The sequence below is a fragment of the Salvelinus fontinalis genome, chromosome 10 (genome assembly GCF_029448725.1).
Source record: "Salvelinus fontinalis isolate EN_2023a chromosome 10, ASM2944872v1, whole genome shotgun sequence".
Taxonomy (NCBI): domain Eukaryota; kingdom Metazoa; phylum Chordata; class Actinopteri; order Salmoniformes; family Salmonidae; genus Salvelinus; species Salvelinus fontinalis.
Genome location: NC_074674.1, coordinates 27,190,045 through 27,334,223, shown reverse-complemented (window position 1 = coordinate 27,334,223; position 144,179 = coordinate 27,190,045). Strand labels below are relative to the sequence as shown.

At 42.6% G+C, this 144,179-nt stretch overlaps 6 protein-coding genes and 1 long non-coding RNA gene across 7 annotated transcripts; 3 read left to right on the top strand and 4 right to left on the bottom strand.

Moving 5' to 3' along the window:
• Positions 1 to 33,472: 33,472 nt before the first annotated feature.
• LOC129863897 (growth arrest and DNA damage-inducible protein GADD45 gamma-like) lies at positions 33,473 to 34,978 on the bottom strand. The gene is made up of 3 exons (XM_055936290.1): positions 34,806 to 34,978; positions 34,468 to 34,675; positions 33,473 to 34,365 (listed from the first exon to the last, which is right to left on the bottom strand). The coding sequence occupies exons 1-3, from the start codon at positions 34,904 to 34,906 to the stop codon at positions 34,252 to 34,254; spliced, it is 423 nt and encodes a 140-aa protein (XP_055792265.1). The 5' UTR covers positions 34,907 to 34,978; the 3' UTR covers positions 33,473 to 34,251.
• Positions 34,979 to 37,820: 2,842 nt separating this feature from the next.
• Positions 37,821 to 39,337, top strand: LOC129863896 (growth arrest and DNA damage-inducible protein GADD45 gamma-like). The gene is made up of 3 exons (XM_055936289.1): positions 37,821 to 38,041; positions 38,152 to 38,359; positions 38,494 to 39,337. The coding sequence occupies exons 1-3, from the start codon at positions 37,899 to 37,901 to the stop codon at positions 38,605 to 38,607; spliced, it is 465 nt and encodes a 154-aa protein (XP_055792264.1). The 5' UTR covers positions 37,821 to 37,898; the 3' UTR covers positions 38,608 to 39,337.
• Positions 39,338 to 40,542: 1,205 nt separating this feature from the next.
• Positions 40,543 to 42,682, bottom strand: nim1kb (NIM1 serine/threonine protein kinase). The gene is made up of 3 exons (XM_055936282.1): positions 42,406 to 42,682; positions 41,934 to 42,202; positions 40,543 to 41,772 (listed from the first exon to the last, which is right to left on the bottom strand). Exons 1-3 carry the CDS (start codon positions 42,680 to 42,682, stop codon positions 41,017 to 41,019), a joined length of 1,302 nt encoding a protein of 433 aa, XP_055792257.1. The 3' UTR covers positions 40,543 to 41,016.
• A 27,170-nt stretch (positions 42,683 to 69,852) lies between these two features.
• Positions 69,853 to 95,408, bottom strand: LOC129863889 (growth hormone receptor-like). Its single transcript, XM_055936280.1, has 9 exons — positions 95,114 to 95,408; positions 85,856 to 85,948; positions 81,421 to 81,562; positions 81,070 to 81,239; positions 72,985 to 73,163; positions 72,015 to 72,159; positions 71,812 to 71,902; positions 71,619 to 71,688; positions 69,853 to 71,499 (listed from the first exon to the last, which is right to left on the bottom strand). The coding sequence occupies exons 2-9, from the start codon at positions 85,944 to 85,946 to the stop codon at positions 70,597 to 70,599; spliced, it is 1,791 nt and encodes a 596-aa protein (XP_055792255.1). The 5' UTR covers positions 85,947 to 85,948; positions 95,114 to 95,408; the 3' UTR covers positions 69,853 to 70,596.
• A 2,393-nt stretch (positions 95,409 to 97,801) lies between these two features.
• On the top strand, positions 97,802 to 108,100 carry LOC129863890 (succinyl-CoA:3-ketoacid coenzyme A transferase 1, mitochondrial-like). The gene is made up of 17 exons (XM_055936281.1): positions 97,802 to 97,950; positions 100,164 to 100,290; positions 100,527 to 100,617; positions 100,836 to 100,971; positions 101,148 to 101,297; positions 101,471 to 101,577; positions 101,813 to 101,873; positions 102,000 to 102,107; positions 102,213 to 102,327; positions 106,352 to 106,446; positions 106,575 to 106,623; positions 106,766 to 106,838; positions 106,949 to 107,024; positions 107,117 to 107,206; positions 107,323 to 107,403; positions 107,500 to 107,601; positions 107,739 to 108,100. Exons 1-17 carry the CDS (start codon positions 97,852 to 97,854, stop codon positions 107,772 to 107,774), a joined length of 1,596 nt encoding a protein of 531 aa, XP_055792256.1. The 5' UTR covers positions 97,802 to 97,851; the 3' UTR covers positions 107,775 to 108,100.
• Positions 108,101 to 108,574: 474 nt separating this feature from the next.
• LOC129863898 (uncharacterized) lies at positions 108,575 to 118,826 on the top strand. Its single transcript, XR_008761026.1, has 2 exons — positions 108,575 to 116,830; positions 117,009 to 118,826. It is a non-coding gene; the product is annotated as an uncharacterized LOC129863898 (long non-coding RNA).
• A 3,158-nt stretch (positions 118,827 to 121,984) lies between these two features.
• On the bottom strand, positions 121,985 to 140,666 carry c6 (complement component 6). The gene is made up of 19 exons (XM_055936279.1): positions 140,533 to 140,666; positions 140,367 to 140,402; positions 138,745 to 138,945; positions 130,149 to 130,305; positions 129,912 to 130,053; positions 129,668 to 129,809; positions 129,327 to 129,471; positions 129,024 to 129,233; positions 128,501 to 128,741; positions 128,270 to 128,392; positions 127,938 to 128,104; positions 127,511 to 127,736; positions 127,094 to 127,262; positions 124,544 to 124,658; positions 123,816 to 123,948; positions 123,436 to 123,630; positions 123,178 to 123,265; positions 122,745 to 122,986; positions 121,985 to 122,545 (listed from the first exon to the last, which is right to left on the bottom strand). The coding sequence occupies exons 3-19, from the start codon at positions 138,888 to 138,890 to the stop codon at positions 122,361 to 122,363; spliced, it is 2,826 nt and encodes a 941-aa protein (XP_055792254.1). The 5' UTR covers positions 138,891 to 138,945; positions 140,367 to 140,402; positions 140,533 to 140,666; the 3' UTR covers positions 121,985 to 122,360.
• Positions 140,667 to 144,179: the final 3,513 nt, after the last annotated feature.

The window sequence follows — 144,179 nt, the reverse complement described above, 5'->3', positions numbered from 1 at the left end:
TTTGTTATTATTACTATTTCTTTTTTTAGGGGGTGGATCAGCTTTAATATTGCAAATACATTGTGGCTTATATCAATGTAATTGTCTGCATCATTTCCAATTCCCCATATATCTATTTTTATAAATATATATATTATTTTAAATATATTTGTTTATATATTTTCCTTTATTATTTTCCCCTAACCTTAGAAGTAAACTAATTGACAGCAGCACTTAGTTTTCTACTTCAAGCTTATGCATACTATATACTTTTTGTGGACACAGCATATTTTACATGAGTTATCTTTTGTTTGTTTTTAGTCCCACCCTTCATCTACCCTCAGCCCCTCACATCTATCTCTGAAGACCATCCAGTTTTGGATGGTATATTTGCCATATATTTTTCAACTGTGCTGTGATGTTCCACAAAAGTTCTGACTTATTAAGTCAGAGTCACAGTATGTAATTTGTGTAGCTAGTTATATCATACTATGGATTCTGTCGTCCCACTGTAGGCAGAAATTGCTCTGGACTGTCGAGTAACTAGTGTACATATGCATGCTATAGTGAATTCTTTCTAAGCATTTGTGAAATCTAGACGTAGGATACTGTACGTCCTACAATTCGTATTATATTGTACGACCGCTATTCAATTGGTAGCCTAATGTAATGTAACCTAACGTAACATATCATACTAAAGCAGTCACACGCAATTTAATGACAGGTGGCTCGGTTCCGGAGCCGCAGCTGGATACTATATGGGAATCTGGAACTTTTTCTCCACCCTCGCTGCTTCTCACCACTTTCCTTCAATTGAAATGAATAGGAAGCATTTTTTCACCCTGTGGTGCCGCTTCCCAGTGTATACCATGTGTTACACCTGGAAAACACAGGTTATTGCCGTATGGTACATTTGATGTAGTCTTCATTCATGCGCCGCATCACAATAAAATGAATCATGCTACACATTAGCAACTTCTTTGGCGGTTTACTACTGCTACCACATGACAAAGCACAAACTGAAAAAACCTAACGCATGCGACACTCTGCACTCAGTGCCACCCAGCACAACCCAATCCAGCAAATGATTTGCAGCAGTGCGGATTGCCTTCCAATGAAATGAATGAACTTCTCCCAATGAAATTAATGGACTCCTGCCCGAACGCATGTTGTTTGAGGCAACTGGTGTGCACGAGGCATTAGCCACCAGTTCCAGAGAGAAAATACGCATGTTTAGAGTATGGTCAGGATGTGGCAATTGGTTTAAGCAGGCACAACTAAAGCCTCAAATCAAATTTTATTTGTCACATGCGCCAAATACAACAGGTGTAGACCTTACAGTGAAATGCTTACTTACAAACTCTTAACCAGCAATGCAGTTTCAAGAAAATACCCCCCCAAAAACAAATAATTATTGAGCAGCAGTAAATAACAATAGCGGGGCTGTATACAGGAGGTAACGGTACAGAGTCAATGTGTGGGGCTACTGGTGTCGAGGTAATTGAGGTAATATGTACATGTAGGTAGAGTTATTGAAGTGACTATGCATAGATAATAAAAGAGAGTAGCAGCAGCGTTGGGGGGGGGGGGGGGGGGGCAATGCAAATAGTCTGGGTAGCCATTTGATTAGCTGTTCAGGAGTCTTATGGCTTGGGGGTAGAAGCTGTTTAGAAGCCTCTTGAACCTAGACTTGGCACTCCAGTACCGCTTGCCGTGTGGTAGCAGAGATAACAGTCTATGACTAGGGTGGCAGGAGTCTTTGACAATTTTTAGGGCCTTCCTCTCACTCCGCCATTGGCCCATTTCTTACCTTGAGGTCCCCACAACGGCCCATTTCTTCCTTGAGGTCCCCATATAGACTTGTCAATTATGCTGTTCCATGTTCATCGTCTGGTTTGTTATTATGTAAAAATTGTAGGCATCTATTTATCCACTTGCAAATGAAAGGCCAGAAAACCGTTTGCCTCCTCACTGCATCCACCATGACGGTCTATCTCACAGTCTGCTTTCAGGTATGACGCAGCGAGTCAGATTTTAAAAGATTGATGAATAGATAGAATTGCCAAACCGACACATCCTGTTCACCAAGCATGGTAGAGGCATGTCTGACAAAAATATCTAAAGGAATGTATTATTCAATCGACTTTCCAAACATGGGTCTGTTGTAGACCCACTTCCTCTGTCAAAATAAAAGCAATGCACGTGCGCCATATGCGCACTAACTTGTGGGGGACTTTTATTTTGACATTAGGTAAGCAGAGAGGGAATGGGTCTACACCAGACCCATGTATGTAGCCTAAAAGCGTTCGCAGATATAGGTTTGGTTTGCAGAACTTGGTTAGGTACAGACCATCGCTTGAAAAACAAAATAAGAAGCATCAATGTGTAACGGCAGATTTCCTCCTCTTCGTCTGAAGAGGAGGTGTAGCAGGGATCAGACCAAGACGCAGCGTAGTTAGTGTTCATCATGTTTAATAACGACAAAACCGTGAACACTACAAAATACAAAATAACAAATGTGGCAAAACCGAAACAGTTCTATCTGGTGCATAGAACACAAAGACAGAAGACAACCACCCACAAACCCCAACACAAAACAGGCTATCTAAATATGGTTCCCAATCAGAGACAATGACTAACACCTGCCTCTGATTGAGAACCATATCAGGCCAAACATAGAAACGTGAAAACTAGACACACAACATAGAATGCCCACTCAGCTCACGTCCTGACCAACACTAAAACAAAGAAAACACAAAAGAACTATGGTCAGAACGTGACAGTACCCCCCCCCCCCCCCCCACAAGGTGCGGCCTCCGGCCGCAAAACCTGAACCTATAGGGGAGGATCTGGGTGGGCATCTGTCCGCGGTGGCGGCTCTGGCGCAGGACGTGGACCCCACTCCACCATAGTCTTTGTCCGCTTTAGTGTCCTCCTTTGAGTGGCGACCCTCGCCGCCGACCCTGGCCTGGGAACCCTACTAAATGGGCCCACAGGACTGAGGGACACTTCTGGACTGAAAGACGCCTCTGGACTGAAGAAGCAGCTCCGGACTGAGGGGCAGCTCCGGACTGAGGGGCAGCTCAGGACTGAGGGGCAGCTCAGGATTTCCTCCTCTTCGTCTGAAGAGGAGGTGTAGCAGGGATCGGCATAGCAGCATAGTTAGTGTTCATCATGTTTAATAACGACAAAACCGTGAACACTACAAAATACAAAATAACAAATGTGGCAAAACCGAAACGGTCCTATCTGGTGCATAGAACACAAAGACAGAAGACAACCACCCACAAACCCCAACACAAAACAGGCTATCTAAATATGGTTCCCAATCAGAGACAATGACTAACACCTGCCTCTGATTGAGAACCATATCAGGCCAAACCTAGAAACGTGAAAACTAGACACACAACATAGAATGCCCACTCAGCTCACGTCCTGACCAACACTAAAACAAAGAAAACACAAAAGAACTATGGTCAGAACGTGACACAATGTTAGTGGTTGTCCCTCTTGAGATGCTGTACCAACAACATCAGCAGTGTACACTTCCTCAAAATAGTCAGAATGAATCTAAGATAAATCAAGAAATCTGCAATAAATTCTGACGTGTTTGCTGAGGAGGTCTTAGTCGCGCAATTTCAACCAAGACGTTTGCAGTATTTCTCAATAATGTGCATGAAAACTAGTCTCTCGTTGAATGTGACAACAAACACTTAATTGAAGAATTCTGTCCATAGTTCCCACTCCTACTAGGAGTACCCAAGCAGAATTTGTATTTATTTAAATATACTTTAATCATAATCATACTTCATCAATATACACTACATGGCCAACAGTATGTGGACACCCCTTTTTGGCTATTTGGCTATTTCAGCCACACCCATTGCTAACAGGTGTATAAAATCGAGCACACAGCCATGCAATCTCCATAGAAAAATATTGGCAGCAGACTGGCCCATACTGAAGTGACTTTCAACGTGGCACCTTTCCAACAAGTAAGATCGGGACCACCGAGTGCTGTAGCACTTAACAATGGTCTGTTCTCGGTTGCAACACTCACTACTGAGTTCCGAACTGCCTCTGGCAGCAACGTCAGCACAAGAACTGTTTGTTGGGAGCTTCATGAAATGGGTTTCTACGGCCGAGCAGCCGTCGTCTTTTTTCTTCTTCTCAGTATTACCTTAGTGCCTTGTTGCATACAAGATGCATGTTTTAAAATAGTTTTATTCTGTATATTCATATTCTTCTTTTCACGAAGTAGGCCTAGTAAACAAAATATCAGATCAATAAAGGTATGACACAATCTATAATAGGCTAGTTACATTAACAGTAAACAAACACAGTAAACAAAATGTGGATGGTGATCCAAATAACCAAAACAGCCTACAGTGAGATGCAGCCATGCACAGCTGTCTTGCCAAATACACTGAGTGTACAAAACATTAGGAACACCTGCTCTTTCCATGACATAGACGGACCAGGTGATTCCAGTTTAAAGCTATGATCCCTTATTCATGTCACCTGTGAAATCCACATAAATCATGAATAGAAAGAGACAGATTGAAGAATGATTTTTAAGCCTTGAGACAATTGAGACATGGATTGTGTATGTATGCCATTCAGAGGGTGAATTGTGCAAGACAAAAGATGTAAGTGCGTTTGAACAGGGTATGGTAGTGGGTGCCAGGCGTACTGGTTTGAGTATGTCAAGACCAGCATGGTCAAATAATAATAATCACAGTAGTTGTCGAGGGTGCAACAAGTCAGCACCTCAGGAGTAAATGTCAGTTGGCTTTTCATAGCCGATCATTGAGAGTATCTCTACCGCTCCTGCTGTCTCTAGAGAGTTGAAAACTGCAGGTCTGGGACAGGTAGCACATCCAGTGAACAGGTCAGGGTTCCATAGCTGCAGTCAGAACAGTTGAAACTGGAGCAGCAGCACGGCCAGGTGGACTGGGGACAGCAGGGAGTCATCATGCCAGTTAGTCCTGAGGCATGGTCCTAGGGCTCAGGTCCTCAGAGAGAGAGAAAGAAAGAAAGAGAGAAAGAGAGAAAGAGAGAATTAGAGAGAGCATACTTAAATTCACACAGGACACCGGATAAGACAGGAGAAGTACTCCAGATATAACAGACTGACCCTAGCCCTCAAACACATAAACTACTGCAGCATAAATACTGGAGGCTAAGACAGGAGGGGTCAGGAGACACTGATGATACCCCCGATGATACCCCCGGACAGGGCCAAACAGGCAGGATATAACCCCACCCACTTTGCCAAAGCACAGTGGGTATTTTGTGCAATCAGTGTAAATAGGCCTATACAGGCCCGCTTCAAACATGGAAAATATTGCCACTCGCTCATGAGTTCAGCAACAAGCTGTGACACTTCTTTTTTTTGTGACATACTTTTTATTTACTTTTGTGATTTCTATTTTTCAGAGGGGGCATATACAGGTATTTTTTTATTTTTCTAAATGGATATGAAGATAACCCGTCCCATTTCCCCCCTCGGTCCTCATCCACCCACCCGCATTCTCTTTCCCCACCCGGATACCATGCTTCCCACCCCGCCATTCTAACCTCGCGCCCCGCTCCTCACCCCGAAGAAAGCATGCCTCCTACTCCTTCCCACTCCCTCCCGTACCACCCCTTCCTCGTGGGCCTGAAAGTAAAGAAAGTTACAAAAGTCAAAATAAATATATACTGTATATATATAACTAAACACAGCAGAAAAAGAAATCTCACAGTCAACTGCATTTATTGTCAGCAAACTTAACATGTGTAAATATTTGTATGAACATAACAAGATTCAACAACTGAGACATAAACTGAACAAGTTCCACAGACATGTGACTAACAGAAATTGAATAATGTGTCCCTGAACAAAGGGGGGGTCAAAATCAAAAGTAACAGCGTTGAGATTGCCTGCAAGGACAACAAGCTCAGTCCGATGATGCTGTGACACACCGCCCCAGACCATGACGGACCCTCCACCTCCAAATCGATCCCGCTCCAGAGTACAGGCATCGGTGTAACGCTCATTCCTTCGACGATAAGCGCAAATCCGACTATTACCCCTGGTGAGACAGAACCGCGACTTGTCAATGAAGAGCACTTTTTGCCAGTCCTGTCTTGTCCAGCGATGGTGGGCTTGTGCACATAGGCGACGTTGTTGTCAGTGAGGTCTGGTGAGGACCTGCCTTACAACAGGCCTACAAGCCCTCAGTCCAACCTCTCTCAGCCTATTGCGGACAGTCTGAGCACTGATAGAGGGATTTTGCCTTCCTGGTGTAACTCGGGCAGTTGTTGTTGCCATCCTGTACCTGTCCCGCAGGTGTGATGTTCGGATGTACCGATCCTGTGCAGGTGTTGTTACACATAGTCTGCCACTGCGAGGACGATCAGCTGTCTGTCCTGTCTCCCTGTAGCGCTGTCTTAGGTGTCTCACAGTACAGACATTGCTATTTATTGCCCTGGCCACATCTGCAGTCCTCGTGCCTCCTTGCAGCATGCCAAGGCACGTTCACGCAGATGAGCAGGGACCCTGGGCATCTTTCTTTTGGTGTTTTTCAGAGTCAGTAGAAAGGCCTCTTTAGTGTCCTAAGTTTTCATAACTGTGACCTTAATTGCCTACCGTCTGTAAGCTGTCAGAGTCTTAACGACCATTCCACAGGTGCATGTTCATGAATTGTTTATGGTTCATTGAACAAGCATGGGAAACAGTGTTTAAACCCTTTACAATGAAGATCTGTGAAGTTATTTAGATTTTTACAAATTATCTTTGAAAGACAGGGTCCTGAAAAAGGGACGTGGGGATTTAGCTGAGAATGTTCTTTACAGAGTCAAGTTTATTTGTCCAGGCCTCAATTGTTTCTTGATTAGCACCATTCATTCTAGCTGTCGATTATTATAGTGTTTGAACTTCTAAAAATAACTGTATCCAGGGGTTAAATGGGAGGGTGTGAGGTGGTTTCCATCTTAGAGGGAACATTCATTTTTTTGCATGTCAGAAGTAATCTTCTCTGATTGATTGAGAGATTGATTGAGGGGTTATCACCATTAAGTAACATAATAGATGGAAAGCATTGAATATTTTTATCCATGCACTTCTAACTGAATTTTGTTACTTTGCCTCAGAAGCATTTAACTGCAGGGCATTCCCGCATCATATGTAGGAATGTGCCTACCTGATTAAGGGGACACAGTGAACATTTGGGAGTTGGGGCCAATTTCATCGTAAAACACTTCCTTGATGTTAAATACAGTCTGTTAACAAACTTAAAATGTATAAATACATTTTCCATATTCTTTTCCAGTTAACGCGTGGCTAAGATTCAATTAGATCTGTGGACCAAACTTTTTAATAGCTAGCTCAGAATATGAGCTTTCCAAAAGTTGTTTATATATTATAAGGGTCAGTCCTTTTGGGAGCCTAGATCATTTATTTATAAATCCCCCCATTGGATATTTCGGTAGTTGGGTTTCCCCGAGAGACTCCATAGGCTAGCATAGCTTGCACTAAGTTGTAAATATAGAAAAAAGGAGTTGTTTGGCATGTGTGTGTCTTATAAACCTTGTAATGTTCTCAAACCATTACTGTCCATGATATAGGTAAGGATACGGAATCCACATTTGGACCATTGGGGTGGATATAAAAGGCCGCCCTCCAGATCGCAAGGCATTATTGTGAAATATTATAGTATGGGCATGCCATTTTTATTCCCAGTTACATTGTTTTTCAATTTTAAATAGAAATGGTGTGAGCAATAATAGAACCAAAGCATACTTTACATTGTTTAAGGGATATATCAGTGAAGACCACCTCTTCCCGGGCAATAGGAGACACCATATTTCTCTCTAACAACAACATTGACGAATACGCTGATTCGGTGAGCGAGTTCATTAGAAAGTGCATTGACGATGTCGTACCCACAGCAACGATTAAAACATTCCCAAACCAGAAACCGTGGATTGATGGCAGCATTCGCGTGAAACTGAAAGCGCAAACCACTGCTTTTAACCAGGGCAAGGTGACCGGAAACATGACCGAATACAAACAGTGTAGCGATTCCCTCCGCAAGGCAATCAAAAAAGCTCAGTCCCAGTATAGAGACAAAGTAGAGTCTCAATTCAACAGCTCAGACTCAAGAGGTATGTGGCAGGGTCTACAGTCAATCACGGATTACAAAAAGAAAACCAGCCCCGTCGTGGACCAGGATGTCTTGCTCCCAGACAGACTAAATAACTTTTTTGCTCGCCTTGAGGACAATACAGTGCCACTGACACGGCCCGCTACCAAAACCTGTGGGCTCTCCTTCACTGCAGCCGAGGTGAGTAAAACATTTAAACGTGTTAACCCTCGCAAGGCTGCAGGCCCAGACGGCATTCCCAGCCTCGTCCTCAGAGCATGCGCAGACCAGCTGGCTGGTGTGTTTAAGGACATATTCAATCAATCCTTATCCCAGTCTGCTGTTCCCACATGCTTCAAGAGGGCCACCATTGTTCCTGTTCCCAAGAAAGCTAAGGTAACTGAGCTAAACGACTACCGCCCCGTAGCACACACTTCCGTCATCATGAAGTGCTTTGAGAGTCAAGGACCATATCACCTCCACCCTACCTGACACCCTAGACCCACTCCAATTTCCTTACCGACCCAATAGGTCCACAGACGACGCAATCGCAACCACACTGCACACCGCCCTAACCCATCTGGACAAGAGGAATACTTATGTGAGAATGCTGTTCATTGACTACAGCTCAGCATTTAACACCATAGTATCCTCCAAACTCGTCATCAAGCTCGAGACCCTGGGTCTCGACCCCGCCCTGTGCAACTGGGTCCTGGACTTCCTGACGGGCTGCCCACAGGTGGTGAGGGTAGGTAACAACATCTCCACCCCGCTGATCCTCAACACTGGGGCCCCACAAGGGTGCGTTCTGAGCCCTCTCCTGTACTCCCTGTTCACCCACGACTGCGTGGCCATGCACGCCTCCAACTCAATCATCAAGTTTGCGGACAACACTACAGTGGTAGGCTTGATTACCAACAACGACGAGACGGCCTACAGGGAGGAGGTGAGGGCCCTCGGAGTGTGGTGTCAGGAAAATAACCTCACACTCAACGTCAACAAAACAAAGGAGATGATTGTGGACTTCAGGAAACAGCAGAGGGAGCACCCCCCTATCCACATCGACGGGACAGTAGTGGAGAAGGTGGAAAGTTTTAAGTTCCTCGGTGTACACATCACGGACAAACTGAATTGGTCCACCCACACAGACAGCGTTGTGAAGAAGGCGCAGCAGCGCCTCTTCAACCTCAGGAGGCTGAAGAAATTTGGCTTGTTACCAAAAGCACTTACAAATTTCTACAGATGCACAATCGAGAGCATCCTGTCAGGCTGTATCACCGCCTGGTACGGCAACTGCTCCGCCCACAACCGTAAGGCTCTCCAGAGGTTAGTGAGGTCTGCACAACGCATCACCGGGAGCAAACTACCTGCTCTCCAGGATACCTACACCACCCGATGTCACAGGAAGGCCATAAAGATCATCAAGGACAACAACCACCCGAGCCACTGCCTGTTCACCCCGCTATCATCCAGAAGGCGAGGTCAGTACAGGTGCATCACAGCAGGGACCGAGAGACTGAAAAACAGCTTAAACAGCCACCACTAACATTTAGTGGCCGCTGCCAACATATTGACTCAACTCCAGCCACTTTAATAATGGGAATTGATGGAAATTATGTAAAGATGTATCACTAGCCACTTTAAACAATGCCACTTAATATAATGTTTACATACCCTACATTACTCATCTCATATGTATATGTATATACTGTACTGTATATCATCTACTGCATCTTGCCATCTTTATGTAATACATGTATCACTAGCCACTTTAAACTATGCCACTTTATGTTTACATACCCTACATTACTCATCTCATATGTATAGACTGTACACTATACCATCTACTGCATCTTGCTTATGCCGTTCTGTACCATCACTCATTCATATATCTTTATGTACATATTTTTGATCCCTTTACACTTGTGTGTATAAGGTAGTAGTTGTGGAATTGTTAGGTTAGATTACTTGTTGGTTATTACTGCATTGTCGGAACTAGAAGCACAAGCATTTCGCTACACTCGCATTAACATCTGCTATCCATGTGTATGTGACAAATAAAATTTGATTTGATCTTGAAGTGACAAAAGCATGGATTCGCTTTTTTGCATAATTTCTGGACCAAACATTTACGATTTTTTGCAATGTTACAAAGATGGAAAAAGGCTGCTCTTGAAATATTTTTTATATGTTCGTCAAAAGAGAGATCAGGTTCCAGAGTAACATTGAGGTCCTTCACAGTTTTATTTGAGACGACTGTACAACCAGTAAGATTCATTGTCATATCCGACAACAGATCTCTTTGTTTCTTGGGACCTAGAACCAGCATCTCTGTTTAGTCCGAGTTTAAAAGTAAAAAAATTGCAGTCACCCACTTCCTTATGTCTGAAACACAGGCTTCCAATTTAGGCAATTTTGGTGCTTTACCATGTTTCATCAAAATCTACAGCTGTGTGACGTCTGCATAGCAGTGAAAGTTGACGTTGTGATTCCAAATGACATCACCAAGAGTTAGCATATATAGTGAAAACTATAGTGGTCCTAGAACGGAACCTTGAGGAACATCATGGATTTATCAGAGGACAAACCATCCACAGAGACGAACTGATATCTTTCTGACAGATTAGCTCTAAACCAGACAAGAAATTGTCCACGTTGACCAATTCCGGTTTCCAATCTCTCCAAAAGAATGTGTTGATTGATGGTGTCGAAGTGGCACTAAGGTCTAGGAGCATGAGGACAGACGCAGAGCCATGGTCTAATGCCATTATACGGTAACTTACCACCTTCACGAGTGTGGTCTCAGTACTATAATGGGGTCTAAAACCAGACTGGAGCATTTAATTTGCATTATTTGTCATCAGGAAGGCAGTGAGATGCTTGGCAACCACTTTTTCTAAAATGTTTGAGAGGAATGGGAGATTCGATATAGGTGGAAAGTTTTTTACATTTTCTGGGTCAAGTTTTGGCTTTTTTAGGAGAGGCTTTACGACTACCTTTTAATCCCGTTTCCACTGGCACTTAAAATAATATCCCTATATCCCGAGCACCACCTTCAGTGGTGCTCACCACCGTCGGTAGCCCTGCCCTCTGGTAAACAATGTATGATCGCTGGATGACTATTTTTAAGCATATATTGCGGGTAATGAAGTTGCCAATGATTAGGGTTTTCAATTTGTCAGAGGTAATGGTCGGAGGCTTTGGACGGCTCAGACACCGTAACAGGTGGAGGAGAGACCCGAGAATGTTCAGGCTCTGACTCATTGCTAGGTGTGGAAAACTGGTTGAAAGTTTCTATCGGCTGAATGAGTGACACCGGTTGAGCATTCCGACAGCATTTCTTTCCAGAAGCCGTGAGAAAATTGTCCGGCGGGGACTGTGTGGGGTGATTAACACTACTACCTGTACTTACTGGTGACACGGATGCTGTTTCACCCCTTCCTGCTTCTGAAGCTGGGCTTGCAAACTCGGCTATCCTCACCATAAGGCAATAGTTCTCCTGCATATTAAGAGTACATCGACTGCAATTAGAAGGGTTAATGTTACTTAGCTTTTTCGGCTGGCGGAGGTCCTGCAGATTCATGTCTAGATCAGTGGAGGCTCCTCAGAGAATGAAGGAAGAAGACCATCCTCCTAAGTGAATTTCATTAAAAATATATATTTTTAAACATTTGAAAAGTTATAGATAAAACTATACTAAATATATTCACGTCACCAAATAATTGATTAAAACACACTGTTTTTCAATGAAGGTCTACACTAGCCTCAACAGCACTCTGTAGGGTAGCACCATGGTGTAGCCGGAGGACAGCTAACTTCTGTCCTCCTCTGGGTACATTGACTTTAATACAAAACCTAGGAGACTCATGGTTCTCACCATGACAACTTCTGGAGGACGTCCTCCAACCTATCAGAGCTCCTGCAGCATGAACTGACATGTTGTCCACCCAAGCAAATGATCAGATCATGAATCTAGTACTGAAAGCATAAGCTACAGCTAGCTAGCACTGCAGTGCATAACATGTTGTGAGTAGAAAGACAATAGTTTAACAGTTTTGAACAAATTAATTTATTCAAAATTGAAGGAGGACGTACTTAGCTAACAAATGCAGCTAGCTAGTTGGTCTACTCAGACACCCTTCTCAAACAGAGGGATGCTATGTTAGCTAGCTGGATATGACTATCAAACACAACACTGGAACTCTTCCAAGCCAAGGGAAGCTTTGGTTTTACAAATGTATTGCCGCCGGGGCCCACCCGTGTCCCCCTCAAATACCAATTGGATTAGTTTAGCTTTCAGGTGTAGCATGCTTCTTCTTTACTGACTACACACGTTTGTCAAAGTGGACAATTAGTTCTCGCATTTAGCTGTGGACGCCACAAAAGTCAATCCATGTTTCAGTGCAGTAAACATAGTGGAGACAGGCCCAGAGAATCATACACACTGAAGGTAGACGGGACCAAGGATCCTTCTGGATGTAGAAATAGAGAGAGCCATGACTTTCTAGATGTGAAAAAGGTGAAACCACAACAGATTTGGTGGTGAGTCAGGATGAGACAGTCAGGCAGGCAGCGTTTCTTAGCCAGTCGAAATCATGATTCAGCTGTCATAATTTTTCTGGAAATATACAAAAAAATATATATTGAAAAGGAGCCAGAGTGGGCAATTTCAGTCTGCAAAAACTGGCGAGCGACATTAAACTCAGCTTCCACCAAATCTGTTTCTCTTAGATCCAGAAGTGGTTTCACCTTTTAACATCTAGAAAGTCATGGCTCTCTCTATTTATACATCCAGAAGGATCTTTGGTCCCGTCTACCTTCAGTGTGTACTAAGATTCTCAGATTTCAGTACCTATTTCCTCAGTAACAATCTCACTCATGAGCCCTATGATTTCATTTTTAATACGTGTGACGTGTATGTGGCATTGTGGGGTATGGTGCTAACCCCTTTGGAAAGTTCAGAGTATATTCCATCATAGACAGAAAAAGTCCACTGCCCCCTCCCCTCTTGACTCTATCGCGTCCAATGTCCTCCTCAGTGGTTGCTGGTTTGAAACAAGGAACTCAATAACGTCCACAATCGCTGACAAATTGTGGTTGTGGAGCCATTATCCTGGCGGCGCTTGTGGAAGGGTGGGAAGGCACTGTACCCAAAGCTAGCTGGAGCTCGGCAGCATCATCGCATGGTTTGATGCTGCTGCTCATCGCTCTCCTTCTCCTTTGTTTGGATACTTTGGCAAAGCCAATTTCTGATATCCATCGTGGAAGATTAGCTGGTTCAAGCTAGCTAAATAGGCTAAGGCTAATAACACTAACACTTTTTACAGCTAGCTAAGAAGCTAACTAAACTCAGTAGTGGTGGGGCGTGAGGCAGAGTTGAGTGAAGCAGCTTCAATGGTACACTTGACCCCACCCTTATTAACCCTTGTGTAGTCTTAACATTCTGTATACTCCCCTTGTCCTAAGGGTAAAAAATGACCCGCCTTCACTAAACCCTAAAATATAGCAGCTTAATTTAATTTTAAACCACAAATCTATTTTGCATGGAGAAACAACCTGTCATTCATCACAAACTTTGTGAATATCTGGGTTTTCCCTCTTCACGATGCAGAAAAACTGCATTTAATCAGTGGACACCACTCGTTTTTATTACAACACACCTGTCATAATTGTTTTCTTTACTAAAGTAGAGGTGTATTATTATTATTATTGCTAAAGGTACTGCATAGGTGTAAAAAAAACATTTTTTGCAAGAGATAGCACTTGTATAGCCTAAGAAAGCAGAAGAAATGTGCAGAAAGTAGTTTTGAATGCATTTTATTGAAGGTAAACAATAACAATCTTGGACTTTTTTGGCAACATAGTGATGTATTCTTATATACTGTACAATGAGGAATTAATCTGCAAAGCACTAGTCTTCCATTTTTTAAACCATTGCTCCCACCCACAAGGTGTATAAACAACAACAATAAATAAGAATAAAATAAGATAATTTATACAAAACAAGAACGTGAAGAACATAAATCAATCAGCTCTAATTAGCACATGTAGGACAGTATGCAAGTGTGTGTGCATGGACTTTGCAGATGTATTTCTCACACGTTCAGCACATAGTATTTGTTTTACAGTCCTTCTTTGGGGGGAAGAATTGGCATCTCCTCCTCTTGCTTGCCCCAGCTGCAACCTCAGGTGGATCAGGACAAGATTCAGCCCCCTGAACACCTTTCACAAGCGCTGCAGAGGCTGCTGTCTGGGGGAGTCGCTCCCTTCTTTGAATGTGTGGTGTTACAAGTGCCTTTCGCAGCTGCTCCAGGAACACCCTCCTCTTGTTCCGCTTATCAGGCATCCAGGTAGGGTTGATTTTGTTCCATATCACGAAGGCATTGTATGAGGACACATCAATGATGTTATGGAAGATGACCAGGGGCCAGCTGGCAGTCATCCTCCTGCAGCTGTAAGTTCCAATCACCTTGTCCAGGTTGTCCACGCCTCTTTTGTTGTGGTTATAGTCTAGGATGATGGCTGGCTTCCTGTCCTCACGATCACTGATCTCAGCTGTTTTGTGAAGTGTGCTCAGGAGGACCACATTCTTGTTCCTCTTTGGGAGGTAAGAAACTAGAGTGGTGGTGGGGGGAAGGCAACATTTGATGAGAAGGCCTCTCTCTCCCTTGTTGCGAGGAGTGCAGGGGGGAGCTCAGGCTTGTTCTTTCTAACTGTGCCAACCATGGTGATCTTCCTCTTCAGGAGCTGCTGGCTGAGTTGGATTCTCTAATCCCAGTTAACAGAGGGAAACAAGGAGAGTCAAAGTCCACAAAAACATTATAATAGTTTTAGCGCTGTGGATGCAGGGAGGACCAAATAGTGTGTGTTATTCTGTCTCACAGCTCATTGAGAAGCATGCAGATCTTACAAATGAGAGCGTATACGCTGGGGCTTCTGTGTCTCTTGTGTGTTTTCAGTTCTGTGTGGTCCTTATGATTCATGGAACTTTATACAACGGTGGGTCTAATCATGAATTATGTTGGTGTCTATTCCACAAGTTGCCACCGGCTAAATCGATGATGTTAAAATGACTATTTACACTGTTCCATCTGACTGCGCAATCCATTGTCTCATCAGCCCAGCCAAGCAATTTATTAACTTGATCTGCACTATAAAAAGCATCTAGACATTATCTCACATTTCTTTTAGACTAACATTTAGTTTTCAACAGAGATTTGTACAAACCTTGTTGTCTGTCTCTCCGACATTTGCAACATTGTTTCAATATTCAATATTGATCTCCTGCTGTTCCATAATAATGAACGTGTCGTGAGTCGGGACGAGACAGACAGGCAGGCAGCGTTTCTCAGGCAGTTGAAATCATGATTCAGCTGGCATCATTTTTATGGATATATACAAAGAAATGTCAATTGAAAAAGGTAAAATGAAACGCAGCTAATTTGCAGTCTTTCCAGCTTCACTTTGAAGTGATTATGTTACTGTAGTTGTGTTGTTGGCTAGCTCCTCTGAACAATAGTGTCCTGACGAGTGAACACATTTTCTATGCCAGACAAAATCGCGGCTCATCAGCTTATTGTTATGGATGTATCCAAATAAATGTTTAAACAGCTTAAACAAATGCAAATGCAGCTACTTTGCTGTTATTCTGGCTGTACTTTTTGACGTGACTGTAAATTAGCTGTAGTTGGCTAGCTAGCAAGCAAGGGATAAGAATGTTGCCAGCCAGTATAGCAATGGAACATTTAGAATGAACGACTGGGTCGCGTCCATATATACAGAACAAAAAGATTGAACGACTGTGTCGCGTCTCTAGAAACCCTAGATTTGTGTCAGGACTATATCTTGAGGAAGGATGAAATAGTATTAATAAAATTAACATTTTTAATTAAAATTTGTCAATTATTATTTGAATATGTTGGTAACCCATTGTATAAAAGTGACAATTCCCTCAAAGCAGGTGTTTAGAGGATATATTGGCACGATTTGCATGGTTAACAATACCCATGACAATATATCCTCCAAACATCGGCTTTGAGGGCATTATCACTTAAATATAATTTCATATCTATTATGTTTTGCGGATTCCGTTTTCTGTGTAGACTGTTGTTTTATGTTTCGCATTCACTTGTGTGTTAAAGAATCTGGCAGTGATTATGGCCTCACACTGAGAGTCCACTGATGATCTTATTAGCTGCTGTACGACTAACTACAAGTACTGAACACCCTATGTATCTTTTGGCTGACATCTCTCTCTCTCTCTTTCTGTCTCTCTACCTACGCCTCATGCACTCACCCACACATATCTACACATACCAGGGCTTGAGGTTTAATTGTCTATGGATGGTTTTCACACACCACACATGGACTCCACAAGTGTAACTCCATGCCCCACCCTCATTGGAGGAATGCAGTACACATTCTTACAAGAAGAGAGAGAGAGAGTCACACACTTAAAATGTATATGAAATCATTCTAAACGACTAGCGTCAAAACATATTTCCAGTGAAGGGAAATCTTAACGCTACAGCACACAATGACATTCTAGATGATTCTGTGCTTCCAACTTTGTGGCAACCGTTTGGGGAAAGCCCTTTCTTGTTTCAGCAGGACGATACCCCCATGCATAAAGCGAGGTTCATACAGAAATTGTTTGTCGAGATTTGTGTGGAAAAACTTGACTGGCCTGCACCGAGCCCTGACCTCAACCCCATAGAACACTTTTGGAATGAATTGCAACGCCGACTGCAAGCCAGGCCTAATCGCCCAACATCAGTGCCCAACCTCACTAATGCTCTTGTGGCTGAATGGAAGCAAGTCGCCGCAGCAATGTTCCAACATCAAGTGGTAAGCCTTCCCAGAACAGTGGAGGCTGTTATAGCATCAAAGGGGGGAACAGCTCCATATTAATGCCCATGATTTTGGAATGAAATGTTCGATCATGTAGTGTACCTTAAAAAAAAGGGAGGGGGCGGGGATCTGAAAACCAATCAGTATCTGGCGTGACCACCATTTTCCTCATGCAGCGTGACACATCTCCTTCGCATAGAGTTGATCAGGCTGTTGATTGTGGCCTGTGGAATGTTGTCCCACTCCTCTTCAATTACTGTGCGAAGTTGCTGGATATTGGCGGGAACTGGAACACGCTGTCGTACTCGTCGATCAAGAGCATCCCAAACATGCTCAATGGGTGACATGTCTGGTGAGTATGCAGGCCATGGAAGAACTGGGATATTTTCAGCTTCCAGGAATTGTATACAGATCCTGATGACATGGGGCCGTGCATTATCATGCTGAAACATAAGGTGATGGCGGCTGATGAATGGCACGACAATGGACCTCAGGATCTCGTCACCGTTTCTCTGTGCATTGAAATTGCCATCGATAAAATGCAATTGTGTTCGTTGTCCGTAGCTTATGCCTGCCCATACCATAACCCCACAGCCACCATGAGGCACTCTGTTCACAATGTTGACATCAGCAAATCGCTTGCCCACACGATGTCATACACACTGTCGGCCATCTGCCCGGTACTGTTGAAACCGGGATTAATCCGTGAAGAGCACACTTCTCCAGCGTGTCAATGGATATCGACGGTGAGCATTTGTACACTGAAGCTGGTTACAACGTCGAACTGCAGTCAGTCAGTCAAGAGCCTGGTGAGGACGACGAGCACGCAGATGTGCTTCCCTGAGACGGTTTCTGACAGTTTGTGCAGAAATTCTTTGGTTGTGCAAACCCACAGTTTCATCAGCAAAGGGGGGACCAACTCCATATTAATGCACACGATTTTGGAATGAGAAGTTCGACGAGCACACTTTTGATAATGTAGTACATTACACATTAAAATACTAAAACAGTCAAAACAACCAAGCCCAAGACGGGCTAGCCTACACCTATCCAACACAGGCTAGCGGGCACCAAACCAACATGGACCAGCCCACACCAAACCAACATGGGGTAGCCCACAACAACCGCATCACGGGTTAGCCCACACCAAGCCCTGCACAAGAAAACATTCTGTGTGCACGAACTGCCTTTCAAAAAACCTGCTGAACACCAAAACAAACAAAAAGGTCACACAATGTCTTCATAATATATGCCAAACTGTTCTGACTGGGAAGCATGGGACAAGCTTTAGAGTTGAGAGAGTACAATAAGCACCACTTCTCTGCCAGTGTTCCAATCTAGGCCAAAAACCGCGTATGTCGTGGATTCCCTAATCCCAGTTAAAATAAGGAAACAAGGAGAGTCAAAGTCCACAAAAACACTAGAATAGTTTCAGTGCTGTGGACGCAGGGAGGACCAAATAGTGTGTGTTATTCTATCTCATGGCTCATTGAGAAGCATGCAGATCTTACAAATAAAAGCATATACGCTGGGGCTTCTGTGTCTCTTGTGTGTTTTCAGTTCTGTGTGGTCCTTATGATTTATGGAACTACATCATTTCATATCTATTATGTTTTGAGGATTCTGTTTTCTGTGTAGTGTTGTTTTATGTTCCACATTCACTTATGTGTTAAGGAATCTGGCATTGAGAATGGCCTCACACTGTGAGTCCACTGATTATCTTACTAGCTGCTGGACAACTAACTACAGTAACTGAACACCCTATGTATCCTTTGGCAGACCTCTCTCTCTCTCTCTCTCTCTCTCTCTCTCTGTCTACGCCTCATGTAGTCACCCACACATATCCACACATACCAGGGCTTGAGGTTTAATTGTCTATGGATGGTTTTCACACACCACACATGGACTCCACAAGTGCAACTCCATGGCCACCCCCATTGGAGGAATGCAGTACACATTTTTATAAGGAGGGAAAGAGAGAGAGAGATCATTTTAAACAGCTAGCATCATAACCCCCCGCACCTATGAGAGCCAAAAGCAAATAATAAAGGCAACTAACATCTGCGTTTAACTTGTATATTCCAAGGGAATTCTCCTATAAAACAGTCCTATATTTATGTATACAGTACCAGTCAAAGGTTTAGACACACCTACTCATTACAGTTTTTCTTTATTTTGAATATTTTCAACATTGTAGAATAATAGTGTAGACATCAAAACTATTAAATAACACATACGGAATCACACAGTAACCAAAAAAGTGTTTACCAATTTTTTTTAAATATTTGAGGTGCTTCGAAGTAGCCACCCTTTGCCTTGATGACAGCTTTGCACACTCTTGGCATTCTCTCAACAAACTTCATGAGGTAGTCACCTGGAATGCATTTCAATAAAAAGGTGTGCCTTGTTAAAAGTTCATTTGTGGAATTTCTTTCCTTCTTAAGGCATTTGAGCCAATCAGTTATGTTGTGACAAGGGTAGGAGTGGTATACAGCAGATAGCCCCCAGCTCAAATAAGCAAAGAGAAACGACAGTCCATCATTACATTAAAACATGATGGTCAGTCAATCTGAAAAATTTCAAGAACTTTGAACGTTTCTTCAAGTTCAGTCGCAAAAACCACCAATCGCTATGATGAAACTGCCTCTCATAAGGACGGCCACAGGAAAGGAAGACCCAGAGTTACCTCTGCTGCGGAGGATAAGTTCATTAGAGTTACCAACCTCAGAATTGCAGTCGAAATAAATGCTTCGCCAAGTTCAAGTAACAGACACAACTCAAGATCAACTGTTCAGAGGAGACTGTGTGAATCAGGCCTTCATGGTCGAATTGCTGCAAAGAAGCCACTACTAAAGGACACCAATATGAAGAAGAGACTTGCTTGGGCCAAAAAAACATGAACAATGGACATTAGACCGGTGGAAATCTGTCCTTTGGTCTGATGAGTGCAAATTGGAAATTTTTGGTTCTAACCGTTGTGTCATTGTGAGACGCAGAGTAGGTAGACTGATGATCTCCGTGTGTGTGGTTCCCACCGTGAAGCATGGAGGAGGAGGTGTGATGGTGTGGGGGTGCTTTGCTGGTGGTTACTACATGATTCCATATGTGTTATTTCATAGTTTTGATGTCTTCACTGTTATTCAAAATAAAGAAAAACCCTTGAATGAGTAGGTATGTCCAATTGTTTGACTGCTAGCTTTATTAAATAGTACCCGCAAAACACCAGTCTCAATGTCAACAGTGAAGAGGCGACTCTGGGATACTGGCATTCTAGGCAGAGTTGCAAAGAAAAAGCCATATCTCAGACTGGCAAATAAAAATAAAATATTAAGATGGGCAAAAGAACACAGACACTGGACAGAGGAACTCTGCCTAGAAGGCCAGCATCCTGGAGTTGCCTCTTCACTGTTGACGTTGAGACTGGTATTTTGCGGGTACTATTTAATGAAGCTGCCAGTTGAGGACGTGTGAGGCGTCTGTTTCTCAAACTAGACACTCTAATGTACTTGTCTTCTTGCTCAGTTGGGCACTGGGGCCTCCCACTACTCTTTATATTCTGGTTAGAGGCAGTTTGCACTGTTCTGTGAAGGGAGTACTACACAGCGTTGTACGAGATCTTCAGTTTCTTGGCAATTTCTCACATAGAATAGCCTTAATTTCTCAGAACAAGAATAGACTGACGAGTTTCAAAAGAAAGTCCTTTGTTTCTGGCCATTTTGAGCCTGTAATCGAACCCACAAATGCTGATGCTCCAGATACTCAACTCGTCTAAAGAAGGCCAGTGTTATTGCTTCTTTAATCAGAACAACAGTTTTCAGCTGTGTTAACATAATTGCGAAAAGGTTTTCTAATGATCAAATAGCCTTTTAAAATGATAAACTTGGATTAGCTAACACAACGTGCCATTGGAACACAGGAGTGATGGTTGCTGATAATGGGCCTCTGTATGCCTATGTAGATATTCCATAAAAAACAAGCCGTTTCCAGCTACAATAGTCATTTACCGCAATAACAATATCTACACTGTATTTCTGATCAATTTGATGTTATTTTAATGGACAACAAAATGTGCTTTTCTTTCAAAAACAAGGACATTTCTAAGTGACCACAAACTTTTCAACGATGGTGTATTCAATTAGTGTACAAACATTAGGAACATTGGTTCTTTCCATGACATAGAATGACCATTTGAATCCAGGTGAAAGCTACGATCCCATTTGAATCCAGGTGAAAGCTATGATCCCTTCTTGATGTCACTTGTTAAATTGATGTCACTTGTTAAAGATGAAGTGTAGGAGACCGTTTAAAGAAGGATTTTTAAGCCTTTTAAGCCTTGCCCTCAGAACAGCCTCAATTTGTCGAGGAATGGACTCTACAAGCTGTTGAAAGCGTTCCACAGGGATGCTGGCCCATGTTGACTCCAATGCTTCCCACAGTTGTGTCAAGTTGTCTGGATGTCCTTTGGCTGGTGTAGTATTCTTGATACACATGGGAAACTGTTGAGAGTGAAAACCCCAGCAGTGTTACATTTTTGATACAAACCGGTACGCCTGGCACCTACTACCATACCCCGTTCAAAGGCACTTAAATCGTTTGTCTTGCCCATTCAACCTCTGAATAACACAAATACACAATCCATGTCTTTAATTGCCTCAAAGCTTAAAAATCCTTCTTTAGCCTGTCTGCTCCCCTTTTTCTACACTGATTTGAAGTGGATTTAACAAGTGACATCAACAAGGGATCATAGCTTTCATCTGGATTCACCTGGTCAGTTTGTCATGGAAAGAGCAGGTGTCCTTAATGTTTTGTATACTCAGTGTATACAGTATTTATAGTTGAATTCGGATGTTTACATACACATGTTGGAGTCATTAAAACTCGTTTTTCAACCACTCCACAAATGTCTTGTTAACAAACTATAGTTTTGGCAAGTTGGTTAGGACATCTACTTTGTGCATGACACAAGTAATTTTTCCAACAATTGTTTACAGACAGATTATTTCACTTATAATTCACTGTATCACAATTCCAGTGGGTCGGAAGTTTACACGAAGTTGACTGTGCCTTTAAACAGCTTGGAAAATTCCAGAAAAGGATGTCATGGCTTTAGAAGCTTTTGATAGGCTAATTGACATAATTTGAGTCAATTGGAGGAGTACCTGTGGATGTATTTCAAGGTCTACCTTCAAACTCAGTGTATCTTTGCTTGACATTATGGGAAAATCAAAAGAAATCAGCCAAGACTTCAGAAAAAGATTCTAGACCTCCACAAGTCTGATTCATCATTGAGAGCAATTTCCAAACACCTGAAGGTACCTCGTTCATCTGTACAAACAATAGTACGCAAGTATAAACACCATGGGACCATGCAGCCGTCATACCTCTCAGGAAGGAGACGCGTTCTGTCTCCTAGTACTTGTGCGAAAAGTGAAAATCAATCCCAGAACAACAGCAAAGGACACTGTGAAGATGCTGAAGGAAACAGGTACAAAAGTATCTATATCCACAGTAAAACGAGTCCTATATCGACATAACCTGAAAGGCCGCTCAGGAAGGAAGAAGCCACTGCTCCGAATCCGCCATAAAAAAGCCAGACTACGGTTTGCAACTGCACATGGGGACAAAGATCGTACTTTTTGGAGAATGTCCTCTGGTCTGATGAAACAAAAATAGAACTGTTTGGCCATAATGACCATCGTTATGTCTGGAGGAAAAAGGGGGAGGCTTGCAAGCCGAAGAATACCATGGTTATCAGGAGCAAGGCAGCAGCAGCATAGTAGCAACTGTTTATTCATGTCTGCACATGTATACACACACACAAATGAGATATGCTGAGACAGGTATCTCCCACCGTACAGAGAGAGAGAGAGAGAGAGAGAGAGAGAGAGAGAGAGAGAGAGAGAGAGAGAGAGAGAGAGAGAGAGGCATTAACGCAAGCCCATCAGTCACAGCACAAAGGAGAGGTATTTATTCTCATCCACTACAGGGGAGGACGATATCATGCTACCTTGTTTGAGAATGTGATGAAAGAGTTGAGCTAATGTGTTTGTTTTTCTGGATTAATTTATGACCCCTGCAGCTGTGCAAATAGCAGTGTTGAGCAACATTCCTCACTGCAAATGACGGGCTGTGTTTCACTATCATAACAATGAACCATCCCTGTATAATTAATCTGAGGAGCATAAAATATGCAACGACTTTAAATTTATTTTGAATACATTCATCATAGGTCTCAATGTGCTGCCCAGAACACCACAGCATATCGACAGAACAAACGCTAGATATTATATTGGAGAAGGGAGAAGGAACTTTACTGCAACAGACTCTGAAGGCCCTTAACCAGAAATACTTTATAAATAGGTTGTTGTAACATTGGTCTTATTCTACATTCTACATTGGTAACATCATCTTTGATGTGGAATTATATGTAAGAGAAACATTTATACATGAGTAATCATCTGCATGAAGGGACTGACACAAGTAGTAACAGTAAGTACTGATAATTTGTGACCTTTACATGTGTAGAATTATGTAAACAAATAAATGATATATGTTGATATGGACACAATTATTATGATGACTCAGTATTACCTAACACAGGAAAACAATTCCCTGACTTTTAGGGTAAATTATCTTCCTTGTCTTTCTGTACACATCAAATCAAATCCTTAGTTTGAACTATTTCAGCTAATTCATTCAGCATGGACCTCTCTGGTGTCCCAGCACTGCTTTGGGGCACATGCAGCTCATCACTGCAAACACATGACCGTTTATTTACTCATCCCAGCCTGCCTTCATCTAGCGGGAACCAGGCTTTGATATTCATTACAGAGTCATTTGCTGGTATATCTCAGCCAACGTTATGACTGTAATTATGTCTGTCAGTCATACCATGCTTTTAACATAATTGAGTCATAAGGAATTAGCATAAAGTCTAATTTGTTAGATTATGCGTGAATTTTGAGAATGATAGAAGTGAATGACAATGACTGGGAGGATATTTGACAAATTACTTGACAGAGGATCATTTACGGACTTAAACAGACACGCACTGATGTACAGTTAGCGCGCGCGCACACACACACACACACACACACACACACACACACACACACACACACACACACACACACACACACACACACACACACACACACACACACACACACACACACACACACACACACACACACACACACACACACACACACACACAGTGTTATGAGGGCCAGAGGCTTCTGTTCCTACTAAATAAAAACAGAATGCCAATACTGTACACTGTGACTGCTGACTTGCTGACATGGCCGGTTTGGCCAGTCTACACGTACATCTTGTAAACCGTATGTACAGCCTGAGGCCATCAGTACAGTAGGTGTCAAATTGTGGTGAAATGCTATGCTCCAGTCCCATGTGTGCCATTCACATCGTTTTCAGACCTGGAGGGGAGAGACTTTGGTCCGGTGTAATACAGTGATACTCTGGAGGCAGCCGAGCGCAGAAATCCAATTTGCTCTGTGGAAGTATTAGCCTCCTGTGTTAATTCTCTCTGAAATGACTTCCATTGGATCTATCTGCTGAGCGGAGGGACTGTGAGGGAGGAGGGGGCTGCTACTGAGCCTTGTGTTGGCATGGGAACTGGGGTGGGCATAAGCCCAGCATGAAATGAATGCATCCAGCGGTCATCAGTTCAGACCAAGCAACACCCATAAGAGCAACCTTGTGTTGTCTTCTCCTTCTACTGCAGTGATGATGAATGTGATGAATTACCGATGTCCTCTCTTTTCTGTAGCATCATAGTCAGAGCATTGGAATGCCTTGAGCAGCCCAAAAACATGCTAAAGGCATGGTTGTGATGACACGCACATTGACGTAACATGCTTTCATTTGTGTCTTATTTGCACGCATACACATACATTTACAAAGAGATACGCTCTTGGACTCACTTCAGAAGAATTGTTAACAGATAAATAATAGTAAAGTTAGTCAACCACATTTGAGTCTTTCATGTTAGGCAGAGTCTGTCCATTTATATGTAGCACAGGTGAAGAGTTAAACTTGACTTCTAGTCCTTTGTGGGATTAAGCCATCAAACACATCAATCACATATACAGTTGAAGTTGGAAGTTTATATACACTTAGGTTGGAGTCATTAAAACTCCTTTTTCAACCACTCCAAAAATGTCTTGTTAACAAACTATTGTTTTGGCAAGTTGGTTATGACATCTACTTTATGCATGACACAAGTAATTTTTCCAACAATTGTTTACAGACAGATTATTTCACTTATAATTCACTGTATCACAATTCCAGTGGGTCAGATGTTAACATACACTAAATTGACTGTGCCTTTAAACAGCAGAAAATTCCAGAAAATTATGTCATGGTTTTATAAGCTTCTGATAGGCTAATTGACATCCTTTGAGTCAATTGGAGGTGCACCTGTGGATTTATTTCAAGGCCTACCTTCAAACTCAGTGCCTCTTTGCTTGACATCATGGGAAAATCCAAAGAAATCAGCCAAGACCTCAGAGAAAAAATTCTAGACCTCCACAAGTCTGGTTCATCCTTGGGAGCAATTTCCAAACTCCTGAAGGTACCACGTTTATCTGTACAAACAATAGTACTCAAGTATAAACACAATGGGACCACGCAGCCGTCATGCCGCTCAGGAAGGAGACACATTCTGTCTCCTAGAGATGAACGTACTTTGGTGTGAAAAGTGCAAATCAATCCCAGAGCAACAGCAAAGGACCTTGTGAAGATGCTGGAGGAAACAGGTACAAAAGTATCTATATCCACAGTAAAACGAGTCCTATATCGACATAACCCGAAAGGCTGCTCAGCAAGGAAGAAGACACTGCTCCGAAATCGCTATAAAAAAGCCAGGCTACTGTTTGCAACTGCACATGGGGACAAAGATTGTACTTTTTTGGAGAAATGTCCTCTGATCTGATGAAACAGAAATAGAACTGTTTGGCCATAATGACCATTGTTATGTTTGTAGGAAAAGAACACCATCCCAACCATGAAGCACGGGAGTGGCAGCATCATGTTGTGGGGTTGCTTTGCTGCAGGAGGGTCTGGTGCACTTCACAAAATAGATGGCATCATGAGGTAGGGAAATTATGTGTATATATTGAAGCAACATCTCAAGACATCAGTCAGGAAGTTAAAGCTTGGTCGCAAATGGGTCTTCCAAATGGACAATGTCCCCAAGCATTCTTCCAAAGATGCGGCAAAAGGGCTTAAGGACAACAAAGTCAAGGTATTGGAGTGGCCATCATAAAGTCCTTTAAACTGAGTTTAAACGTATTTGGCTGAGGTGTATGTAAACTTCCGACTTCAACTGTGTCTTTTGCCTTAAACTAATCTGTATAAATATATTTGCCCAGATATAGCTCTCATCGATATTCAAATTCGTCCATCTTCTCCTAAACGCATCGGCAGTTTTCATCCAAGCAAGGGACTCTGCTTTGAAGTTTACCCTCAGTCTTCAGCAGACTGTAATATAGATGGCAACCTCATCATGTCTCAGCAGGTCTCTCAGAGCTACAACCACAGGCCTGTAGTCTTGTCTCCTTAAACAGCAGTGTGGAAAATCCATCCATTCCTCTTCCTTACTGTTGGTGATTCATTTGACACAGGAAGTGTCCGGGTCTGCCATTTCCTGTCCAATGTACCTTAAGCCAGTCTGATATTACTGACGACTTACTGAAATGAGACTCTTCTTCTCCTTACATCTCTGAGCTCATGAACTCATGGTCACATTAAAATGACCTCCACTCAACAACATCTGGTATACACAATATGCATGGATAACTGGTGCTAAAATCAATAATTTCTAATGGAATGGGATAAATTGCTTAGCTTTTATTTGGGGGGCAATGTTCTGTAAAACAAACCAAAGCTGTGAAAATGCAGTAAAATTATAGGGGTTTAGCTGAGCAGTAATGTAATTATAGTGTCTGTGTTATTTTTGTCCAATAGGTGGCACTGTTGCCCCATAGTCAGTTATAGCAGACAGTTCTCTGATTCAACACCAGAGGGAAGCAGCAAAGTGGACTTGGCAATATCTGCAGCACTTGATGTTGACTACTAGAAAGCAGCTCTCACACATCTCAGATCTAGTCAGCAAGGGAGGTGAACAATCATCTGAATTGTGGTGTGTTTTCTGAGTGGGATCTCACAGTATGGGGTGGCAGGTACCCTAGTGGTTGGAGTGTTGGGCCAGTAACCGAAAGGTTGCTAGATCGAATCCCTGAACTGACAAGGTAAAACATCTGTCATTCTGCCACTGAACAAGGCAGTTAACGCACTGTTCTTAGGCTGTCATTATAAATAAGAATGTGTTCTTAACTGACTCATCTAGTTAAATAAATAAAAATGTGGCCAGTTTATTGTCCAAATAGAACAGTGTTTTCAATATTCACCTGCATATTATTGAGTTTGTTCGAGCAGTATACTGAAAAGAAAACGTTATATACTCAGAAAACAGATAAGCCATTCCTCAATGTATTCCTCATAGTGTAATGGAGACACTACAATCTACAAAGATTCAAATCAATGTCACAAACTCAGGTACAGCTAACATGATCTATTGTATCACAATAGAGCTAATATGATCTACTGGATAGATCTGCATGGGGTATGCAACTTTAAAATGGCTAAATAGGAAAAACTACAACTGCTTCCATTACTTTTTAAGAAGACTACAAGCTCACTTCAACTAATTCAAAAGGAGGACCATTAAAACAATACATGCCCTACCATAGCTACACTCAACTTATTGAAGAGAAGCTTCACTAAGAGCATAGAAACACTCCATCCACATCCAATCAGAACCAGTGATCTTTGTTATGGTTGGGGAGTGCAATGAGTGCAGAGCCAGGACTGAGCTGCTGTTGCTTAGTAAAGGCCTGCCTCTACTAGGCTGGTGATAGTGATCCCTGAACAGATGAGATTCCTTCGCCCATATGGCTGCCCTCTGGGACTCCTTTGTGCTGTGACTGATGGGCTTGCGTTAATGCCTATGAACTTTATGGGCTCTTTCTCTTCCAACCCAACCCATAGTAGCAGCCCCACCCATCCCTCTGCTCTCTCCTTTCAAAGGAGAGCCCACGTTGTCCTGTCAAAGTGTGCCTTTCGTTTTGTACACAAATGCCCCACTCGCCCTCTACTCTCTCCCCCCCTCCTCCCCTGCACACTCTCTGGTCCAGACTTTGTGTTTGTGAAAAGGACCGTCTCAAATGTCCCCTGCAGCCGCGGCAGCTGCTCCTGGACCTCACCATTCTTTCAGGGCCGAAACAAAAGGGGGGTCTCAGTGAACCTTTGTGTTGTGCCCCTCCTACACACCCCACCCTTTGACAAGGGTGTAAGAGTTGTGGCTGCATCTTTTGTGTGAGCTTTCTGTTGGGGGGGCTCCACATGACCACACAACCACATTAGCCATCTGATCAGTGCCTAGACCAGCGCCTCCCCTACATGGGGCCCTCGTAGGCCCCTCAGGGCCCTGGCTTGGCCTGTTAACACAGGCAGCACTCAGAACACAGCCTCCTCAACACACACACACACACACACACACACACACACACACACACACACACACACACACACACACACACACACACACACACACACACACACACACACACACACACACACACACACACACACACACAGAGAGCAATGATATAGAGCTGAGGAGAGGCACAGGAGTGGGGGGAGATCTGCCTCAGCATCGTCTGGTTACGGAGCCGTGTTTTGGCAAAAGTTGGCACCATTTGTCAGCACTAGGGTTGCAAAGGGAGGGCATTTTACTGTAAACTTTTTAACCAGTTTTTATTTTACTAGGCAAGTTAGTTAAGAACACATTCTTATTTACAATTACAGCCTAGGAACAGTGTGTTAAGTGCCTTGTTCATGGGTAGAACAACAGAATTTTTTTCTTGTCAGCTCAGGGATTTGATCTAGCAACTGTTTGGTTATAGACCCAATGCACTAACCCCAAGGCTAGCTGCCGACAAGTAAACTACCAGAATTGTGGTATCTTTAAAGGATTTTATGTAATCTATCAAAGCACTTCTAGTGGGTCTTTTGGGTACTTCAGATTATCACAGGTGTCTGTAATTATCTATGAGGGTTTAATATGTTTAATATGAGGGTTTCAGCGTTACATTTTTTACACACTTTTATTTATTTTACCATGTCAATATGGATTTGTTGTCAATGTTTTTTTTATTAATTAGGGTTCTTTCACATATTCTCTTATGATCCGGATCCTGGAGTGTTATGTGTGAAAAGCAAACGAACCCTGGCTGAAAGGAATCCTGGATCTGCATGAGTAGTTACCGGTAGCTTTGCAACCGTAGTCAGTTACTGAGCTACATGGTTACAGCACTAGACATGACAAAGCTAGAAACATCACCACACCTGATTGTAGCTACTCTGTGTGGGAGATAGTGGTGAGTAAACTAGGAAGAATTTCAAGTACAGGCAAGCAAGGATGGAACTGAAGAGCAAATTGTAACGATTTGACGAAATGATAGTGATGCAGTCATGGAGCTGACCTTTCTTATTTACATAATCAGAGGAATTACCATATCTTTATGTTGTGAAACATATGATAATTAGTTATTAGATTAATTATGAATTCAAACAGGATAAAGCCATCCACTGGTGATTTGCATATGAGCAGCTGAGGAGGAGGGGAGATGTGTGCGTGTGTGCGTGTGTGTGTGAGTGTATGAGTGTACACGTTTATTGGTTAGGGTCCTGACCTCTGGTCCTCTGACCCCAGCAGCAGGTTCATGGTAATAAGTGATATTAGCATAGCCAACAGACTAGAGGACCACATATCACTACAGACACAGCCAGCTGAGCCTTACATCCCTCCAGACACAACTACCCACTGGGCACAGACGTCAGTTCAACATCTAGCTTTGATTTACATTTGAGTTTGAGTTTTCAACTAACGTGAATTCAATGTGGAATCAACAAAAAATGTCACCATGTCATTGGATTTTAGTTAAAAGTTGGGTGAAAGAAAGACCAAATGCCCTTTGAGTTCTTTTTGCAAATCCAATGCATTCTTTTGATTGAAATGATGTGGAAACAATGTTGATTCAACCAGTTTTGCCCCATGGTTAGTTTCATCCCAACCACCACCATAGCAGCAATAACACATTGATTCCTTAGGTAACACTTCAGAAACAGTATTATTCCTTTGATACTTCCCCAGCACAACTTTAGATTCTATGAAAAGCTTTACCCACATAGTTCAATCCAGAAGAACAACTGACAAGAGGATGCAATGTTTACACTTTGTTGGGATGTTATAAATGCACATGGCAAGCAGAAGCAATGCACAATGATGCAGTGGTGGAAAAAGTACCCAATTGTCATACTTGAGTAAAAGTAAAGATACCTTAAAAGTAAATGACTCCAGTAAAATAATACTTGAGTAAAAGTCTAAAAGAATTTGGTTTTAAATATACAAAAGTAAATGTAATCGCTAAAATATGCTTAAGTATCAAAAGTAAAAGTATAAATCATTTAAAATTCCTTATATTAAGCAAACCAGACGGCACAATTAAAAAATATATGTTTTTACGATAACCATGGGCACACTTCAACAGTCAGACATAATTTACAAACAAAACATTTGTGTTTAGATCAGAGGCAGTAGGGATCACCAGGGATGTTCTCTTGATAAGTGTGAATTAGACAATTTTCCTGTCCTGCTAAGCATTCAAAATGTAATGAGTACATTTGGGTGTCTGGGAAAATGTAAGAAGTAAAAAGTACATAATTTCTTTTAGGAATGTAGTGGAGTAAAAGTAAAAGTTGTCAAAAAATATAAATAGTAAAGTACAGATACCCCCCAAAATTACTGAAGTAGTACTTTAAAGTATTTTTACATAAGTACTTTACACCACTGCAATCATGTGCAATGAGATAGCTGCAGTTTATGGGATTAAGATTATCAAGTTAAAAGGTGGCCATTCACTGACCATTTAATCATACCAATCGAATCACTTGATTGACTGTCTCCTAAAAATAGAACCAAATTGAAACACAGACTTCCTGCAGACTAGTGGTAATGGAGGATTCCGATGGCTGTAGCCTGGGCAACAGGGCGGCCTAGAACAGAAGCCCAATCTGACCCCCCATCACATCCCCTTCCCTCAGCACCATCTGCTGCTGCTGCTGCTGCTCCCGGGGCGTCGTCAGCTCATTGTGCAGAGGGAGGGGGGCATTAGTGTTGAAAAGACACTTGAGAAGAGCCATGTGGCTGGAACAGAGCCCTTATAAAACGGGTTGAGACGGGGGGCAACCGGGGTTGTTTGAGGAGGTACAGATAATGAAATATTGTGACACAAGGCAATTAAAGCAGCCTCTGCTGCCCACCTCCGCACATTAGACACTGCACATATCAGAGCAGCTGTGAAGTGCAGAGATAGAGCAATAGAGAGAGCACCAGCCCTGTTGGGATGCACAGCTGCAGAGCACATGCTTTCATATCAGTGCATGAACCTCATGGGGGTGTTACCATTAACATTGCATTAGGCTCAATCTCTCTCTTCGTGTAGATAAGTGAATAAAGCGTCCTACTACTCCTATTACTGCTCTGTTCTGGAGGAGGATGGGGGGGGGGGGGGGGGGGGGTGAATGAGTCCTAGCCTGTGCCAGGCACAGTGCTCTCCTCCTCTTTCTCCTCCTCCTCCCTCCCTCCTCCTCTCCTCTGTCTCATTATGCGGGGCAGCAGAGGGAGTCAGTGTTTGTGGGCCGGTTGCCGGGTAGATTTAGGGGGGTTGATTGTAGGTTTTGGGGGGTTCGGTTGGGTCTGCAGGCGCTTGCTGTCTGACGGGGAACAATATCCCCGGCTGCACAGTGCCATACACGCTGCACTGGGCCACTAATTAAACAAACCATTCTTGGGGGCTGATTTGATGGCAGCATTTGGCAGCTCAGTGCAGGGCCGCAGATCTGGAGGTCAGATAGGAGTGCTACTGAGTGGGGAGGAGATGGAGAGGGGGGTATTCAGAGATAGAGTGTCAGAGTTGGGGCATAAGGGCTGAGGCAGCTGTTGAATAGTACATACAGGCACAATGCTTAAGAATGACATGAAGCATACTGGTCCAGAATGACATTGGAGTTTGTTTCCAAAAGCACAAAAGCCCCGGAAAGTTCTGAATTTCCAATGAATGGCGGCTATTCACAAACTGTGTGTTCCAAGAGCAAAAGAGCACAGGGAAAAGCTGGATGCATTTCTTCTTTGTTTTGTCGGCTGTGACATGTGTATGGAATAATTACTTATAAGATTGTTTTTTGTTATTCTCTGTCATCTTTAGGTGAAATAATTGCCACAAAATCAATGGTCCACATAACAACCGAAGGTAGTTCCTCCATCACACACCACCACTCTAGTAAAAAAGTAGAACCCTGGATCTGAGTGAATCTTAAACAGCCATAAGAGACATTAGCAACACCACTATCCTCCATCCACTGCCTCTAAAGCTACCACATGCAATCTGCACCCACAGGAGTGATTAGAGGCAGTCCTCAGTGCACAACACCTATAAATACACACCTTGTAAATAGAAGTTAGAATCAGGTGCAAACTCAAAGTAACCAAAGTAACCAAAACTCTCTGCTAATCCTGCTGCAACATGCAATTGGAAGTCGGTGTGCATGATGTGCACCATGGTCATTAACACTATAGGGACATTTGATCAATGTGTATAGGTGTGCCTAATTACCATACAAGGGAATAATTATGTCATTCAACCACATCTCAACTATAAAGTGACAATTAATCATCAATGTATTATTGATCAATCAATCTGGTTCCTTGCCATCTGATTAGTGACAGACACTACAATTGTTCTCCTGTACTGCTTTGTGTTAAGGCACAGGCTCATTCTCTGTATGTTGTGGGTATGTGTGGAGGAGAGGTCTGTTAGGGCTAGCAGATATGGGAGTCAATTCAGTTGAACCTTCATAATATCACAGAATGGTTTGGGGTGCTGTAAAAACATTGTACAATCCGCTGTCTTGTAGTCATAGTATATATTTTTTGAACTGATGTAGTTCTGTTCTTGCCTATTAATGTTCTGTATTATCTCATGTTTCATGTTTTGTGTGGACCCCAGGAAGAGTAGCTGCTGCTTTCGCAACAGCTAATGGGGATCCTAATAAAATACCAATAAAAAAAGAAATACCAAGATAGACCTCTCACAGGTAAATGCTTCCAGTGGTCAGAATAGATGTGTGCCTGCAAGGGCAGTAGTTTGTAAACAAAGACACTGCATAAACATGGATATCACAGGCCATGATGATAGGTCAATTAGGATAGAACACAGTACATCAGGCCTATGGGATGTACAAGTGTTGGGAAGTGGTAAGAGCACCAAACACTGTGCAAGTGCCAACGGTTATTTAAGAATTATTGTTGGGACTGATTTGATGTAGTTTTTAGTATGGTGAGAACATTCAAGATCCAAAATTTACGCTCAACATTTTATTGATCATTTCGTCATACATGACATTTATAAAGTGAATCCTTTAGAAAATAACAAATATATTATTTCATTTATCTTCTTTCTTAGTTTTTGACAATCGTGAATTCAACAGTAAAACATTTTATGGAGCAACAAATGCAATATATCTTTATTTTTTTATGTAATCAGGAGTTCAACATTGTACCATTTTCGATAATAGATTCTCATATTGAATGTCTAAAGTAAAACCTTCAGAGCATTACAGTACATTTATTTTTTTCTTTCTTTTTTGAGTTTTTGTCATATTCAAATCATCTAAAGTGAAACCTTCAGAGAATTAAGACAATTTTGGAAAGTGGGAAGTATATCGCTGAATGCAATGGTGTTATGCTGCTCAGCTAGAAGACATTTTAAAAAGTCCGTTTTTAAGAATGCTTCATCTTGGCACCGCTTCTTCTCCTACTGCGCGTGCTTCAACGTGCGACGTTCGCGCTGTGGAACACAGGATGCAGAACTCGCTCCTCCTTTCTCTCCAAACCTCATCCACACAAAGAATGAGGGCCGTTTTGTCGCTCTTGTGGCATACCTGACCTCATTCACATAAAGAATGGAAGTCAACTTGGCATGGACGGTACAAGAGACGACGAAATCACGGGGGCCCATTCGGGCCGGCCACGCGCTGCCTGGATCAGAATCCTCCTCAGGAGTATCCAGGGATGAGAAACAGTGTCATCCTGTAAAAGGATGAGTATTTCCTTATAGGTTGAAGGTTTACAGCCTCTCAAGAGAGAAGATCAGCGCTTAGGGAGGGTGATCTCTGGAACCCAGTCGTTCAGACCGCGGCTCTCCTCACAGAACAGGTGCAGCTTCTCCAGAGCAGGGTCCTCCCAAGAACCATCAGATGGGTTCTGTTGACAAACAACAAGAGAAAGAAACATTAGTCACATGGACACAATTAATGGTTTATTAAATAGTTCAATAAAGTAGGTTTGAGTTGAAATAGTACATACCGTGATAAGACAGCAGTGGGCATCTTCAAGCTGGCCAGTCTTGTCACCAACAATCTCGGCCAGGCGCTGCATGTCGTTCACCCTGACGATGCTGATGTCGTTGTCAAAACAGTAAGACTGGATGAGGGTGAAGTGGATCTGGAGAGCAATGTCACACTCCCACTCCTCATCGGTGGCCAGGACACAGAAACACACATTGTCTGGGTCACTGTTGAGATAAAAAAATAAACTTTCATTAGTCAATGTTATCATACATTAACACAGTGACTTCAGTAATGAGTAAATGTACAATAAAAAAAATCTAAATAAAGTACATATTCAGTACATAAAATACTTACTCATTCATTATTTTGGCACTTTCATAGACACCAACAGTGAGGCGATCCTCACACTGGGCAGATTTGAGAGCTTCCTTCAGAGATTTGCCAATAGCTTCCATTTGAAGTTTGTAGCGCCTAGTTCGAGCAAATGTTGATAAGGTTTCAACAGAAGTGTGTTTGTGCAATTTGTAAGAAACAGCTAGTATTTATAGGGAGGACGTGGCACACGCGCGTTTTGTGATTGGCTGCTGGGAGACAATGCACATGCGACCCCTAGCAGGCTCGTGCCTATAGACAAAATTTCGGAAGAAAGGACAGGGCAGTTTCCGTTCATTGAATGGATGCAAATGCAGAACTCCCTGACGTTTATGGATTAATTAATTCAGATTTGTGCAGGGTCGGTTTGGATGATGAGATTATTAGCCTACTATAATATCCATAATTACCACCCATATCCATGTGGCACATTTAGTAAATGCATGATATATCAAGTAGATTTAGCATACATTTAGCATACACCTTTATGTATTAAGAAAGATTTCTGGAAAAACTCAATATTATTGTGTTACTTCAATATCCAGATAACTCACAACTTGTAGGCCTATACAATTTTGCTGATTAGGCAAGTATTGGAGAACAGAATTGGCCCAAAGTTCCTATTTGCAAACGATAATGGCACGCGCCGCTGTTTTGCATTTGTAAAACCATGGCTGACTTCAGGCGCGTGGCATCTGGAGATGCCTGTATCTCTCTCCATAGCAACAAGATCCCATCTGTCCGTGGGGGTGGGGGTGGGGGAAAGTGAACGGGTCATCAAAGAAAACTTCTGCTGCACGATACAAGCAGAGATAAGTCGGCACATGCAGTGCATAATGGCCAATGACTTCCACAGATATTACGCATAGCCAACATAAAACGTGTGTTTATAAATAAGAAATTGCAATAGAGTGCATTAGTAGCCTTGACTGGTCAAACGAACAGAGGCAAGCGCAATAGTATGGAAATTACAATATTGTAGAAGACTCGCAGCTTTTCCTACATTATTTTATTGCATAATATACCCAAAGTATCCTACACTGTGACCACACTGTTTCAACTTGCAAGTTGCAAACCCAACTTCATCTTGCATGCCCCATTTTATTATTAGGCTGTGAACCAACATGATTGCTACTACTAAATTAATAGAACGTTGCTAATGGAAAGTAGTCGAGTTGAAGTTATCTGGTTGTTTGGCTAATTTGCATCTGCACAAAGAACTTTTGAGCCATGGGTCAATGTGCAGTAGGCTATGTCATTCGCCAGAGCGAGCCATGGCTTGAGCCAGAAACACCTGTCACGCGCTGCTGGGGAGGGGGCCCCGTCTGGCAGATGTGCTTCTTCATGAACAATGCGTCCTATATCGACTTGCACGCGCCTGCCCTGTTGCCAAGCTAGGTTTGGTTGAGCCTTCCAGAAATAGCCTAGTCTTTGAGCTGCTATCGGATGTATCAAACTTTGATCCAAGGAACCCTATCTGTTAACTTTGTAAACTGTTGTGCATTAGGCTAACTTACTCTATTCAAAGCTATGGGTTGTTGTTGCTTGCAACATGGGCCATTTAAACCTCTCAACTAATGATTGCCTAATAATAAACCAATGATAATTAACTATTCTAATTGCTCTAATAATTTCGTTTATTATGTTGTGTAGCAAAATAACATGATTTAATCAAAACCGCAGATTTATTTATTGGGTGTGTTTATGCCCCAAACATTTCTGAATGATTAATTCTTGGGCTGCAACTCATGCGCGTGGCCTATATTAAAGATAAGACTACGCCTATCAAAGATTCATAGTCGTGAGTTTTGACTATACGCTCACTTTATTTACATTTAAATTGGATCAAAACTCAGACAACAGACTTTTTCTTCCAGCGAATGTAAAGACTCGCGGACAATAGGAGCGGCGCGCCACGGGGTGGGGGTGGGGGTGGGGGGGTGTCCTCATAGCAATAGTCCACCATCTGCCGCGCTGCTATCCACCAAACAATGGAGCTGAATCAATCACCGCGAACCTGTTATCTCGACCCTCTAATTACGCATGCAGCAGTATTATTCTAGATTATTTTATGCACCTTAAGTGCCACCAAAGTGGATACAATTTGGCCAAACTGCGTAATATTAGGCTTTACCCTGCAAATATAACTTGGCCTTAATGGTTAACCGTGCCAGCTGCTCAACTTTTATAATTAATTGTATGGTAAAGCATGGCTATAATCTTCATTGGTCCATGTGGTAAAAGTAAATAAATAAAAGTTCGGACAGCTGATAGCGATCACGTGGTCAGTATATTGTGCGGCACGCACGGCCTCCTGGCACGCGCTGTTAATTTACATTTGTATTGAGAGGGTGATAATAGGAGTTTCTGCGAGCACAATAGGGGCCGTTTTTGGTCAGGCTCTACAGATGGCCATCCTCCACCTGCCCTCTCCTAACGGGGAGATGGTTGCCCTTATGCGCACTTTACTTTCACTATATTATTGTTTGTGTTTGGACATACTTTCATGTATAACTGAAACATACAGAATCTTAATCAGAGACAATTTGGGCACTTTTAAGCACTTTACAAAGTTTGATTATCCAATTGTTAATCTTTGGATTTTTTGTTTCAGTAGGTTTATAGACTGATTTAATAAATTATCAAATGCATCTCCGAAAGCGTTAGCCTTTGAGGCTATTGGCATGAATTAGTGTGTCGTGTGAAACAATCAAAACTCAAAGAAATTTGTAATGCAAAATATGACAGCCAAAATCTCAATTTATTGGAGAGAATATTATCTAAATCCATCTGAAATAAATACAAACATTTTTGTTTTCGGTCGGAGCAGGCCCGGCACAGAAAAATACTTGCCATGATGCCTCCTATCAATCTGCCACGAGCCGTGGGACAATACAATTAGCATACTATTGCGCCATTCAGGTCAACCAATCAGGGCGCTGCGTATTCACAGGCGCCACTAGCCCAAAGGTATAAAACCGCAGCACAGTCTCTTCAGAATCACTAATCTTTTCGGATTTAGTCTCCGGCTACACTAACTCCCACTCAGGAAGTTTTGGAATATTCTGCATCATCATGACTCTTGAGGAAGTTCTGATCCAGAAGCCCGCTAAACGTGCCCAGAGCACCGGCAAAGCGCTGGAGGAAGTTATGCTCTCAGCTAAAGACAACAACTGCCTGACTGTCGGTGTCTATGAGTCTGCTAAAGTTATGAATGTGTAAGTATGAGTTTCTTGAAATGCATATAGAAATTAAGTTTACATCTATGTTTGCTTATTTTGAAGTCATTTTGCATATACTTATGGTTCTTCTATTTTTTTCTTTGCAGTGACCCAGACAATGTGTGTTTCTGTGTCCTGGCCACCGATGAGGAGTGGGAATGTGACATTGCTCTCCAGATCCACTTCACCCTCATCCAGTCTTACTGTTTTGACAACGACATCAGCATCGTCAGGGTGAACGACATGCAGCGCCTGGCCGAGATTGTTGGTGACAAGACTGACCAGCTTGAAGATGCCCACTGCTGTCTTATTATGGTATGTACTATTTCAGCACAAACTGACTTTATTAAAACATGCAATAATATATCATATTAAAACATGCAATAATATATCATATTTTTAACTGTTTATTGTGACTAATGTTTCTTTCTCTTGTTGTTTGTCAACAGAACCCATCTGATGGTTCTTGGGAGGACCCTGCTCTGGAGAAGCTGCACCTGTTCTGTGAGGAGAGCCGCGGTCTGAACGACTGGGTTCCAGAGATCACCCTCCCTAAACGCTGATCTTCTCTCTTGAGATGCTGTAAACCTTCAACCTATAAGGAAATACTCATCCTTTTACAGGATGACACTGTTTCTCATCCCTGGATACTCCTGAGGAGGATTCTGATCCAGGCAGCGCGTGGCCGGCCCGAATGGGCCCCCGTGATTTCGTCGTCTCTTGTACCGTCCATGCCAAGTTGACTTCCATTCTTTATGTGAATGAGGTCAGGTATGCCACAAGAGCGACAAAACGGCCCTCATTCTTTGTGTGGATGAGGTTTGGAGAGAAAGGAGGAGCGAGTTCTGCATCCTGTGTTCCACAGCGCGAACGTCGCACGTTGAAGCACGCGCAGTAGGAGAAGAAGCGGTGCCAAGAAGAAGCATTCTTAAAAACTGACTTTTTAAAATGTCTTCTTGCTGAGCGGCAATAACAACCGTTACATTCAGCGAAATGTTTCCCACTTTCCAGAATTGTCTTAATTCTCTAAAGGTTTAACTTTAGAAATGTAATAATGACAAAAATTAATATAAAAAAGATAAGAAATATTACACTTATAATGCTCTAAAGGTTTCACTTTAGAATGTTTTGCCTAACTTTTTCAAAAAATATTTTTACTTATGTTATATGTTTATGCTTGATAACATTTCATTGTTAAACATGAAAAGGGGGAAAAAAATGAATTATAATTATTTCAATGTTTTAAGAAATGTTTATAAAAAATGAATACCCCAATAAATTGAATGAACATTGTATTTGTTGTCATGTGTTTTCACTCTTGTTATTAAGTTTGGAGGGTAGCCTACGCCTACTTATTTAAAATGGGGAGGTTATTGGGTTGACAAACAAAATGTGCTCAGCAGGTGCTTAAGGGTGTCAACTGCTAGCTGTTCCACCAGTAAAAGTCTGTTCTGTCCCTTCCTCCCTTCTTGGCTGATCTGCATGTGTATGGGGGCGCACAATAGCAGAATGCGCTCTGTTGTCACATCCAGCAGCCCACACAGAGGGATTATTGTCTGACTGGCAGATGTCTGTGTAGCCACGCTGTGCCATCTGCCCGCTTTCTGCAGGTGAGGCCGGACAGGGGAGGAGTTGAGGGTAGTTTGGGTGCCTAAGGGTCCGGAGTAGACTGGTTTGGGGAGAAAGGTGCAACTGCAGCCCACAATTCGGGGCATTCCTGCCTATGCAGCAACACCTCTTTATACTTATATTAGGCAGGAGGCGGGGGGCGACACCATGTGTTAGCTAACTAGCAAGATAGCACACGGTGTTACCCCAGCCTCCGGCCTGATGTGCTTGCGGGTGCCCCCGCCTGCCAACACGATTTCCTCAGGTACACAGGAGCGAGGCGGGGGTGACACTGTACTAGCAAGCTAGCACCCAGTGTGGCTCCATCCTCCCGCCTGCTGTATTAGCGGGAGGTGGGGCAACCGGTAAACAGTGTACTTTGCCCCGCCTTTCGGGCACCGCTTTCCCACAGTTATGTTAACAATGGTGAGGGCAGGTGTTCGGCAGGCGGGAGTGAAGGACAGTGTCTACTGGCAAAAAACTCAGATAATACTTTGATTTTCCTTTTGGTCCACATTCAAAAGTGTGTGTCTGTGTGGGGGGCTGCAGTTGCACACTATTGGGTTTGCGTGTTTAAATAGTGGGCTGACTATCATCTGGTGCTCTGCCAGCTGCTGTAGTCTATTGTTTACATGGTGTCTAGCAGGACACTGGTGAAACTTTTGTAAACACTTAATACATAGAATAGCAGCCCTAAATTTGCTTCCATGAGGTTTATATTTGACCTCCACCTGCTTCAAATTTTAAAAAAAATGCATGAATGTCAATTAAGTCTTTATTGCGCTTTATTTAGAGCATCAATAAGTCACAATGGTAAAAGTTCCATTTGGTGGTCAAATATAATACATAGACAATCACCTGCACAAAACCAGTCTTCTCTAAGGGCAAGAAACATCACGAAGACAAACAAGCATACTGATTTCAGAGACTATCGATGTTTCATCAAACAACCAAGGAGTTGTCTAAAAGCAATGCTCTTTCAGCACATTCTTCATATTTCATGCGCTCTATTGTGCTATGAATAAAAGTATATAAGTATCACTTATATACTAAAAAGGGTGCTTTTTAAATTCATTTTGATGGGACTCATTTCATCAGGCACTTTTACACCTCTATTTCAGCTTCACAAAAGATTACCAATAACAATCTTACTTTGTTAAAGACATCATGACCAGCAATCCAATGTTTCAGTATCTGTGCGTTACCACAACTGTTCATCTACAGAGGTTCCTGTGTTACATTCACACAAAACACATGTTCAGTTTCATCCCAAAGTGCAAACAAACATTTGTAGCTGTATGACCCTGAGTGAATTTTCAATGGATTAAAGCAGGCTTACAAGGATCCATGTCCAGGCTGGTCACTTACTGAAGGACACATAACCTGGAGGAGTGCATCAGACTTCTGTAAGCTCGGAGGCCCTCTCTCTTAGGGTCCCGGACCAACCCTCCGACCACAGGCACAGTCTCAGCGCCACGCCTTTTCTGGGCGCGGTGTAAGAGGATGCGGTAAAGTCCGGTGATGGGGCTGCGGCTGTCCTTGCCCTCGTTGTTGCGTATGTGTTCCATGTTGACACCCAGCTCCTCCAGGGAGGCCCTGATCTCCTCCTCCTCATCATCCAGCTCCCCAGGCTCTGCATCCGCCAGGCGCAGAGGGTTGAGGGGGACCGGTGGCACCACAGTCCACGGGTACTCCACAGGAAGCAGCCAGTCACAGCCCAGCATCTGGTCCACCGCATAGCGTTCCGCTGGCACAGGCTTCAGGATGCCCCGAATCAGCCGCTGGCACGGGCCTGGCACCCAGGGCGGGAGGGTGTAGACCCCCTCTATAACAGCGAGCCTCAGCTTGCCCATGGTGTCGGCTCGGAAGGGCATGGTGCCAGTCACCATGAAGAAGAGCAGGACGCCCATGGCCCATACGTCCACTGGCGGCCCCACATAGCACTCGTCCCTGAAGAGTTCAGGCGCGGCATAGGGGGGAGAGCCACAAAAGGTGTCCAGGGTGTCACTGCAGTTGGTGACCCTGGTGCTGAAGCCAAAGTCAGCCACCTTCACACAGCCATTACAGGTGTACAGTACATTCTCAGCCTTCAGGTCCCGGTGGATTATGTTTTTGTCGTGCTGCAAACAAAAACAATAGACATACTGTATGAAATAATTTCATGATTGAAATGGACTAAAATAAGATCTTTATATCAAAATCTCTGTATTGGACTGTAATAAGACCTGGGATCACATTGCTGATTCTACAGTATATGTGTATTCAATTGAATGTTACGGACCATGTGTTTGATGGCGGATAGGATTTGTGCGAAGGTGATCTTGGCCTCGGCTTCTGACAGCTTGCCATCGGAGCAGATGTGTGTGTGGAGGTCCCCTCCCCCGGCATACTCCAGCACCAGGTAGAGTCGGCTGTGTGACTCGACCACCTCGTACAGACGCACCACATTGGCATGCTGCAGGGCCTCCATGCTGGAGATCTCCCTGGAGAGCAGCCTCTGGGCCTGAACATCCAGCCGCATCTTATCCAGCACCTTGATGGCCACCTTGTCTGGGGGAGAGAAGGTGAGAGGTGTTGGATCACTTGAGACAGGTGTTTTTCTCAGTTCATTTTTAACATGCTTTACTGTGGTGGTTTCACAGTCACACTAATGAATTGCTATGCTGTTAGCATCCTTGCATGGATGATGATACCAGCTGCACTGATTAATTATTGATGACATTTTGCACGGTCAGCCCTTGTGGGGCCCTTGCCTTTGGTGAGGGAGTGGAAGGCCATTTTGACGTGGGAGAAGGTTCCAGAGCCGATCTCACCACGGACCTTGTAGAAGCCAATCCTACGGCCCACGATCAGCTCCTTGATGGTCTGCTCATCCTGACACATTTTGGTGGTGAGCTTCTCCAGCGGGCTGAGGCATGGTGGCGGGGTATCCTCCTCCTCATCCTGCCGACCTAACGAGCTGACTGACAGGCTATAGCGGCTGTGGAGAGTCCTCCTCCTGGTGGACACCTGGTACTGCCCCCCTGGCATCCTTACTACGGCTCAGGTCATGACAGGTTATGGACTGTGGACAGGAAATAAATTATATACAGTCATCTTGAGAACCCAATAGTCAATAGTATGATGGATGTCCTAGACAGTAACTTTGAATTGAATTATATAAAGGAGAGAGTGGGGTAAATTGAGATTTCTTTTCCCGACATTCAGCATCATTCAGCCAAGGGAAATATATTATTCTTTCTAACAAAGGTACAGTATCTACATATATTTCAGGATGTTGTGCATTCTTGGAAATAATCAGAATTCATGTAAACATTACAGTTTTGGAAGCATAGCTTGTACAAAAAAGTGGTCGCTTGGCACAAATTACCCTGGGTTAAGCCACCTACAAATTTCTGTATTGAATTAAATCTCGCTACCTTTTAAAAACATTTCTATCTTAATTTCCCAAACACAATTTAACACAATCGTGTTAAAAGCATCTTTTAACACAGGCTTAACACCTAACAAACACTTTCAACATACGTCAGGCCTACAGTTGCAAAGGGAGGGTATTTTACTGAAACTTTCCGAAGTTTAGCAGTAAACTACCAGAATATTGGTATCATTCAAGGATTTTATGTAATCTATCAAAAGACTTCTAGTGGCCCTTTTGGGTACTTCAGATTATCACAGATGTCTGTAATTATCTCTGGCCTTCTTTCTGGGATTATGACATGTAAAATACACTGAACAAAAATATAAACGCAACCATTTCAAAGTTTTTACTGAGATACAGTTCATATAAGGAAGACAGTCAATTGAAATAAATAAATTGGGCTCTAATCTATGGATTTCACGACTGGGAATACACATATGCATCTGTTGGTCACAGATACCTTACAAAAAGGTAGGGGCGTGGATCTGAAAACCAGTCAGAATCTGGTGTGACCACCATTTGCCTCATGCAGCATGACACATCTCCTTCGCATATAATTGATCAGGCTGTTGATTGTGGCCTGTGGAATGTTGTCCCACTCCTCTTTAATAGCTGTGCAAAGTTGCTGGATATTGGCGGGAACTGGAACACGCTGTCGTACACGTCAATCCAGAGCATCCTAAACATGCTCAATGGGTGACGTCTGGTGAGTATGCAGGCCATGGAAGAACTGAGACATTTTCAGCCTTCAGGAATTGTGTACAGATCCTTACAACATGGGGCCGTGTATTATCATGCTGAAACATGAGTAGATTGCAGCTGATGAATGGCACGACAATGGGACTCAGGATCTCATCACAATATCTCTGTTTATGGAAATTGCCATTGATAAAATGCAATTGTGTTCGTTGTCCGTAGCTTATGACTGCCCATACCATAACCCCACCGCCACCATGAAGCACTTTGTTCACAACATTGACATCAGAAAACTGCTTGCCCACACAACGCCATACTGTCTGCCAACTGCCCGGTACAGTTGAAACTGGTATTCCTCTGTGAAGAGCACACTTCTCCAGTGTGCCAGTGGTCATCGAAAGTGAGCATTTGCCCAAAGAAGTCGGTTACGACGTCGCACTGCAGTCAGTCAAGACCCTGGTGAGGACGACGAGCACGCAGATGAGCTTCCCTGAGATGGTTTCTGACAGTTTGTGCAGAAATTCTTCGGTTGTTCAAACCTACAGTTTCATCAGCTGTCCGGGTGGCTGGTCTCAGATGATCACGCAGGTGAAGAAGCCGGATGTGGAGGCCCTGGGCTGGCGTGGTTACATGTGGTCTGCGTTTGTGAGGCCGGTTGGACGTACTGCCAAATTCTCTAAAACAACATTGGAAGCGACTTATGGTAAAGAAATGAACATTCGATTCTCTTGCAACAGCTCTGGTAGACATTCCTGCAGACAGCATGACAATTGCACCCTCCCTCAAAACTTGAGACATCTTTGACATTGTGGTATGTGACAAAACTGTGCATTCTATTGTCCCCAGCACAAGTTGCACCTGTGTAATCAGCTTCTTGATATGCCACACCTGTCAGGTGGATGGATTATCTTGGCAAAGAATAAATGCTCACTAACAGGGATGTAAACAAATTTGTGCACCACATATTAGAGAAATTAGATTTTTGTGCATATGGAACATTTCTGGGATCTTTTATTTCAGCTAATGAAACATGGGACCAATACTTTAGATGTTTTTATATGTTTGTTTAGTGTATATGAAATAAATAAATGCAACAACAAAAAAATAGAATGACAAACCTGTAAAAAATTATTCTAAATATTAACCATCAACTTAGTGAAGAACATTGGTGTCTAATATGAGTTTCAGAATTGAATATCCTTTCCCCAAAAAATTACACACTTAGATTTATTTTACTATGTCAATATGTATTTGTTGTCAATATTTTGTGTCAAACTGGTGGCACTTGTGGACAAAGTCAATAGTTGAAAGAGTTGAAGAGGTCATTGCAAATAATGACATTGTTGATTAGATGCTTTTTTCATTAAGTAGGCTATTTGCTCTTGAACCATATGGTCTATCTACTACAAACTCAAGGACACAGATATAACAATTTTCTAATATATATATGAATACTTTTTTTTAAAGTACACTACCGGTCAAAAGTTTTAGAACCCACTCATTCAAGGGGTTATTATTTATTTGTACTATTTTCAACATTATAGAATAATAGTGAAGACATCAGAACTATGAAATAACACATATGAGATCACGTAGTAACCAAAAAAGTGTTAAACAAATGAAAAAATATTTTACATTTAAGATTCTTCAAATAGCCATCCTTTGCCTTGATGACGGCTTTGCACACTCTTGGCATTCTCTTAACCAGATTAATGAGGTAGTCACCTGGAATGCGTTTCAATTAACAGCCTCTTAAAAGTTAATTTGTGGAATTTCTTTCCATCTTAATGCATTTTAGGCAGTCAGTTGTGTTGTGACAAGGTAGGGGTGGTATATAAAAGATAGCCCTCTTTGGTAAAAGACCAATTCCATATTATGGCAAGAACAGCTCAAATAAGCAAAGAGAAATGACAGTCCATCATTACATTAAAACATGATGGTCAGTCAATCTGGAAAATTTCAAGAACTTTGAAAGTTTCTTTAAGTGCAGTCGCAAAAACCATCAAGCGCTATGATGAAACTGTCTCTCATGAGGACCACCACAGGAAAGGAAGACCCAGAGTTACCTCTGCTGCAGAGGATAAGTTCATTTGAGTTACCAGCCTCAGAGATTGCAGCCCAAATAAATTCTTTGCCAAGTTCAAGTAACAGACACATCTCAACATCAACTGATCAGAGGAGACTGCGTGAATCAGGCATTCATGGTAGAATTGCTGCAAAGAAACCACCACTAAAGGACACCAATAATAAGAAGAGACTTGCTTGGGCCAAGAAACACGAGCAATGGACATTAGACCGGCGGAAATTTGTCCTTTGGTGTGGAGTCCAAATGGGAGATTTTTGGTTCCAACTGCCGTGTCTTTGTGAGACGCAGAGTAGGTAAACGGATGATCTCCGCATGTGTGGTTCCCACTGTAAGGCATGGAGGAGGCGGTGTTATGGTGTGGGGGTGCTTTGCTGGTGACACTGTCTGTGATTTATTTAGAATTCAAGGCACACTTAACCAGCATGGCTACCACAGCATTCTGCAGCGATACACCATCCCATCTGGTTTGGGCTTAGTGGGGCTATCATTTGTTTTTCAACAGGACAATGACCCAACACACCTCCAGGCTGTAAAATGGCTATTTTATCAAGAAGGAGAGTGATGGAGAGGTGCATCAGATGACGTGGCCTCCACAATCCGACCTCAACCAAATTGAGATGGTTTGGGATGAGTCGGACCGCAGAGTGAAGGAAAAGCAGCCAACAAGTGCTCAACATACAAGACTGTTGGAATAGAATTCCAGGTGAAGCTGGTTGAGAGAATGCCAAGAGTGTGCAAAACTGTCATCAAGGCAAAGGGTGGCTATTTGAAGAATCTCAAATATATTTTGATTTGTTTAACATTTTTTTGGTTACTACATGATTCCATATGTGTTCTTCCATAGTTTTGATGTCTTCACTATTATTCTACAATGTAGAAAATAGTAAAAATAAAGAAAAACCCTTGAATGAGTGGGGGTTCTAAAACTTTTGACCGGTAGTGTATAAATGACCAAAGTTACGATAGGTTGCCATAGATTTTCCAAGATTCCGGTAACATTGGTGAATTACTGGTAACTTTGAAACCCTAGCCAGGCCCTGTTGTTACATCATGACCCAGTGATAATGCCTTGCATTTCACCTGGGAAGAAAACTCTTCAATTTGCTCAACTTTCCATTGGCTCAACCATGGCTCCTAAATATTTGGTCAAATTATACATTTTGTGTATGGTTTCTAAAACAACGGTGGCTAAACTTACTCCTTTGGCTCAACTTAACCCACTCTCCCCTACTATATATAATATTAGAATAGTTTTACAGTGCATCAACATTTGATGTTTTAGAAAGAAAGTTATTGTCAGTGTTTTACAATGATTTACACGATAATACCAGCTTGAGAAGAGAGAACATCTTTTTACATATCTCACCTTCAAGTTTGAAAGCTGTCGCTCTGCTTTTATCCCATATCAGACATTTTCATGATTCTCAGCACCTTTGGATACCCACACAGCAGCTTCAGAAGTCATGGTAAAATCCATCAAATCCTTTCTATGGAGCAAGCAGGAGATCTCTAATCCTCCTCAATGTCTGTTAAACTCTGAAATACAAATATCCAACTCCATTTAGCTTTTAGGTTCAGATTTCCACTGACGGTCTCAGAATATGTCTATAGCTGTTCTCCCAGGTCTCCCCAGCTCTGATCTGTACGCCTGGTAATGGTCCTGGAGAGCATCAGCCTATTCAAGCTGCAGAGTCAACGTAAAATTAACTCTCCTCACCTGTCTCTGACGGTGTCTCCCATACCCTCCCCCCGCAAATAAGGGATCAAGGTGGTGTCATGCACTCTAAGCCCCAAGCTCTATTTAGATGTATCCCAATCTCCTCAAGTTGCTAATGTAAAAGGCTACAGAGCATGCAGAATAAGGGTAGATGGGATCATAACATGTACAGTATTCCCAGCCAACTCAGCTGTTTTTTGGGGGGGGGGGGGGAATACTGTCAGCTGTTTGGTTAGAGCATTGGGCCAGTAACCGAATATGGTTGCTGGATGAAATCCCTGAGCTGACAAGGTAAAAATCTGTCGTTCTGCCCCTGAACAAGGAAGTTAACCCACTGTTCCCCGGTAGGTTGTCATTGCAAATAAGAATTTGTTCTTATAAACTGACTTGCCTAGTTAAATAAAGGTTACATTAAAAAACAATATATATACAGTGCTGTGAAAAAGTATTTGCCCACTTTCTGATTTTCTCTATTTTTGATACTGAATGTTATCAGATCTTCAACCAAACCCTAATATTAGATAAAGGGAACCTGAGTTTACAAATAACAAAAAAATTGGATACTTATTTTATTTATTTAATTAACAAAGTTATGCAACACCCAATTCGCCTGTGTGAAAAAATAATTGCCCCCTTACACTCAATAACTGGTTTGGCACCTTTAGCAGCAATTACTGCAACCAAATGCTTCATGTAGTTGCTGATCAGTCTCTCACATCTCTGTGGAGGGATTTTGGCCCACTCTTGCATGCAGAACTGCTTTAGCTCAGCGACATTTGTGGGTTTTCCAGCATGAACTGTTCGTTTAAAGTCCTGCCACAAAATCTGAATTTGGATTAGGTCTGGACTTCGACTAGGCCATTCCAAAACTTCCGATTTGTTGCTTTTCAACCAGACATAATTGTCACACCCTGATCTGGTTCACCGGTCCTTGTGATTGTCTCCACACCCTCCAGGTGTCACTTATTTTCCCCAGTGTATATATCCCTGTGTTTCCTGTCTCTCTGTGCCAGTTTGTCTTGTTTGCCAAGTCAACCAGCGTTTTTCCTTGCTCCTATTTCTCCCAGTCTCTGTTTGTTCTAGTCCTCCTGGTTTCAACCCTTGCCTGTACTGACTCCGAACCCGCCTGCCTGACCACTCTGCCTGTTCTGACTACCAGCCTGCCTTTCCCCTTGTACTGTTTTGGACTCAGATCTGGTTTCTGACCCCTGCCTGGCCTGAACTTGAGACTGCCTATCATCTGGTACTGTTTGGACTCGGACCTGGTTTATGAACCCTCGCCTGTCCCCGACCTGTCTTTGCCAACTCCCTTCATTATAATAAATATCGGAGCTCTACTATCTGCCTCCTGTGTCTGCATGTGGGTCTCGCCTTGTGCCCTTATAATAAATGGGACCCATCTCGTCCAAAAAGTTGACTCAAGTTTGCCAAAAAGCACCTTGATTATCATCAAGACTCTTTGAATAATTTACTATGGACAGATGAGTCAAAAGTATAACTTTTTGAGGGCCTCCCGGGTGGCGCAGTGGTCTAGGGCACAGCATCGCAGTGCTAGCTGCGCCACTAGAGTCTCTGGGTTCGCGCCCAGGCTCTGTCGCAGCCAGCCGCGACCGGGAGGTCCGTGGGGTGACGCACAATTGGGCTAGCGTCGTCCGGGTTAGGGAGAGTTTGGCCGGTAGGGATATCCTTGTCTCATCGCGCTCCAGCGACTCCTGTGGCGGGCCGGCGCAGTGCGCGCTAACCAAGGGGGCCAGGTGCACGGTGTTTCCTCTGACACATAGGTGCGGCTGGCTTCCGGGTTTTAGGCGCGCTGTGTTAAGAAGCAGTGCGGCTTGGTTGGGTTGTGCTTCGGAGGACGCGTGGCTTTCGACCTTCGTCTCTCCCGAGCCCGTACGGGAGTTGTAGCGATGAGACAAGATAGTAATTACTAGCGATTGGATACCACGAAAATTGAGGAGAAAAGGGGATAAAAATGCTATTTATTTTTAATTTTTTTAAAGTATAACTTTTTGGACAACATGCTAGCACAGGCTGGAATATGTTCCGGGATTGTGCCGATGGCATTGAGGAGTACATCACGTCAGTCATTGGCTTCATCAATAAGTACATCGATGACATTGTCCCACAGTGGCCGTACGTACATACCCTAACCAGAAGCCATGGATTACAGGCAACATCCGCAATGAGTTAAAGGCTAGAGCTGCCACTTTCAAGGAGTGGGACTCTAACCCGGAAGCTTATGAGAAATCCTGCTGTGCCCTCCAATGAACCATCAAACAGGCAAAGCTGTGTGATCACGCTCTCCGCAGCCGATGTGAGTAAGACCTTTAAACAGGTCAACATTCACAAGGTTGCAGGGCCAGATGGATTACCAGGACGTGTACTGCGAGCATACGCTGACCAACTGGCAAGTGTCTTCACTGACATTTTCAACCTCTCCCTGACCGAGTCTGTAATACCAACATGTTTTAAGCAGACCACCATAGTCCCTGTGCCCAAGAACACTAAGGTAAACTGCCTAAATGACTACCAACCCGTGGCACTCACATCTGTAGCCATGAAGTGCTTTGAAAGGCTGGTCATGGCTCACATCAACATCATTATCCCAGAAACCCTAGACCCACTCAAATTTGCATACTGCCCTAACAGATCCACAGATGATGCAATCTCTATTGCACTCTACACTGCCCTTTCCCACCTAAACAAAAGGAACACCTATGTGAGAATGCTATTCATTGACTTCAGCTCAGCGTTTAACACCATAGTGCCCTCAAAGCTCATCAATAAGCTAAGGACCCTGGGGCTAAACACCTCCCTCTGCAACTGGATCCTGGACTTCCTGACGGGCCGCCCCCACGTGGTAAGGGTAGGTAACAACTCATCCGCCTCACTGATTCATAACACAGGGGCCCCTCAGTGGTGCGTGCTCAGTCCCCTCCTCAAACTTTCTGCCATCCAGGACCTCTATACCAGGCGGTGTCAGAGGAAGGCCCTTAAAATTGTAAAAGACTCCAGCCAGCCTAGTCATAGACTATTCTCTCTGCTACCACACGACAAGCGGTACTGGAGTGCCAAGTCTAGGTCCAAGAGGCTTCTAAACAGCTTCAACCCCCAAGCCATAAGACTCCTCAACAACTAATCAAATGGCTACCCATACTATTTGTATGGCACCCTCCTTCTACGCTGCTACTCTCTGTTATTATCTATGCATAGTCACTTTAATAACTCTAATTCTACCTACGTATATGTACATATTAGCGCAATAACCTTAACTAACCGTTGCACCCGCACATTTACTCTGTACTGTACCCCCTGTATATAGTCTCGCTATTGATTTTTTACTGCTGCTGTTTAATTACTTGTTCCTTCTATTTATTATTCATATTTTTAAACTGCATTGTTGGTTAGGGGCTTGTAAGTAAGCATTTCCCTGTAAGGTCTACATCTGTTGTATTCGACGCATGTGACTAATACAAAAACCAAGCATTGCATTCCACAGTAAGAACCTTATACCATCGGTCAAGCGTGGTGGTAGTGTGATGGTTTGGGGATGCTTTGCTGCCTCGGGACATGGATGACTTGCCTTAATAGAAGGAACCATGAATTCTGCTCTGTATCAGATAATTCTACAGGAAAATGTCAGGCCATCAGTCTGTGAGCTGAAGCTGAAGTGTAGCAAGACAAAATATCCAAAACACACATTCAAGTCTACATGAAAATGGTTAAAAGGTAACATATTTGAAGCTTTGGAATGTTCAGACCTAATTCCAACCGAGATGTTGTGGCAGGACTTGAAATGAGCAGTTCGTGCTTGAAAATACACAAATGTTGCTGAGTTAAAGCCGTTCTGCCTGGAAGAGTTGGACAAAATTCCTCCACCGCGATGTGAGAGACTGATCAACAACTACAGGAAGCGTTTGGTTGGAGTCATTGCAGCTAAAGGTGGCACAACCAGTTATTGAGTGTAAGGGGTAAATTACTTTCCACACAGGGCCATTAGGTGTTACTTATTTAATTTATTTCATAAACAAAATTATGCATGTAATTGTTGTGTTATTTGTTCACTCAGGTTCCTTTTATATAATATTAGGTTTTGGTTGAAAATCTGATAACATTCAATATCAAAAATACGCAAAAAGTAGAGAAAATGTGAAAATGGCAAATACTTTTTCACAGCACTGTAAGTGCACTGCATAGGGTTTTAGGAAGGTGAAGGAATGTGCATTTTTATCCCTTTGGCCTTGACTGTAGAGAACACATGTGCTATGCAACCAAAGGGCTTCCTGCCGTGCCACACAAGGTTGACCTGTTGATTGCAGTGAGCAACGGGGAGGACCAGACGTCATGTAACACTGTTACTCAATGTTCCCTGAGAGAGATTAGCTTGGCCTATTCCCTTCATAGACACAGCACACCACAGATAAAGAGATTACAGTAAATCTAGCAACAACAAGTTGCTCAAATGCAGCCCCTCATTTTCAGGTGTACTGAACTTGCCCTTGTGCGAGAGAGAAATACAATGGGACTCATACTAGCTGTTCGCAGTCTAGTGATAAGTAGTTAACTGACATCAATACTGTGTCTTCTGGTATACGTTTTATGTGCTAAAGCATTTTTTTGTGTAGGAGCACCTTCAGACCTTCCTGTGTGAAGCTCCATTATTTTACGTTGGAAAATAACATGCTTGATGTTCATGGATTTAGCCATTTATTTATTTTACATAAAAGCAACAAGGTTCATAACAGTTCTACTACTTAACCCATCTCAATTTAACCCTTACATACCTGGGTACCTGCTACCCAAGGTGCCCTACATGTTATTCAACTCTCTATGAGGGAGAGGATTAACTATTGTTTGTGATCCAAATTAATGAGGTCAATCAATACGCAATAATTGACGTATTGCCTTGGTCTGAGGGGGAACAGCGTCTTAATTCCTTGAATATGGGAGTCTTCCTGGTATCTTAAGTAAAGGAACAGTTAGCTTCCTTTCTCTCTCTGGGGATGACTGGTGCGGGGGGGGGAGGGGGGGGGGGCAGACATCTATCTATTGGATTAAAGGCTTGAATAGATACAGGCTTTGTTTACCTGAGTAGAGGACCCGTGTTAAAACACACATGCCGGTTCCCCATACGTCACCAGAAAGGGCATAAGGTTGGCAGTGTAGACGGCAGACTCCAGCAATGACAGCACTCTTCTGCAGGGAATGACCATTATTTGATTAAAGGATTACTTGTTCTAAAATAAATGCATGAATTCATGAGAATTGTTGTGATACTTTTAACCCTCATTCTCTGTGAAATTAAACTCAAATAACAAATCCACTTTCAAATATAGTTCGAAGACAATGATCGTTCATATAACTGCCGTCATGAAAATATTGTGATGGAAAATGTAATGTTGGTGCTTTTCTATTTTATACATTTCTTCTCATAACCATTTTCTGTGCTCATGCAAGTGACTGATTGAACGAATCCTCACTATCAGGGTCTGCAATTTGGCAGTACACCCAGAACCTTGTTAAGAAATATCTCAGTTTCAAGGTCTCAGCTTAGAGAGAAGAAGCCTTGTGAGGTATTGGTCGGTCACATGAATGAAGCAAACGTCAATGATGAATTAAATCATGTAAATATGCCTTGTCTGCAGTATATAAGATAACTAAACAGGACTGCCCCATTAGAGCTCCTAACAGACGTTCACTATGGTGCATTAAGTTTGTTGGAACTTCTCCAGCGCGCTGACAATAAACAATGACTCATTTAAGATTGACTTCAAGTGTACTGTGTAAGAATTTCCACAACAATATCTTAACATTTTCACAAACCAACATGACTGCAGTCAAGTAAACAGCAGGAACACTATACCAAAAGCATACAAAGTCACTACTGTAGATGAATTTCACTTTCAATTTGCATATTCTGTAGAACTCTCTACAGTTGGACACCTCTTCCATTTGTGTGTACTACAGTTAAAGCTACGGAGAGCTCCAAAAGTATTGTGACAATGACACATTTGTTGTTGTTTTGGATTTGAAATGATACAATGACTATGAGGTTAAAGTGCAGACTGTCAGCTTTAATTTCAGGGTATTTTCATCCACATTTTAAGGGACCAAAAGTATTGGGACAAATTCACTTATATGTGTATTAAAGTAGTAAAAAGTGAAGTATTTAGTCCCATATTCCTAGCACGCAATGACTACATCAAGCTCGTGACCCAATTTTTTGGAATGCATTTGCTGTTTGTTTTGGTTGTGTTTCAGATTATTTTGTGGCCAATAGAAATGAATGGTAAATAATGTATTGTGTCATTTTGGAGTCACTTTAATTTTAAATAAGAATATAATATGTTTCTAACACTTCTACATGAATGTGGATGCTACCATGATTACAGATAATCCTGAATGAATCGTGAATAATGATGAGTGAGAAAGTTACAGATGCACCAATATCATACCCCCAAGACATCCTAACCTCTCACCGTTACAATAACAGGGGAGGCTAGCATTTTATATCATACCCCCAAGACATCCTAACCTCTCACCGTTACAATAACAGGGGAGGCTAGCATTTTATATCATACCCCCAAGACATCCTAACCTCTCACCGTTACAATAACAGGGGAGGCTAGCATTTTATATCATACCCCCAAGACATCCTAACCTCTCACCGTTACAATAACAGGGGAGGCTAGCATTTTATATCATACCCCCAAGACATCCTAACCTCTCACCGTTACAATAACAGGGGAGGCTAACATTTTATATCATACCCCCAAGACATCCTAACCTCTCACCGTTACAATAACAGGGGAGGTTTCATTTCTTGGGGGCATGATATTTATGCCTCTGGTAAATTTAGCACCAAACTGACAGCAGAAGAAACAGTGTTAGGATTGATCTGTCCATCAAACTCAGCCATGCATATCTTTACCTGGAGCAGCAAATCAAACCAGATGTACCTTTGCACTATCCTGCCAGCAAAAGTTTATTGTGACTGCAAGCTAGCCTACCTACTATACAGTTGAAGTCGGAAGTTTACATACACTTAGGTTGAAGTCATTAAAACTTGTTTTTCAACCACTCCACAAATTTCTTGTTGGCAAACTATAGTTTTGGCAATTCGGTAAGGACATCTACTTTGTGCATGACACAAGTAATTTTTCCAACAATTGTTTACAGACAGATTATTTAACTTATAATTCACTGTATCACAATTCCAGTGGGTAAGAAGTTTACATACACTAAGTTGACTGTGCCTTTAAACAGCTTGGAAAATTCCAGAAAATGGACATGGCTTTAGAAGCTTCTGATAGGAGGTGTACCTGTGGATGTATTTCAAGGCCTACCTTCAAACTCAGTGCCTCTTTGCTTGACATCATGGGAAAATCAAAAGAAATCAGCCAAGACCTCAGAAAATAAATTGTAGACCTCCAGGTCTGGTTCATCCTTGGGAGCAATTTTCAAACACCTGAATGTACCATGTTTATCTGTACAAACAGCCATCATACCTCTCAGGAAGGAGAAGCATTCTGTCTCCTAGAGATGAGTGCACTTTGGTGCAAAAAGTGCAAATCAATCCCAGAACAACAACAAAGGACCTTGTGAAGATGCTGGAGAAAACAGGTACAAAAGTATCTATATCCACTGTAAAACGAGTCCTAAATCGACATAACCTGAAAGGCCGCTCAGCAAGGAAGAAGCCACTGCTCCAAAACCACCATAAAAAAGCCAGACTACGGTTTGCAACTGCACATGGGGACAAAGATGGTACTCTTTGGAGAAATTTCCTCTGGTCTGATGAAACAAAAATGTAACTGTTTGGCAATAATGACCACCGGTATGATAGGAGGTAAAAAGGGGGAGGCTTGCAAGTCGAAGAACACCATCCCAACCATGAAGCACGGGGGTGGCAGCATCATGTTGTGAAGGGTGCTTTGCTGCAGGAGGGACTGGTGCACTTCACAAAATATGATGGCATCATGAGGAATGAAGATTTTGTGGATATATTGAAGCAACATCTCAAGACATCAGTCAGGAAGTTAAAGCTTGGTCGCAAATGGATCTTCCAAATGGACAATGACCCCAAGCATACTTCCAAAGTTGTGGCAAAATGGCTTAAGGACAACAAAGTCAAGGTATTGGAGTTGCCATCACAAGGCCCTGACCTCAATCCTACAGAAAATCTGTGGGCAGAACTGAAAAAGCGTGTGCAAGCAAGGAGGCCTACAAACCTGACTCAGTTACACCAGCTCTGTCAGGAGGAATGGGCCAAAATTTACCCAACTTATTGTGGGAAGCTTGTGGAAGGCTACCCGAAACATTTGACCCAAGTTAAACAATTTAAAGACAATGCTACCAAATACTAATTGAGTGTATGTAAACTTCTGACCTACTGGAAATGTGATGAAAGAAATTAAAGCTGAAATAAATAATTCTCTACTATTATTCTGACATTTCACATTCTTAAAATTATGTGGTGATCCTAACTGACCTAAGACAGGGAATTTTTACTTGAAAAACTGAGTTTAAATGTATTTTGCTAAAGTGTATGTAAACTTACGACTTCAACTGTCTGCATCAGATTACTAAAATAGCAGTCATCTTTACATGGAGCAGATTTGCCTATTACTATCAAACCAGTTACAAATACAGGTATATTTGCACCTCTGTCAATCAAAGCCCTTCTTAAATTCCTTCATACATCAGCTGATGTCACAAAGTGCTGTACAGAAACCCAGCCTTAAACCCCAACAGCAAGCAATGTAGGTGCAGAAGCTCGGTGGCTAGGAAGAAACCTAGAGAGGAACCAGGCTATGAGTGGTGGCCAGTCCTCTTCTGGCTGTGCCAGGTGGAGATTATAACAGCACATGGCCAAGATGTTCAAATGTTCATAGATGACCACCAGGGTCAAATAATAATAATCACAGTGGTTGTAGATCGTGCAACAGGTCAGCACCTCAGGAGCAACTTTCAGTTGGCTTTTCATAGCTGATCATTCTGAGTATCTCTACCGCTCCTGCTGTCTCTAGAGAGTTAAAAACATCAGGTCTGGGACAAGGTAGCACGACCAGTGAACAGGTCAGGGTTCCATAGCCGCAGGCAGAACAGTTGAAACATCAGCACGACCAGCTGGATTGGGGAGAGCAAGGAGTCATCAGGCCAGGTGGTCCTAGGTAGGTGTGTGAGAGAGAGAGAGCGAGAGAGATTAAGATAGGCAAAATACTCCAGATATAACAGACTGACCCTAGCCCCCCGACACAAACTATTGCAGCATAAATACTGGAGACTGAGACAGGAGGGGTCGGGAGACACTGTGGCCCCGTCCGACTATACCCTCGGACAGGGCCAAACAGGCAGGATATAACCCCACCCAATTTGCCAAAGGACAGCCCCGACACCACTAGAGGGATATCATCAACAACCAACTTACTATCCTGAGACAAGGCCGAGTATAGCCCACAATCGTTTAACCACCTAACTGAGGAACTTAATTTAACCTTGCGTAATACCCTAGATGCCGTCGCACCCCTAAAAACAAAAAACATTTGTCATAAGAAACTAGCTCCCTGGTATACAGAAAATACCCGAGCCCTGAAGCAAGCTTCCAGAAAATTGGAATTGAAATGGCGCTACACCAAGCTGGAAGTCTACCGACTAGCTTGGAAAGACAGTACCGTGCAGTATCGAAGAGCCCTCACTGCTGCTCGATCATCCTATTTTTCGGAGGAGAATAAGAACATTCCAAAATGTCTTATTGACACGGTTGCAAAGCTAACTAAAAAGCAGCATTACCCAAGAGAGGATGGCTTTCACTTCAGCAGTAATAAATTTATGAACTTCTTTGACGAAAAGATCATGATCATTAGAAAGCAAATGACAGACTCCTCTTTAAATCTGCGTATTTCTCCAAAGCTCAGTTGTCCTGAGTCTGCACAACACTGCCAGGACCTAGGATCAAGAGAGACACTTAAGTGTTTTAGTACTATATCTCTCGACACAATGATGAAAATAATCATAGCCTCTAAACCTTCAAGCTGCATACTGGACCCCATTCCAACTAAACTACTGAAAGAGCTGCTTCCTGTGCTTGGCCCTCCTATGTTGAACACAATAAATGGCTCCCTATCCACCGGATGTGTACCAAACTCACTAAAAGTGGCAGTAATGTAGCCTCTCTTGAAAAAGCAAAACCTTGACCCAGAAAATATAAAAAACTATCAGCCTATATTAAATCTCCCATTCCTCTCAAAAAAAAGATGTTGTGAAGCAACTCACTGCCTTCCTGAAGACTAACAATGTATACGAAACGCTTCAGTCTGGTTTTAGACCCCATCATAGCACTGAGACTGCACTCGTGAAGGTGGTAAATTACCTTTTAATGGTGTCAGAACTTAATGCTGCTTTTGATACCATCAATCACCACATTCTTTTGGCGAGATTGGGACCCAAATTGGTCTACACTGACAAGTTCTGGCCTGGTTTAGATCTTATCTGTCTGAAAAATGTATCAGTTTGTCTCTGCGGATGGTTTGTCCTCTGACAAATAACTGTACATTTTGGTGTTCCCCAAGGATCCGTTTTAGGACCTCTATTGTTTTCACTATATATTTGACCTCTTGATGATGTCATACAGAAACATAATGTTAACTTTCACTGCTATGCCGACGATACACAGCTGTACATTTTGATGAAACATGGTGAAGCTCCAAAATTGCCCTCACTGGAAGCCTGTGTTTCAGACATAAGGAAGTGGATGGCGGCAAATGTTTTACTTTTAAACTCAGACAAAACAGAGATGCTAGTTCTGTGTCCCAAGAAACAAAGAGATCTTCTGTTGGATCTGACAATTAATCTTGATTGTTGTACAGTTGTCTCAAATAAAACTGTGAAGGACCTCGGCGTTACTCTGGACCCTGATCTCTCTGTTGACGAACATATTAAGACCGTTTCAAATACACCTTTTTTGTAGAAGATAAGGGAGTTAAGGCAATAAATAGGTAATAGAGGTCGAAATAATTACAATTTAGCATTAACACTGGAGTGATAGATGTGCAGATGATAATGTGCAAGTAGAGATACTGGGGTGCAAAATAGAAAGAAGATAAATAACAATATGGGAATGAGGTAGTTGGGTGTGCTATTTACAGATTGGCTGTGTACAGGTACAGTGATCAGTAAGCTGCTCTGACAGCTGATGAATAAAGTTAGAGAGGGAGATACAAGTCTCCAGATTCAGTGATTCTTTTCAGTTCGTTCCAGTCATTGGCAGCAGAGAACTGGAAGGAAAAGCAGCCAAAGTAAGTGTTGGCTTTGGGGTTGACCAGTAAAATATACCTGCTGGAGCGCGCACAAGTGGGTGTTGCTATGGTGACCAGTGAGCTGAGATAAGGCGGGGCTTTACCTAGCAAAGACTTAAAGATGACCTGAAGCCAGTGGGTTTGGCGACGATATGTAGCGAGGGCCAGCCAACAAGAGCATACAGGTCGCAGTGGTGGGTAGTATATGGGGCTTTGGGGACAAAACAAATGGCACTGTGATAGACTGCATCCAATTTGCTGAGTAGAGTGTTAGAGGCTATATGAAAAATGACATCGCCGAAGTCAAGGATTGGTAGGACAGTCAGTTTTACGAGGGTATGTTGGGCAGCATGAAGGAGTGAAGGAGGATTTGTTGTGAAAAAGAAAGCAGATTCTAGATTTCATTTTGGATTGTATATGCTTAATATGAGTCTGGAAGGAGAGTTTACAGTCTAACCAGATACCTAGGTATTTGTAGTTGTCCACATATTCTAGGTCAGAATCGTCCAGAGTAGTGATGCTAGTCGGACAGGCGGGTGCGGGCAGCGATCGGTTGAAGAGCATGCATTTGGTTTTACTAGCGTTTAAAGCAGTTGGAGGCCACGGAAAGAGTGTTGTATGGCATTGAAGCTAGTTTGGAGGTTTGTTAACACAGTGTCCAAAGAAGGACCAGATGTATACAGAATGGTGTCGTCTGCATAGAGGTGGATCAGAGAATCACCAGCAGCTAGAGCGACATCATTGATGTATACAGAGGAAAGAGTCGGCCCGAGAATTGAACCCTATGGTACCCCCATAGAGACTGCTAGAGGTCCGGACAACAGGCCCTCCGATGTGACACACTGAACTCTGTCTGAGAAGTAGTTGGTGAACCAGGCGAGGCAGTCATTTGAGAAACCAAGGCTATTGAGTCTGCCAATAGGAATGAGGTGATTGACAGAGTCGAAAGCCTTGGCCAGGTCGATGAAGATGGCTGCACAGTACTGTCTTTTATCGATGGCGGTTATGATATCGTTTAGGACCTTGAGAGTGGCTGAGGTGCACCCATGACCAGCTCGGAAACAAGATTGCATCGTGGAGAAGGTACGGTGGGATTCAAAATGGTCGGTGATCTGTTTGTTAACTTGGCTTTCGAAGATTTTAGAAAGGCAGGGCAGGATGGATATAGGTCTATAACAGTTTGGGTCTAGAGTGTCACCCCCTTTGAAGAGGATCACCACGGCAGCGTTCCAATCTTTGGGGATCTCAGAGGATACGAAAGAGATCTTGAATAGGCTAGTAATAGGGGTTGCAACAATTTCGGCGAATAATTTTAGAAAGAGAGGGTCCAGATTGTCTAGCCCAGCTGATTTGTAGGGATTCAGATTTTGCAGCTCTTTCAGAATATCAGCTGTCTGGATTTGGGTGAAGGAGAAGTGGGGGGGGGGGGCTTGGGCAAGTTGCTGCAGGGGGTGCAGAGCTGTTGGCCGGGGTGGGGGTAGCCAGGTGGAGAGCATGGCCAGCCATAGAAAAATGTTTATTGAAATTATCGGTTGTGACAGTGTCTCCTAGCCTCAGTGCAGTGGGGAGGGGGTGCTCTTAGGTCGATTAGATAGGCCTGCTCGCTGAAGTGTTTTAGGGAGTATTTGACAGTGATGAGGGGTGGTCGTTTGATCGCGGACCCATTACGGACGCACGCAACGAGGCACTGATCGCTGAGATCCTGGTTGAAGACATCAGAGGTGTATTTAAAGGGCAGGCTGGTCAGGATGATATCTAAGAGGGTGCCCATGGTTACATCCAATTAGGCTTGTACCTGGTAGGTTCCTGTTAAGGCTAGGGCTGATTTCAAGATTCTACTGCTAATCTACAAAGCATTACATGGGCTTGCTCCTATCTATCTTTCCAATTTGGTCCTGCCGTACATACCTACACGTACACAACGATGAAACACTTGCTTCAGCATATCAAGGTGTGTAGAGTATAAATTGAATTGGGTGGTTGCACTAAGATGGGATACAAACATGAAACACAGCAGCTCTCCATGAGCAGGAATGAGGATCACTATCAGTCACTCAGTGTGTTTGATCAGTCACTCAGTGTGTTTGTGTAATATGTGCTTATGTTTGCTCTGTGAGCGCATTCCACCTCTCTCCTGTGCTTGCTGTCACAATCTTGAGCTCCCTCTGATGTCTCTGTCCCACAGCTACAATCTCTGCCACCAGCCTCTGAACCTCAGCCTCCTGCTCCTGACCACAAGGGGGAAGCAGTGGCAACACATTTTGTTTCTCTGTTTTGTCATGTCAATTTTGAATCCAAACTATTTAATTATGCAAGAATATGATTGTTCGAGTCAGTTAATTTAATCCTTCTGCCCTCACCTCTACTGTCCTCTCACACTGCTTTTTCAGATCTGACACTATCTTACTGGGGATAATTAAAAGCTGAAAAGCAGAGTGTTACCATTTAATTTTATTCCAACCTTTTCAAAACAGCTTAGAATTAGACAATAGATGAAGTACTGTATCTAACAGAGGAGACTATTCCCTCAGCTCACACTGCTGCTGTAGTCCCCTCACGTCTCATCGCTCTCTGCAGGACATCTTCAGGTTGACTGATGTTACATTACAGTACCACCAGAGGGAGACAGACTTTAAATATCGCTTTTAAAATATCGTTTATCATTGAGGCCTATTTACCTTACTTTGAGAAGGACAGCTGCAATACAAGTTCATGTTTGATTGGAACTGGACTTTAGTAAAAGTTCCAAGTACTAATGTAAATACCAACATTCTAGTATTGGTCACTTTGTTGACTATCACACCAGACCAAAGAGCTATCAATTCAATTCAAGGGGCGTTATTGGCATGGGAAACATATGTTAACATTGCCAAAGCAGGTGAAGTAGATAATAAACAAAAGTGAAATAAACTATAAAAATGAATAGTAAACATTATTCCTTTGGAACTTCTGTGAGTGTAAAGACATTTCAAATGTCATATTATGTATATATACAGTGTTGTAACAAGGTGCAAATGTTAAATAAATAAACATAAATATGGGCTGTACTCAAAATGGTGTTTGTTCTTCACTGGTTGCCCTTTTCTTGTGGCAACAGGTCACAAATCTTGCTCCTGTGATGGCACACTGTGGTATTTCACCCTGTAGATATGGGAGTTTTTCAAAATTGGGTTTATTTTCGAATTCTTTGTGGATCTGTGTAATCTGAGGGAAATATGTGTCTCTAATATGGTCATACATTTGGCAGGAGGTTAGGAAGTGCAGCTCAGTTTCCACCATTTTGTGGGCAGTGTGCACACAGCCTGTCTTCTCTTGAGAGCCAGGGCTGCCTACGGCGGCTTTTCTCAATAGCAAGGCTATGCTCACTGAGTCTGTACATAGTCAAAGCTTTCCTTAAGTTTGGGTGAGTCACCGTGGTCAGGTATTCTGCCACTCTGTACTCTGTTTACGGCCAAATAACATTCTAGTTTGCTCTGTTTTTGATCATTATTTCCAATGTGTCAAGTAATCATATTTTTGTTTTCTTATGATTTCTTTGTGTCTAATTGTGTTGCTGTCCTGGGGCTCTGTGGGGTATGTTCGTGTTTATGAACAGAGCCCCAGGACCAGTAAGTGATGGCTTTGTTGTGGAAGGTTTGGGAATTGCTTCCTTTTAAGTGGTTTAATTTAATGCTCTTTTCTGGATTTTGATAATTAGAGGGTATCGGCCTAATTCTGCTCTGCATGCATTATTTGGTGTTTTACATTGTACACTGGGGATATTGTTGCAGAATTCTGCATGCAGAGTCTCAATTTGGTGTTTGTCCCATTTTGTGAATTCTTGGTTGGTGAGCGGACCCCAGACCTCACAACCATAAAGGGCAATGGGTTCTATAACTGATTCAAGTATTTTTAGCCAGATCCTTATTGGTATGTCAAATTTTATGTTCCTTTTGATGGCATAGATGGCCCTTCTTGCCTTGTCTCTCAGATCGTTTGCAGCTTTGTGGAAGTTACATGTGGCGCTGATGTTAGGCCAAGGTATGTATCGTTTTTTGTGTGCTCTAGGGCAACGGTGTCTAGATGTAATTTGTATTTGTGGTCCTGGCGGCGACTGGACCTTTTTTTGGAATACCATTATTTTGGTCTTACTGAGATTTACTGTCAGCACCCAGGTCTGGCAGAATCTGTGCAGAAGATCTAGGTGCTGTAGGCCCTAATTGGTTGGTGACAGAAGCACCAGATCATCAGCAAACAGTAGACATTAGACTTCAGATTCTAGTAGGGTGAGGCCGGGGGCTGCAGACTGTTCTAGTGCCCTTGCCAATTCGTTGATATATATGTTGAAGAGAGTGTGGCTTAAGCTGCATCCCTGTCTCACCCCACAGCCCTGTGAAAAAAAATTAGCCGCAGACTTGTTGTTTGTGGACATGGATTTTATAATGTCGTATGTTTTTCCCCCAACACCTCTTTCCATCAATTTGTATAGCAGACTCGCATGCCAAATTGAGTTGAAGGCTTTTTTGAAATCAACAAAGCATGAGAAGACTGCCTTTGTTTTGTTTGTTTGTCAATTCGGGTGTGCAGGTGAATGAGGTCTGTCGTACAATAATTTGGTTAAAAGCCAATTTGACATTTGCTCAGTACATTGTTTTCACTGAGGAAATGTACAAGTGTACTGTTAATGATAATGCAGATGATTTTTCCAAGATTACTATAGAGGCATATCCCACGGTATTTATTGGGGTCAGATTTGTCTCCACTTTTGTGGATTGGGGTGATCAGTCCTTGGTTCCATATATTGGGGAAGATGCCAGATGTAAGGTCGATGTTAAAGAGTTTAAGTATAGCCAATTGGAATTTGTTGTCTGTATATTTTAGAATTTCATTGAGGATACCGTCAACACCACTGGCCTTTTTGGGTTGGAGGGTTATTATTTTGTCCTGTAGTTCATTCAAGGTAATTGGAGAATCCAGTGGGTTCTGGTAGTCTTTAATAGTTGATTCTAAGATTTGTATTTGATCATGTATATGTTTTTGCTGTTTGTTCGTTGTTATAGAGCCAAAAAGATTGGAGAAGTGGGTTATCCATACATCTCCATTTTGGATAGATAATTCTTCGTGTTGTTGTTTGTTTAGTGTTTTCCAATTTTCCCAGAAGTGGTTTTAAAGTCTATGGATTCTTCAATTACATTGAGCTGATTTCTGACATGCTGTTCTATCTGTTCCCGTAGTGTATTTCTGTATTGTTTCAGTGATTCACCATAGTGAAGGCGAAGACTCTGGGTCTCTATGTTTTTGGTTGGACAGGTTTCTTAATTTCTTTCTTAGGTTTTTGCAATTTTCATGAAACCATTTGTCATTGTTGTTAATTGTCTTGGGTTTTCTGTTTGAATATCTTTGATTTGATAGGGAAGCTGAGAGGTCAAATATACTGTTTAGATTTACTAATGCCAAGTTTAAACCTTCACTATAACAGTGGAAAGTTTTGTCCAGGAAGTTGTCTAAAAGGGATTGAATTTGTTGTTGCCTAATTGTTTTTTGGTAGGTTTCCACACTGCATTCCTTCCATCTATAGCATTTCTTAATATTACTCAGTTCCTTTAGCTTTGATGCCTCATGATTGAGTATTGCTCTGTTCAAGTAGACTGTGATTTTGCTGTGATCTGATAGGGGTGTCAGTGGGCTGACTATGAATGCTCTGAGAGACTCTGGGTTGAGGTCAGTGATAAAGTAGTCTACAGTACTACTGCCAAGAGATTAGCTATAGGTGTACCTACCATAGGAGTCCCTTCGAAACCTACCATGAACTATTTACAGTTGAAGTCGGAAGTTTACATACACCTTAGCCAAATACATTTAAACTCAGTTTTTCACAATTCCTGACACTTAATCCAAGTAGAAATTCACTGTCTTAGGTCAGTTAGGATCATCACTTTATTTGAAGAATGTGAAATGTCAGAATAGAGAAAAATGTATTTTAGCTTTTATTTATCACATTCCCAGTGGGTCAGAAGTTTACATACACTCAATTAGTATTTGGTAGCATGCCTATAAATTGTTTAACTTGGGTCATATGTTTCGGGTAGCCTTCCACAAGCTTCCCACAATAAGTTGGGTGAACTTTGGCTGATTCCTCCTGACAGGTGGTGTAACTGAGTCAGGTTTGTAGTCCTCCTTGCTCGCACACGCTTTTTCAGTTCTGCCCACAAATTTTCTATAGGATTGAGGTCAGGGCTTTGTGATGGCCACTCCAATACCTTGACTTTGCTGTCCTTAAGCCATTTTGCCACAACTTTGGAAGTATGCTTGGGGTCATTGTCCATTTGGAAGACCCATTTGCGACCAAGCTTTAACTTCCTGACTGATGTCTTGAGATGTTGCTTCAATATATTCACATAATTTTCAATCCTCATGATGCCATCTATTTTGTGAAGTGCACCAGTCCCTCCTGCAGCAAAGCACCCCCACAACATGATGCTGCCACCCCCGTGCTTCACAGTTAGGACGCTGTTCTTCGGCTTGCAAGCCTCTCCCTTTTTCCTCCAAACATAATGATGGTCATTATGGCCAAACAGTTCTATTTTTGTTTCATCAGATCAGAGGACATTTCTCCAAAAAGTACCATCTTTGTCCCCATGTGCATTTGCAAACTGTAGTCAGTCTTTTTAATGGCGGTTTTGTAGCAGTGGCTTCTTCCTTACTGAGCAGACTTTCAGGTTATGTCGATATAGGACTCGTTTTACTGTGGATATAGATACTTTTGTACCTGTTTCCTCCAGCATTTTCACAAGATCCTTTGCGGTTGTTCTGGGATTGATTTGCACTTTTCGCACCAAAGTACGTTCATCTCTAGGAGACAGAACACGTCTCCTTACTGAGCGGTTTGACGGCTGCTTGGTTCCATGGTGTGTATACTTGCGCACTATTGTTTGTACAGATGAACGAGGTACATTCAGGCATTTGGAAATTGCTTCCAAGGATGAACCAGACTTGTGGAAGTCTACAATTCTTTTTCTGAGGTCTTGGCTGATTTCTTTTGATTTTCCCATGTCAAGCAAAGGTGCACTGAGTTTGAAGGTAGGCCTTGAAATACATCCACAGGTACACCTCCAATTGACTCAAATGATGTCAATTAGCCTATCAGAACCTTCTAAAGCCATAACATAATTTTCTGGAATTTTCCAAGCTGTTTAAAGGCAGTCAACTTAGTGTATGTAAACCTCTGACGACTGGAATTGTGATACAGTGAATTATAAATGAAATAATCTGTAAACAATTGTTGGAAACATTTGTGTCATACACAAAGTAGATGATGTCCTAACCGACAAATCTATAGTTTGTTAACAAGAAATTTGTGGAGTGGTTGAAAAATGAGTTTTAATGACTCCAACCTAAGTGTATGTAAACTTCTGACTTCAACTGTACATACCCAGCGTGCGACAGAGCTGCAGGAGTTGTGACCCATTTTTGTTGGATATGTTGTCATAGTTGTGCCTAGGGGGGCATATGGGGGGGGGGGATGCTGTCACCTCCAGGCAGGTGTTTGTCCCCCTTGTACTGAGGGTGTCAGTTTCTTGTCCGGTTCTGACATTTAGGTCGCCACAGACTTGTACATGTCCCTGGGCGTCAACATGGAAGTCACACATATACGCCCAGGCCGTGAGCAGGCAAACAGGCCCAAGCCCCACTCTTACACTAGCCCAAGCCAATGCATGTACCAGATGCTCAGAAGGCTGTGCTCACACTTACTGGCCTGAGGCCAAACCACATGACCTACAACATTGGACACTTTATGGAACATCCCCTCCAGGATGGAGAAGCTGTCTTCATTAAGTATGGGGATTCTAGTGGAGGGATATAGGTAGCTCACAAGTGGACATTTTCTTCTGTTAAGACCATTTCCTTTTGAATTTCTAGCCAAATGTAAAATGTTCCTGTTTTGATTAATTTAATATTGTGAGTTAGGTCTGCTCTATAACAAATTAGCATACTCCCTGAGTCCCTTCCCTGTTTCACACCTGGTAGTTTTGTGGATGGGACTACCAGCCCTCTGTACCCTAGAGTGCAACCAGTGGGTCCATCTCCTCTATACCATGTTTCCTGTAGAATGACAATGTCAGTATTTCCGATTTCTTTGGTGAAGTCCAGGTTCCTGCTCTTTAGGCCAAAGGCAGATGACCTCGGGCCTTGGATATTCCAGGATGAGATAGTGAAGGCTTTGTGTTCCATAAAGTGTCCAATGTTGTTGGTCATGTGGTTTGGCCTCAGGCCAGTAAGTGTGAGCACAGCCTTCTGAGCATCTGGTACATGCATTGGCTTGGGCTAGTGTAAGAGTGGGGCTTGGGCCTGTTTGCCTGCTCACGGCCTGGGCATATATGTGTGACTTCCATGTTGACGCCCTCTTTGTGGGAGTGGAGGGGGATAGGTCTGATCTGAGGGGGCCTAAATGGGGTGTGGGCATGGTTGACTTGGGGGGGGGGGGGGGGGGGGGGTTGATTGATTGGGGTGGGGGTGTGGATGTGGCTGGTGGTGTTGTGGTCTGGATGTAGGTCCTCTCGGCGTGGGTCCTCTATGTGTCGGTCCGGGGGCCTTGTTGCTCCTGTGTGAAGCGTTGGGGCTGCATTTGAGAGCGATGTCCTTTAGCGTCCGGGCAAAGGTGGGCACTGCTGCCTTGTATAGGTGGACCTGGTAATAAAGGCTGTTCAAGTCTAGGGTGGAGTGGTGGGCCAGGTAAACATTTGGTTTTGAGACACAGTCACAGGAAGTACTTGCGTTTACCTGCTGTATGGTAGCAGGGTGGAAGCATTTTTGTGGTAGCAAGGTGGATATAACCACTTGTGTGTTGGAGAAAGTATTAGAAGCTTTTTCAATCACCTCCTTGAGTGCTGTGCCCACGCTTTCCTGCTGTGCTCTCAGGTCATTTGTGCCTGTGTGTATTATTATGTGGGTGGGTGAGAATAGTTGGTCCTCAAACAGCAGGTCTAGGACACGCTGGGTGTTTGGACACCAGAGTTTAGACACTGTTTGGTAAAAAGTTTTTTTCTTGTATGTATTTTCTGTTTGAGTCCATAATGAGTACAATCTGTGTCTTGTGTATGTCCTCAGTGGGCGTGGGGGGGGGGGTTGTCAGGAGGGCTATCAGGGTGGCTGACTGGGGGGGGGTGGGTCTGGGGTGGACTGTACTGCCGTGGTGTAGAGACTTTTGTCGGGAGCTGAGGTGGGCTGTTCTGCTGGCTTCTCTGCGGGGGTGGTCACCTCTCTAATGGGTTGTTCTCTGTCACACGCCATCCCCCTCTCCTCCAGCAGTCTGATCCTTTCCTCTAGTGCTCTGTTCTTCTCCTGCTCCTGCTCTTTCTCCAGTAGATGTTGTCTCACTACAGTCCAGAGTGCAGATATGTCCTCTCCACCTCTAGCTCTCCAGGTCTAGTTAAGGGGGTGGTGTTGTGCTGAACTGTTATTTGGGTCTGTGCTGACTGGAGTGTAATCACCTGCTGTTCCAGCTCCACCTGCCTTCCCCCAGCTGGGTGAATTTATCCCTCATTTCAATGAGGGAGTAGTATTCTGTGCTGGGAGGTTGACTTTCTGCTTGGGGTTGCTCATCTGTGGGGTTGTGTAATGAAGCTCGGGGGGGGGGGTATCTTTCTCAAGGGAGAGCTTCTCCTGCTGAGCTATTTCTTTGATTAGGTGAAAGTCCAGCTGAAACTGTTTGCGGTTGCCCTGTACTAATACTATTCCAGACTTATAGAGATGTATATTAGCAGATTCAGAGTCCTCGTTGTCTAGTATCCTAAATTTCCACCCATCGGTAACACCCCCCCCCCCCCTCTTGTCAGAGGGGTAGTGTGTTAATATAGCACTGTGCCAAGCCAGGGGATGGTCTGTGTGGAAGATAATGTTGCTTATGTTCCCATTTTTATAATAGTCAGCAAAAAGTATATATTTTTATTTTATTCTTTACATACAGAGGGTACTGTATTTGAAATACCTCTGAACAGCAGGAGGGTGCTTCTAAGGCCTCTCCATTTGGTTGGGGCTCTGACACCTCGTTTCACACGTCAGTGCTAATTGAAATTGTATCTCTTTTTCCTAGCAAGCTTGGTAGCTTTAGCATTCATTCTTATAAAGTAATATATATCATTGTAATGTAATTTTCTTCTGGCTTTTGAAAGTAAAAAATAGCTTCAGACTAAGCATTACTTACTCAGTTCCAGGTTGGATGGTGTTTTCAGGTTTCTGTTTGTTTGACAGAGCATTTGCTGTATAGTTTGGGAATAATAATCCTTGGGTGTAGGAAGCGTTGAGGTAATTCCATCCTAAATCAGGTTGTAGGTTTGGAGTTTTGTTTAGAGTAGCATCTTGTATATGTCCCTGACAAAAAATCCAAGTTTGTCTAACTCTAGATAGAAAAAAATTAAAACATGATGAAAAATGTGGAAGCTCATCTGCTCATGACCGGTCTCTCTCCCTCGATCACTAAAGATAACACAATCCTGATGGGTGGCTTCTTTAAAATCCATTTAAATGCTACGGATCATAGATTCAAATGTTAAAAGGTGAGTTCAACATAGCCTACTATGACCAGGATATCTTAACAGTTAACGTTAGTTAGCTAATAGCCAGCTAAGTTAATTGATGCACTAGCTAAGTTCGCCTGCTTCATGTTAAAATTACCGGTTCCAGAAGAGCGAAATGATCAATAAACTTATCCAGACTTACTGCTGTAAACTTAATCTATAGCTTCAAAATGGGGCTGTTCAGAAAAGAGAGAAACATTATTTTATTCTCCAATATGCTAAGCTACCTATCAAGTTCATACATCAGTTTTAAGCAATGGTGGGAACTCATGTCTGCGCATGCAATGGGGTCAGTGTTGCAGGTGAGTGCAATCAGAAGATGTCCACCAATCGATCGGTATTTGTTGACGCTGTGAAATCAAATGGAGCCTATTCCAATAGCTACAACTCAAAGCATCAGTACTACATCAAATGAATGGAATCAGTACAGTTTAAATGTGAAAGATGTTTATTTATAACCTTATAGCTGTACAGTAAGGAACCATTACCATTTACAGTTCCCCAGAAGGATCATCTGACACTCATTTGATAGTCCCCTTTTTGTAAGCCTACATCATAGTAAGCAGAAAAATGATATAATTTTTGATAAAACACATTTGTGTATATATGTAAAAACAACACAATGACCTACTCTTATAGACTGGTTGAGAAGCCACAGTCAATCAGCAGAACACAGATGGTGCATTCCCACTTGTTCACCAAATGTTTCCCTTTTGACAATATTCCGATCTGTAAACAACATTATCAACAACACCACTAAGTTAACTATCTGTATCTTGTGCTGACAATTAAAGTCACTTATAGATAATGTTCTTCAAAAATATTAGTAATATGTTAAGATATTTCATACGGCCAGCTCCTATGAGAGACCATAATCCCTTGGCCTTCTATATCCTTTGTTTTCTCAGTTAAGGTGTTAGCAGACAGGTGTGGCACATCAGTTCAGACCTTGAAGAACAGACCCCTCTCCTGACCTCCCCATCCTTCTTACCAAACCTCAAAATGTCTGTAGCGGTCATGTTGGGAGAAGGAAGGATAAGAGGTGGGGCAGGCAGGGGAACCCCCCTCATTTTTGGAGGTATACCATTTGGCACCCTACTCTTTGATTTATAGTCACTGAATTCCAATGCCACCTCTGATCTGTGTGCAATAGCATAGTCTCTACACCTCTGAGTTATGGTGTAATATTGCCCAGTAGGTCAGGGGTCAGGTACCCCTCTGGTGTAGGAAGGGGCAGCTTGGTTAGGACTGGCTGGGGTGCAGGTGGGGGGCTGGGCTTCAGAAGGAGGCTGTTCTGCCTGTCCACTCCCTCCACCATGGTGTAGACAGAGACAGGGGGCAGTGGGGAGATGGGAGAGGCAGGTGGGATGGGGGGAATTTCAGCCTCAAAGTACAGGCTCTGGTACTCCCCAAAGGTCTGTCCCTGCACAAGCCTACTATCCTCTGTTCGGGCAGGCTGGCTGCCTCTCCCAGTGGGGAGTTTGGCACTCATCCTCCCAGCATCTAACTCTGTGGTGTAACCTCCCCCGTCAGCATTCACCACCAGCAGCTGAAACTCCTTCCTCGGCTTCTCTTTCTCCTTTCCCTCCTCAGCCTTCTCCTCTGCATTCTTCTCAACCTTGCTCTGTTCCTCAGGCATCAGCAGCACTTCGCCAGTGGGTCTCACCTCGCTCACTTGGGTATAGAGGTCCTCCCTGCCAGGGACAGCCCAGAGAGTCTTCCCTGTGGTGGGGGTCTGGACTGGGGAGCTGGCCTCAGTGCTGGCACCAGAGGGCTCCAGGCTGGGGCTGGTGTTGGAGAGGAGGAGATGGAAGGGGAAGGCCTCTGGTTCAGGCAGATCAGGGTCACAGCAGCTGGCCCGGCCAGAGTCATCATCTCCGAAGCCAATGGTGAGAGGGGGACAGTCTGAGGAGGGCGAGCGGTCCATCAAGCACTGTGTGTCCAGCTCAGTCAGCCTGTCGTTGGACTCCTCCATGTCCAGCTCGATGAACTCCACCCAGGGGTCATCACAGTACAGCTCTGGCCTCAGGTCAGGGTGGCCGCCCAGGATGGAGGTCAGCTCAGCCAACTTGCCTTTCTATGGACAACGACAGATAATACCTCAGAGTTAGTTTAAAGGAGAAACATACATTTATTACAACCTCGCTGGTACTTCATATTGTCTCCCCGCTTTTTAAAATTGTGTCAAATTAATACCTTGAAGAGCTCAGGGTCGATTCCTTTGATTTTGGGACCAGGAATTGGTGGCAGGAGAATCATCATCAACCTTGAAGAAAGGTAGAGGAATAGTTATTAACAGGCACACATGTTGCATAAGACTTTATATTTATCTGAAGAGGTTGAACATATTATTTTAAGACAGAGTAACAGGCAACAGTAAATATCTTACTTCTGTTGCTGGGAATAGATGAGCAGTATTAGGATGACTGCTAAACCCAAGGCAGCAAAGACAAGCAGGACAGTAACTGGAAATCGGGACTCTGAGCACACATAAATAGAAGGCAATTAATATGATTCAAAACAGAGACATCATATATGTTATAACATGTTACATTTTATATGACAGTATATAAAAACTATGCATGTCAGTACCTTTAGTGGGGATGTGTATGACTATGGAGTTGCTGAATTCCCCAAAGTTACGGGATGCCAGCGTCTTGCACCTCACCCTGACCTCATGATCTGTGTTGGTGCGCAGCCCGTACAGTGATCGCTGCATCCCCTTCTCAAGGTCCACCTGGGGGGTGCAGTCAAAACAGAGAGGTTTCACACCAGTAAGTTGGTGAATAGCACCCACACAGCAGGCGAGACAACGTACACCTGCATGTTTCATCCATATAAGGACCTGAATCAACAAAAGCAGTAGAGCCTTGGTATGTCACTTTGGTAGATTACCCCCAAGATTAGACTCATGTTCCCTTGCATGGAGGGTGATAACGTGAAAGAGGGAGAATGAGAGAACAGAGTGGGAAAGAGGCTGTCTGTTCTAAATTACAATGTGGGAGAAGGAGGCATAAGACTTTTGATTATTAGGTACTTTTAAAATAATGCAGTAAAACTTGGTCATGTCAAAATTACATGGACAGCAGTCTTAGCAGGTCTGTCCAGATGAAGGTGTATATGAGCACTGAAAACTACATTTAGGAATCTATTAAATCTGTGTCGCTGAAGCGTTGAAGATTGCGTGATAGAAATGGTAAGGTCATTTACGATTTAGCTGACAATATACACCGTTTACCGTGAATGCAGTCTCCGCTAACGCGGGAATTTAAACCATGCTGTAATGCTGAGCTTCCTCGATACGGATTGAATAAAGCCCAATGTAAAGATTCTGAAATTACACAATGGTGGGATCTGCAACAGTTTGACCAAAAGAGTCAGAGTCCTCATGGAAGGGTAATCAAATCAAAGTTAATTGGTTGCATACACAGATTTGCAGGTCTTCTGGCAGGTGCAGTGAAATGCTTGTGTTACTTTATCCATCAGTGCAGTAGAATGTCTCGCAAATGTATCATGCAGAATAGCCACCACTAGTCAGCTAACTGCTAGGGTGTAGACTCACCATCCTCCACAGTGTTGAATTGACCTCACGGTACTGCACCTCGTATTGTAGCGTCATCCAGCCCATCGACACGTCTGCAGAGTGTGGCGGCTCCCAGCTCACCATGATGTCAAAGTGGCTCCCGGTTAGACCCACATTCAGCAGGGTCCAGTTCAGCGCTATTGGAGGGTCTGGTTCCACTGGAAAACATTCGTAGGTTTATCACTTGAAATGCAGAATGGCACATACAAAATTCAATATATCTACACAACTAGGCAATATACTGTACACACACACACACTGCATGACCAAAACTGTGGACACCAGCTTGTCGAACATCTCATTCCAAAATCATGGGCATTAATATGGATTTGGTCCCCGCTTTGCAGCTGTAACAGCCTCCACTCTTCTGGGAATGCTTTCCACTAGATGTTGGAACATTGCTGCAGGGACTTGCATCTATTCAGCCACAAGAGCATTAGTGAGGTCGGGCGATTAGGCCTGGCTCGCAGTCGGCGTTCCAATTCATCCCAAAGGTGTTTGATGGGGTTGAGGTCAGGGCTCTGTGCAGGCCAGTAAAGTTCTTCCACACCAATCTTGACAAACCATTCCTGTATGTACCTCGCTTTGTGCACGGGGGCATTGTCATGCTAAAACAGGAAAGGACCTACCCCAAACTGTTGCCACAAATTTGGAAGCACAGAATCGTCTAGAATGTCATCATATGCTGTAGAGTTAAGTTTTCCCTTCACTGGAACTAAGGGGCCTAGCCTGAACCATTATTCCTCCTCCACCAAACTTTACAGTTGGCACTATGCATTCGGGTAGGTAGCATTCTTCTGGCATCCGCCAAACCCAGATTCGTCTGCTGGACAGCCAGATGGTGAAGCGTGATTCATCAATCCAGAGAATGCGTTTCCACTGCTCCAGAGTCCAATGGCAGCAAGCTTTACACCACTTCAGCCGACGCCTGGGATTGCGCATGGTCATCTTAGGCCTGTGTGCAGCTGCTCGGCCATGGAAACCCATTTCAGAAGCTCCCAAAGAACAGTTATTGTGCTGACGTTGCTTCCAGAGGCAGTTTGGAACTCCGTAGTGAGTGTTGCAACCCGAGGACAGACAATTTTTACACGCTATGCACAGCGGTCCTGTTCTGTGAGCTTGTGTGGCCTACCACATCACGGCTGAGCCGTTGTTGGCCCTAGATGTTCTACTTCACAATAACAGCACAGCACTTACGGTTGACTGGGGCAGATCTAGCAGGGCAGACATTTGATGAATTGACTTGTTGGAAAGGTGGCATCCTAGGACGTTGCCACGCTGAAAGTCACAAGTTCTTCAGTAAGGCCAATTTACTGCCAGTGTTTGTCTATGGAGATTGCATGGCTGTGTGCTCGATTTCATATAGCTGGCAGCAACAGGTGTGTCTGAAATAGCCAAATCCACTAATCTGAAAGGGTGTCCACATACTTTTGTATAAATAGTGTGTACACACACACACACAAATCATTAAGAACACCTGCTCCTTCCATGATATAGGAAGCCAGGGGAATCCAGATGAAAGCAATGATCCCTCATTGATGTCACTTGTTAAATCTACTTCAATTAGCGTAGATCATTAGTCACCAACCTTTTTTCTGAGTCAAGATCACTTGGAGTCAAAATGCCAGCCAAGATCTTAAGAATGGCGACGGAGGGGATGGCTACCGTTTTACGGGCTCCTAACCAACTGTGCTATTTTGTTAGTTTTTTGCGTTGTTTGTAACCCATTTTGTACATAATGTTGCTGCTACCGTCTCTTATGACTGAAAATAACTTCTGGACATCAGAACAGCGATTGCTCACCTCGAACTGGACAAAGATTTTTTCTTTAACGAGTCTGACGCAAAGGATATACTGCTTTATTGGGAACAGGCCCAAATCCCCGTCATTTGCGTGAAGAAAAGACTGAGAAAAAGGTTGGGCTTCCTTCTGGGAATTCATAGGCGAGTGAGTAAACCTCCACAACCATCCGTTCTATTGGCCAACGTGCAATCATTGGAAAAAATTGATGATTTACGAGCAAGACTATCCTACCAACGGGACATTAAAAACTGTAATATCTTATGTTTAACAGAATTGTGGCTGAACAACGACACAGATAATATAGAGCTGGCAGCATTTTCCATGCATCGGCAGGACAGAGAAGTTATGTCTGGTAAGACGAGGGCCAGGGGTGTCTGTCTATTTGTCAATAACAGCTGGTGCCCAATGTCTAATATTAAAGAAGTCTTGAGGTATAGCTAGCCGGAGGTAGAGTACCTTATGATAAGCTGTAGACCACACTATCTACCAAGAGAGTTCTCATCTATATTATTCGTAGCCGTCCATTTACCACCACAAACCGATGCTGGTACTAAGACCGCACTTAACCAGCTCTAAAAGGCCATAAGCAAACAAGAAAATGCTCATCCAGAAGCGGCTCTCCTAGTGGCCAGGGAACTTTAATGCAGGCAAACTTCAACCCTTTTTACCTAATTTCTACCAGCATGTCACGTGTGCAACCGGAAGGAGGGGGGACTCTAGACCACTTTTACTCCACACACAGATGCACACAAAGCTCTCCCTCACCCTCCATTTGGCAAATCTGACCATAATTATATCCTCATTCCTGCTTACAAGCAAAAACTAAAGCAGGAAGTAACAGTGACTCGCTCAATACAGAAGTGGTCAGATGTCGCGGATGCTACGCTACAGGACTGTTTTATTAGCCTGGAATACTGGAATATGCTCCGGGATTCATCCAAGGACATTGAGGAGTATACCACCTCAATCATCGTCTTCATCAAGAAGTGCATCGACGACGTTGCCCCCACAGTGACTGACTGTACGTACTGTACATATCCCAACCAGAAGCCATGGATTACAGGCAACATACGCATCAAGCTTAAGGTTAGAGCTGCCACTTTCAAGGAGTGGGACACTAATCCAGACACTAATCAAACATACAAAGCATCAATACAGGATTAAGACTGAATCCCACTACACCAGCTCTGACTCACGTCGGATGTGGCAGGGTTTAAAAACTATTATGGACTACAAAGGGAAACCCAGCCACGCGCTGCCCAGTGAGCCTACCAGACGAGCTAAATGCATTTTATGCTCGCCTCGAGGCAAGCAACACTGAAGCATGCATTAGAGCACCAGCTGTTCGGACGACTGTGTGATAGCGCTCTCGGTAGACAATGTGAGCAAGTTCTTTAAACAGGTCAACATTCACAAAGCCGTGGAGGCAGATGGATTACCAGGACGCGTACTCATGCGCGGATCAACTGGAAAGTGTCTTCACTGACATTTTCAACCTCTCCCTGACCGAGTCTGTAATACCTACATGTTTCAAGCAGACCACCTTGTGCCCAAGGAAGCGAGGTAATCTGCCTAAATTACCACCATGGAACACTCACGTCTGTAGCCATGAAGTGCTTTGAAAGGCTGGTCAACAGAATCATGCCGGATACCCTAGACCCACTCCAATTAGCAATCTGCCGCAACAGATCCACAGATGACTCAATTGCACTCCACACTGCCCTTTCCCACCTGGACAAAAGGAACACCTGTGAGAATGCTGTTCATTGACTACAGCTCAGTGTTCAACACCATCGTGCCCACAAAGCTCATCACTAAGCTAAGGACCCTGGGACTGAACACCCCCCTCTGCAACTGGATCCTGGACTTCTTGACAGGCTGCCACCAGGTGGTAAGGGTAGTTAACAACACGTCTGCCACACTGATCCTCAACACTGGGGCCCCTCAAGGGTATGTGCTTAGTCCCCACCTGTACTCCCTGTTCACCCACGACTGATTGGCCCAACACCATCATTAAGTTTTCTGATGACAACAGTGGTAGGCCTGATTACCAACAAGGATGAGACAGCCTATAGGGAGGTCAAAGACCTCGCAGTATGATGCCAGGACAACAACCTCTCCCTCAATGTGAGAAAGACAAAGGAGCTGATCGTGGACTACAGGAAAAGGTGGACCAAACAGGCACCCATTAACATCAATGTTGTTGTTCTTCTTGTTCTTCTTTACACTGAAGATAGTTCTTAATGACTTTCGCTGCATGTTTGGGGTCGTTGTCATGCTGCAGAATACATTTGGGGCCAATCAGATGCCTCCCTGATGTTATTGCATGATGGTAAGTATCTGCCTGTACTTCTCAGCATTGAGGAAACCATTAATTCTAACCAAATCCCCAACTCCATCTGCAGAAACGCAGCCCCAAACTTGCAAGGAACCTCCACCATGCTTCACTGTTGCCTGCAGACACTCTTTCGTGTACCGCTCTCCAGCCCTTCGGCAAACAAACTGCCTTCTGCTACAGCCAAATATTTCACATGTTGACTCCTCAGTCCAGAGCACATGCTGCCATTTTTCTACACCCCAGTTCCTGTGTTTTCGTGCATAGTTGAGTTTCTTGGCCTTGTTTCCACGTCAGAGGTATGGATTTTTGGCCGCAAGTCTTCCATGAAGGCCACTTCTGACCAGAGTTCTCCAGACAGTAGATGTGTGTACCAGGGTCCCACTGTTTTCTGCAATTTCTGAGCTGATGGCACTGCTGGACATCTTCCATTTGCGAAGGGAAGTAACCATAATGTGTCTTTCATTTGATGCAGTAAGTTTCCTTGGTCGACCACTGCGTCTACGGTCCTCAACGTTGCCTGTTTCTTTGTGCTTCTTCAAAAGAGCTTGGACAGCACATCTGGAAACCCCTGTCTGCCTTGAAATTTCTGCCTGGAAGAGACCTTGCTGATGCAGTATAACTACCTTGTGTCTTGCTGCTGTGCTCAGTCTTGCCAAGGTGTATGACTTGACAGTAAACTGTCTTCAGCAACCTCACCTTGTTAGCTGAGTTTGGCTGTTCCTCACCCAGTTTTATTCATCCTACATAGCTGTTTCTGTTAATGATTATGTTTCAACCTATATATTGAATTGATGATCAATAGCACCTGTTTGGTAAAATTGGTTAATCATACACCTGACTATATGCCTACAAAATCCCTGACTTTGTGCAAGTGTACCTAGAAGAATTGATGCTGTTTTTACATTTACATTTAAGTCATTTAGCAGACGCTCTTATCCAGAGCGACTTACAAGTGCATACATTCATACTTTTTTTTGTACTGGCCCCCCGTGGGAATCGAACCCACAATCCTGGCGTTGCAAGCGCCATGCTCTACCAACTGAGCTACACGGGACCCCAGGCAAAGGGTGGTCACACCAAATATGGATTTGATTTAGACTTTTCTTCTGTTCAATCACTTTGCATTTAGTTAGTTAATTGATAAATATAATCTATTAACATGTCTATTTTTGAAAGTATTCTTACTTTACAGCATTTATTCACACCTGCCTAAAACTTTTGCACAGTACTGTATATACACACACTACCGTTCAAAAAGTTTTAGAACACCTACTCATTCAAGGGTTTTTCTTTATTTTTTACAATTTTTGACATTGTAGAATAATAGTGAAGACAAACTATGAAATAACATATGGAATCATGTAGTAACCAAAAAAGTGTTAAACGAATCAAAAACTATTTTATATTTGAGACTTCAAATAGCCACTCTTTGCCTTGATGACAGCTTTACACACTCTTGGCATTCTCTCAACCAGCTTCACGAGGTAGTCACCTGGAATGCAATTCAATTAACAGGTGTGCCTTGATAAAGGTTCTATTGTGGAATGTATTACCTTCTCAATGCGTTTGAGCCAATCAGTTGTGTTGTGACAAGGTAGGGGGGCCTACAGAAGACAGCCCTATTTGGTAAAAGACCAAGTCCATTTTATGGCAAGAACACCTCAAATAAGCAAAGAAAAACAACAGTCCGACATGAAGGTCGGTCATTGCGGACCATCAAGCCCTATGATGAAATCGGTTCTCATGGTTCTCAACTGGTTCTCACCGCAGCAGGAATGGAATGGACCCAGAGTTACCTCTGCTGCAGAGGAGAAGTTCATTAGAGTTACCAGCCTCAGAAATTGCAGCCCAAATAAATGCTTGAGAGAATGCCAAGAGTGTGCAAAGCTGTCATCAAGTAAAAGGGTGGCTATTTGAAGTCTCAAATATAAAATAGTTTTTGATTCGTTTTTTAGTTACTACAACAACAAAAAATACTTTTTGATTAACTTTTTTGTTTACTACATGATTCCACATGATTCCAAATGTGTTATTTCATAGTTTTGATGTCTCCACTATTATTCTACGATGTAGAAAATTTGTAAAAATAAAGCAAAACTCTTGAACGAGTAGGTGTTCTAAAATTTGACCGGTAGAGAGTGTGTGTGTATTATATACACTGCTCAAAAAAATAAAGGGAACACTTAAACAACACAATGTAACTCCAAGTCAATCACACTTCTGTGAAATCAAACTGTCCACTTAGGAAGCAACACTGATTGACAATAAATTTCACATGCTGTTGTGCAAATGGAATAGACAAAAGGTGGAAATTATAGGCAATTAGTAAGACACCCCCAAAAAAGGAATGGTTCTGCAGGTGGTGACCACACACAACTTCTCAGTTCCTATGCTTCCTGGCTGATGTTTTGGTCACTTTTTAGGAGGGCAACAACCCAGCAGCAGGACCGCTACCTCCGCCTTTGTGCAAGGAGGTGCACTGCCAGAGCCCTGCAAAATGACCTGCAGCAGGCCACAAATGTGCATGTGTCTGCTCAAACGATCAGAAACAGACTCCATGAGGGTGGTATGAGGGCCCGACGTCCACAGATGGGGGTTGTGCTCACAGCCCAACACCGTGCAGGACGTTTGGCATTTGCCAGAGAACACCAAGATTGGCAAATTCGCCATTGGCGCCTTGTGCTCTTCACAGATGAAAGCAGGTTCACACTGAGCACATGAGCACATGTGACAGACGTGACAGAGTCTGGAGATGCCGTGGAGAACGTTCTGCTGCCTGCAACATCCTCCAGCATGACCGGTTTGGCGGTGGGTCAGTCATGGTGTGGGGTGGCATTTCTTTGTGGGGCCGCACAGCCCTCCATGTGCTCGCCAGAGGTAGCCTGACTGCCATTAGGTACCGAGATGAGATCCTCAGACCCCTTGTGAGACCATATGCTGACACATGCACATTTGTGGCCTGCTGGAGGTCATTTTGCAGGGCTCTGGCAGTGCACCTCCTTGCACAAAGGCGGAGGTAGCGGTCCTGCTGCTGGGTTGTTGCCCTCCTACGGCCTCCTCCACGTCTCCTGATGTACTGACCTGTCTCCTGGTAGCGCCTCCATGCTCTGGACACTACGCTGACAGACACAACAAACCTTTTTGCCACAGCTCGCATTGATGTGCCATCCTGGATGAACTGCACTACCTGAGCCACTTGTGTGAGTTGTAGACTCCGTCTCATGCTACCACTAGAGTGAAAGCACCGCCAGCATTCAAAAGTGACCAAAACATCAGCCAGGAAGCATAGGAACTGAGAAGTGGTGTGTGGTCACCACCTGCAGAACCATTCCTTTTTTGGGGGTGTCTTACTAATTGCCTATAATTTCCACCTTTTGTCTATTCCATTTGCACAACAGCATGTGACATTTATTGTCAATCAGTGTTGCTTCCTAAGTGGACAGTTTGATTTCACAGAAGTGTGATTGACTTGGAGTTACATTGTGCTGTTTAAGTGTTCCCTTTATTTTTTTGAGCAGTATACACACACACACACACACACACACACACACACACACACACACACACACACACACACACACACACACACACACACACACACACACACACACACACACACACACACACACACACACACACACACACACACACACACACACACACACACACACACACACACACACACACACACACAGTACCAGTCAAACATTTTAGAACACCTACTCATTCAAGGGTTTTTCTTTATTTAGTCTATTTTCTCCATTGTAGAATAATAGTGATATATATAATTCAGTATTTCAAAATGTCACTTTTTAAATTCAGGCTGTAACACAACAAAATGTGGAAAAAGTCAAGAGGTGTGAATACTTTCTGAAAGCGCTGTATAGGTAACTATGGTTTAGGAGGTCAGAGGCCAGGCTCACCGATGTCTTCCACAGTGAAGATGATCTCATCATAGAGATTATCCTGATCTCCAGAGCGGAGTTGGACACTGTAGGTCATCCAGACCTTTGTGTAACTTTCATTGAAGAAGCACTCGTCTATCCTGTCAGCCATGTAGTTAGGACACTCACTCCACTCTTTGGGAGATATGCTGCAGGCATGGGGAGACAACATGGGGGGTTTAATACTGTGCTGATTGCTAGAAAGACTAACATCATGCACCTGACATGTAGTTGAGAGGGAGAGACTCACATTATGCTAATAACTACAATAACTTTCACAAGAAAAATGATTTGGCTCTCATCAGTGAACAAAACTCTTCTTTCTCTCACTTCTTGTTATTGATGTAGTAGAACATCCGCAGGTCTCTGGGTTCTGTGAGGTTCTGGAATGTTCCGACATTCCATCTGCAGCGGAACGTGTTCATGTCATGGGAGACACAGCCAGTGATCTGGGGGCGGATCTGGGGCAGGGCTGAGAGGGAGAGCGTGAGAAAGAGAGGTGAGCACACACAGTCTATAAGGCTTGCAAACAGTCAAAACTCTAACTTAAACATTAACTTTGCACCCATTTTCAATTATCCTAAAATGACACACACCCAGTCAAGTTGAACTCCGCCCGTTGCTGTATATAGAGACCATGTACAGTGCTGAGCTGTTCTTCATGTGTAAGACAAACAGAGCTTAACATAACTCATCTGAGTGGCATAGCCACAGGGCGGACAGCTGCGTTTTCCTGGAAGTATCCGTAGACCTTCAAATTGTCAGCCAGACTATACTGCCCACAGGACTTTCGGGTAAATCCTCTCCGTTACCGGTTCTCAGAACTACATAGTACAAGGTGTGAAACCTCCACTCACAGTAATGGACACTACTGTTCAGATATCTTCTGTTTCTGCAGGAAATGACAGCGGACAATTAAATTGCTAATTAAATTGCTCAATTGGAATGATTTTCTCAGAAGCCAATTACTCCCTCTACACATGAACACGCTGTAATGTTGCTTATCTTGTTACCTTCTGCTCATTGAAATAATAAATTATCATTCTATCTTGTTTATGACAGGTAAGTGCTGTCCTGGTCTGTCTGTGCTATATTAAATGATTATACTAATGTGTCCTCGGGGAGAGGGGAGCTTAAGGTAAACACTCGTCTGTTCACAGCCCTGAGGAGGGACTTAAGTACCATCTCCCATAATGACACTGGGAAGAGCTGTCAGTCTGCCACAACACCGATGAGTGGGACAGCACAACAGCTGATTGAAGGGCCCTGGCGCCTAGGGAGATGGCAGCTTCAATGGTGTATTGCTCTTCTGAGGAGTGATGCATACCACTGGCTTGGTTAGCAGCTCAACAAGGGGGGAAGGGGGCGCAAAGGTTAAAAATAACCTGTTTACCAGATCCTTTCCTACCAGGAACTCCCTTAGAATTAAGAGGAAAAATCTATCCAACACCTGGCAACGCTCAAGGGTTTCATACTAGGTACATTTCCTGTGACTGATTGGGATTCAGGGACTAGTGGTGTGTGTGTGTGTGTGCGGGCGTGCATCTGTGTGTGCTATGCAGACATTGAGACTACATCCTGTCCCCATTTTGACTTACCCAATATTTTCTGAATGTAAATGTGCACGTGTAAATATATATGTGAGTACTTGTGAACGTTCTTGAATGTGGACGTGAGTGCTGTTTGATTAGTGTTCGCCAAGTTCAGGTCGCTAGTTTTCACAGAAGCAAAGGTGCGCAGCAGATATCACTGGCTCCAACAAAACGTTGAAGCTCTAACTTCAAGACACACTTTCCAAGAAAACATACACTTCTGAGTTCCAGTTATTCTAGTATTTCCAGTCGCTGGAAGGTGAACTCTTTTCCATTACAACCCGTTTACCCTGACATCCCTGAGGTGCAGAGTACATTTAATTGCCTTTAATAACATAACTATTATCTCTCTCTAATGTCACTGACATCCCATATACACATTTACTATTATACAGATGAAAGGGATGGTGCTATTGCCTTAAACTCTACAAATGAAAAACCGTTCCGGGTCTGTTTTTTTCCCCCACCTTCAATCGCTCAAAAGCACTTTTTGTTTAACTCTGCGAAACATGGCTGGGCTGTTTTTTTTAAAACAGGGAGCTCCGTCCTCCACTTTAGGAACATGCCGACTTAACGCAGAAGCTAGAATGACGTAGTTATCTGATGTATGTGTTACTTTCGTCCCGGTTCACCCCTACACACCAGGGGGTATCATCATACTGTAACTGCCTGGCACACAGTTAAACAACTCTCAGAGGACTAGATCACAGATATACAGTATGAATGATTTCATTACACACTCTGATTTAAATGTTACATAAATAATTGAATACAGCAGTTATTTGTGAAAACGCAATATGTTTTATGATAATGCTATGGCACTGTGTTTAGTGCATTATACAGACTAATATAATCTGTTAGAACATGTTCTTTAAATAGGCATGCATGTATGGGCACATAATGTGCAGCGTGCCCCGTGCAACACTGAGTGCTTTCCAGGAACTGGATTCCCAGGAATTCTGAAGGGGGGAGTGTGGGAGCAGTGAGTAGTGCACTGTGGGAAACAGTTTAGATATTCAGAGACCCCCTTCATTCAAGAGTGTTGAATGAACAAAGTTTGAGTGCAGGAAGTTTTATTCCTAGGTGGTTCATGCCTTTATGATGAAGTCACACTTTCATAAGTGTTCCTTCATGTTACGTAACATTATACACTTTATATTAGAGCTCTTTAGCGATGACTGATTGAGTAGAGGCTTTCACTCTACCATGAGTCTGTCTCAGATTTGTATAGGCTTTGACAGTGTTGCTTCGACAAAGTTCCTCTGTTTTCAGTAAGTGTTACTTCACTCTGTCAGAATAGTTGAAAGAATTTAAGATCCCAGACAAAAATATAATTGACACATTTTTTTCTGAGAATCAGCAGTACTCCATCCTAAGAGGTTATTGTCTGAGATAAATGGGTGGGAGGTGCAGGAGGTGGAGACACAAACAGAAAGAAAAGCTTTTTAAGCCAAGGTTTTACCTCTCAGTACTTTAAAGCTGTTCAATTGAAGGAGAATACCTTGGTTGCAGCTACTGCTTTAAAGTGCCCACATAAGTACAATAAATAACAGATGTCCTTCACTAAAGCTTTCCTCTACCATAAATGGGAAAATGGAACATTGCACATGTAATTCACTTTCCTTTCTTGAACAAAACAGAACAGGTAAATGCTTGCTGTATATTTATTTTAGATGCACATTTATTTTTGGATTCTATCATGAATTACTCTCTCACGTGAGGACTGAAAAGTCCAAACATTCATCATGACTTTGATTAAAGGGAAAGAGAGGGTTGTGTTTGTTCAGCTGCTAGGTAATAGTAGGGACGGAGATAGGAAATGGCTGTTTTAATGCGGAGGGGGACGAAGCGCGTTCCCCTGACAGCCAAGGCAGCTGATTGAAGAAGCTTGAACATGTAACTCTAAATAACCACTGGCCTCCATGTTCTTCGGGAGGCCATTTATTAAATACATCACGCCAAATGAGGAAAAACAACATTGAGAGGTTGTTAAGGTTCCAAACATGTCACTTTCTTAACCCATCTAGTGACTAAATGACAGCATAGATTTCAAGTATCATGCTAGCTAGTCTTGGGTGTTAGCCTGGGAGAAGTTACAGGAGAAAGGGGTGGGACGAAAGTAACAATGTTAACTGAGGAACCTGGAATAAAATAGAATAAACCGTTTAAGCACAGTTCATATTGCTTTTATAATGTCAGCAAGATATCAACAAGTGACAATGTTTGAACATTACATGACATTAGAATTATGCCTTAATAAATTGACTTGATGGATCCGCTTCTCACAAGCTTTAAATCAACAAGTTAGTGGTTAAAAATATATACATATATTTATAATTATGTGGGTCAATTACCTTGTGTCAAGCCATGGAAATGTGATAAGCATGATGAGTTTACCATTTGTGAAGAAAATAAAAATGTTTTATTCTATCAAGACACGAGGAGTGCACATGACAAGGACAGCTGGAGCACACCTTATTGGTAGGGCTATGCATGAATAGTAATTAAAATGGTGAAACAAATCTCTTTCTACATTCCCATTAAAGTGAGATTAGGAAATGATGGTTAATACAACTATTATGTGATTAATTTTAGCCTGATTAATATGGTACGTCAAAATATTGTGATTGCGCAACATTGAGATGTTGACACAAGGTCCATTTTCATACACTTCTAACCTTTAACATGAATTATTCAAATCGACACATGAAATGATGTCTGATAGTACATTTGTTGAAAGTAATGAGCATTACAAACCAGAAACATGGGGATAAGACAGATATTGTGCACTTTTTACATGCTGTCACTTCCACCCCAAGGCTGTGTTACTCTCGCCCCGCTGGCAGTTACGAAAGTAACATTGCAGTAGTTATGATCTTGGTCTATTTAATTTCAACTAATTTACCCTAGAGACAAAATTACAGTTGCTTATGGTAGAGGACATATATACTGTAATCTCTAAGTAATTAGGGAAAAAACTAAAAGTGTTACATTCATCCCGGTTCTCCCCTATGTATATAATACTACATAGTGTACATATAAGACTGTCCTTACTACGAATTATACATGCATAGGAAGTACTTGACTTCTAGGAATCTGATAGGTCTGTATTGATCGTCCAGTGAAAGGAAAGCCTCTCTGGTTTGGTCTGGTTCATCATTAATCAAAGGTACCTTGTTCAGAAGTTGGCGGCTCCTGCGATACAACTGTTAGGATGAGGAGAAGGCAGATTAAGAGAATGTGGGAGGTTGCCATGCTGTTCATCCCTAGAAAAACATGAGAGAAGAGTTAGTCATTTTACTATGTTAACCCCACTGAACATCACCCTTAAGCTGGCCTGCTGCCATTAAGTAGGGTTTGCTTACAAACCGAAACATACAGTATAAGTCCAGAGTCTGGTACTGTGATCCCCACCATTGCCTGTGTATTGTATATGTATTCATAGTAGCTTATCTATTCTTCTAGGTCTCAACATATCATTCGCTGCATTTGAGCCCATTGTCCCCTGTCTAAATATTATGTTACATTCTTGAAGTTTGAACTCTGAGCTTCCATGAAACAGACTGCTCTCCCACTATACACAGAGTATACAAAGCATTTAAGAACACCTGCTCTTTCAATGACAGACTGACCAGGTGAAAGCTATAATTCCTTATTGATGTCACTTGTTCAATCCACTTCAATCAGTGTAGATGAAGGGGAGACAGGCTAAAGAAGGATTTTAAGATTTGAGACATGGATTGTGTATGTGTGCCATTCAGAGGGTGAATGGGCAAGAAAATACTTAAGTGCCTTTGAACAGGGTATGGTAGTAGATGCCATTTTTCCATAGTCAACAGTTTCCTGTGTGTATCAAGAATGGTCCACCACCCAAAGGACATCCATCCAACTTGACAAAACTGTGGGAATCATTGAAGTCAACATGGGCCAGCATCCCTGTCGAACGCTTTCGACACCTTGTAGTGTCCATGCCCCATCGAAATGAGGCTGTTCTGAAGGCAAAAGTTGTTCCTACTGTTTGGAAAACTCAGTGTATATAGTAACTGGACACTCCAAGGGAGATCCGAAAAAGAAAACTAGGTTGTTTTTTTCTTCGTGATATCCAATTGGTAGGTACGATCTTGTCTCATCGCTGCAACTCACCAACGGGCTCGGGAGAGGCTAATGTCCAGTCATGCGTCCTCTGAAACATGACACCCCAAGCAGCGCTGCTTCTTAACACCTGCTCGCTTAACCCGGAAGCCAGACGCATCAATGTGTAGGAGGAAAAAACATTCAACCGATGACTGAAGTTAGGAGTTTCTAGAGCACGTTTAGTCAAGAAAAGCCCCCTGGCCAAACCGGACGACGCTGGGCCAATTGTGGGCCGCCCTAAGTGACTCCCGGCCAGCTGTGACACAGCCTGGGATTGAACCCCAGTCTGTAGTGACGCCTTAGCACTTCGATGCAGTGCCTTAGCCCGCTGCCCCACGCGGGAAGCCACAAGATGGCGCCGACAGAGATGGTCGCATCGCTTCGAGTCCTTAGGAAACTATGCAGTATTTATTTTTTTATGTACTATTTCTTACATTGTTACCCCAGGAAATCTTAAGTCTTATTACGTACAGCCGGGAAGAACTATTGGATATAAGAGCGATGTCAATTTACCAACATTACGACCAGGAATATGACTTTCCTGAAGCAGATCCTCTGTTTGGACCACCACCCAGGACAACGGATCTAATCCCAGAAGCCGACCCAAAACAACGGTGGTGCAGAAGGAGCGGCCTCCTGGTCAGGCTCCATAGACGTGCACATTGCCCACCGCTCCCGAGTATACTACTCGTCAATGTCCAGTCTCTTGACAACAAGCTAGATGAAATTCGAGCAAGTGTTGCCTTCCAGAGAGACATCAGAGATTGTAACATCCTCTGTTTCACGGGAACATGGCTCTCTCGGGATATGTTGTCAGAATCGGTTCAGCCACCGGGCTTCTCCATGCAGCGCGCAGACAGAGAAACACCTCTCTGGGAAGAGGAAGGGCGGGGGTGTATGCTTTATGATTAACGACTCATGGTCTAATCATAACATACAGGAACTCAAGTCCTTCTGCTCACCCGACCTAAAATTCCTTACAATCAAATGCCGGCCATATTACCAACCAAGAGAAGTCTCGTCAGTTATCATCACAGCTGTATACATTCCACCTCAACCAGACACCACGACGGCCCTCAAGGAACTTCACTGGATATGTAAACTGGAAACCATATATCCTGAGGATGCATTTATTGTAGCTGGGGATTTTAACAACGCAAATTTGAGAACAAGGTTACCTAACTTTTACCAGCATACTGATTGTAGTACTTGCCGGGGTAATACACTCGATCACTTCCACTAACTTCCGCGATGCATACAAAGCCCTCCCCGCCCTCCCTTCGGCAAATCCGACCATGACGCCATCTTGCTCCTACCGTCTTATAGGCAGAACCTCAAACAGGATGTACCAGTGACTAGAACCACTCAACGCTGGTCTGACCAATCTAAATCCACGCTTCAAGATTGTTTTGATGCGGACTGGGATATGTTCCGGTCAGAGAACAACATCGATCTATACGCTGACTCGGTGAGTGAGTTTATTAGGAAGTGCATTGGAGATGTTGTACCCACTGTGACTATTAAAACCAACCCTAACCAGAACCTGTGGAAAGGTGGCGGAATTCTCGCTAAACTGAAAGTGTGAACCACCACATTTAACCATGGAAAGAGGTCTGGGACTATGGCTGAATATAAACAGTGTAGTTATTCCCTCCAAGGCAATTAAACAAGTGAAATGCCGGGACAGGGAGAAAGTGGAGTCACAAAATAACGGCTCAGACACAAGACGTATGTGGGTCTCCAGGAAATCAGACTACAAAAAGAAAACCAGCCAGGTCACGGACAACGACGTCACACGTCCAGACAGACTAAACACCTTCTTTGCCCGCTTTGAGGATAATACAGTGCCACCGTCGCAGCCCACTAACAAGGACTCCCCACCCTCCTTCTCCGTGGCCGACGTGAGTAAAACATTTTAAACGTGTTAACCCTCGCGAGACTGCTGGCCCAGACGGCGTCCTCAGAGCATGCGCAGATCAGCTGGCTGGTGTGTTTACGGACATATTCAATCGCTCCCTGTCCCAGTCTGCTGTTCCCACATGCTTCAAGATGGCCATCATTGTTCCTGAACCCAAGAAGGCAAAGATAACTGAACTAAATGACTCCCGCTCCGTAGCACTCACTTCTGTCATCATGAAGTGCTTTGAGAGACGAGTCAAGGATCATATCACCTCCACCTTACCGGCCACCCTAGACCCACTTCAATTTGCATACCACTCAAACAGGTCCACAGATGATGCAATCGCCATCGCACTGCACACTGCCCTATCCCATCTGGACAAGAGGAATACCTATGTAAGAATGATGTTCATCAACTACAGCTCAGCATACAACACCATAGTTCCCTCCAAGCTCATCATCAAGCTGGAGGTCCTGGGTCTCAACCCCACCCTGTGCAATTGGGTCCTGGACTTTGACGGGCCACCCCCAGGTGGTGAAGGTAGGAAACAACATCTCCACTTCACTGACCCTCAACACTGGGGCCCCACAAGGGTGCGTGCTCAGCCTCATCCTGTACTCCCTGTTCACGAACGACTGCGTGGGCATGCACGCCTCCAACTCAATCATCAAGTTTGCAGACGACACAACAGTAGTGGGCTTGATTACCAACAACGACGAGACAGCCTACAGGGAGGAGATGAGGGCACTGAGTGTGGTGTCAGGAAAACAGTCTCTCACTAAACATCAACAAAACAAAGGAGACGATTGTGGACTTCAGGAAACAGTAGCGGGAGAACCCCCGTATTAACATCGAAGGGACAGCAGTGGAGAAGGTGGAAAGTTTTAGGTTCCTCGGCGTACACATCACAGACAAACTGAAATGGTCTACCCACACAGACAGGGTGGTGAAGAAGGCACAACAGCGCCTCTTCAACCTTAGGAGGCTGAGGAAATTTGGCTTGTCACCCAAAACCCTGACAAACTTTTACAGATGCACAATTGAGAGTATCCTGTCGGTCTGCATCACCCCCTGGTAAGGCAACTGCACCGCCCACAACTGCAAGGCTCTCCAGAATTTTGTGCGGTCTGCACAACGCATCACTGGGGGCAAACTACCTGCCCTCCATGACACCTACAGCACCCAATGTCACAGAAAGGCCAAAATTTTAATTAAGGACAACAGCCACCCGAGCCACTGCCTGTTCACACCGCTACCATCCAGAAGGTGAGGTCAGTACAGGTGCATCAAAGCTGGGACCGAGAGACTGAAAAACAGCTTCTATCTCAAGGCCATCAGACTGCTAAACAGCCATCGCTAACTCAGAGAGGCTGCTGCCTACATTGAGACCCAATCACTGGCCACATTAATAAATGGATCACTAGTCACTTTAAACCTGGGCTCTCCAACCCTGTTCCTGGAGAGCTACGCTCCTGTAGTTTTTCCGCTCCAACCCCAGTTTTAACTAACCTGATTCAGCTTATCAACCAGGTAATTATTAGTATCAGGTGCGCTTGATTAGGGTTAAAGTGAAAATCTACAGGACTTAGCTCTCCAGGATCAGGGTTGGAGAGCCTTGCTTTAAACAATGGCACTTTAAATGATGCCACTTAAATAATGTTTACATATCTTACATTTACTCATATATATATATATATATATATATATATATATATATATATATATATATATATATATATACTGTATTTATACCATCTATTGCACCTTGCCTATGCCGCTCGGCCATCGCTCATCCATATATTTATATGTACATATTCTCATTCACCCCTTTAAATTTTTGTGTATTAGCTAGTTGTTGGGGAATTGGCAGATTACTTGTTAGATATTACAGCACTGTCGGATTTAGAAGCACAAGCATTTCGCTACACTCGTATTCAAATCTGCTAACCATGTGTATGTGACCACAAATTTTATTTGATAATCTATTGCTGTGTTTGAATACACATACTAACCATACTATTTGTGATGTAAATTGAGTGTGTAGTATGCTTATTGGTTGTAGTTAGGGTCAGGGTAGCCTAGTGGTTAGAGCGTTGGGCTAGTAACCGAAAGGTTGCAAGTTCAAATTCCTGAGCTGACAAGGTAGAAATCTGTAGTTCTGCCCCTGAACAAGGCAGTTAACCCACTAGGCCGTCATTGAAAATAAGAATTTGTTCTTAACTGACTTGCCTAGTTAAATAAAGGTAAAATAAAAAATAAAAATAGTATGGATATAGTATGCTAAAAGTTCCTGGATGTCGTCCTACATTCACCAAAATACGAAGTATACAAGCAGTGGGCACGATTTCCGCGCTTTTAGGGCACATAATGCAATGGCGGTGGCTTCACAACATTTTCTGATTTTAAGAAAATGGCGGAAAAGATGCAGCCAAAAACGACGTGAGTGAATACAAATTGCTTTAATCTTCTTAATAGGGGGCGCCATTTCCACTTTGGGAAAAAAGTGCCCAAATTAATCGGCCTCGTACTCTGTTCTAGATCATATGATATGCATATTATTAGTACTATTGGATAGAAAACACTCTGAAGTTTCTAAAACTGTTTGAATTATATCTGTGAGTAAAACAGAACTCATTTGGCAGGCAAAGTTCCAAACAAGAAGTGAAAATTCTGAAATGGGTCTCTGTGACAGGCCTCGCCTATTCAATTGCCTTGTATTTATGGATATGTATGCACTTCATGCGCCTTCCACTAGATGTCAACAGGCAGTAGAACGTTGAATGAGGTGTCTAGCCTGATGTGGGACCGAATGAGAGCTTTTGGAGTGACAGGTCAGCCATATTGGCAGTATTTTGCTGCGCGCTAGGGTTTGTCACATCGTTTTCTGCAATGCGTTAGGTAGACACGAAGAAATGCTCCGTCTGGGACGTTATTGGATCTATTTCTGAAAAACATACTAAAGATGGATTATCAACTGAGTTTGACCAGTTTATTCGACTATTATTATGACTTTTTGAATTTTCCGTTCATGCGTAAAATCTTCATGGACACTTGAGCTCCACCATGCTAACCAAAGTTGCTAATTCGACAGAAGAAATGGACATTCTAAAACAAAACAACAATTTATTGTGGAACAAGGATTCATGGGACTGCATTCTGATGAAAGTTCAGCAAAGGTAAGAGAATATTTAGGATGTTATTTCGTATTTTTGTTGAATACGTTGACTCCAACATGGCGGAGAATGGCTGAGCGCTGTCTCAGATTATTGCATGCTGTGCTTTTTACTAAAGTTATTTTTTTTTTTAAATCTAACACAGCGGTTGCATTAAGAACCAGTGTATCTTTATTTATTTGCCCAACATGTATTTTTCAGCAAAGTTTATGATGAGTTTTTCTGTTAGATTATATGACTCTCTAAGATTTCTCCGGACAATTTGGAGTATTTTGGCGCCATGTTCACAATGTAAACCCAGGATTTGTAGCTATAAATATGCACATATTCATATAAATATAAATGCATATAAATATGCACATTTTCGAACAAAACATAAATCATCTGATGACGTTGTTCAAAGGTTAGTGATTAATTTTATCTCTTTGTGGGTTTTGTGAAAGCTATCTTTGCGGTGAAAAAATGGCAGTGTGTTTTTGGATATTGTGGTGAGCTAACATAAATATATGTTGTGTTTTCGCTGTAAAACATTTTAAAAATCTGACATGTTGGCTGGATTCACAAGATGTTTATCTTTCATTTGCTGTATTGGACTTGTGATTTCATGAAATTATATTATATTCCCTGTGGCGCTAGGCTAGGCTATGCTAGTCAGCGTTTCTGATGAGGAGGATCCCGGATCCGGGAGGGTGGGTCGGTATGTATTTTATGACAAATGTTAAGAAAATGTTGAGCAATGTAATAAAGTAATTACTTTTAAAATAAATTAAGTTACACTTTATGTTAATTTGTTAGCTACACCACAGTCGCCAGCCTTACGAACAGCATAGCATAGTATTACAGCAGTTGCTTGTATGTACCGGTAACGCTAGTTGGCTATTAATACATCAAACTTGCCAGTATATTAAATATATGCTATCCAACATTTATTGACTTGATTATTCACATCATTCTTAGCGGTATAGGTGTTGTGCATTCTCAATGGACATTGTTACTACAATGAAGTCATAAGATGTCTAGCTAGTATTTGTTACGCTAACAAGCTAGCAAGAAGTTGCAAACCAACAGCATCAACTTCCGGTAGACAGGTGAAGCACTAGTACACTCAACTGAAAGGATACTGTTTGTTTATAGTATACTAAAATTAACTAGTTGTATACAGTATGTTAGTATATTGGTATTCGAACACAGTTTAGATATTTTAAATGTACCGTTTGCTAAGCCCCGCCCCCCTTGGTTACTGTTGCAACCTCAGATAACATTTTCCCGGAATGACCAATTCCCCATTCAACCACTGGAGAAATCCCTTCACAATGATCACAATGATCTCAAAAACGGTGTGTCTAATAAACAATTAAATTAAACACAACTACCCATGGCTGATCAAGAAACTCTTGTGTATCTTGTGGTAAGAAACTATTGGGTATCTTGTGGTGGACTGTCATTACAATTGCTTCACGGGAACCTGGTTAAAATCTGTAACATTAGTGTAGCTAGCTGAATGGCTCTGAAGTCAAAGTCAGTATGCAGTCAAGGCAAAACTGTTTTATAGCCCTCACTGGCTTTCATGGGATTTAAACATGAACGTGTCGGAGTTGTCGAACTCGAGACAGTTGCTATCCATTGGGAGTGCTGCGGTTGGTTGCAGAAACATTTAGGCGCCGGGCTAAGCGAAGGGGCCATTGCACACGCCTATCTGATGTCACGGACAACGAGTGACTCAGTAGTGTGAGCGCTGTCCACAATTCCTGGTTTTCCTGGGGGGTATTGAGTTTGACCGTTCGGTCGCGTTACGAAACATGACAAAGTCAACAGTCCATTGCTGAACATGACATTCAAGATCTGCAGCCAACAACTCTGGGCTGGGTTGTGTCCAGCACTTGTTTGTGAAATCAAACCATCCTACATCCTGGCCCGATTCAAGTTATTTCCCCCGCTCTATGGAAAATATAGGCGTTCTTCTTAAACAACAATCCTCTCATTTTCCTTCAATCACTATTGCTATATGCCAACCAAAACATATCAGTCTTAAAAAAAAAACTACCGCAGCGTGTAAGATGTTAATCTTAAACGACAAACAGATTTGTATGTGTTTGTTTTTCCTGAAAACTGATCTGAGAAAAACAGGATTGATCGAGGGGGAGAGGATATGGGAGGGGCGTGGGGAAAGGAAAGGAGAATGGGGCACTAACAAAATGGTCTAAATAGCGTACATATTTTAGGTGTGGTGTACTAAGACACTTCTTGTTGTTGTCTTCCTGTTTTATACTAACAGTAGAAACTCAATAAGTATTATGTTTTAATATTGTAAATGCCTATCCATAAAAATACAAAAAAATATGTTTTAGTAATTTAGCATTCATTCTTATCCAGAGGGCCTCACAGTAGTGAGTATATACATTTTTGTACTTCTTCCCATACTGGTCCCACTTGGAAATCAAACCCACAACCCTGACGTTGAACTACATCATCACGCTAAGACTTTTATTCGCAACAAGTCAGTTTGGTAGAAACCCCTAATACATGCTACACAAAATTACCTGTCGTGTGAACTAATGGTAAATATAACTCCCTTCATGGTGACCATAAATTAAATTTGGATGCGTTTATTTTCTGTATTCATCAACAGACAGTGTGAGCCATTGCATGCTGTACTCTCTCCTCAAAAGTCCTGATACTCATTATTTACTTTGGCAGTGCCAACTCTTCTTGGGAGGCCGCCACATGTGTTATTTTATTTCGTTTGGTGTAGGCTACAACTATGAATACAAAACGTGACTTGTCATTGCTTCGCCTATTTACTTTTTGGCACACATTTTACATGTAGGTCTACAGTATTTAGACTTTGGAATAATTGAATTGACCAATTCATAGGCTAATTACATTGAGAGATTGTTTTGAAATTGAGCCATTTGGCTTTAAATTAACAGAACGTGCACATATGCAGTATATATTGTATATAGCCTACAGCGAAGAACAAAATATTATCATCTTAACAGTAGAATAGGCCTAGTAGACCAGGGTTTCCCAAACTCGGTCCTGGGGCCCTCCGGGTGCACGTTATGGTTTTTTGCCCTGTAACTACACAGCTGATTCAAATGATCAAAGCTTGAAGATGAGTTGGTTATTTGAATCAGCTGTGTAGTTCTATGGCAGATATGGTTGAGAAATCCCTGTACTAGCCCAGTTAACAATGAACAATTGGGAGGCCGGTATCTACTCACCGTATTAGCAAGTTGTAAATCGCTGTTGGTTTCTTCAATACTTGATCAAGCGGAACACTCGTCTCAACCACGGACCGCAATCTGCTAGACCACCACCAAAAACGGTCACGCCTAGGTGGAAAAAATCCCCAAACTCAACATTTAAACGTTACCATATTCCAAAAATGACATATTGCTGCAAGACGCATAGCTTTCTCTATCTCGCACACTCTTCCCCTTGAATCAATTCTGTCAATCTGTGGCTGGGCGCTCTGTGTGCGCTACTGCTGCCATTAAGGGGATTCGATTAATCTGGCCGGGTAAGCGTTTCACCGGGTGAAAGTAAATTGCATTCGTTCGTGAGCCAGGTGTCCAGTTGAAAGCAGACGAAATCGGTTAAAAACAAAAGGGGTGTGGGCCTAAAACATAAGTGATATAGGCCTAATTAATCACGTGCAGTAATGAGTAGGATTCTGTGTTTTCACATGCAAAAGGGAATGCTTTTGATAAAAACGTCCCCCAATGAAAAGTAGTTTGAAAATTCAAACACAGATGTATGTTTCTGGACGATGCACCATGCTGCCTTGTTGACAACACAACCGAGCTGTGCAGATTAGGCTAGTGTTCGATTTGAGAAGGGGTTGCCTCCCTCACCATGTTTTCCGGTTCAAATCACGAGTCCATGACCAGATTAAGAAATTTGCAAAGGCAAATTGACTACCATATAAATATATATATCAATGGCAGCCATTGCTACCCATTGTACCCATTAGTTTAACAGTCAAATTGCCAGCTAAAGAGGTTCGAAAACCCTTCTATGGATTATATGTCTATGGCCACAACAAGCTGTTCTATATTTGGCCCGCATGCTGCCCAAATTGTGGCTCTGCCGACTGTAGGAATACAGTATCTGCTTGTGTTATTATTATTTTATTTCCCCTTTATTTAACCAGGTAGGCAAGTTGAGAACAAGTTCTCATTTACAACTGCGACCTGGCCAAGATAAAGCAAAGCAGTTCGACACATATAACAACACAGAGTTACACATGGAGTATACAAACATACAGTCAATAATACAGTAAAAAAATAAGTCTATATACAATGTGAGAAAATGAGGTGAGATAAGGGAAGTAAAGGCAATAAATAGGCCATGGTGGAGAAGTAAATACAATATAGCAATTAAAACATTGGAATGGTAGATTTGACATTATACCACAGCTATGTTTTTTTTTTAGAAGCTATTGGTAATCTGTTAGAAAATGCTATTGGTAATCTGGGGAAAATGCTCTCTGATGTATTTTGAACATTGTGAGCAGGCTCCTGTGGTTGGTGGTTGCAGTAAAATAATATATATTTTTACTTTAGCTGTATTTTTTTCCCGACTACGGCTCCCTACAAGATCCTGCAATAATTCGGTCCATAAACCCGGTGCCCCGCGGCTCAGCATAATCGAATCCACCACTCTGTGGCATCGTGAAAGCGCCACCTGCTGGTAAATATTGAACATATCAGGCAAGACCACAAATAATTTCGGAGAAGTTGTTTACGCATTTTACGCACACAAATTACATACTTTACAGTTCAGTCGTGAAAAGAAACCTTTGTCATAATTTACACCCGGTGACAATTGTCCTCAATTATTTTACGGAACCGCCTTTCGAGATTGTGCAAGTTGTTTTTCTTGTTCATCTGTAAGTAGTCTATGACCTCTTCAATGTCCGCTCTCACAGACGCACATGTGGTGGCTATGGGGCATGTAAGGCCCATCCATTGATTTAGGACGCCATTTCTATAGATTTTTTCCTCGCAGTATGGATTGAAGAGTTCAATGAAGTGGAATACTCACTTTCACCTATTCAACGTTAGGTTATAAGGAGGGGATGAGTCCATATTTTTTAACCCCCAGTCTCATCTACTAGAGTGGGCATAGCCTGCACACTGAAGTGCACTCACAACTGAAAGACAAACATTTAGCAGGAAGTGTATACCATGTGTATTTTGTTCATACAACTAATACAACTTGAAATGGTGTCCATGTTTTCTATGTTGGTTGGTTGGTTGAGGGATTATGTTATTGAAAGTAACATATGGTTTTGACTTTTTTCCCTTCACCAAACAAATCATAGCAGCTGTGGAAAATCTATGTCTAGATTACTCAAATTACAGTAGATGGAATACATTCTCCTCTCATGGCACTCAGCCCTGGGAGAGGTTCTATTATCTAGAAGATAGGGTCTGAAGATGTATTCCTTCACAAATCTGCCACACTTTTCAGAGTCATTATCTCGCTGGCTCTAGAGAGAGTGTTTGGCATGTGAGGAGCCCCTGACTCAACTCATTCTCGGAAATCTGTCAAGTGAGACTCCCTACCCTCCATGCACATGCTCTCATAAATAGACAGTCTCTCTCTCTCCCTAACAAAGTTTGGAATTGAAAGCTTGAAATACTTCTCAAGATGTGGTCTTCCATGTTGATCCTGTGATTATGCTACCTGGTCTCATGCCTTTTTAGGTTTTCACTTGAATGTGGGGGAAACAGGGACTTGCCCTTTCACGAGGTACTTTGAAAGCCTACATTTAAACCTTTAGGTCACTATGGTACTAATAAGCAGTATCACTTTTAATTGGTCAATTCCTCTGTCACTCCAGGGATGCCCCCACCCCTCCTGGCCTGATTGTTGACTGGGCCCAGGGGGAATGACCTGTACTGCAAACCTCCACCACTCAGTTTTCTGAAAGACTGACAGACACATTCTGAAAATGGCGTCCTTCAGAATTCTGTCAAAATCAGAGCAATTTTATAGAAACATATCTTCAGTGAGAAGACAAAAAGGAATACTGTCTATGCAGTATGGCAAGGTATGAACAACTTTATAATTTTACCACAACAAATTGTGTTATGTGTAAACCTGAACATTAGGTAATATGTTGTTTATTCATCCAGTATATCAAGGTAGTATTGTATTGCTCCATATACAATGTAACGTTTGTGTGCTAAATTGTAACTATTGATACTGTTTAATAGTATGGAACTGTTAGGAACCTCACAAGAGTATCTGTTCTGAACCTCGAGTGTTTTATTCTTGTCTCTGAAGTACATACAGTGCATATGGAAAGTTTTTGGACCCCTTCCCTTTTTCCACATTTGGTTACCTTACAGCCTTATTCTAAAATGTATTAAATATTTTTCCCCCCCTCATCAATCTACACACAATACCCCATGATGACAAAGTAAAAACAGGTTTTTAGAAATTGTTGCACATTAGATTTTTTCCCCAGCTAGCGACTGGAACGAGCTGCAACAAACACTCAAACTGGACAGTTATCTCAATCTCTACATTCAAAGACTCAATCATGGACACTCTTACTGACCGTTGTGGCTGCTTTGTGTGATGTATTGTCTCTACCTGTCACACCTTGGCCTTAGTTATCGTTGTTTTCATTATTATTTTAGTTAGGTCAGGGTGTGACATGGGGATGTACGTGTTTTGGTTTGTCTAGGGGTTTGTATGTTTAATGGGGCAATGTCTTGTCTAGGTGTTTGTATGTCTATGGCTGCCTAGATTGGTTCTCAATTAGAGACAGCTGTGGTTTATTGTCTCTGATTGAGAGCCATATTTAAGGCAGCCATATGCATTTGGGTTTTGTGGGTAATTGTCTATGTAGTGTTTGTCAGCACTATTTGTCTTTATAGCTTCACGGTCGTCATTTTGTTAGTTTGTGTTCGTTTCGTGTTTTTTCTCTCTTCCAAAATAAAGAAGATGTATTTTCCACACGCTGCGCCTTGGTCCTCTCTCTCACCCAAAGACGATCGTGACACTACCTTATTGCCCTTTGTGCTGTTGTCCGTGTCCAATTATGTTTGTACCATGTTTTGTCCTGCTACCATGTTGTGTTGCTACCATGTTTTTGTTATGTTGTGTTGCTACCATGCTGTGTCGTCATGTGTTGCTGCCTTGCTATGTTGTTGTCTTAGTTCTCTCTTCATGTAGTGTTGTGTTGTCTTGTGTGATGTGTGTTTTGTCCTATATTTATATTATATTTATTTTTTATTTTTAATCCTTTTGCCTTTTGGTAGGCCTTCATTGTAAATAAGAATGTGTTCTTAACTGACTTTTCTAGTTAATTAAATTAAGGTTAAATATTAAATAAAAAAATACAATTGGAAAGGCACACACCTGTCTATATAAGGTCCCACAATTGACAGTGCATGTCAGAGCCATGAGGTCGAAGGAATTGTCCTTAGAGCTCCGAGACAGGATTGTGGCGAGGCACAGATCTGGGGAAGGGTACCAAAACATTTATGCAGCATTGAAGGTCCTCAAGAACACAGTGGACTACATCATTCTTAATGGAAGAAGTTTGGAACCACCAATACTCTTCCTAGAGCTGGCTGCCCGGCCAAACTGAGCAATCGGGGAGAAGGGCCTTGGTCAGGGAGGTGACCAAGAATCCGATGGTCACTCTGACAGAGCTCCAGAGTTCCTCTGTGGAGATGGGAGAACCTTCCAGATGGACAACCGTTTCTGCAGCACTCCACCAATCAGGCCTTTGGTAGAGTGGCCAGACAAAAACCATTCCTCAGTAAAAGGCTCATGACAGCCCGCTTGGAGTTTGCCTAAAGGCACCTATAGGACTTTAATCCATTTTAGAATAAGGCTGTAGCGTAAAAAGTCAAGGGGTCTGAATACTTTCCGAATGCACTGTATGTGGGAGTGCTATAATACTGTGAATGGGTCACTCAGAGTTCTTATGGATGAGAACTGTCTGAGTGGAGAGCCTTTGTATAAATCAAGTAGGAAACCTTCAAGCTTTTCTACAAGTTTTTATTCTAGAATGAATCCTAGTCCATGAGAGAAACCAGGGCCCGTGCTACATGAATTACTTTGAATGAACCAATTTTGCCACAACTCTAACATATCTTTTTCCCCTGACAAAATGGGGTCACGAAATAACAACATGCACATTTGTATCAATTTCATTGAGGGGGATGGAACTAACTCTATTGATTCACTGGTCAAATCCAGGTTTACTGTGATGTCCTTGTCCAAATTGTCATGTGGTTATTTCAGTGTGTTGCTCACCCTCGGGTGTGTGGCTGTTACTTCTCCACCTCCTGCCCCAGGGATGCCCGTTTCTTTACCGACCCCACAGAGGCAGTGAAAGACATCCCAGATGGCTCCACTCTACTGGTCGGAGGTAGCATACTGTACCTGCTCTCAGGCCTTTTTCATCACATAGTTATGCTTTAGTCAAATGTCAAATTCAAACGTTTTGCGTTTCAAACCTCATGCATATCTTCTGCTTCTGGGAAAAGAATATGTCATATTTGTTTAAGAGCTAATCATTAACATTCCATGTTTGCGCTTGTACATTAGTTTGGGTAATGTATAGGATAATTCAGAGTTTAATGTATTCTTCTGAATGTTTTCCAGGGTTTGGTTTATGTGGAATACCCGAGAATCTGATTGGGAGTTTATTGAAGACTGGAGTGAAAGGTATCACAGCAGTCAGCAACAACGCTGGGTAATTAGGCTACTACAAAATGAGTGTGTGTGTGAGTGCCTTTGAGTATAGTTGTTCTTGTGCATGTGTTGTATGTATCTAAGCAAGATAGAAATGTATTTCTGTTATTCTAGTGTGGATAAATCTGTGTGTGTGTGTGTGTGTGTGTGTGTGTGTGTGTGTGTGTGTGTGTGTGTGTGTGTGTGTGTGTGTGTGTGTGTGTGTGTGTGTGTGTGCAGTGTGGATAATTTTGGTCTAGGTCTGCTGCTGAGGACCAAGCAGATCAAGCGGATGATTTCCTCCTACGTTGGGGAGAATGCAGAGTTTGAGAGACAGTACCTTTCAGGGGAACTGGAGGTGGAGCTAACGCCTCAGGTTAGACTCTAATGACTGTGTGTCACTCTAAAGTATTTTCTCCATCTGGTTTGTAATGAAAAATGGATTTGCATGTCATGCTCGCTATAACAAGTTTGTTATACAATTTTTGTATCTTGTTATAGCCTACGTGTTAGATCGTATTATGACTTTCATATATAATACATCTACTGAAGGGTACCCTGGCAGAGAGGGTACGTGCCGGCGGTGCTGGGGTCCCTGCCTTCTTCACGCCCACTGGGTATGGTACACTGATCCAGGAGGGAGGCTCACCCATCAAATACAACACAGACGGCAGTGTGGCCATCGCTAGCAAGAAGAGAGAGGTATGCAAAAACACACACACAGATATTCATATTGAACCTTTATTTACCCAGGATACTTGACATCTTTTTTTCCAAGAAAGACCCGGTAATATTAGAGAGATAGAGGTGGACACTATGGGATCAGCTCAGCTTTTACTCCTGACCCTGACACATGTGATGTCCTTATCCCACAGGTGAGGGAGTTCAATGGCATCCACTATGTCATGGAGAGAGCCATCACAGGGGACTTTGCTCTGATCAAGGCCTGGAAAGCTGATCGAGCCGGTAACATTGTGTTCAGGTGGGGTTGGCTGATTTTTCAACAACCTTCACAACAATCATAAGAACATGTTATATTCAAACTCCACAAGAGGTCAGCATTTTCTAGCATGGTGTTGCGCCACTGCTAGTGCTAACATTCAAAATCAATCAACAGCGCCTGTCACTGTGAATGATTCTATAGTTCATGCACTGACTCTACTTAGCATATCAGCATACAATAAACAGTTCATGATACTGTCTTTGTCTTTCTATAGAAAAACAGCACGGAACTTCAACCAGCCCATGTGTAAAGCAGCTAAAGTCACCGTAGTGGAGGTTAGCATGTCAATGAACCAGTTTCAATGAACAGTTTCTTCAACTATCATGTGTGGCCTAACAGTTTACTGAACCTTACCCCAGACTTTTAAACCCTAACTGGGTCTTTGGTTACTGCTGTCTTAGGTAGAAGAGATTGTAGATGTGGGGACCTTTGCTCCAGAAGATATCCATGTCCCCAGCATCTATGTTGACAGGATTGTGAAGGGGGCAGTCTATGAGAAGAGGATAGAGGTAAGCCTGCCTGTCTATGTCTGTTAGTCTGTTGGTGGCAGGTAATGTGCGATCGGTTGTTTTCTCTGTGCTATTGATTGGCAATAATCCCTGTTCACTGTGCAGAAGAGAACGGTCCAGAAAGGCTCTATGGAGACGCCCAAACCCAAGAGGAAGGCAGACCTGCTCCGAGAGAGGATCATCAGGAGGGCAGCACTGGAGTTCCAGGATGGGATGTATGGTATCCTTTACACAGGGTCAGGGCCGGAGGGAACAGTGTGGATTGATATTGATACACGTGAGGTACATATAGGGCTATGGCGGTCACGAAATTTCCTCAGCCGGTGATTGTCAAGCAAAATAACTGGTCGGTCTCACGGTAAGTGACAGTTAATTAACAAACACATTTAGCATCTCCTGGCTTGCACACAACCTACAAGCCACTGATGTCTAATAAAGCCATGTAATATAGTCTACACCACAATAAATCCATTCTTTATTTTAGACAGTTCTAAAGAAATTCATTTAGCAGACAAGATTTGCTTAGAATTCCGTGGCATTATTTTATAGTATGAAGAATACAATTGAACAAAGCTGAATTAAATTGAAAGGATATTTTCTCCAAACGATTTGAGGGAGTGTGCACATGCGGCTATTCTGTGTTGAGCGGTTAACAAAGAAATAGGTACTCTATATGCTTAATTTTGAAAGACATGAGCTCATGAGCTCTGCTCTGTTTATTTGCGCAGGCTGTTCACACTTCAGTCTCTCATTCACAATTTGACGATGCCTTGAATTTCTCTGGGTCATCCCCTTTGTGGCCGTAATGCATCCTAAAAAGATCCATGCCTTTTGTGGCCAGTGGCCCTTGTTCCCTTCTCCCTGAGTGCTGCGTGCTCCGAAGCACCTCTCACTCACATGGCTCTCCATCACGTGATCGGGTTTTTCATACAGGCTACAAGTGAAGACAGACATTTCAGGGATGCAACTGTGTGCGTCCTTATCCAATTCTGAGATTCATATTGGAAGAACTGTCCACATTTACTTTTCGTCAGCCAACAAGATGAGAAAGGCCTAACTAACAGCAAAAGCACTAGTGTAAGGGCTGTCGTTCTCCTCATCCTCGGACGAGGAGAGGAGAGAAGGATCAGTGGACCAATACGCAGCATTTGGGAAATAAGCCATCTCTTTATTCGAAACGACGGCAACACGAAAACAAACACTTACAAAATTACAAAACAAGAAAACGACATAGACGAAAACCTGAACATGAACTTAACTAACTAAAACGTAAAACTCACGGACAGGAACAGACTACATCAAAACGAACGAACAACCAAACAGTCCCGTATGGTACATACATATACGAAACAGGAGACAATCACCCACAAACAAACACTGTGACAACGCCTACCTAAATATGACTCTTAATTAGAGGAACGCCAAACACCTGCCTCTAATTAAGAGCCATACCAGGCAACCCAAAACCAACATAGAAACAGAAAACATAGACTGCCCACCCAAAACACACTCCCTGACCATAAACACATACAAAAACAACAGAAAACAGGTCAGGAACGTTACAACTAGCCTATGTCAATCGACTATCCCCCATAGTACAAAAGTTGACCTGTTCTGTGTGAGAAATAAATATTCCAAACATAGTCTGGAACAGTTGTAAAATGCGATAGATCCTAAATTAATTCAACCACTAGCGTCACTATTTTTTTTTTTACACAATGTGGTGGACCCAACAGATCAGAACATGTGGCAGAAAATGTTGATAAACTATTAGGCTATTTCTTCACATTATAAGCGCAGAAATGCGCACACGGCAGTATGCTATATGCTCGAATGTTCCATTCCATGTATTGGTCACATACACGTGTTTAGCAGATGTAATTGCGGGTGTAGTGAAATGCTTGTACTTTTAGCTCTGACAGTGCAGTAATATCTAACAAGTAATTCTAAAAGTTTCACAACATATACCCAAATACATTTAAATCTAAGTAAGGAATGGATTAAGCATATATACATATGTCAGAGCGGCATTGGACTAAGGTACAGTGGTATAGTATAGAATACAGTATATACATATGAGATGAGTGATGCAATATTTACACACAATTAAAGTGACTAAGATACCGTAGAATAGTATAGAGTACAGTTTATACATATGAGATGAGTAATGCTGGGCCAGCAGCATACCACCCTGCATACCTCTGCTGGCTTGCTTCTGAAGCTAAGCAGGGTTGGTCCTGGTCAGTCCCTGGATGGGAGACCAGATGCTGCTGGAAGTGGTGTTAGAGGGCCAGTAAGAGGCACTCTTTCCTCTGGTCTAAAAAATATCCCAATGCCCCAGGGCAGTGATTGGGGACACTGTCCTGTATAGGGTGCCGTCTTTCGGATGGGACGTTAAACGGGTGTCCTGACTCACTGAGGTCATTAAAGATCCCATGGCACTTATCGTAAGAGTAGGGGTGTTAACCCCGGTGTCCTGGCTAAATTCCCAATCTGGCCCTCAAACCATCATGGTCACCTAATAATCCCCAGTTTACAATTGGCTCATTCATCCCCCTCCTCTCCCCTGTAACTATTCCCCAGGTCGTTGCTGCAAATGAGAACGTGTTCTCAGTCAACTTACCTGGTAAAATAACGGTAAAATAAATAAAAAAATAAAAATGCAAGATATGGAGACATTAAAGTTGCTAGTGATCCATTTCTAAAAGTGGCCAGTGATTCCTAATCTATGTCTATAGTCAGCCGCCTCTGATGTGCTACCGATGGCCTTTTAGCAGTCTGATAGCCTTGAGCTGGAAGCTGTTCTTTAGTCTCTCGGTCCCAGCTTTGATGCACCTGTACTGACCTCGCCTTCTGGATGATAGTGGGGTGAACAGGCAGTGGCTCGGGTGGTTGATGTCCTTGATGATCTTTTTGGCCTTCCTATGGCATCGGGTGCTGTAGGTGTCCTGGAGGGCGGGAAGTTTGGCCCTGGTAATACGTTGGGCAGACCGCACCACCAGCTGGAGAGCTTTGCAGTTGTGGGCGGTGCAGTTGCCTTACGAGGTAGTGATATAGCCCGACAGGATACTCTTAATTGTGCATCTGTAAAAGTTTGTGAGGGTTTTAGGTGTTAAGCCAAATTTCTTCAGCCTCCTGACATTGAAGAGGCGCTGTTGCGTCTTCTTCACCCAGAGGCGCTGTTGCGCCTTCTTCACCACACACACACTTCACCACACGCTTTCCACCTTCTCCACTGCGGTACCGTCAATGTGGATAGGGGGGTGCTCCCGCTGCAGTTTCCTGAAGTCCACGATCATCTCCTTCTTTTGTTGATGTTGAGTGAGAGGTTTCCGCAAATGCGATTATGCATATAATGCTTTTATTATACTAAAAGTGCATTTTTAAGGTGAAAATTCTTCCCCAAACTTGAAACTCATGCGATCCTTATGTAAGCAGATCACCCTTTGTAAGCAGATTAAATGTTCTTAAAATTAAGAAGTTATTTGGCCACTTTAGTTGCGATACAAACCTTATCAAAATTAGGCTACATGAGGTGTGCGTATATGATTCGAAGAAGTCGCAAAAAAAAGCATTGTTTCTTGCCTTATGCTGGGCATCATTCACAAGTTAAAATATATAATTCACAAGTGATAGGCTAATATTGTCACCCATCAGACTATTCTTGATTTGAATTTTTACCAATACTGGGGGGGCGACGACAACGACATGTAATCTTTGTACTTAAACAGCGAATTTAGGACACTTTTCCCGTGGTTCATTTTCATGCCAGCCAGGTAGCCTATACTCCTGTTGTAGAGATAAACAATGTGCTTAATATCAGGAAAGTTGAGAAATAAATATAGAAGGCCTAGCCTATAGAAAGCTGAGAGACCATCACTCTGTTTTCTCATGCAATTACATAGCCTATAGAAATGTTGCACAACATGAGCTCATGGGCTCACATGAAGTGTTTGATTATATTTTTGATTACATTTGCATTGATGTCAGAGTGATTAGAGGAACAGTAGAGTTCGGTGTACCAGGCAGTTAGCAAGTTTGGTAGACTACTAATGACCATTAGCAGCATCAGAGCTTGGAAAAGCCTAATTACCATGACTAAACATGGAATTTGACTGCCTTCATGACTCATGACTGCCGGTGTGGAAGTAATATGGTCACCAAACAGCCCTAGGTATGTACAATATGTAGACGTGGTGGATGTGATTGGTTATTAATAGGTCCCTTGACTATAGCCTCTTCAGCAAACCTTGGTATTGGGATCCCCATGCTGGCCAGCAACTTCATCAACTCTGACATCACTGTGCACCTACAGAGTGAGAATGGACTTCTGGGTCTGGTGAGCCATATTAAACTGTTAGATTTACAGATACAATGTTCATTCAGGAAAGCGGGCACCCTCTCTTTGACATAGCCCTGTGTGTGTGTCTGTGTCATTGTGTTGTTTTGTCTATGCATTATAAAAAGGGTCCTTATCCCACCGAAAGTGAGGTAGACCCAGACCTTATCAATGCAGGTGCGTACAGCAAGCCCATATGTCAACACTACACCTACAAGTTGAAGAAAGTCTTTGGACATGCTATCCTCAAATCAAAGCTTTCTTGGAACATCTTTCCTGACCTTTACCCTCCTACCCAGTCTCTGTTTGTGTTATTTAGGTAAAGAGGTTGTAACTGTGGTTCCTGGAGCTGCGTTTTTCTCCAGTGATGAATCATTTGCTATGATCAGGGGGTGAGTGCTCAAACCCCCTACTGTACTCCCCAATCTTTAGCTCCGCTAACCTTAGTATCACTTTTTCCTTTGGAGTAGCTGAAGGTAACATGAACCACCTCTACTTTCAGTGGCCACATTGACCTGACCATGTTGGGGGCCATGCAGGTGTCTAAGTATGGGGACCTGGCCAACTGGATGATCCCGGTATGATCATGTCTCTTTCACCCTGGCCAATCGTAGGAATACGTGTATATAATGTTTCAACATGTGTATGCTCTCTTCATTGACTTCCAAAGGGAAAGATGGTGAAAGGAATGGGAGGGGCTATGGACCTAGTGGCAAGTGCAGGAACCAAAGTGGTGGTGACCATGGAGCATTCTGCTAAGGTACACAATGACACTACCCCTGGTACTTCATACATATGGTTTTGGACCTTACTACTGTACCTAATACACTATAGGAGTGTACCCTACAGTAAACCTTTTCTCCTTACAAACTTAAGGGGGACAAACACAAAATCCTGGAGAGTTGTACTCTCCCACTGACAGGGAAGCAGTGTGTGGATAGGATCATCACTGAAAAGGTGAGCTTTTTAAATAAAGTTAGGCTTGTCAGCTGCAGGCAGTGTCAATCTCCTCTCCCTGTATGCAGTCGCTTACACTTCCCCCCCATCGCCCAGGCAGTTTTTGATGTTGACAAGGCCAGCGGCCTCACTCTCATAGAGATCTGGGAGGGGCTGACTCCTGATGACATCAGAGCGTGCACTGGCACAGACTTTACTGTGAGTTTGACAAACCCATCATATCTCGACAGATGAATCATGGGATAACTACTGACTCATTAAATCAACACTGAAGGATCTGTGCTTCCATTATAATGAATGACTCAACTCTGATCACTGTTTGTGTTTCTTGATAGGTGTACCCAAATCTAAGACCAATGCAGCAGATCTGAACCCAGTGACTCCAAACCTTTCTGCAGTGCACAGAATCCTTCTTTTAACATTCCACATGACCATAGTGCTACAAATGCATGTACACAACACAGCTCTGGGAGAAAGGTATAAATAGGCCTGCAGACTTGAAGGTATTGACAGTTAGGAGTCAGTCGGCTACAACGTGCCTGTGACTTACAATAGAATCAGCTTGCTGAAGTCTAGGCCTATAATGCAATGACTGGTCATTCAAAGCTGTACATGGTATGATCCATGGCAGATTGATTTACTCTTTTAAAATGGCATAACTAAATTTGTTCTTGAGTTTCATAATTTTACAGAGTCACTCAAGTGCTAAGTGTTTTTTTTGGTTCAGGATGGGATGATACAGCAGCAGATGGCACAGGGATGTATTGTCTGCATGATATCATACATTATATACACTTGAGAGCAACTGGGGTAGTCAAACTCATACAATGTGTCTAACTTGGGTAAATTCAGCATTGTGACCTTTGCACTAATGGTACGGCACAGAGAGGCTCAACCAGGAAAAACAATTATTACGCAACCTGTTCCCTACTCAGAAAAAGTACCAGTGCTGTTTGAACAAAACCACTTAAATTTCATGATTGTACATGCAGTGTTACACAATACCATCATAAAAACAATGACACCATCTAAAGTGAAAGACGAGGGTGGACTAAGTTAAATTCAGGACTGTTGCTGCCACCATCGGTCAGAATGCAATGACGAGATTTGCATTCTCAATTAGCCATTTAATTTCACACACAGCAAAGGCAAACTGAGGCGGGGGGGGGGGGGGGGGAGGGGGGGGGGGAATATGTAATCAACTCGGGGCCGACTATCCTTTTGGGGGCTCCAAGCGAGATTTGGTTGCCCCCTTGCAGCAAATCATTAGTTTTAGTGGCCTCCCTCTTAAAAGTGGGGATAATGCGTTTTAAAAATGAATTTCCTGCAATTCTACACCTTTTTGCCATGGGGCAGAGAAACCTTGCAACTTTATAACAAATGTTATGCTTTTTCTAGACATGATTTATGCCACATTAATAGAATATCTGAGAAAGAATGGTTTTGTTAGTCAATAGGGAAAGTCAGGGCCCCTGGACACGTGCCCAGTCGCTAGTCGGACTGAAGTTTAGATCAAAATTAAGTGACTGCCAGTGACAAGAGTATAACTGCTGATGCACAACCAAATTGTGAAAGTGAGGAGTGGGGCATATTAGCAGAAAATGAAAGCTCTTACAATATTTGATGATTACATTTCTCTAAAACAGGCTATAAACTACATGTGCACCACCAAGTCAGTACAGTAGGCGAAATTAAGAGGGGAAAATAGACCAAATTATCAGGGTGAGACATTGGCTACTAACATCTACACAACATACACTTTGCATTACTTTCTTAGCTACAGTATACATATCTCCCTGGCAAATGTAATAATTTATACAGCAGCATACAATACATTTTTGCACTCACCTGGTTGTGCTGTGCTCACAGGAAGGTGGCGCAGTGGTCCTTCGTGGGCAAATTGTCATCAAAGTTGCAGGCAATCTCAATGCTGTGCCTTACAGGGAAGACATCCTCTTCCCTCATGTGGTACCCTTCCTGCAGGCTCATCCTGACATGACCCTCCAGCATGACAATGTCACCAGCCATACTGCTTGTTCTGTGTGTGATTTCCTGCAAGACAGGAATGTCAGTGTTCTGCCATGGCCAGTGAAGAGCCCGGATCTCAATCCCATTGAGCACGTCTGGGATCAGAGGTTGAGGGCTAGGGCCTCTCCCCCCAGAAATGTTCAGGAACTTGCAGGTGCCTTGGTGGAAGAGTGGGGTAGCATCTCACAGCAAGAACTGGAAAATCTGATGCAGTCCATGAGGAGATGATGCACTGCAGTACTTAATGCAGCTGGTGGCCACACCAGATACTGACTGTTACTTTTGATTTTGACCCCCCCCCCCCCCCCTTAGTTCAGGGACACATTATTCCATTTCTGTTAGTCACATGTCTGTGGAACTTGTTCAGTTTATGTCTGTTGTTGAATCTTGTTATGTTCATACAAATATTTACACAAATATTTACACAAGTTTGCTGAAAATAAACGCAGTTGACAGTGAGAGGGGAGAGAAACCTCTGCCTGGCCTTAAGTCCACAAACATGTTACATGTAACAAAAGTTACTTGACCTACAGCATGGTCAAGAATGTAAGGTTTCGAACTACTAAACATTTCAAATATTTTTTATATAATAACCCAAATGGATTAAGCGTTGCCCCTCAGTGTCATTCATAGTAAAACTTTTTTTTCTATTGAAATTCATTGTGGAGAGCTCCTTTATACCTTTTTTTTTTTTGCTGAGTTTATCTGTATTCCCAGTCATGTGAAATCCATAGACTAGGGCCTAAATAAAAAAAATGTAATTGACTGATTTTCCTTAAATGAACTGTAGTTTAGTAAAATCTTTGAAATTATTGCATGTTGCGTTTTTGTAAATGTTCAGTGTATTTTGATGAGTTAGCAATTATGCATATACAAATCCTTTTCAACTTATTTCCTCTGATTTTGAAGGCATGACAGATCTAGTGCCAACGGTGTGTTAGGAAGAAGTTCTTCTTGTTCGGGAAAGTGGTCAAAACCACATGAAGATCTGGTGTATTCTCAAGAACTCCAGAGGAATGTCACCCTTAGTACACCAGTTACATATTTACAAGTGCAACAATGAATCAAATGTTATAGTAGAAAAGTTCAAGTCTGAATTGTTAAGTATAGAAAGCTACTGAATCGAATAGGTCTGAATTGTCAATAACAGACTCATCGTATGTAATCACCTTTGTCAACCATGATCCTGTTTTCAGAGTAGAATAAGCTGTCTATTAAGACCTATGTCATCGGTGGAGACACGTCCTCCATAGCGGGTCAGAGTGTCCTGGACCTGGAGAACCCAGAGGCCAATGGACAGATGTATGACCAGTGGGTCTGCTCTGTCAAGGACTTCCCTCGGGTCATTAACATGAAGGTAGCATAATCAAATTTTATTAGTCACATGCACTGAATACAACAGGTGTAGACCTTGGTGAAATGCTTACTTCCGAGCCACTAACCATTAATGCAGTTTAAAAAAATACAGATAAGAGATAAAAGTAACAAGTAATTTAAAGAGCAGCAGTGAAATAACAATAGCGAGACCATATACAGGGGGTACCGATACAGAGTCACAGTGCGGGGGCACCAGTTACTTGAGGTAGTATGTACATGCAGGTGTTCAGGAGTCTTATGGCTTGGGGTAGAAGCTGTTTAGAAATCTCTTGGACCTAGACTTGGCACTCCGGTACCGCTTGCCGTGTGGTAACAGAGAGAACAGTCTATGACTAGGTTGGCTGGAATCTTTGACAATTTTTAGGGCCTTCCTCTGACACGGCCTGGTATAGAGGTCCTGGATGGCAGGAATCTTGGCCCTAGTGATGTACTGGGCCATTCGCACTACCCACTGTAGTCCTTGCGGTCGAAGGCCGAGCAGTTGCCATACCAGGCAGTGATGCAACCGGTCAGGATGCTCTCAACGGTGCAGCTGTAGAACCTTTTGAAGATCTGAGGACCCATGCCAAATCTTTTCAGTCTCCTGAGGGGGAATGGGTTTTGTCGTGCCCTCTTCACGACTGTCTTGGTGTGCTTGGAGCATGTTAGTTTGTTGGTGATGTTGACACCAAGGAACTGGAAGCTCTCAACCTGCTCCGCTACAGCCCCGTTGATGAGAATGGGGGCGTGCTCGGTCCTCTTTTTCCTGGAGTCCACAATCATCTCATTTGTCTTGATCACGTTGAGGGAGCGGTTGTTGTCCTGGCACCACACGGCCAGTTCTCTGACCTCCTCCCTATAGGCCGTCTCATCGTTGTCGGTGATCAGGCCTACCACTGTTGTGTCATCGGCAAGTTTAATGATGGTGTTGGAGTCGTGCCTGGCCGTGCAGTCATGAGTGAACAGAGAGTACAGGAGGGGACTGAGCACGCACCCCTGAGAGGCCCCTGTGTTGAGGATCAGTGTGGCGGATGTTGTTACCTACCCTTACCACCTGGGGGCGGCCCGTCAGGAAGTCCAGGATCCATTTGCAGAGGGAGGTGTTTAGTCCCAGGGACCTCAGCTTATTGATGAGCTTTGAGGGCACTATGGTGTTGAACGCTGAACTGTAGTCAATGAATAGTATTCTCAAATAGGTGTTCCTTTTGTCCAGGTGTGAAAGGGCAGTGTGGAGTGCAATAGAGATTGCAGCATCTGTGGATATGTTGGGGCAGTATGTAAATTGGAGAGGGTCTAGGGTTTCTGCGATAATGGTGCTGATGTGCGCCATGACCAGCCTTTCAAAGAATTTCATGGCTACAGATGTGAGTGCTACGGGTCGGTAGACGTTTAGGCAGGTTACCTTAGTGTTCTTGGGCACAGGGACTATGGTTGTCTGCTTAAAATATGTTGGTATTACAGACTCAGACAGGGAGAGATTGAACATGTCAGTGAAGACACTTTCCAGTTGGTCAGCGCATGCTCGCAGTACACCTCCTGGTAATCCGTCTGGCCCAGCCGCCTTATGAATGTTGACCTGTTTGAAGGTCTTACTCACATCGGCTGCGGAGAGCGTGATCACACAGTCTCCCGGAACAGCTGGTGCTCTCATGCATGTTAGTGTTATTTGCCTCGAAGCGAGCATAGAAGTAGTTTAGCTCATCTGGTAGGCTCGTGTCACTGGGCAGCTCTCAGCTGTGCTTCCCTTTTGTAGTCTGTAATGGTTTGCAAGCCCTGACACATCCAACGAGCATCCATCTCCTATCATTATAACCTTTTTAGTCATAATATATATATAAACAAACTTTTGTCGGGATGACATGTTATACTATATCATGTCCACCCATATTGTAAACTTTAAAAAAATATATAAAGGTTCTTCCCCAGCTTTTTAGGTTCCTTGGATAACTTTTGCCCAATAAAGAACCTTTGCATTAAGTGTGGGGTTCTTGACGTGGCATTTGTTATTCAGAATTCTAAAAGGTTCTTGAAATACATACTGTAGATGCCTGCAGATGTGTCTCTTTCATAGCACACAGAAAATTGACCAGTGTTAACTAATGTTTTCAGTGTAACATTTATAGTGATGATTCAAGAGTTCAATTAACATTCAGTGGTGTAAAAGAACCCCAGTGTTGGTGTTAATAACCAGAGTTGAACCAAAGCCATGCCCATCGTTATCATATTTTCCAGCATGCTCTATTGCAGATTTTTTGTTGTTTGTTTCAACGTCTATGTTTTTGTATGTACATTGATTACTTAACCGTACGCAATTTTTAAAAACCATTCCCATCTGTTGGACTTATTGCAACCGTTACTGAAATGGATTTTCCAGTTTAGATGTTTAAGGTAGTAGCATATCTTAGTCTTCCCAACCCTGGCAATCTTTCTGATTGGAGGTTGCTGGTGATTACACATTCAAAATTCTGGATATCCCCATTCTGGCTGGATTCAAATAGGACCACTGTATTAAGGTAAAACTATAGTCTCAAAAGAAGGCCTTATTGAAACATGTTTTGTCTTAAAGAATTGAATTTGAATGATTACACTAACCTAGGATCTCACTTGGTGAAAGCCACAGGACTGAAAATGAATGCAACAACCATGTCTCTGACACTAGCAAGCACAGACATGGATGGTACTGGTAACTCAAAAATTCACTTGAAAGGCACCCTGGGAAATATGCAAATAATGCTTAAAACCCTAGAGCAGGGCTATTAAATTCCGGTTCTAAAGGTCTGAAACATTTCTGTTTTTTGATGGTTTATTATTCTTTAGACACCCTCACCCTAACATGGTTCCAATGACATCGCTCTCAATAACCTTATTTGGTTCCAACTTGCACCTTTATTTTTAAGAGCGTAGCTGCGACCAATGTATGAGCTGGAGAAGGAGGTGCAGTATGCCGAGCTGAAGAAGCTCCTTCTCATGAGAGCTACAGAGGAGTCCCTGGCAGAGGAACATCCCTGCCACAACAACGGGCAGCTCCTGCTAACTGGAACAGTGTAAATGTTATTTTAATGTTATTATTACTTGTACTTTTGAACCCTTTTTTTGTTTTTATCCCCAATTTCGTGATATCCAATTGGTAGTTAATCTTAGCCCATCGCTGCAACTCCTGTACGGACTCTGGAGAGGCGAAGGTCGAGAGCCATGCGTCCTCCGAAAAACACAACCCCACCAAGCCGCACTGCTTCTTGACACACTGCTCGCTTAACTCTGAAGCCAGCCCACCAATGTACCAAACACCGTACAGCTTGCGACCCGAAGTCAGCGTGCATGCGCCTGGCCACCACGAGTCGCTAGAGTGCGATGGGACAAGGACATCCCAGCCGGCCAAACCCTCCCCTAACCCGGAAAACTCTGGGCCAATTGTGCGCCGTCTCCCGGTCACGGCCGGTTGCGGCACAGCCCGGGATCGAACCCTGAACTGTAGTGATGCCTCTAGCACTGCAATGCAATGCCTTAGACCGCTGCGCCACTCGGAAGGCCAGCACATTCTAAATATGTCTGCAGGTCTGGCACCTCAGGCCCTGGCTGTGAAAGTGGCACTCATTAGAGAGCAGCCAGATTGCACACTTCATGTAATTTAGGGTTGTTTAATATTTTGTTCACTGGCACTGTATTGTTCCTATTGCCCCTTGCCTCTGACACTTGGCCAGCAGGATTTCAGATCAATGTATATAGTTGTACATTTATGCATAATGATTGTAAATGTGATATTTTGGGTATGTGTTTTATAATGGGTGATCCATGGGAGCTGTAGCTGCTGGTTGTCATGGGGATCCTGTTCTCAGGGTCAAATGTCAAGGCGAGGGGGAGCCTCCCTTGTGTGAGCTGCCCACAGAACACACGTCCTGTTAAGTGCCAGACCTACAACATTTACAGTGAGGAAACTTGACCGAGCAGCTGTCATCGAATTTGATAAACTTATCAGTCATGTGAGGACTCACTTGAAGTGTAAGAGGAATGGGAGATGGAGTAATACAGTGCTAAGGCTCATAGAGAGAACTGGATACTATTATGAATTGTGTGGTGAGCCTTCTGGAGCCAAGAGCCGCTGAGGCATCCCCCAAGCGTGTGCTTCACAGAGTGGAAGGCAAGAAGTCCAGTGGCTATATGACTCAGGCTGGTTCCCAGACTTGCCCTTTACAATATCATCAGCAGACTCCATCACTATCATTTGACCAGCTCCTTCCGCTCAAGCCGTCAACTGACTAATTTATCTGCATCTCCAGCCCGTATTTATCCTGACAATGAAGTGTTTCGCAATTTTTCGTTCCGGGGCTAGAAGCAGAATAGAAAACAATTTGACATAAATAGTTGCATTCATTAGTTTTGACAAATGTCAATTGAAAAAATAAGGTCAGACAAAGCAAAAACCTGAAATGATTTTATATAAATGCTGTAAGTACAGAAATTGTATGGTCACTGGGAAATTAATATCTAACTAGTCAGTGACAACTGTGGGGCAGTTGGAGTTTGACAGCAGCTGTGAGCTTATTACAGTTTTGTAGACACTATGTTCTGGGATTTCCTATGATCTTGGGACAGCGGTCGGTTGTGAGTGAATGTATTAATGTCTTCTGTTTTTAGTGTATGCAACATGGACTGACTGGTTTAAATATGTATGATGTGACAATGGATTTGATCCTTTTTTAATGGAAGGTGATACCAAAGAAAAATTGTATTCTATGGACAGTACCTTCAGAAAGTATTCACACCCCTTGAATTTTTCCACCTTTTGTGTTACAGCCTGAAATTTAAATTGAGAGTTAGTGTCACTGATCTTCACACAATACCCCATAATGTCAAAGTGGAATATTGTTTTTAGAATTTTTTTCAAATAAATATTTATTTTTTTAAAGCTGAAATGTCTTGAGTCATTAAGAGTTTAACCCCTTTGTTATATCTATCCTAAATTGGTTCAGGAGTAAATGTCCGCTTAACAAGTCACATTAGTTCAATAATAGTGGTTAACATGATTTTCAAATGACTACTTCATCTCTGTATCCCACACACACAATTATCTGTAAGGCCCCTCAAATGAGTAGTGAATTTCAAGCACAGATTAAACCACAAAGACCAGGGAGGTGTTTTAATGCCTCGCAAAGAAGGGCACCTATTGGTAGATGTGTAAATAGATAAAAAGCAGATGCTGAATATTCCTTTGAGCATGGTGAATTTATTATTTAGGCTTCAGATGGTGTATACATCGAGACAGATCCTCAGGTAGGCGGGGCCTCAGGTACTTGACCTGTCACCACATACACTGAGTCTAAGCACACCTTAGCACATTAGCTCCAGTTAAAATAAACTCAGAGTTGAGACCCATATCAGAGTATTGGGGCTGACTGTGTTTGTCTGCAGGATAATGGAGCCTCAGTGTTTTGGTCTTTCTATGTCCACACATGATGTGGAGCCCTGTCAGCCCTTAGGACTGGTTTTGTCCTGGTAATGTTTACTAAATGATCCATGAGTATCTAGAGACCCAGAGATGAATACCTTGTGGGCAGTAAGATTGAGTAATCCTGCATAGAGGGCCACTGGTTGTCAGTGTACTCTGTTGCATAGTGCATTGATAACCAGAGCTGGACCAGAGTAACAATGTAATGCAGGAGTAGGTACTCAAAGGTAACACATTCAATTTGGGCATTACAATCCTGAGAAGGAAGTTGAGGTCTGCATCTTTAAAACACATGGAGAATAGTAAGACACTTCATTATTTCTATAACTATGCTATATTGTTTGTCCTCGTGTGTCTGTCCATGTTTTTCCAGTATAAAGTACTCTGCAGCCACTTAGTGTGGACACCAGGTGAGGCCACACACAGATTCCTGTTGAACACTGTCTCTTTAACTACCTTATTTTCTCAATAACAGTCTCTCTCCTTTGTTTCATCCCTCTCTCCTCTTCTCCCTAAATACTCTAGGTTATATCAGCTGTGTCAGTGAGCCCCTCCCGCATCTGAACTGGCTACATAGACGGCACAACATGATCAGAGGTGAGAGGTTACTTGGTCAGGTCAACAGGAAGAATTATTGAAGATTCTTTACATTGAAATACAGATATGCAGTAGTCCCAGAGGTCAGTTTTGCATTTCACCTCCTGATTATTAACAATGTTAGCATGTTCAATCCTTGTTTTTATTTTATCACTCTCCTTCTGTCTCTTGTCTGCAGATATGTTTTGATGTGAGAGAGGATGCCAACCCCCAGTCCCATCATCGCCACCTCACGAGCTTTTAAGATAAACGTCTAGTCGGCCAGAAGGTTAGGTAATTGTGATGAACTGAGAGAATATTAGGGTAGCACTGTAATTCATTAATCATATCCTGTATTCCCTGCTCCTCTGTTCTTAGCACTTTCCCTTTCTCTCTTTTACACCTCTTTTACCACCTCTTTCTTCCTGTTTTCATAATGCATAACAGATGTACATTGAGGTACAGATTGAACTTGTATTTATAACACTTGGATAATGAACTTTTTTCAATTAAGCATTTCACATTCTCTACTGGTTGAAATTAAGTCTATCACTTGATGAAATACTACACCTGTCCTGTGTATCAGAGCAATGCAGATGAAGGACATTAGATATTGAGATGAACCGGTTTTAGAGTATTTACATGATGCATAGGAAGTGTAGTGTATGGCTTTTTAAATTATATTTCTGTATATATGAATTACAAATCAACCTTTAACTTAACTAGTTAAATCCTGTTTCTAGTCTATTAGTTACAATGTGTAATCATTGATGTCCCAGGACCAAGATTGGTAAACACTGTTGAAGTGTGGAATTGTAATACATACAGTTGAAGTTGGAAGTTTACATGCACTTAGGTGGGAGTAATTAAAACTCGTTTTTCAACCACTCCACAAATTTCTTAACAAACTATAGTTTTGGCTAGTTGGTTAGAACATCTACTTTGTGCATGACACAAGTAATTTTTACAACAATTGTTTACAGACAGATTATTTCACTGTTTTGTAGACCTTCACAAGTCTGATTCATCCTTGGGAGCAATTTCCAAACTGCTGAAGGTACCACATTCATCTGTACAAACAATAGTATGCAAGTATAAATACCATGGGACCACGCAGCCGTCATACCGCTCAGGAAGGAGATGCGTTCTGATGCTAGAGATAAACGTACTTTGGTGAGAAAAGTGCAAATCAATCCCAGATCAACAGCAAAGGACCTTGTGAAGATGCTGGAGGAAACAGGTACAAAAGTATCTATATCCACAGTAAAACGAGTCCTATATCGACATAACCTGAAAGGCCGCTCAGCAAGGAAGAAGCCACTGCTCCAAAACCGCCATAAAAAAAGCCAGACTATGGTTTGCAACTGCATATGGGGACAAAGATCGTACTTTTTGTAGAAATGTCCTCTGGTCTGATGAAACAAAAATATAACTGTTTGGCCATAATGACCATTGTTACGTTTGGAGGAAAAAGGGGGAAGCTTGCAAGCCGAAGAACACCATCCCAACCGTGAAGCACGGGGGTGGCAGCATCATGTTGTGGGGGTGCTTGGCTGCAGGAGGGACTGGTGCACTTCACAAAATGGCATCATGGGGAAGGAAAATTATTATGTGGATATATTGAAACAACATCTCAAGACATCAGTCAGGAAGTTAAAGCTTAGTCGCAAATGACCCCAAGCATACTCCCAAAGTTGTGGCAAAATACCTTAAGGACAACAAAGTCAAGGTACTGGAGTGGCCATCACAAAGCTCTGACATCAATCCTATAGAAAATTTGTGGGCAGAACTGAAAAAGCATGTGCGAGCAAGGATGCCTACAAACCTGACTCAGTTACACCAGCTCTGTCAGGAGGAATGGGCCAACATGTATTGTAGGAAGCTTGTGGAAGGCTACCCAAAACATTTGACACAAGTTAAACAATTTATAGGCAATGCTACCAAATACTGATTGAGTGTATGTAAACTTCTGACCCACTGGAAATGTGATGAAAGAAATAAAAGCTGAAGTAAATCATTCTCTCTACTATTGTGCTGACATTTCACATTCTTAAAATAAAGTGGTGATCCTAACTGACCTAAGACAGGGAATTTTTACTAGGATTAAATGTCAGCAATTGTGAAAAACTGAGTTTAAATGTATTTGGCTAAGATGTATGTAAACTTACGACTTCAACTGTACATGCAGATACAGCATCACCCAAAGACTGGAATGTGATACTCCTGGTACTGGATATGACTGAAAAATAAGCTAAAAGTTCATACCTGAACTGCACCTTTATTTGCCAAGGTAGAGTAAGTGATCAGTGCATATATTAAATGTACAGGCTACAATGTGCAGATCTCATGCATGGTAATAACTACATGTATATGCGACTTGCATCCTTGGCACAAAGTTATATTATTGTCACGCCCTGACCTTAGTATTCTTTGTTTTCTTTATTATTGTTGGTTAGGTCAGGGTTTGACAAGGGTGACATATGTTTTTTGTCCTGTCTAGGGTTTTTGTATGTTTATGGGGTTGTTACTAGTCTAGGTGTTTTGTATGTCTATGGTTGCCTAGATTGGTTCTCAATTAGAGGCAGCTGTTTATCGTTGTCTCTGATTGAGAACCATATTTAGGCAGCCATATTCCTTGAGTATTTCGTGGGTGATTGTCTAGTGTTAGTTGCCTGTGTCAGCACTATTATTATATAGCTTCACGTTCGTTTTGTTGTTTTTGTATAGTTCGTTCAGTGTTCTTTCTTCATTAAAGAAGATGTATTCAAATCACGCTGCGCTTTGGTCTCATCACTATAACGAACGTGACAATTATATTCTACTCAATCCATAGGCTTCGTTAATGTCATTCAGACTTTTCTGGCTATGAAAGCTGAGGTTCATTGCTAGGTTCTGAACTAATACGTATGCCAAACGTTTGCGTCCATGCACAGATCGGCTAGATAGCTAGCTACACATCCATAGGCATACAGGCATTTTTATTCTCCACTGCACAATAAGCAAGAACATAGCAAGCTACGTTATTTCATCTATCTGCATTGCATGGCAAATATCAGCAAGGCAAGCTTACAAAATTGTACATTCAAATTGCAGTAAATGCTTTAGCTAGCTAGATTCTTTAACGTAAACTCACCCCATTCCGTACAAATGTGCGCAACCGCAACATTCAAACGAGGCTACAAAGAAAACTAATGGGACTGTAACGACTGTGTTGACTTCAAAATCGGGGGTGTGAACTAGGTTTCTATACAAGCGTTGATCGACATGGTAATGGCTCTACAGTATTGGAGAAAAGTTGAAAAAACGGACCCTCCGTTACATCTAGACGTGTTATGTCGTAACGTGCATCACACATAAAGCAACTATTTCTGTCTTACAATCTCTCTCCACCAGGTATAGCACTTCTCTCATCCTTTAAAAACAATAAATGGACAGTGACGGGGGGATACCTAGTCATTTTTTGCGTCTTCATTGCATGCGATCATCATTCTCAAAGCCGCTGTTTACTTCTAAGATCACTTTAGCACCGCCCTAAAAACCCGATCCAAATTTGACACAAACCTTCAAATAGGTATGTAATGACACATTATATAAACTCTTTATAGTGTTTTATTTACATTTTAGAGGCGATAAGGTGATAAATTGGACAGTAATTTTCCCACACAATATCTCTCCTTCTCACCATCACGCATTAGTTTCGCTTCCCCACCCACCATTTTTAAAAAGACCCGACTGCTTGAATTATGCAGAAACGGGCAGCGTTTAAGTCATGTCATTTATTCTGTTGGAAAGGGGAGAAATTGTGCTTTACAATGGTATTGACATTACAGTTTATCTGGAAGTAATACATTTTGGGGCGCTAAAATAAGGGCAATCGTACGGACCAAGGCGATGTACGAGTTCACGTTACATCCACTGTCACAAGACGAAAGCCTGGTTTGCTGGTTGTTTCAGAATTCCCTAAAACAACACCCATAAAGCTAGCCAGCAAGTCAGCTAGCTTGCTAAATCACGATTTTCGTAAATTTTACTTCATGAGAAAAGAATATGCATAATTGTTTGTGTCTACATTAACGTTAACATATTCCTGTCAACTGTACATTTTTCGTATGATTCGTTATGACGTTATAATCACTTACATTTGCTTCCATCCTAGTATTTTTGTCAGCCATCTTTGCTGAAAAAATGTCTCCAGCCTTGGGTCGCATAGGGTCAAATTCGTCATGGGAACCACTCGATATGATTGGTCATCGCCCAGCGGTTGCCGCTGGTGATTTGCATAAAGTTGGGAAAAGTGTATATTTTTCACCGCACCACCCACAGGTCCCTGCTTCTCATTGCTTTCCTTCCATTGAATTGAATGGGAAGCAGTGTTTCACCGCACGGCATCCTGTGCTAGTGTATCATGCCCATTTAAGGAGATTCTGGAGCGGTCCCTGAGACAGGGTTATCCACCATCTACAAAACACCAAATGATGAAATTTCTCATTGAAGAATGGTGAACCACAAACAGCGCACCAACATGAAACAGGAACAATGACGACTGGGGAAGAAACCAAAGGGAGTGACATATAAAGGGCAGGTAATCAAGAGGTGATGAGTCCAGGTTAGTGTCATTATGCGCTTAACAGGTGTGCACCCTAACGAGCAGCCTGGTGACCTAGAGGCCGGAGAGGGAACACACGTGACACCACCCTGCATACCACTACTGGCTTGCTTCTGAAGCTAAGCAAGGTTGGTCCTGGTCAGGCCCTGGATGGGAGACCAGATGCTGCTGGAAGTGGTGTTGGAGGGCCAGTAGGAGGCACTCTTTCCTCTGGTCTAAAAAATATCCCAATGCCCCAGGGCAGTGATTGGGGACACTGCCCTGTGTAGGGTGCCGTCTTTCGGATGGGACGTTAAACGGGTGTCCTGACTCTCTGAGGTCATTAAAGATCCCATGGCACTTATCGTAAGAGTAGGGGTGTTAACCCCGGTGTCCTGGCTAAATTCCCAATCTGGCCCTCAAACCATCATGGTCACCTAATAATCCCCAGTTTACAATTGGCTCATTCATCCCCCTCCTCTCCCCTGTAACTATTCCCCAGGTCGTTGCTGCAAATGAGAACGTGTTCTCAGTCAACTTACCTGGTAAAATAACGGTAAAATTAAAAAAATTAAAAAATTAAGACACTGTGTTCGTGTTTCCTTTATTTTGGTGGTTACATATAGTTGCAAGTTGTAAATAAAATAATATTGGATAAAAAAAGATTTGTTTTTGTTAATTTCATTTAAACACCACATTTTGCCAAAATATATTTGATTTCATAAAAACACAAGCAAATAGTAATAAAAGGACATAAAAAAGACATACAAGTACAAAATAACCTGCAAAGAAGTTAACTTCAAGCTAGATTATTAACAAATTAAGTTGAACAAAGCTGCAATTCAAACGGAACAAAAATCAGCTCCTTCAGAACGTCAGTCTTAACTGTTAAATTGTGCTGTATGGTATAATGGAGAGGGAGAGAGTGATAGAATACAGGAAGAGGAAAGCTACAGTAGGACCTGGTTATGTGGACTCTTCACACAGGCCTTCGTTGAGAATCTCAAACTCCATCTTTCTACACTTGATGGCAGCCATGAAACACAGATTCACACTCCTCTTGCTCTGGGTCTTCAGCAGCTTCACACAGAACATGTGTTCTCCCTCCTTAGGACAGTCCCGGGGAACTTTACACAGACATTGTTTGGACTCTGATTGCACAAAGACAAAAGGGAAAGAGCACAGGTATATGAAATGATTTAGCTATGTTGAAACCCTATGGACACATTCATCCTTGAAACATAATTAATTGTTTTGCATGTAAACTAGTTAACTTTTTGAGGTTATTTCAGCTGAAGTGGTCAAGTGCCATCTAAATCTGAGAGGGAATCTGTGGTAAGTCAGTCATACCGGTGCAGCTCTCCCACTCGTAGCAGGTGTCAGAGTCGCAGGGCTCCTGGACTGAGCTCTTGGCAGCCATGCTGATCCTGAATTTGGCCCAGTCCAGGCTGACCACATCCTCGTCACACGGGCCCACATTCATGAAGAAGAGCTGGTCACCATGGCAACGGCCCGAGTGGAAACCACAGTAAGACATCATCACACCACTGCCAACTTCAGCATTGAAGATGCAGAACTCAGCTTTGTATGGGCTGCAATACACACACATAGGTGGAGCACACAGATGTGGAAGTCATTAGTCAGTCCATGAAGAGGACTGATTCGGGAACCAAATTATTATGGTGGCCTTCAGATGCATGTGATTAGCTAACGTTAAAAGGCAATTAATAGTCCATTAATATTGAATTGTTCATGACTTAATTATGTAGGTAAAAGTGCTCACAGGCATGTCTCACGTGCCACGCAGATACATTTGGATCCAGTGTGCCTCTCTCCTCTCCCACATTGATTGTCAGGAACAAATGGCTTATCTGGACAGACACATTGACAGGACAAACATCCAATTACGTAACTGATTTATGTTGTCAATCATGTGATCTCCACTTGATAGTCAAAAAACTCTATGAGGACTTTAAAAGGATGCCAACTTTCCACCAACATCCCTCTAATGTTTCTTAAAAGTCCCTTTGAGACAGACTACCTATTTTGCAGTGCAGGTCTTTAGGAAGTGGAGGCTCCCAGGTTAGACTCTTGGCACAGGTGTAGAAGCCCTGTTCTGACGGAACCATGCCTCTCTCCGTGCAGTCAAGTCCCACGGAGTGGTCCACCTTGTACTCCTTCTTGGAGGGGTACAGAGTCATACCCTCAGGCACGGCAGGTGGGGAGCACACCTTCCCTAAGATGGAGGACAAATACTCAACAAGAATGGTTTGACATGAAAAAAAATGAAAAATGATGCTATTGTATTGGCAAAACATGGATTCCAAAGTCTGTCCATACAAAAGAGGTTTGGTATGGATAGAGTGTTATGCCTTCTGTCCGCATTCTATGCAGGGATTGTTCCTAAGAGAACAGACTTACTGATGCACGTCCCTGTGGGCGGGGTCCAGGTCCCATCAGGGCGACAGTTGATGAACTGGTAACCTTCCATTTCAAACCCTGTGAAGCACAGGAACTCCTCCATGTCGCCAAACTCATAGTAACGCTTATCTTTCTGACATTGAGAAGACAGAGAGAGAGACTAAACCTTCCATCATAAAGCCCTAACCTGCAGAGAGATGAACCTAGAGAAGAGGCCCCTCAGCCAGCTGGTTCTGGGGCTCTGTTAAAAAGTCCATTAGACCCAACCAAATCATGAGGGAAAGAATTAATTCAAAAAACTGAAAACATTGGAATGCCATCTGTCCCTAAACAGAGAGTACACAGTGGCAGAATATCTGACCACTGTGACTGACCCAAAACTAAGAAAAGCTATTTGCACATTTTTACAATACTGTAGTTAACAATATAACATGTCAAACGTTTCTTTGAAAATGTTTGTGTGTGTAATGTTTACTGTTCATTTATGATTGTTTATTTCACTTTCTTTGGAAATGTAATTGTTTACCATGCCAATAAAGCCCCTGAGAGAGAGAGACTAAATAAAGAAGAAGAAGAAGATGGTAATAAGGGTATAAACAAGTAAAGGTCACTAAGACTGTGACATCACTGAGAGCTGGCCCAGAGCCTTTGGAAATATCACTCTTTCAGAGATCTTTAGTGAGCTCTGTCAGCTTTGTTAGCAGCTAGCGTTGTTAGCTTGTATCTACCCTGAGGTGACTGTTGGCAGGACGCTTGGGTCTTGGACAGCCCTCCACGCCGGGAGGCAAGCCCTCCGCCCGCCCCTCTGTGGCAAAGTCCTCATCATTAACACATACATTTTGCCTGCGGAGAAAAGACAGACCAACAGAAAATCAGAAACGCACTCAGGTATATAAATCAACAGTACGTTTTTATCTAGAAGACCAACACTCTTCCTGATCGATTCTATTTTACTGGAGTGGTATGTACAGGTAACTGCCAAAATAAAGGAAACACTAACATAAAGTGTATTGATGAACACTGGAACCACACCTGCTTTCAATTTACACTGGGTATACCAAACATTAGGAACACCTTTCTAATATTGAGTTGCACCCTGCCTTTTTCCCCTCAAAACAGCCTCAATTCGTCGGGGCATGGATTCTACAAGTTGCCCAAAGCATTCCACAGGGATGCTGGTCCATGTTGACTCCAATGCTTCCCACAGGTGTCAAGTTGGCTGGATGTCCTTTGGGTGGTGAATAATTTTGATACACACGGGAAACTGTTGAGCGTGAAATACCCAGCAGCGTTGCAGTTCTTGACACAAACCGGTGCGCCTAGAACCTACTACCAAATCAAACAACTAGACTTTACCGTGAAATGCTTACTTACAAACCCTTAGCTAACAGTGCAGTTCAAGAAGAAAATATTTACCAATTAGACTAAAATAAAAAGTAAGAATAAAAGTAACACAATAAGAATAACGAGGCTATATACAGGGGGTACTGGTACCGAGTCAGTGTGCAGGGGTAGAGGCTAGTTGAGGTTATCTGTACATGTAGGTGGGGGCGAAGTGACTATGCATAGGTAACAAACAAACAGTGAGTGTACAAAAGGGAGGGGGGTGGGGGGGGGGGGTCAATGGAAATTGTCCGGTGGCGATTTTATGAATTGTTCGGCAGTCTTATGACTTGGGGGTACAAGCTGTTGAGGAGCCTTTTGGTCCTAGACTTGGTGCTCCATTATCGCTTGCCGTGCGGTAGCAGAGAAAACAGTCTATAACTTGGGTGACTGGAGTCTCTGACTATTTTATGGGATTTCCTCTGACACCACCTATTATATAGGTCCTGGATGGCAGGAAGCTTGGCCCCAGTGATGTATTGGGCTGTTCGCACTACCCTCTGTAGCTCCTAACGGTCAGATGCCGAGCAGTTGCCATACCAGGCGGTGATGCAACCAGTCAGGATGTTCCCGATGGTGCAGCTGTAGAACCTTTTGAGAATCTGGGCACCCATGCCAAATCTTTTCAGTCTCCTGATGGGGAAAAGGTTTTGTTGTGCCCTCTTCATGACTGTCTTGGTATGTTTGGACCATGATAGTTCATTGGTGATGTGGACACCAAGGAACTTGAAACTCTTGACCCGCTCCATTACAGCCCCGTTGATGTTAATGGAGGCCTGTTCGGCCCGCCTTTTCCTGTAGTCCACAATCAGCTCCTTAGTCTTGCTCACATTGAGGGAGAGGTTGTTGTCCTGGCACAATACTGCCAGTTCTCTGACCTCCTCCCTATAGGCCGTCTCGTCGTTGTCGGGGATCAGGCCTACTACTGTTGTGTCGTCAGAAAACTTAATGATGGTGTTGGAGTCGTGTTTGGCCACGCAGTCGAAGGTGAACAGGGAATACAGGAGGGGACTAAGTACACACCCCTGAGGAGCCCCAGTGTTAAGGATCAGTGTGGCAGATGTGTTGTTGCATACTCTTACCACCTAGGGGTGGCCCGTCAGAAAGAACAGATACAAGGTGCAGAGGGAGGTGTTTAGTCCCAGAGTCCTTAGCTTAGTGATGAGCTTCGTGGGCACTATGGTGTTGAACGCTGAGCTGTAGTCAATGAACAGCATTCTCACATAGGTGTTCCTTTTGTCCCAGTGAGAAAGGGCAGTGTGGAGTACGATTGAGGTTGCATCATCTGTGGATCTGTTGGGGCGGTATGCGAATTGGAGTGCGTCTAGGGTGTCCGGGAGGAAGCTGTTGATGTGCGCCATGACCAGCCTTTCTAAGCACTTCATGGCTACCGACATAAGTGCCACGGGGCGGTATTCATTTAGGCAGGTTACCTTTGCTTCCTCGGGCACAGGGACTTTGGTGGTCTGCTTGAAACATGTAGGTATTTCAGACTCTGTCAGGGAGAGGTTGAAAATGTCAGTGAAGACACCTGACAGTTGGTCCGCGCATGCTTTGAGTACACGTCCTGGTAATCCATCTGGCCCAGCGGCTTTGTGAATGTTGACCTGTTTAAAGGTTTTGTTCACATCGGCTACCAAGAGTGTTCATATCGGCTACCAAGAGCGTTATCACACCGTCATCCAGCTCTCGTGCATGCTTCAGTGTTGCTTGCCTCTAAGCGAGCATAAAAGTGATTTAGCTCGTCTGGTGGTTCGCGTCACTGGGCAGCTCGCGTCCATACCTCATTCAAAGGAACTTAAATCTTTTGTCTTGCCCATTCTCCCTCTGAATGGCACAAATACACAATCCATATCTCAATTGTCTCAAGGCTTAAACATGTCAGTCTCTCTTACTCTTGGAAGATGGAGATGAAGCATCCCTCCTCCTGTCTAACCGGTCCCTGGCAGAGTTTGCCCCCCCTCAGGGGAGCAGGGTTGTTGCACTCTCTGGTACGATGTCTCTTCAGGGATGCATCACAGGCACTCCATGTCCCCCAGCAGCTCCAGTAACCATCTACTGCCTCTGAGGAAACCACACAGCAAACCACACTCAGACCTGCCTGGTGTTTACAGACCAGAAGCCAAATCACATTCAGCACTGTTTGGTGTGTACTAATCACCAGGAGTCAAACCACATTCAGCAGTGTCTGTTGTCAGTCAAACATACTGAGCACTGTCAAATGACTGTGCAATACACAACAGGGACTATGCATAATCCTCATCCTGTATAAAAATGTGTATATCAATTAGTGAGTGGGTGCTGCTGTGTACCTGAGGTGTAGTCTTGCGCCCGTTGCTCACAGTTGGGCCCGTAGGTGCCCGTCTGGCAGATGCACTGACAGTCTGTGCCAGAGAGGATGGCACGGGCATTGTTAGGGCAGGGGGCACACTTGCAGGAGTCAAAGTCCTCCAGGTACTCCACCAGAGCTCTGGTCAGATGCCTTCTTTTTGTGGCAGCACATGGGATCCCCTTGACCAGATTGATGATGGGCAACAGCTGGAGACAGATAGGAAGGAGACCAATTTCTCACAGGAAGTGACATGTTTTATGTCTTAAGAAAGAGCTGTAATAAACAGAAAGTATCTCAAAAAGATGGTATGGATTCACTATATCACAGCCAAACATACACAATCAGTGAATTAACTGGATTCATTGTTTCCATCCTATTTCATTATATTCCATGGAGGGAGTTCTGACCTCATAATCCACAACAGCAGGGTTGTCTATGAGTGAATTGGCCCAGTTCTTATAAGTGGTGCTGTCAGGGGCAGCCCCTTTTTTCTCCCAGGCCAGGGCTGCAGCCTCTCCGGTCCTGCCTCCGCGCACCATGGAGAAAGACTTTTCTGACGACTGCACGAAAGAGCCTGACCAACACAGAAGTAACAGTAAATGGTGAAAAGCCAGTTCTCAACAAAACTATTGAGATAGATACTTAATGAAACCGAACAAGTGAAAAGTCAAGACGACTAGAGCAAGGTGGTCTATCTTGAAAGTTAAATTTGTATGTAACGGTAATTAGAAAAACCAACCTTCATGTTTTTGAGTCATTGTATTGTCGGAGCATCTTACAACATTTGAACTTCGCGAGTATATTATTATATTCATGCTCGACTCAGATTTTAGGCATCCTTTGGTATGCTCTTCTGTTAAACCTGTGACAATGAAACACAAAAAAATTAACAATTTATGAAATCAGAGAGAACAATGCACTTGCAGTGGGTATTGTGCCTCCTTTTGACTACAAGGTTGTGCTCTCGTACCACTGTTCTTAAGCTCCAGTCTGTTGTATTGGTAAAGCAGATCATAGTGTCCCCCTAAGGTCCCGGAGGCAAAGTAGTGGGTCCCAAAGTGCTTGAAGATCTCCCTGTAGAGGGCGTAGTTGTACTCCAGAGGCAGGCTGGTCAGAAACTGTAAGAAGGGCTCTGTCAGGTACAGGTCTGAATCCTTCACCCTGAATCTGGATACAGGTAACACCTGGTGCACTCGGAAGAACTGGGAGTCCTGCAGAATAGGGTGAGATTACATTTTCATAACGTCAGTGTTACTTTCCCAGCTTTGAAACGCAGTGATTGTATGCCTGCCTCACAGTAAATGCAAGTCATACTGCTTGGATAGAGGGTATGGTAATGTTATCTTAGATCTGTGATTGAGGGAAACCTCTACTTCAAGGTCTACCACTACGTTGCAATACTGTGATCAGGGTGTTTATTTTTGTGTGTGTGATTGCATGCATGTAAGTGATTGTGAATATGTGAGAGTGCATATACAGTAGATGCAGCTTGCCGTCTTCTTTGAAGCTGAAATAGCCTGCTTGAAGTTGCCTGTGTTGGATTGGTGGTGGCTTCTGGAACCAAAGAAGAAGATCGGGACCCAGATGAAACTAGAGTCACCACTGGAGGTACTACTGCTGGTAGAGACTGGTGGGGAGGCCAGGTTGATGGTCTCACTGTAGACTGGCTGGGGTTCCTGTTTAAAGTCATCTGGGATCTCGACCTGTGGAAGCAGAACCACAACTAGATCTGATCCCAGACCAGTCAAACATGGGGAAATAGAATAAGATGAGATCTCTATGCAGTAGTACTGTACCTTGATCTCAAAGCTTTCTACATTGGCTGGGACGCGGTAGTACAGCCTGTAGCTGCTGCCTCTGCTCTTGTTCAAGTTGCAGGTGTCCCCCATGAACATGTTATCCAGTACCGCCCCCCTCATTTCCTCTGCCATGGCATCAAACCTGAAACAGGAAAGTAACACAAGCCAGCAGCATTAACCCTGAAGTTACGTTCCTTTTCTTAAAATCACAGGATACGTATCAAGAAATTACATGAAGCAGTCCTGCTCTGTATTCACTGACTACTGCTAAACATCTATTATGACATTGACCACTGCTCCAGGCAATGTCTTATGCTGGCCTTTGACCTTTAACCTACCCGTTTCCTATGAGGTCAGCTCCAGGGACCACTCTCTTCTCAACAGGACACACTATTTTGAATTCATCACAGTTCTTCTCATCTGAGTTGTCCCCACAGTCGTTCTGTTTATTGCATGTTAGTTTGGAGCTGATACAGCGACCTGCGATAAGGGGAAATGTACATGAGCAGAGTTTTGTTTAAATGTGCATATGCAGTATTTGTCTATACTGTATATGTAGTAGGTGAATATGTGACTGTTTACCATTGCCACACTGAAACTCTTTGCAGTTGAGTGTTTCCATCTTGCACTCTGTTGATGGGTAACACGCTCTGTCTTCTGTCAGAACAGCATCGCACTCCACGCCTCCAAACTGGGAAGGCCTTAGCAGTGACCGAGTCCTTAACTACAACATCAGAAAACTGGTCAGAGACAGACGGTGGAAGTGTGTGCGTGTATTTCTCTCTGTGTGTCTCTGTGTGTGTATATTCTTTCACTTGCCTGTTTTTTGGCACACGGGGAGCACCCGGACCAGTTGGCCCAATCAGTGAGTTGACAGTGGATGAAGCAGGCCTGGACATTACATGCCCGACTCTCATGCTTCTGACACAGCTGCTCACAACTATTCTTCCAGTAATAGTCATCATATTGGATACTCCTGCAGAGGAGGGAATTGTGAAAACACAGAAAGTCGTATTCTATTGTATTTCAAAAGAGGTTTGTTTAAAACTGAGATGGTCATGAAAACACTGAACAAACGCAAAAGGAGCTTTTGGCCAACTGACCTCAAAATTAAATGCATTAATCCTAAATTACATACAGTAAAATATCCTTCCTTTATGTCAATTATGGGGCTTGTGAAGCAAGAATCCCACTTTAAATATTTGACATACTTCTGACTTATTATAGTAAAAAAATAACAATAGTCAATGTCCGCGGCCCTGCGGAAATCTAGCTCACATAATACCAAAATCCCCATAAAAAACAAATCACTTTAAGCTAGAGATATCTGGTTCTTTGCATGGGCTGCATCTCAATCCACTACATCCCCTGATGTCGCCCTTCCGGATCTGCAGGGCTCGTCTGAAGTCAGTACATCTAATCTACCAACTTCTGTCTGTATCGTCTGAACCGTTTAGCCTACACACTAACTTAACCCCTCGGTGGAAACTTGAGTCTCTCACGAACACGTACAGTTGAAGTCGGGAGTTTACATACACCTTAGCCAAATCATTTAAACTCAGTTTTTCACAATTCCTGACATTTAATCCTAGTAAAAATTCCCTGTTTTATGTCAGTTAGGATCACCACTTTATTTGAAGAATGTGAAATGTCAGAATAATAGTAGAGAGAATGATTTATTTCAGCTTTTATTTCTTTCATCACATTCCCAATGGGTCAGAAGTTTACATACACTCAATTAATATTTGGTAGCATTGCCTATAAATTGTTTAACTTGGGTCAAACGTTTTGGGTAGCCTTCCACAAGCTTCCAACAATAAGTTATGTGAATTTTGGCCCATTCCTCCTGACAGAGCTGGTGTAACTGAGTCAGGTTTGTAGGCATCCTTGCTCGCACACGCTTTTTCAGTTCTGCCCACAAATCTTCCATGGGATTGAGGTCAGGGTTTTGTGATGACCACTCCAATACCTTGACTTTGTTGTCGTTAAGCCATTTTGCCACAACTTTGGAAGTATGCTTGGGGTCATTGCTTTAACTTCCTGACTGATGTCTTGAGATGTTGCTTCAATATTTCTACATAATTTTCAATCCTCATGATGCCATCTCTTTTGAGAAGTACACCAGTCCTCCCTGCAGCAAAGCACCCCCACAACATGACGCTGCCACCCCCGTGCTTCACGTTTGGGATGGTGTTCTTCAGCTTGCAAGCCTCCCCCTTTTTCCTCCAAACGTAACAATGGTCATTATTGCCAAACAGTTCTATTTTTGTTTCATCAGACAAGAGGACATTTCTCCAAAAAGTATGATCTTTGTTCCCATGTGCAGTTGCAAACCGTAGTCTGGCTTTTTTATGGCGGTTTTGGAGCAGTGGCTTCTTCCTTGCTGAGCGGCCTCTCAGGTTATGTCGATATAGGACTCGTTTACTGTGGATATTGATACTTTTGTACCTGTTTCCTCCAGCATCTTCACAGGGTCCTTTGCTGTTGTTCTGGGATTGATTAGCAATTTTCACACCAAAGTATGTTTATCTCTAGGAGACAGAACGTGTCTCCTTCCTGAGCGGTTTGCCGGCTGCGAGGTCCCATAGTGTTTATACTTGCGTACTATTGTTTGTACAGATGAACGTGGTACCTTCAGGCGTTTGGAAATTGCTCCCAAGGATGAACCAGACGTGGAGATCTACAAGGTTTTTTCTGAGGTCTTGGCTGATTTATTTTGATTTCCCCACGATGTCAAGCAAAGAGGCGCTGAGTTTGAAGCTAGGCCTTGAAATACATCCACAGGTACACCTCCAATTCACTCAAATGATGTCAATTAGCCTATCAGAAGCTTCTAAAGCCATGACATCATTTTCTGGAATTTTCCAAGCTGTTTAAAGGCACAGTCAACTTAGTGTATGTAAACTTCTGACCCACTGTAAATGTGATACAGTGAATTATAAGTTAAATAATCTGTCTGTAAACAATTGTTGGAAAAATGACTTGCGTCATGCACAAAGTAGATGTCCTAACCGACTTGCCAAAACTATAGCTTGTTAAAACTTCTTATAGCTGAGATCCCGTTAACGGGATTGACTTGACAACAGCCAGTGAAAGTGCAGGGCGCCAAATTCAAAACAACAGAAATCTCAAAATTAAGATTCCTCAGACATACAAGTGTTTTATACCATTTTAAAGATAAACTTGTTGTAAATCCAGCCACAGTGTCCGATTTCAAAAAGGCTTTACGACAAAAGCACACCAAACGATTATGTTAGGTCAGTACCTAGTCACAGAAAAACACAGCCATATTTTCAGCCAAAGAGAGGAGTCACAAAAAGCAGAAATAGAGATAAAATGAATCACTAAGCTTTGATGATCTTCATCAGATGACACTCATAGGACTTCATGTTACACAATACATGTATGTTTTGTTCGATAAAGTTCATATTATATCCAACAATCTTAGTTTACATTGGCGCGTTATGTTCAGTAATGTTTTGCCTCCAAAACATCCTGTGATTTTGCAGAGAGCCACATCAATTTATAGAAATACTCATAATAAACACTGATAAAAGATACAAGTATTATACATGGAACTTTAGATAAACCTCTCCTTAATGCAACCGCTGTGTCAGATTTTTAAAAAACTTTACGGAAAAAGCACACCAGGCTATAATCTGAGTACAGCGCTCAAAGCTCAAACAAGCCATAAAGATATCCACCATGTTGTGGAGTCAACAGATGTCAGAATAGCATTATAAATATTCCCTTACCTTTGATCTTCATCAGAATGCACTCCCAGGAATCCCAGTTCCACAATAAATGTTTGTTTTGTTCGATAACGTCCATAATTTATGTCCAAATACCTCCCTTTTGTTCGTGCGTTTAGTTCCAAAATCCAAATTGATGACGCGCAGGTAAGACAAAAATTCCATTACAGTTCGTAGAAGCATGTCAAACGATGTATAGAATAAATCTTTAGGATGTTTTTAACATAAATCTTCAATAATGTTTCAACCAGAGAATTCCTTTGTCTTCAGAAATGCGATGGAACGCAGGTCGCTCTCACGGGAGCGCGCGTGACCAGCTCATGCCAGACACCTGACTCAAAGAGCTCTCCTTCCCTCATTCTTCACAGAAGAAGCATCAAACAAGGTTCTAAAGACTGTTGACATCTAGTGGAAGCCTTAGGAAGTACAATATGACCCCAAAGACACTGTATATTGGATAAGCAAACCTACAAACCTCAGATTTCCCACTTCCTGGTTGGATTTTTTCTCAGGTTTTTGCCTGCCATATGAGTTCTGTTATACTCACAGACAGTTTTAGAAACTTCAGAGTGTTTTCTATCCAAATCTACTAATAATATGCATATCTTAGCTTCTTGGACTGAGTAGCAAGCAGTTTACTCTGGGCACCTTATTCATCCAAGCTACTCAATACTGCCCCCAGCCATAAGAAGTTTAACAAAGACATTTGAGGAGTGGTTGAAAAACTAGTTTTAATGACTTTTAATGACTAAGTGTATGTAAACTTCCGATTTCAACTGTATATATAGACAGGTGTGTTCCTTTCCAAATCATGTCAAAACAATTACATTTACCACAGGTAGATTCCAATCAAGTTGTAGAAACATCTCAAGGTTGATCAATGGAAACAGTATGCAGCTAAGCTCAATTTTGAGTCTCATATGAAATGGTCTGAATAATTCGGTATTCTTTGTTTTTTATTTTTAATACATTTGCAAAAATTTCTAAAAACCTGTTTTCGCTTTGTCATTATAGGGTATTGTGCTTAGATTGATGATGATTTTTTTAGAAGGGGTCTGAATACTTTCCGAATGCACTGTATGTTATCTGGCTATGCACCATGCTATAGGCTTGTTCATTTAGCAGACAAGAAATGCTTATAAGTGCCTTTGCCATTATTTGACATTATATGATTTTATAGTAGCAATAATTTAAATGAATTTAGCTGAATAAAATAGAAAGAATATTTTTTTCCATTCCCGGAACGAGAGTGCCCATATGAACGCTATGATGAGCATGAAAGTGATCATTTGAAACAGGTTCTATCTATATGCTATATTTAAAGTTATTTGGCAACTTAAGTTGTGAATGTTGCAAACCATAGAATGCCTTATAAATGAAGATATATGGGCTGCATCATGATTAGGCTATCGATGATTTGAGAAAGTCGGAAAAAAAACCCAGCTTGTACTTTATTCCTTGCTGCACACGTTGTTCTCTCCTCAAGTGATCACATTTTCACCCATCAGACTATTCTCAATTTAAATGTAATCTTATCTTTACTAATATGTACAATTTGTTTAGATTTAGAATGGCCCATTAGCAAATGTACTGGAAAAGGGGCAAGAGAAAAAAGACATGTCATCCTTTTGCAATGGAGGCCAATTTCCCGCAAGGTTCGTTTCACTCATGTCCGGCATGTTGGTAGGCTACTCCAGGTATTTTACAGATGTGAGGTGATATTCCGCCCAAACTCTGTATGCCATGGTCTCTCCAACCCTGTTCCCGCAGCTAACCACTGATTAATTTGGGACACTAAATGAAAATAGTTTGTGAACATCGATAGTAACATGTTTTCACAGCAAAACATATTTAATTAAAACGGTTGACAGCCCCGCTCTCTGCTTTCTGGAGAAAAGAATGAAGGAGAGAGGGGAGGATCTGGAAATACATGGTGGTGAGATATTCTGTAGCTAAAGGCAATGTGTCAGCCTATTAATCATGAAAATATATGTTAAAAGCCCTATTACTAGGATATTTAAAATCAAATACAAAAGTCTTATAATTGTAGGCTAACTCTGAATTTGTTATTAGATGGGACTTGCTAAACTGTACATTTTCATCATACTCTGATTTTTTATAAATATTATTATTGTTGTTATTTAACACGCTACTCCTCTTAAACCGTTTAACCCTTGTGTTGTCTTAAGGGTCAAAAATGACCTGCCACTGTGTTTAACAGCAGAGAAAACCCCCTAAATTATCTTTCTTCAACTTGAAATTTGATTACTTTTCTTAGAATGACCCCAACATTAGAAAAAGTGAAACATCGCCTTTGTTCATATTTCCATGAAAGCTGTACACCACCAGGGCACAAAGATTGTATTTTTGACCCGGCAGTTATAAAATCATTTACACACCACAACAACCACAAAGACACACTACTGATTGAACTCAGCCAGCAGCTCCTGAAGAGGAAGATCACCATGGTTGGACAGTTAGAAAGAACAAGCCTAAACTCCCCCCTGCACTCCTCGCAACAAGGGAGAGAGAGGCCTTCTCATCAAATTTTGCCTTCACCCCACCACCACTCTAGTGTCTTACCTCCCAAAGAGGAAAAAGAATGTGGTCCTCCTGAGCACACTGCACAAAATGGCTGAGATCAGTGATGGTGAGGACAGGAAGCCAGCCATCATCCTGGACTATAACCACAACAAAAGAGGCGTGGACAACCTGGACAAGGTGATTGGAACTTACAGCTGCAGGAGGATGACTGCCCGCTGGCCCCTGGTCATCTTCCATAACCTCATTGATGTGTCCTCATACAATGCCTTCATGATATGGAACAAAATCAACACTACCTGGATGCCTGATAAGCGGAACAAGAGGAGGGTGTTCCTGGAGCAGCTGGGAAAGGCACTTGTAACACCACACATTCAAAGAAGGGAGCGCCTCCTCCACACAGCAGCCTCTGCAGCGCTTGTGAAAGCTGTTCAGGGGGCTGAATCTTGTCCTGATCCACCTGAGGTTGCAGCTGGGGCAAGCAAGAGGAGGAGATGACAATTCTTCCCCCCAAAGAAGGACTGTATAACAAATACTATGTGCTGAACATGTGAGAAATACATCTGCAAAGTCCATGCACACACACTTTCATACTCTCCTAGATGTGCTAATTAGAGTTGATTGATTTATGGATCGCTTGTCCTCTGAAGAATGTCTAGTGGTGAACTGGAGCGTGGTAGGATGGATACTCTGTCCGTCCTCTCCTAGCCCACGTTTAGCGGGTGGAGAGGGTATCGCTTCTTTAGTGAATAAGAGTTCAAAGTTCATACCAAGTTGCCATACTTTTAAGCTCATGCTATATTCTGGCTGGTATAGTCGAAATTCATCCTTTCGGCATGTAGATCGCCATCTTCACGTTGAAATTCGATGCTAATTTCATTAGGTTCTTGTCGTTCAACCAGAGCTCACGCTGAGGTTGGCTTAGTTCTGTAGGTGATCTTTGTCCTTTCAACGTGGGGACCGCAAGTCCGCACGTCCTTGGAACAGGAAGTTGAATTTTCGTCAACGGGTTTACATAGTGGTGAAAGAAGGGCGTGTTTCATAGTTTACAACCCATGTCTGTTCACTTGGGCGGGGCCTCTGAGTGAGCAGAGTTTCTCTATGACACACCGTTCTCTCCTTTAAGAAGCTAAAATTACATTTCTTCTTTTCACAAATAGTTTCATATGTAAACATTTAAATTGCACAACAATTCCATGTGAATCTGATAACTAGAATGTGTAGATTTTCCAAGATACAGTTAATGTCGTCCTCTCATCAGTAATCATGTCTCAGACGTCAACTGATCTGACATCCTATTCATTAAGTACCAACACATATTTTCAACTGGTTGGATTACCGAAATATGGTTCCCACCTTTTGACGTTCCCAGACTCTCTATGTTAACAAAGGCTTTACAAGAGTCAACTCTATAGTAGAGAGAGTAGAGAGCGAGAGAAAAGGGGAAAGGTATTTATGGGGTCATAAACCTCCCCCATCAAGCCAACGTCATGACAGTGTGCATACATATGCATATACTGTAATACCCACCAACAATAATTGTAACTCTTGAACCGTTCAAGCAAGAGACACCAAACTAACTTTCACATGTTCAGGCTGCCCATTCATCTCAACCAACCAATCAATCAATCAATCAATATTTTAGTCGACTTACTTTTTCAACTATTGGGCTCCCGAGTGACACAGTGGTCAAGGCACTACATCTCAGCGCTAGAGGCGTCATTACAGACCCTGGTTCGATCCTGGGCTATAACACAACCGGCCGTGATCGGGAGTCCCATAGGGCGGCACACAATTGGCCCAGCATCGTCCGGATTAGGGGAGGGGTTGGCCGCGGTAGGCCGTCATTGTAAAATAATAGTTTGTTCTTAACTGACTTGTCTAGTAAAATAAAGGTTAAATAAAAAATAAAAACAGTCACCACCATTACTCTTGCAGACACTATCACTCTGTACCATTTCAAAACCATACATACTTTCAAATAAGCTAGCAAGCACACCACATTTTCTTCAGGAAATGTACTTTTCACTGTTAGTCTAAATAGTTTATTTATTAGATATAACTACAACTAGCTATCAGTAGGTCTACATACAAACCTATTGTACACAGTTCTTCAACTACCACAAAAATACTTTTAAAAAGCTGTAATCACTAGATGCACCATCATATTTCTCACCCCAAATAGCCTAAAACGTTCTAATCATTACATCGTCATTCAACTGTTGTTAGGTTAGATTACTCGCTGTTAGGTTAGATTACTCGTTGGATATTACTGCACTATTGGAACTAGAAGCACAAGCATTTCGCTACACTCGCATTAACATCTGCTAACCATGTGTATGTGACAAATAAAATTGGATTTGATTTGAACTAAAATTAAACTTAAGTTACACTGAACGTTTTACAAAAGTAAATCATGCATCTATTTATCTGAAACCCACAGCATTAATGATTCAGAGTTGCTTTGCTAAGAGTGTTGTGCACATAATCCTGCCTATTATTCCCATCTTCTGATAGAATATCGCATTGTCATACAGATGTAGGATCTTAATTTGATTATTATTTTGTTGCAGAGAATTTTCCTGCACAGCAGAAAAAGCAAACTTGTATTGTAACCAAGGTTTAAAAAGGATTCTATATTTTGTAATTTCCAATTAAAATATAATTAATTGCCTCAATGAAAAATGTATCAACCCCTACAACAAATGTCCATTAATTACAAACCACATAATAATTCACATTTCTTGTTGCTACACAATTATTTTCCTGCTGTAGCAAACTGGCTCAAATTAAGATCCTACATCTGTATGTCTTCTTTCAGTGTTCAAACGCATCAACTGTAGTTTATACATTTTTGTGATCTAAATTCCCAACAATCCAAAGTAATAAGGTTTATATAGTAGTATATCAAAGTAATCAGACCAATTATTTTACAAAATGTTACTTTGACTATGCAGTATGCAAATATTTTACTTTAAATAGTACAGTAAAACATTTCAGCTTCTTCCACTACCATAAAAATACTTGGACAGAGATAAAGCAAGCCACACAACTTTACTTTATGTAAAGTTACCATTTAGTTCTGTGCTATCTCTCTGCTCATTCTAAGTTGTGTATTTTACCTGCGGCGCTCCTGGGTCCCGTAGTTGCAGGTTCTGGTGCAGGTGGACCATGAGCTCCAGGCGTAGTGGTCACAGAAGCAGCCCAGGCTGACCGTAACTGAACCCAGGACATGCAGCAGTACCAGGAGACTGTTGGTACGGTCCATGGAGGAGGATGGTCCAGGAACAGCTCACACTCTGGTCAGGACACTTCTGAAAGAACTGGATGGAGAAAGATAAGGAGGTGGACGAGGAAATAGATAGTTGAGCAGGATTTACATCCAGGCACACTCAATGAAATCCATGCACTTCATCCCACATGATGCCAGAGGTGGGACCAAGTCACTATTATTCGAGTCACAAGCAAGTCTCAAGTCACAAGGTCAGTCTCAAGTCGAGTCCCAAGTAGAACGGGTCGAGTCTCGAGTCAAGTGCAAGTTGTGCATTCTAACAGCAAGTTAGAATGCACAAGTCACAAGTTTTTGCAAATCAGGTAAAAATGATCTATACATGCAATGACTTGTTCAACTACAAATCGTTGTCTATTTATTGAGGCTACCAGACAACCCTTTTCATTATTTTGTCTATAAAATGTAATTGAATGTAATTGTAAAATAGGGTCCTTGTAGCAGTCGTAAGGGCGTGACATCAGCAGAAGGCAAGGCAGGTTGACGTGCTCAGAGTGTACATTTATTTACAGGTCTTGGTGATCCAATGGTGGAAGCTTCATATCATACAAAATATACAAGTAGATTGACCAAATATACATGTGCCCAAAAGAAATAGCCTCTGTATCAGGCTTAACCTGTCCTATGTGGGTTGAATGCTGTAAGAACAGAATAAACAATTAATAAAAGTCCCATGATGGTAGTGACTACCCATTACGGCTTATCACATGTTAATCATCATTTATTCACATTATTTTATTTTCATAAAATATTTGTTTAGTTTGAAGACTTCATTATTTCTTTCCAAGTCATCCTCTCATAGAGCTGCTGCCTATGCTGTCTGACAAAAATCACTATTTTAGTAGTTCTTCAAAGTAAATAAGGCATACTTTTATGACTGCTGAATACCAACTATCAATTGCTTATATCATGTATTTTCAGGTAGTGATAACTAACAAAGCAATTGCTTTCTATCCCTCTTGATTGCAAGTTCTCTCTTCTATCCGTCTCCATGTCTGTTCCACACAGACCGGACAAGTAAACTGGCACGCAGTGGATTATGTTCATTATTGTTAATTGCCACGTTTTCTGCGCTAAACTATGTACAATATTGGCCTGTTGTAAAATAAAACTGCCTATTGCATTGCACAGTTCTGGGCTTGATCTGATTTATCTCTACAGAACCTGTGCATCCAGCTCACAGAAAAAAACAAAACAATATGGAATTCAAATAATTTGGTCAATTCGTTCTTTAAAAAATGAAAATAACAGAAATGTTGGTTAATTGCTCAGCACTAGTCCAAGTCATATGACTCGAGTCCGCATCTGCATGATACTATAATAGAATTTAGGCATCAAGGGTTAAATTCCTCCTCATATATAATCCATAGTTTTGCAAAACTACGCGGTCTAGATACTGTCCCCTTCCAGATAACAAACAGATTGTCAATACAATTCAAACAAATTCTGACTCACCACAGTGTTGACTCCTCGGCCACTAGATCCTGAGCTCTGCAAGAGTGTGTGTGCATGTGAGTATGTTTATGTTCAATAGCTTGAGGGGAACTACTTCATATACCCCCCTAAATGATCTCCCAAGGGAATCGGACTGTGAAAACAATTGGTTATTTGACTTGCCTACCTCTTAAACAGGAAACCGCCTTCCTGTAACAGCCACGAACCCAGCCTAGAATATACATCAAAAAGACTGAAGGCTAAGCAATGACAACACAAAGTTCAAAGTTCTGAATCTCAAGTCTTCCAAACCCTCCTTTCGCAACCCTCTATCCTGTCCTGTTACTGGAAAAAGTGTCTGGAAATGTCAGATTCCGGTAATGTTCACCAGCTGTAAGTCCTCTCTACAACTCCTTGTAACCCTTTCCTGCAGTCAATGACTTCAAGCGCCCTCTTTGGCCTCATGGGTGGAATGTTATTAAAAGCTCTTAAGGGTCACATTTCTTGTTGACAAAAATCTGGTGTTTCTATGTCAAACAGTTTTGATATATATTTCAGTGTTTTGTGATGTATATAAAGTGTAATATTGGAATGCAACCTCAAAATTGAATACATTTTAACTCTATATATTTTTAAGCTCATAACCATGTGTGTACTTTTGTTTCAATGTAGATTTGTTTAAGACTACCAACAATCACTTTGTGTGAGACTGATTTAGCCCACTGCAGCAAAAGGTTAACTCTCCCCCTATTAACACCCCACCCTTTAACACAGTCCTAGAAAGAGTGTCGAAAGAGAGAGGTCATGAATCAGACACTGCATTCCTGTAGCCCTGATAAAACTGAAAAGGGTTTCATGCTGTGATGAAGTTTATAGCTCTGTAAGTATCCACTATTTCTCTCCATCATTGCCCACATGAAAAAATACAACACTTTACTATAGAATACTACAGTACTGTAGAATATACTGTAGAATACTAAAATACACACTGTAGTATCCCTTGATAATGTGTAGTACGTACTATAGCATTTTGTAGTATACTGTAAAATACTATAGTAAATACTACAGTATTATCCACACAAAAAACACTGAAGTAAATACTACAGCAATGTCAGCAAAAACACGACAGTCTGTAAATACACAAGTTGTTTTAACTATAGTAAATACTACAGTATTTAATTTGCATATACCTGCCCATTTCCGTCCACCATATCCCAATTTGTGCCACCCATAAGTGAGAAATCTACGTGCCAAGTATAGACCATACTGTATACTGTGTTCGCTACAGGTTATAGAAAGAGCAGAAGCTCTGAACTATCCATTTAGACCCCAGTCCTACCTACCTAAAGGTTATCGAAAATGAGCTCTTTTTGTATTTCTCCAGTAAGTTTAATCAAGGAGAAAGCCTCCACTTCTATGTCAAATATATTAAAACTAAATTACTATAGTAAATACTATAGAAATGTCTGCAAAAATACTACAGTAAATACTACAGTATACTACAGTCTGCAAAAACACTACAGTAAATACTACAGTATACTACAGTCTGCAAAAACACTACAGTAAATACTACAGTATACTAAAGTACGCAAAAACACTACAGTAAATGGATCTTTCTATAAACTAGGGTAAGGGTGAGCATTCATTGTAGTGGACAACTGCTTGCAACTGTTACAAAGTCATTAATGAATCATTTGCAATTTGTGTCATGTGAATATATTAACATACAAAAGGGGAACATAGATACAGTTGAAATCAGAGTTTTAGATCTCCACAAGTCTGGTTCATCCTTTGGAGCAATTTCCAAACGCCTGAAGGTACCACGTTCATCTGTACAAACAATAGTACGCAAGTATAAACACCATGGGACCACGCAGCCGTCATACCGCTCAGGAAGGAGATGCATTCTGTCTCCTAGAGATTAACGTACTTTGGTACAAAAACTGTAAATCAATCCCAGAACAAAAGCAAAGGACCCTGTGAAGATGCTGGAGGGATCAGGTAGAAAAGTATCTATATCCACAGTAAAACGAGTCCTATATCGACATAACCTAAAAGGCCGCTCAGCAAGGAAGAAGCCACTGCTCCAAAACCATCATAAAAATGCCAGACTACGGTTTGCAACTGCACATGTGGACAAAGATTGTACTTTTTGGAGAAATGTCCTTTTGTCTGATGAAACAAAAATAGAACTGTTTGGCCATAATGACCATCGTTATGTTTGGAGGAAAAAGGGGGAGGCTTGCAAGCCGAAGAACACCATCCCAACCGTGAAGGACAGGGGTGGCAGCATCATGATGTGGGGGTGCTTTGCTGGAGGAATGGGCTAAAATTCACCCAACTTATTGTGGGAAGCTTGTGGAAGGCTACCCGAAACGTTTGACCTAAGTTAAACAATTTAAAGGCAATGCTACCAAATTTTTATTTTATTTATTTATTTCACCTTTATTTAACCAGGTAGGCAAATTGAGAACACGTTCTCATTTACAATTGCGACCTGGCCAAGATAAAGCAAAGCAGTTCGACACATACAACAACACATAGTTACATATGGAGTAAAACAAACATACAGTCAATAATACAGTGAAAAATAAGTCTATATACAATATGAGCAAGTGAGGTGAGATAAGGGAGGTGAAGGCAAACAAAATATATATATAAATAAATAAAAATATAAAAAGGCCATGGTGGCGAAGTAAATACAATATAGCAAGTAAAAAAAAGTAAAAAAAGTAGAGATAGTAGAGATAGAAAAAAGTAGAGATAGAAATAATGGGGTGCAAAGGAGCAAAATAAATAAATAAATAAATACAGTAGGTAAAGAGGTAGTTGTTTGGGCTAAATTATAGATGGGCTATGTACAGGTGCAGTAATCTATGAGCTGCTCTGACAGCTGGTGCTTAAAAGCTGGTGAGGGAGATAAGTGTTTCCAGTTTCAGAGATTTTTGTAGTTCGTTCCAGTCATTGGCAGCAGAGAACTGGAAGGAGAGGCGGCCAAAGGAAGAATTGGTTTTGGGGGTGACCAGAGAGATATACCTGCTGGAGCGCGTGCTACAGGTAGGTGCTGCTATGGTGACCAGCGAGCTGAGATAAGGGGGGACTTTACCTAGCAGGGTCTTGTAGATGACCTGGAGCCAGTGGGTTTGACGACGAGTATGAAGCGAGGGCCAGCCAACGAGAGTGTACAGGTCGCAGTGGTGGGTAGTATATGGGGCTATGGTGACAAAACGGATGGCACTGTGATAGACTGCATCCAATTTATTGAGTAGGGTTTTGGAGGCTATTTTGTAAATGACATCACCGAAGTCGAGGATTGGTAGGATGGTCAGTTTTACAAGGGTATGTTTGGCAGCATGAGTGAAGGATGCTTTGTTGCGGAATAGGAAGCCAATTCTAGATTTAACTTTGGATTGGAGATGTTTGATGTGAGTCTGGAAGGAGAGTTTACAGTCTAACCAGACACCTAGGTATTTGTAGTTGTCCACATATTCTAAGTCAGAGCCGTCCAGAGTAGTGATGTTGGACAGGCGGGCAGGTGCAGGCAGCGATCGGTTGAAGAGCATGCATTTAGTTTTACTTGTATTTAAGAGCAAATGGAGGCCACGGAAGGAGAGTTGTATGGCATTGAAGCTCGCCTGGAGGGTTGTTAACACAGTGTCAAAAGAAGGGCCAGAAGTATACAGAATAGTGTCGTCTGCGTAGAGATGGATCAGAGAATCACCAGCAGCAAGAGCGACATCATTGATGTATACAGAGAAGAGAGTCGGTCCAAGAATTGAACCCTGTGGCACCCCCATAGAGACTGCCAGAGGCCCGGACAACAGACCCTCCGAT

Bases quoted from the DNA above. Each gene is read 5' to 3' on its own strand.
- LOC129863897 (XM_055936290.1), bottom strand. From the start codon at position 34,906: ATGGAAGCTATTGGCAAATCTCTGAAGGAAGCTCTCAAATCTGCCCAG. The intron at 34,676-34,805 runs GTAAGTATTTTA...TTATCTCAACAG, and splicing joins AGTGCCAAAATAATGAATGA to TGACCCAGACAATGTGTGTT. The intron at 34,366-34,467 runs GTATGTACTATT...GTTTGTCAACAG, and splicing joins CCCACTGCTGTCTTATCACG to AACCCATCTGATGGTTCTTG.
- LOC129863896 (XM_055936289.1), top strand. From the start codon at position 37,899: ATGACTCTTGAGGAAGTTCTGATCCAGAAGCCCGCTAAACGTGCCCAG. The intron at 38,042-38,151 runs GTAAGTATGAGT...TTTTCTTTGCAG, and splicing joins TCTGCTAAAGTTATGAATGT to TGACCCAGACAATGTGTGTT. The intron at 38,360-38,493 runs GTATGTACTATT...GTTTGTCAACAG, and splicing joins CCCACTGCTGTCTTATTATG to AACCCATCTGATGGTTCTTG.
- nim1kb (XM_055936282.1), bottom strand. From the start codon at position 42,682: ATGCCAGGGGGGCAGTACCAGGTGTCCACCAGGAGGAGGACTCTCCAC. The intron at 42,203-42,405 runs GCAAGGGCCCCA...TCTCTCCCCCAG, and splicing joins CTTCCACTCCCTCACCAAAG to ACAAGGTGGCCATCAAGGTG. The intron at 41,773-41,933 runs GTCCGTAACATT...TTTTGTTTGCAG, and splicing joins TATCCGCCATCAAACACATG to CACGACAAAAACATAATCCA.
- LOC129863889 (XM_055936280.1), bottom strand. From the start codon at position 85,946: ATGAACAGCATGGCAACCTCCCACATTCTCTTAATCTGCCTTCTCCTC. The intron at 73,164-81,069 runs GTGAGCCTGGCC...AATGTTTTCCAG, and splicing joins CTTCACTGTGGAAGACATCG to TGGAACCAGACCCTCCAATA. The intron at 71,689-71,811 runs GTAAGATATTTA...CCTTTCTTCAAG, and splicing joins ATCTATTCCCAGCAACAGAA to GTTGATGATGATTCTCCTGC.
- LOC129863890 (XM_055936281.1), top strand. From the start codon at position 97,852: ATGGCGTCCTTCAGAATTCTGTCAAAATCAGAGCAATTTTATAGAAAC. The intron at 97,951-100,163 runs GTATGAACAACT...TGGTTATTTCAG, and splicing joins TGTCTATGCAGTATGGCAAG to TGTGTTGCTCACCCTCGGGT. The intron at 102,328-106,351 runs GTATCCTTTACA...TAGCCTCTTCAG, and splicing joins GTTCCAGGATGGGATGTATG to CAAACCTTGGTATTGGGATC.
- c6 (XM_055936279.1), bottom strand. From the start codon at position 138,890: ATGGACCGTACCAACAGTCTCCTGGTACTGCTGCATGTCCTGGGTTCA. The intron at 129,472-129,667 runs GTAGGTTAAAGG...TTCCTGTTTCAG, and splicing joins GCTGACCTCATAGGAAACGG to GTTTGATGCCATGGCAGAGG. The intron at 128,105-128,269 runs GTTGGTTTTTCT...TGTGTTGGTCAG, and splicing joins AATGACTCAAAAACATGAAG to GCTCTTTCGTGCAGTCGTCA.